Source organism: Oncorhynchus mykiss, chromosome 9, assembly GCF_013265735.2.
Source record: "Oncorhynchus mykiss isolate Arlee chromosome 9, USDA_OmykA_1.1, whole genome shotgun sequence".
NCBI lineage: Eukaryota > Metazoa > Chordata > Actinopteri > Salmoniformes > Salmonidae > Oncorhynchus > Oncorhynchus mykiss.
Genome location: NC_048573.1, coordinates 2,481,360 through 2,605,063, shown reverse-complemented (window position 1 = coordinate 2,605,063; position 123,704 = coordinate 2,481,360). Strand labels below are relative to the sequence as shown.

Here is a 123,704-nt window from a genome sequence, read left to right as displayed (position 1 = left end):
GCTAACTGCTTGCTAACCCGGGCCTGCTAACTGCTAGCTTGCCCCGGTCTACTAACTGCTAGCTGCCGGCCTGGCCTGCTAACTGCTAGCTTACCTGCCCGGTCTGTAACTGCTAGCCCATGCTAACTGCTTGCTTGATAACCTGGCCTGCTAACTGATAGCTTGCCCCGGTCTACTAGCTGCTAGCTTGTTTAGCCCCGGCCTACTAACTGTTAGCTTGTTAGCATCGGCCTGCTAACTGTCTGAATCGATGTGTCCCCAGCCAGCCCAACCACTCACTGGACCCATATGTTCACTTGACTACGCATGCCTCTCTCTAATATCAATATGCCTTGTCCATTACTGTCCTGGTTAGTGATTACTGTCTTATTTAACCGTAGAGCCTCTAGCCCTGCTCAATATGCCTTAACCAACCATGTTGTTCCACCTCCTACATATGCGATGACATCACCTGGTTTAAACATCTCCAGAGACTAAATCTCTCTCTTCATTACTCAATACCTGGGTATACCTCCAATGTACTCACATCCTACCTTACCTTTGTCTGTACACTATGCCTTGAATCTATGCTATCGTGCCCAGAAACCTGCTCCTTTTACTCTCTGTTCCGAACGTGCTAGACGGCCAGTTCGTATAGTCTTTAGCCGTACCCTTATCCTACTTCTCCTCTGTTCCTCTGGTGATGTAGAGGTTAATCCAGGCCCTGCAGTGCCTAGCTCCACTCCCATCCCCCAGGCTCTCTCATTTGTTGACTTCTACAACCGTAAAAGCCTTGGTTTCATGCATGTTAACATTAGAAGCCTACTCCCTAAGTTTGTTTTACTCACTGCTTTAGCACACTCGGCCAACCCAGATGTCTTAGCCGTGTCTGAAATCTGGCTTAGGAAAACCACCAAAAACCCTAAATATCCATTGCTAACTATTCGCCAAGATAGAACTGCCAAAGGGTGCGGTGTTGCAATCCACTGCAAAGATAGTAATATAGAACTCTGCAGGCTATCTAAGTCTGTACCCAAACAATTTGAGCTTCTACTTCTAAAAATTCACCTTTCCATACCTTAAGGGAACATTTTGGCATTTTGTGTATGATTGGTGAAAAAGTCCATATTGCAAATGTACGGTCCCTTACTAGACGTCCGAAATCGTTTGTAAAATTTGCGGTCGGCGTCGGGCCGTGCGGTAGGGCCAGACCTACCGGGAAGTCATCAAATGAACTTTGTCGGACATTCGGTTTCCGTTTTATAAAATAAACAAGTTTTTGACCGTTTTTCCGCTATCCCGGAATTTCCCACAAGAGGGCATACGGAATCATATGGCAATTTGGCAAAACATCACGAATCACGACGGGGCCTTATCTCGAAAACGGAAAATATTTCAAAGCCGAAACTCGGTGAATGTAGGTTTGGCATAATGGGCAGTTGGCCCCGAACAAGATGGCGTCTAGGCCTCGACGGTTTTTGAGTTATGGCCGTTTTTCTGGGATTAAAGGTCCTAAATGGAAATAGAGAAATTATTTTTCCACTTCAGGTCAAAGTCAAGGAGCCTCCGGTGTCAATAAAAAAAGAACCAGCCATTTATCTATCGTCATTTAAGAGAAACGGAACAATGACATCTTGGTGATGGTCACAAATAGGCGTTTTTTTTTTCAACGGTTACAGATCCAGTTGCAGGGTGTTCATACGAATCTTTTTAAAGTGTGCTGCGGAGCTCTGCGAGATTTCTGTGATTTTCTATGATTTTCTGAAATAACACACACATACTAAACCCTCCGTAAATAACTCAGTTCTTAACGTAAAGACTTAAAACTCAGGATTCTGTAAAAGCATACCCCAATGAGGATGTGGTGAATTATAGCTTCCTGTGCCAACCGGAAGTGCCTTAAATGGTGTCTCAGGGGCTGTTTCGAAGGGTTAAAAAAGTCAGATCTGTCCAAAACTTCATATATGTGATTAGGCAACCCCCATGAACTGTAAATCAGTCATTTTTCCCCAAAAAATTCAAAGGAAAAAAAAATCACACTAAAACACAACTTGAATGGAGGGACGTATTGGGGTGCGTAGAGAGACAGTGGCTGCAATAGTTAGCTTTGTTCGAGCTAAAAAAGAACCGTCAGACCTAGAGTTCCGAAACTTTAGAAACCTGTTCTAGACCTCCGGTCGATGGTGCGTGGTGAGTTACGTGGCTTTAGATGGTTCTCGGACCGAGAAACAGCCTCGTACATTTGCAATACCTTCAATTAATTTTGACCATCACGAAAATGACGACGTTTAGAAAAGTCTCAGAGACGCAAGGCTAGGTGCATTGAAACTGGCTCGGCCCATAGAGACGGACCCCAAAGTTTCTGTCCGATAGCTCGTTCAAGGACCCCGTAGCAAGTCATGGAAAATAGTGGATTTTCGGCACCAATTAGGGTTTTTCTCGGACACCAAATGACCTATCGAGCCGAAACTTGGGATTCGGGGTCGCCTCAGCTAGGCCAACACATAACATAAGAAATGGACCCGCAGCTAGAACGTAACTACGTGTTTTATGTTTTTTTTATGGTTTGAACCCAAGGCGTTGTGAATTTTGGGCCAGCTCTGAAGTATGTAATAGTTGGCTACTAAACGAGTTGGAAAAAGTGGGTTTGGTGTCAGTTTGTATCAGTTTGGTGTCAGAATGATATCTAATTGACTGATGGACTCTTGTCCACTTGACTCTTGTACATTTGCAATATGTTTAAACAGTGAGGTACCATCACCAAAAGCGACATTCTGAAATCAACCCTAACGAGCGATTGAGATGAACCAGAATCACTGCAAAGCCATCCCGAGTTCATCGGGCCAGTCAATTTCACATTCCTGCAGGATTTTTATAGCATGACAAATTCGTGATGGTACCTGCCCATTGAAACATATTGCAAATGCACAGTGACTTTGAAAAAGTAAGGAAACAAACAATTTATTTTTATTTTTGGGTGACCAGTTGCACGTGCATTTGCAATATGATTCTATAGTGAAAAAACATCACCAAAAGCGACATTCTGAAATCTACCCAAACGAGCCATTGAGATGACCCAGAATCACTGCAAAGCCATCCCGAGTTCATCGGGCTAGTCAATTTCACATTCCTGCAGGATTTTTATAGCATGACCAATTCGTGATGGTACCTGCCCATTAAAACATATTGCAAATGCAGAGTGACTTTGAAAAAGTAAGGAAACAAACTATTTTTTTTAAATTTTAGGTGACCAGTTGCACGTGCATTTGCAATATGATTCTATAGTGAAAAAACATCACCAAAAGCGACATTCTGAAATCTACCCAAACGAGCCATTGAGCAACCCAGAATCACTGCAAAGCCATCTCGAGTTCATCGGGCTAGTCAATTTCACATTCCTGCAGGATTTTTATAGCATGACCAATTCGTGATGGTACCTGCCCATTAAAACATATTGCAAATGCACAGTGACTTTGAAAAAGTATGGAAACATAAACAATTTATTTTTATTTTTAGGTGACCAGTTGCACGTGCATTTGCAATATGATTCTATAGTGAAAAAACATATTGCAAATGCACAGTGACTTTGAAAAAGTAAGGAAACATAAACAAAAAAAATCTTTTTTTTTTTTTTTTAGGGTGACCAGTTGCACGTGCATTTGCAATATGATTCTATTGTGAAAAAACATCACCAAAAGCGACATTCTGAAATCAACCCAAACGAGCGATTGAGATGACCCAGAATCACTGCAAAGCCATCCCGAGTTCATCGGGCCAGTCAATTTCACATTCCTGCAGGATTTTTACAGCATGACAAATTCGTGATGGTACCTGCCCATTGAAACATATTGCAAATGCACAGTGACTTTGAAAAAGTAAGGAAACATAAACAAATGGACATAATGAAATCATCATTTTTTTTTCGGTTACCAGTTGCACGCGCATTTGCAATATGATTCTATAGTGAAAAAACATCACCAAATGGACATGATGAAATCAACACAACGAGTGATGGAAATGAACAACTATCACTGCCCGGCCGTCCCGAGTTCATCAGTTCAGTCAATTTTGGCCCCCAAAAAAATTTACTTTGGACTTTGACTTTTGACTTCCTATGAAATCATATTGCAAATGGACAAATCATATTCCTTATGCAAGAGTTAAAAAAAAAAAATTATGATAATAACATTTTACAAAAGTATATTCATACACTTCTTACACATGATTAATTGTCGTAAAATCGAAACAATTTCGAAAAACGGTCCAGAAAGCACATTTTTTAGTTTTTAAAGTTTAAAAAAAAAATCTAATTTTCGACTTTTGACATCCTATTAAATCATATTGCAAATGGACAAAACATATGCCTTATGCACAAGTAAAAAAAAAAAAAAAAATGATAATAAAGTATGACTAAAGTATGTTGATAAAGTTCTTATACATGTGTAATTGACACAAAAATTGAAAGAATTTTGAAAAACGGTCCAGAAAGCACTTTAAGGATGTGTGAAGTTTTTTACCAAATTTTGACATTTTTGACTTTTGACTTTTGACTTCCTATGAAATCATATTGCAAATGTACAAAACATATGCCTTATGCGCATGTAATTAAAAAAAAAAATATGATAAAAAAATTGGACAAAAGTATATTCATACAGCTCTTACACATGTGTAATTGACAAAAAAATCGAAAGAATTTCGAAAAAAGGCCCAGAAAGCACTTTTTTAAGGGGTGAAAAGTTTTTGAAAAAAATATCCTTTTTTAAAAAATGTTCTTTTGGATGTTGACTTGGGTTACATTTCCAATATGAAAAACCCCGGTGGAGCGCACTCGCCCCCTGTTGGATTTTTGAGGTGTTACAATTGGCAATTGCCATATGGCATTTGCCATATACTTTGCACGAATCAATGCCGCTTTGGGTGGTATTGGACATCGTGTATATGGTTTGTCCAATGCCAATATCTTGCCATTCATTTTTGTACAATTCAGGGGGGTATTCCCTTAGAGAAACAAGTCTCTCACTGTTGCCACTTGCTATAGACCTCCCTCTGCCCCCAGCTGTGCCCTCGATACCATATGTGAATTGTTGCCCCCCATCTATCTTCTGAGCTCGTGCTACTAGGTGACCTAAACTGGGACATGCTTAACACCCCGGCCATCCTACAAACTAAGCTTGATGCCCTCAATCTCACACAAATTGTCAATGAACCTACCAGGTACAACCCCAAATCAGTAAACAAGGCACCCTCATAGATGTCATCCTAACTAATTCTCCCTCCAAATACACCTCTGCTGTTTTCAATCGAGATCTCAGCGATCACTGCCTCATTGCCTGCAGTGGGTCTGCGATCAAACGACCACCCCTCATCACTGTCAAACGCTCCCTGAAACACTTCTGCGAGCAAGCCTTTCTAATCGACCTGGCCGGGATATCCTGGAATGACATTGACCTCATCCCGTTAGTAGATGACGCCTGGCTATTCTTTAAAAGTGCCTTCTTCACCATCTTAAATCAGCATGCCCCTCTCAAAATGTTTTGAACTAGGAATAGATATATTCCTTGGTTCACTCCAGACCTGTCTGCCCTTGACCAGCACAAAAACATCCTGTGGCGTTCTGCATTAGCATTGAATAGACCCCATGATATGCAACTTTTCAGGGAAGTTAGGAACAAATATACACAGGCAGTTAGGAAAGCTAAGGCAAGCTTTTTCAAACAGAAATTTGCATCCTGTAGTGCTAACGCAAAAAAGTTCTGGGACACTGTAAAGTCCATGGAGAATAAGAGCACCTCCTCCCAGCTGCCCACTGCTCTGAGGCTAGGAAACACTGTCACCACCGATAAATAAGCATTTCTCTACGGCTGACAATGCTTTCCACTTGGCTACCCCTACCCCGGTCAACTGCCCGGCACCCTCCACAGCAACCCGCCAAAGCCCCCACCATTTCTCCTTTACCCAAATCCAGATAGCTGATGTTGTGAAAGAGCTGCAAAATCTGGACCCCTACAAATCAGCCGGGATAGACAATCTGGACCCTCTCTTTCTGAAAATGATCTGCCGAAATTGTTGCAACCCCTATTACTAGCCTGTTCAACCTCGCTTTCGTATCATCTGAGATTCCCAAAGATTGGAAAGCTGCCGCGGTCATCCCCCTCTTCAGAGGGGGTGACACTCTAGACCCAAACTGCTACAGACCTATATCTATCCTACCCTGTCTTTCTAAGGTCTTCGAAAGCCAAGTTAACCAACAGATTACTGACCATTTCAAATCCCACCATACCTTCTCCACTATCCGCTATGCAATCTGGTTACAGAGCTGGTCATGGGTGCACCTCAGCCACGCTCAAGGTTCTAAACGACATCATAACCACCATCGATGAGACATTACTGAGCAGCCGTATTCATCGACCTGGCCAAGGCTTTCGACTCTGTAAATCACATCATTCTTATTGGCAGACTCGACAGCCTTGGTTTCTCAAATGATTGCCTCGCCTGGTTTACCAACTACTTCTCTGATAGAGTTCATTGTGTCAAATCGGAGGGTCTGTTGTCCGGACCTCTGACAGTCTCTATGGGGGTGCCCCATGGTTCAATCCTTGGGCCGACTCTTTTCTCTGTATACATCAATGACGTTGCTCTTGCTGCTGGTGATTCTATGATCCACCTCTACGCAGATGACACCATTCTGTATACTTCTGGCCCCTCCTTGGACACTGTGTTAACTAACCTCCAGACGAGCTTCAATGCCATACAACTCTCCTTCCGTTGCTTCCAACTGCTCTTAAACGCAAGTAAAACTAAATACATGCTATTCAATCGATCATTGCCCGCACCTGCTCGCCCGTCCAGCATCACTACTCTGGACGGCTCTGACTTAGAATACGTGGACAACCACAAATACCTGGGTGTCTGGTTAGACTGTAAACTCTCCTTCCAGACTCACATTAAGCATCTCCAATCCAAAATTAAATCTAGAATCGGCTTCCTATATCGCAACAAAGCATCCTTCACTTATGCTGCCAAACAAACCCTCGTAAAACTGATCATCCTACTGATCTTCGACTTCGGTGATGTCATCTATAAAATAGCCTCCAACACTCTACTCAACAAACTGGATGCAGTCTATCACAGTGCCATCCGTTTTGTCACCAAAGCCCCATACACTATCCACCATTGCAACCTGTACGCTCTCATTGGTTGGCCCTCGCTTCATACTCGTCGCCAAATCCACTGGCTACAGGTTATCTACAAGTCTCTGCTAGGTAAAGCCCCGCCTTATCTCAGCTCGCTGGTCACCAAAGCCAATTTCCTTCCAGTTCTCTGCTGCCCATGACTGGAACGAATTGCAAAAATCTCTGAAGCTGGAGACTCAAATCTCCCTCACTAGCTTTAAGCACCAGCTGTCAGAGCAGCTTACAGATCACTGCACCTGTACATAGCCCATCTGTAAACAGCCCATCTATCTACTTACCTCATCCCCATACTGGTATTTATTTATATATTTATTTTGCTCCTTTGCAACCCAGTATCCCTACCTGCACATTCATCTTCTGCCGATCTACCATTCCAGTGTTTAATTCCTATATTGTAATTACTTCGCCACCATGGCCTCTTGATTTCCTTAACTTACCTCATTTGCACTCACTGTATATAGAATTTTTGTTTTCTTTTGTTCTACTGTATTTTTGACTGTATGTTTTGTTTATTCTATGTGGAACTCTGTGTTGTTGTATGTGTCGAATTGCTAAGCTTTATCTTGGCCAGGTCACAGTTGCAAATGAGAATTTGTTCTCAACTAGCCTACCTGGTAAAATAAAGGTGAAATAAATAAATACATAAAATAGTGGACACACGGAGCACTGCCATCTAGTGGACAGATCAGAATACAACATATGGAACACTGCCATCTAGTGGACAGATCAGGATAAGACACATCTTGGACACATCTTGGTCTTGGAAGCTATATTTGGCAAGTTGGCACCTATAAACTGGTGCTGCTCAAGATAATTGGTTCCATAGAAAAATGGTTCCAGTCAGTGGTGTCTGTATGTTCTCATGATAAACTGACTATTGTTGTTGATAGTTCCAGTCAGTGGTGTCTGTATGTTCTCATGATAAACTAACTCTGTTGTTGATAGTTCCAGTCAGTGGTGTCTGTATGTTCTCATGATAAACTGACTATTGTTGTTGATAGTTCCAGTCAGTGGTGTCTGTATGTTCTCATGATAAACTAACTCTGTTGTTGATAGTTCCAGTCAGTGGTGTCTGTATGTTCTCATGATAAACTAACTCTTGTTGTTGATAGTTCCAGTCAGTGGTGTCTGTATGTTCTCATGATAAACTAACTATTGTTGTTGATAGTTCCAGTCAGTGGTGTCTGTATGTTCTCATGATAAACTAACTCTTGTTGTTGATAGTTCCAGTCAGTGGTGTCTGTATGTTCTCATGATAAACTAACTATTGTTGTTGATAGTTCCAGTTAGTGGTGTCTGTATGTTCTCATGATAAACTAACTCTTGTTGTTGATAGTTCCAGTCAGTGGTGTCTGTATGTTCTCATGATAAACTAACTCTGTTGTTGATAGTTCCAGTTAGTGGTGTCTGTATGTTCTCATGATAAACTAACTCATGTTGTTGATAGTTCCAGTTAGTGGTGTCTGTATGTTCTCATGATAAACTAACTCTTGTTGTTGATAGTTCCAGTTAGTGATGTCTGTATGTTCTCATGATAAACTAACTCTTGTTGTTGATAGTTCCAGTTAGTGGTGTCTGTATGTTCTCATGATAAACTAACTATTGTTGTTGATAGTTCCAGTCAGTGGTGTCTGTATGTTCTCATGATAAACTAACTCTTGTTGTTGATAGTTCCAGTTAGTGGTGTCTGTATGTTCTCATGATAAACTAACTATTGTTGTTGATAGTTCCAGTCAGTGGTGTCTGTATGTTCTCATGATAAACTAACTCTTGTTGTTGATAGTTCCAGTCAGTGGTGTCTGTATTTATCATGATAAACTAACTCTTGTTGTTGATAGTTCCAGTCAGTGGTGTCTGTATTTGTCATGATAAACTAACTCTAACTCTGTTGTTGATAGTTCCAGTTAGTGGTGTCTATGTTCTCATGATAAACTAACTCTAACTCTGTTGTTGATAGTTCCAGTCAGTGGTGTCTATGTTCTCATGATAAACTAACTCTAACTCTGTTGTTGATAGTTCCAGTTAGTGGTGTCTATGTTCTCATGATAAACTAACTCTAACTCTGTTGTTGATAGTTCCAGTCAGTGGTGTCTATGTTCTCATGATAAACTAACTCTAACTCTGTTGTTGATAGTTCCAGTCAGTGGTGTCTATGTTCTCATGATAAACTAACTCTAACTCTGTTGTTGATAGTTCCAGTTAGTGGTGTCTATGTTCTCATGATAAACTAACTCTAACTCTGTTGTTGATAGTTCCAGTCAGTGGTGTCTATGTTCTCATGATAAACTAACTCTAACTCTTGTTGTTGATAGTTCCAGTCAGTGGTGTCTATGTTCTCATGATAAACTAACTCTAACTCTGTTGTTGATAGTTCCAGTCAGTGGTGTCTATGTTCTCATGATAAACTAACTCTAACTCTGTTGTTGATAGTTCCAGTCAGTGGTGTCTGTATGTTCTCATGATAAACTAACTTGAGGACAAGGCTGCAGCATCTAAAGAGAAGTGCATGAAAAATTAGCTCTGTAAATTTCACACCTCTCAGTTGCTGATGCTGTTGATGGCGGCCGCAGAGTCTAAAGATAAGTCCGTTGGTGTGAAAAGGGAAGGAGGGAGAGAAAGGAGAAGTACAGAGATGGACTGACAGGGTTGTGGTTATTCACCGTAGCTGAAGAGAGCATATTTTTCCTTCCACCATGACGTTCTGATGAACAGGGTCACTAGGTAAAGAGAGAGGAGAGAGAGATGAGTGAGGGACATAGCAGCTGATCCAGGCTACTACAGTGAAGACCTCCAACACCACAGGAACAGTTATAGACCCCAACAGGTCTCAGTGTTTAATGTGTACTTAGATGCATTTATACACCCCAACAGGTCTCAGTGTTTAATGTGTAGTTAGATGCATTTATACAACCTAATCTGTCTGTGTGTGTTTGTGTGTTTGTCTGTTTCCAGTGTGGCTCAGTTGGTAGAGAATGGCCCTTGCAATGTAGGGTTGTGGGTTTGATTCCCACGGGGGACCAGTACAGGACAAAGTTCAATAATGTATCAACTCACTACTGTAAGTTGCTCTGGACAAGAGTTAAATGACCAAAAATATATGTGAAATGTGTGACAGAGGAACAGAGGTGTTTAACAATGGGTGATGTTGTTCACATACAGCTACAACCTCAAACAGACACAGATCTACTGCTCTGATACGTCTATGTGTGGGGTGGAGACAGCCTCTATTTCAGTAAGTAAGTAATATCAGTAAGGACATTTGGCATGATGGCTTTGGGTATTTTGAGCATCATGCTATACTGTTTAAATGTAAGCCACCAGACCAGAGCATCATGTTATACTGTCTAAATGTCAGCCACCAGAGCATCATGTTATACTGTTTAAATGTCAGCCTGGTGACCAGAGCATCATGTTATACTGTTTAAATGTCAGTCACCAGACCAGAGCATCATGTTATACTGTCTAAATGTCAGCCACCAGAGCATCATGTTATACTGTTTAAATGTCAGTCACCAGAGCATCATGTTATACTGTTTAAATGTCAGCCACCAGACCAGAGCATCATTGTCACGTTCTGACCTCTATTTCTGTTGTTTTGTATTTATTTAGTATGGTCAGGGCGTGAGTTGGGTGGGCAGTCTATGTTTGTTTTTCTATGTTTTGGGGCATTTCTATGTTTTCGGCCTAGTATGGTTCTCAATCAGAGGCAGGTGTCAATAGTTGTCTCTGATTGAGAATCATACTTAGGTAGCCTGGGTTTCACTGTGTGTTTGTGGGTGATTGTTCCTGTCACTGTGTTTGTTGTCACAGGATAGGACTGTTTTGCGTTTTCACATTTCTTGTTTTTGTTAGTTTGTTCATGTGTAGTGATTTATTAAAACATGAATAACCACCACGCTGCGCTTTGGTCCGCTTCTCTTCCTCCTACAGACGAACGCCCTTACACAATCACCCACCTACCAAGGACCAAGCGGCGTGGTAAACAGAGGCAGCAGCAACAGCAGCAGCAGCAGGAGGAGCAACAGCAGCAGCAGCAAAATCAGCAGTGGGAGAGGCTGCACTACTTGGAGAGATGGACTTGGGAGGAGATTCTAGACGGGAAAGGACCCTGGGCAGAGCCAGGAGAATATTGCCGCCCCAAGGCCGAGCTGGAGGCAGCAAAAGCAGAGAGGCGGCATTATGAGGAACTAGCACGGCAGAGCGGATGGAAGCCCGAGAGTCACCCCCAAAAATTTCTTGGGGGGGGGCACAGGGGGAGTGTGGCAGAGTCAGGAGTCAGACCTGAGCCAACTCCCCCCGTTTATCGTGAGGAGCCAAGGAGGAGCTCAGAACCAGAGCTGGTGTTGGAGGTGAGCGAAGCAGAGACTGTGAAGGAGTTAATGGGGAAATTGGAGGAGAGTGATATGAGGGACTTGCTGGTTTGGTGCATGAGGCACGACATTCGCCCGACGGAGCGTGTCAGGGATTTAATGGCACCGGGGTCAGCTCTCCATACTCATCCTGAGGTGCGTGCGAGGGGTCTGGTGAAGACTGTGCCAGCCTCACGCACCAGGCCTCCTGTGCATCTCCCTAGTCTTGCACGTCCTGTGCCATCTCAGTACTACAGTGCTCCTAGCAGTGCTAACTGTGGCGGGCGTGGTGCTGGTCAGGCACCGTGTTATGCAGTTGTGCGCACGGTGTCCCCAGTACGCGTGCTTAGCCCAGTGCGCTACATCCCAGCTCCCCACATCTGCCGGGCTAGGGTGAAGATCCAGCCAGGGCGGTTGGTGCCAGCCCTGCCCTCAAGATCTCCAGTACGCCGTCACGGTCCGGTCTATCCGTCACCACCTCCACGCACCAACCCTCCGGTGGCAGCCCCCCGTACCAGGCTGTCTCTCCGGCCCATCCTTACAGGGCCTTCCTCCTCTCCAGCGCTGCCGGAGCCTCCCGCCTGTCCGGCGCCTCTGCCGGAGCCTCCCGCCTGTCCGGCGCCTCTGCCGGAGCCTCCCGCCTGTCCGGCGCCTCTGCCGGAGCCTCCCGCCTGTCCGGCGCCTCTGCCGGAGCCTCCCGCCTGTCCGGCGCCTCTGCCGGAGCCTCCCGCCTGTCCGGCGCCTCTGCCGGAGCCTCCCGCCTCTCCGGCGCTACAAGGGCCTTCCTCTTCTCCAGCGTTGCCGGAGCTTCCCGTCTGCCCAGCGCCAGCTGAGCTTCCCGTCTGCCCAGCGCCAGCTGAGCTTCCCGTCTGCCCAGCGCCAGCTGAGCTTCCCGTCTGCCCAGCGCCAGCTGAGCTTCCCGTCTGCCCAGCGCCAGCTGAGCTTCCCGTCTGCCCAGCGCCGCCCGTCTGCCCGGCGCCGCCAGCGCCGCCCGTCTGCCAGGGGCCGCCAGCGCCGCCCTCAGCCAGGGGCCGCCAGCGCCGCCAGTCAGCCAGGGGCCGCCAGCGCCGCCAGTCAGCCAGGGGCCGCCAGCGCCGCCAGTCAGCCAGGGGCCGCCAGCGCCGCCAGTCAGCCAGGGGCCGCCAGCGCCGCCAGTCAGCCAGGGGCCGCCAGCGCCGCCAGTCAGCCAGGGGCCGCCAGCGCCGCCAGTCAGCCAGGGGCCGCCAGCGCCGCCAGTAAGCCAGGGGCCGCCAGCGCCGCCAGTCAGCCAGGGGCCGCCAGTAAGCCAGGGGCCGCCAGTGCCGTCAGTCAGCCAGGGGCCGCCCGAGCAGCTGCCCCTCTGTCCAGAGCAGCTGTCGCCCCTCTGTCCCAAGCTGCTGCCGCCCCTCTGTCCCGAGCAGCTGTTCCTCTGTCCCGAGCAGCTGCCGCCCCTCTGTCCCGAGCAGCTGCCGCCCCTCTGTCCCGAGCAGCTATCGCCCCTCTGTCCCGAGCTGCTATCGCCCCTCTGTCCCGAGCAGTTGTCCCTCTGTCCCGAGCAGTTGTCCCTCTGTCCCGAGCAGCTGCTTCACCTCTGTCCCGAGCTGCCCCTCTGTCCCGAGCAGCCCCTCTGTCCAGTGGGGTCATTGAGAGGGGTGGCCATGGTGAGTAAGCCAGGGAGGCGGACAATAAGGCGGACTAAGACAATGGTGAAGTGGTGTCCGCGTCCCGCGCCAGAGCCGCCCCCGCGGACAGACGCCCACCCAGACCCTCCCCTATAGGTCAAGGTTTTGCGGCCGGAGTCCGCACCTTTGGGGGGGGGGTACTGTCACGTTCTGACCTCTATTTCTGTTGTTTTGTATTTATTTAGTATGGTCAGGGCGTGAGTTGGGTGGGCAGTCTGTTTGTTTTTCTATGTTTTGGGGCATTTCTATGTTTTCGGCCTAGTATGGTTCTCAATCAGAGGCAGGTGTCAATAGTTGTCTCTGATTGAGAATCATACTTAGGTAGCCTGGGTTTCACTGTGTGTTTGTGGGTGATTGTTCCTGTCACTGTGTTTGTTGTCACAGGATAGGACTGTTTTGCGTTTTCACATTTCTTGTTTTTGTTAGTTTGTTCATGTGTAGTGATTTATTAAAACATGAATAACCACCACGCTGCGCTTTGGTCCGCTTCTCTTCCTCCTACAGACGAACGCCCTTACAATCATGTTATACTGTTTAAATGTCAGCCACCAGACCATCATGTTATACTGTTTAAATGTCAGCCACCAGACCAGAGCATCATGTTATACTGTTTAAATGTCATCCACCAGACCAGAGCATCATGTTATACTGTTTAAATGTCAGCCACCAGACCAGAGCATCATGTTATACTGTTTAAATATCAGCCACCAGACCAGAGCATCATGTTATACTGTTTAAATGTCAGCCACCAGACCAGAGCATCATGTTATACTGTTTAAATGTCAGCCTACCAGACCAGAACATCATGTTATACTGTTTAAATGTCAGCCTACCAGACCAGAGCATCATGTTATACTGTTTAAATGTCAGCCTACCAGACCAGAACATCATGTTATACTGTTTAAATGTCAGCCACCATAACCACAGCCATACCAAGTGGCTTTCTACTGGGCCCACCCATAACCACAGCCACACTCTGGACCTGGGTATTACCAGGGGCTTTCTACTGGGCCCACCCATAACCACAGACATACTCTGACCTGGTTATTACCAAGGGGCTTTCTACTGGGCCCACCCATAACCACAGCCATACTCTGGACCTGGTTATTACCAAGGGGCTTTCTATTGACATATCCTCTATTGTTGATGTTGCTTAATCTGATCACCACTTTTTAAACTTTTTGCCAGTACAAATGTTAATTAAATAAAAACATTGTAAATCAATGGCAAACATTGGTGCCATAGCTCCAGAAAAGTTGAACAAGGTCACATCCAAATGGAGAGCCCCTTAGATGAGTGAGGAAACTAATCAATTAAAGAGAAATTGCAGAAAGGCAGAGGGAAAGTGGAAGTCAAAGTTGCAGGTTCATTTTGATATTCTGAGAGAGCAACTTTGCATATATAACATTGCCATTAGAAATGCCAGATGGGCTCATTTTACTAACATGATCACTAATAATCTGTCACTCCCTGACTGTAGAGAGCTTTTTATGTCTCTATTTTGGTTTGGTCAGGGTGTGATTTGGGTGGGCATTCTATGTTCATTTTCTATGTTTGTATTTCTTTGTGTTTGGCCGGATATGGTTCTCAATCAGAGGCAGCTGTCTATCGTTGTCTCTGATTGAGAACCATACTTAGGTAGCTTTTTCCCACCTGTTTTTTGTGGGTAGTTGTTTTCTGTTTTGTGTTTGCACCAGACAAAACTGTTTCATTTTGATCTACTTTGTTATTTTGTTTCAGTGTTTCAGGTTTAATAAATTATTATGAACACGTACCACGCTGCACCTTGGTTCACTCCTTCTTCATCAGACGAGCGTTACAGAACTACCCACCACAAATGGACCAAGCAGCGTGATAACGAGGAGCAGAGGGTTCAGGACTCCTGGACTTGCGAGGAGATATTGGATGGACAGGGACCCTGGAGACAGGCTTGGGAATATCGCTGCTCGAAGAAAGAACTAGAGGCAGCAAAAGCTGAGGCGACGATAAGAGGTAAGGCAGCGCAGCAGGCACGAGAGGCAGTGGGGAGATTGGCGGAGTCCGGCGATAGACCTGAGCCAACACCCCGTGCTTACCGTAAGCAGCGTGGTACTGGTTAGGCACCGTGTTATGCGGTGAAGCGCACGGTGTCTCCAGTGTGCGCTCATAGCCCGGAGCACTATATGCCAGACCCCCGCAAGTGCCATGCGAGAGTGGGCATACAGCCAAGGCGTGTTGTGCCAGCTCAGCGTGTTTGGTCTCCGGTGCGCCGTTTCGGCCCAGGGTATCCTGCGCCGGCTCTGCGTACTGTGTCTCCGGGGCGTTGGGAGGGTTCAGTTCGTCCTATGCCTGCGCTCCGCCGGTGCCAGGCGAAAGTGGGCATTGAGCCTAATGGAGAGGTGCAAGTGTTAAGCACCAGACCTCCAGTGCTCTCCCACAGCATTCTGGAGGGGCCGGGCTAAAGTGGTCATTCAGCCTGGAGGAGTGGTGCCAAGGCTGCGCACCAGAGCTCCAGTGCTCCCCCACAGCCCTGTTCATCCGGTGCCTCCTCTACGCACCAGGCCTCCTGTAGGTCTCCCCAGCCTGGTGGGCCCTGTGGCAGCCCCACGCTCCAGGCTGTCTCGGCGTCTCCTCCCTTCAGAGTCTTCCTCCAGTCCGGACCCTCCAGACTCGCCCTCCAGTCCGGAGCCTCCAGGGACGCCCTCCAGTCCGGTACCTCCAGCAACGCCCTCCAGTCCGGAACCTCCAGCGACGCCCTCCAGTCCGGAGCCTCCTGAGGGCCCTTCAGTCCGGAGCTTCCAGAGGCGCCCTTCAGTCCGGAGCTTCCAGAGGCGCCCTCCAGTCCGGAGCTACCAGAGGCGCCCTCCAGTCCGGAGCTACCAGAGGCGCCCTCCAGTCCGGAGCTTCCAGAGGCGCCCTCCAGTCCGGAGCTTCCAGAGGCGCCCTCCAGTCCGGAGCTTCCAGAGGCGCCCTCCAGTCCGGAGCTTCCAGAGGCGCCCTCCAGTCCGGAGCTTCCAGAGGCGCCCTCCAGTCCGGAGCTTCCAGAGGCGCCCTCCAGTCCGGAGCTTCCAGAGGCGCCCTCCAGTCCGGAGCTTCCAGAGGCGCCCTCCAGTCCGGAGCTTCCAGAGGCGCACTTCAGTCCAGAGCTTCCAGAGACGCCCTCCAGTCCGGGGCCAACTACAAGGGTCCCCAGTCCGGCCCCCGCAATGAGGGTCCCCAGTCCGTGGCCCGCTACGAGAGTCCCCAGTCCGGGGTCGGCGGCGAGGGTCCCCGCCACCTAAGTGGGCCGAGCCTGAGGTGGAGCGGGGTCTACGTACCTCACCAGAGCTGCCACCGCTGAGAAATGCCCTATGGGTTCTGGTTGTGCGGCCAGAGTCCGCACCTTTAGGGGGGGATGCGGGGGATACTGTCACGCAGGGTGTGATTTGGGGTAGGCCTCTGGGTGTGAAAGTGAGTTCAAGAAAAAAGTTCAGAAGAGATGGTGCAACATGCTATAAGCTACATTCTTCATAAATCAACATGATACATCATTCATAGTACAACATGCTACGTCATTCATAACACAACATTCTACATCATTCATAACAAACACAACATGCTACATCATTCACAACAAACACAACATGCATGTTGGGTTGGCGCACCCCCTTGGGTTGTGCCGTGGCGGAGATCTTTGTGGGCTATACTCGGCCTTGTCTCAGGATGGTAAGTTGGTGGTTGAAGATATCCCTCTAGTGGTGTGGGGGCTGTGCTTTGGCAAAGTGGGTGGGGTTATATCCTTCCTGTTTGGCCCTGTCCGGGGGTGTCATCGGATGGGGCCACAGTGTCTCCTGACCCCTCCTGTCTCAGCCCCCAGTATTCATGCTGCAGTAGTTTATGTGTCGGGGGGATAGGGTCAGTTTGTTATATCTGGAGTACTTCTCCTGTCCTATTCGGTGTCCTGTATGAATTTATGTATGCGCTCTCTAACTCTCTCTTTCCCTCTTTCTTTCCCTCTCTCGGAGGACCTGAGCCCTAGGACCATGCCTCAGTACTACCTGACATGATGACTCCTTGCTGTCCCCAGTCCACCTGGCCGTGTTGCTGCTCCAGTTTCAACTGTTCTGCCTGTGATTATTATTATTTGACCATGCTGGTCATTTATGAACATTTGAACATCTTGGCCATGTTCTGTTATAATCTCCACCCGGTACAGCCAGAAGAGGACTGGTCACCCTACATAGCCTGGTTCCTCTCTAGGTTCCTTCCTAGGTTTTGGCCTTTCTAGGGAGTTTTTCCTAGCCAGCGTGCTTCTACACCTGCATTGATTGCTGTTTGGGGTTTTATGCTGGATTTCTGTACTGATGTACGAAGGGCTATATAAATATATTTGATTTGATTTGGACATGCTACATCATTCACGACAAACACAACATGCTAAATCATTCATAACAACCACAACATGCTATATCATTCATAACACAACATGACAACATGCTACATCATTCAAAGCATAACATCCTACGTCATTCACAACAAACACAACATGCTTCGTCATTCACAACAAACACAACATGCTTCGTCATTCACAACAAACACAACATGCTACGTCATTCACAACAAACTTAACATGCTTCGTCATTCAAAACAAACACAACATTCTATATTATTCATAGCATAACGTGCTACATCATTCATAACACAACATGCTACATAACTTACAACAAACACAACATGCTACATCATTCATAACACAACATGCTACATCATTAATAACAAAAACTATGTGCTACATCATTCAAAACAAACAAAAACATGCTACATCATTCATAACAAACACAATATTCTTTATCATTCATAGCATAACGTCCTACATTTCATAACAAACACAACTTGCTACATCATTCCTAACAAACACTACGTGCTACATCATTCATAGAGTAACATGCTACTTCATTCATTACACAACATGTTACATTGTTCATAACAAACACAACATGCTCCATCATTCATAACAAACACAACATGTTACATAATTCATAACAAACAAAACACACTACATTTTTTTTTATTTTTTTATTTTTTTATTTCACCTTTATTTAACCAGGTAGGCTAGTTAAGAACAAGTTCTCATTTGCAACTGCGACCTGGCCAAGATAAAGCATAGCAATTCGACTAAAACAACAACACAGAGTTACACATGGAATAAACAAAACATACAGTCAATAATACAGTAGAACAAAAGAAAACAAAAAGTCTTCAGAAGATGAATGTGCAGGTAGAGATACTGGGGTGCAAAGGTGCAAAATAACTAAATACCAGTATGGGGATGAGGTAGGTAGATAGATGGGCTGTTTACAGATGGGCTAAGTACAAGTGCAGTGATCTGTAAACTGCTCTGACAGCTGGTGCTTAAAGCTAGTGAGGGAGATGTGAGTCTCCAGCTTCAGAGATTTTTGCAATTCGTTCCAGTCATGGGCATTAGAGAACTGGAAGGAAAGACAACCAAAGGAGGAATTGGCTTTGGGGGTGACCAGTGAGATATACCTGCTGGAGCGCGTGCTATGAGTGGGTGCTGCTATGGTGACCAGTGAGCTGAGATAAGGCGGGGCTTTACCTAGCAGAGACTTGTAGATAACCTGTAGCCAGTGGGTTTGGCGACGAGAATGAAGCGAGGGCCAACCAACGAGTGCTTACAGGTCGCAATGGTGGGTAGTGTATGGGGCTTTGGTGACAAAATGAATGGCACTGTGATAGACTGCATCCAGTTTGTTGAGTAGAGTGTTGGAGGCTATTTTATAGATGACATCACCGAAGTCGAGGATCGGTAGGACGGTCCGTTTCACGAGGGTATGTTTGGCAGCATGAGTGAAGGATGCTTTGTTGCGATATAGGAAGCCGATTCTAGATTTAATTTTGGATTGGAGATGCTTAATGTGAGTCTGGAAGGAGAGTTTACAGTCTAACCAGACACCCAGGTATTTGTAGTTGTCCACGTATTCTAAGTCAGAGCCGTCCAGAGTAGTGATGCTGGACGGGCGAGCAGGTGCGGGCAATGATCGATTGAATAGCATGTATTTAGTTTTACTTGCGTTTAAGAGCAGTTGGAAGCAACGGAAGGAGAGTTGTATGGCATTGAAGTTCATCTGGAGGTTAGTTAACACAGTGTCCAAGGAGGGGCCAGAAGTATACAGAATTGTGTCATCTGCGTAGAGGTGGATCAGAGAATCACCAGCAGCAAGAGCAACGTCATTGATGTATACAGAGAAAAGAGTCGGCCCAAGGATTGAACCATGGGGCACCCCCATAGAGACTGTCAGAGGTCCAGACAACAGGCCCTCCGATTTGACACAATGAACTCTATCAGAGAAGTAGTTGCTGTCGAGTCTGCCAATAAGAATGTTGTGATTTACAGAGTCGAAAGGCTTGGCCAGGTCGATGAATACGGCTGCTCAGTAATGTCTCATCGATGGTGGTTATGATGTCGTTTAGAACCTTGAGCGTGGCTGAGGTGCACCCATGACCAGCTCTGTAACCAGATTGCATAGCGGATAGTGGAGAAGGTATGGTGGGATTCGAAATGGTCAGTAATCTGTTGGTTAACTTGGCTTTCGAAGACCTTAGAAAGACAGGGTAGGATAGATATAGGTCTGTAGCGGTTTGGGTCTAGAGTGTCACCCCCTCTGAAGAGGGGGATGACCGCGGCAGCTTTCCAATCTTTGGGAATCTCAGATGATACGAAAGAGAGGTTGAACAGGCTAGTAATAGGGGTTGCAACAATTTCGGCAGATAATTTTCAGAAAGAGAGGGTCCAGATTGTCTAGCCCGGCTGATTTGTAGGGGTCCAGATTTTGCAGCTCTTTCACAACATCAGCTATCTGGATTTGGGTAAAGGAGAAATGGTGGGGGCTTTGGCGGGTTGCTGTGGAGGGTGCCGGGCAGTTGACCGGGGTAGGGGTAGCCAAGTGGAAAGCATGGCCAGCCGTAGAGAAATGCTTATTTATCGGTGGTGACAGTGTTTCCTAGCCTCAGAGCAGTGGGCAGCTGGGAGGAGGTGCTCTTATTCTCCATGGACTTTACAGTGTCCCAGAACTTTTTTGCGTTAGCACTACAGGATGCAAATTTCTGTTTGAAAAAGCTTGCCTTAGCTTTCCTAACTGCCTGTGTATATTTGTTCCTAACTTCCCTGAAAAGTTGCATATCATGGGGTCTATTCAATGCTAATGCAGAACGCCACAGGATGTTTTTGTGCTGGTCAAGGGCAGACAGGTCTGGAGTGAACCAAGGAATATATCTATTCCTAGTTCAAAACATTTTGAGAGGGGCATGCTTATTTAAGATGGTGAAGAAGGCACTTTTAAAGAATAGCCAGGCGTCATCTACTAACGGGATGAGGTCAATGTCATTCCAGGATACCCCGGCCAGGTCGATTAGAAAGGCTTGCTCGCAGAAGTGTTTCAGGGAGCGTTTGACAGTGACGAGGGGTGGTCGTTTGATCGCAGACCCACTGCAGGCAATGAGGCAGTGATCGCTGAGATCTTGATTGAAAACAGCAGAGGTGTATTTGGAGGGCGAATTAGTTAGGATGACATCTATGAGGGTGCCGTGTTTACTGATTTGGGGTTGTACCTGGTAGGTTCATTGACAATTTGTGTGAGATTGAGGGCATCAAGCTTAGTCTGTAGGATGGCCGGGGTGTTAAGCATGTCCCAGTTTAGGTCACCTAGTAGCACAAGCTCAGAAGATAGATGGGGGGGAACATTTCACATATGGTATCGAGGGCACAGCTGGGGGCAGAGGGAGGTCTATAGCAAGTGGCAACAGTGAGAGACTTGTTTCTGGAAAGGTGAATTTTTAGAAGTAGAAGCTCAAATTGTTTGGGTACAGACTTAGATAGTAATATAGAACTCTGCAGGCTATCTTTGCAGTGGATTGCAACACCGCCCCCTTTGGCAGTTCTATCTTGGCGGATAGTTAGGAATGGATATTTCAACGTTTTTGGTGGTTTTCCTAAGCCAGATTTCAGACACGGCTAAGACATCTGGGTTGGCCGAGTGTGCTAAAGCAGTGAGTAAAACAAACTTAGGGAGTAGGCTTCTAATGTTAACATGCATGAAACCAAGGCTTTTACGGTTGTAGAAGTCAACAAATGAGAGAGCCTGGGGGATGGGAGTGGAGCTAGGCACTGCAGGACCTGGATTAACCTCCACATCACAGAGGAGAAGTAGGATAAGGGTACGGCTAAAGACTATACGAACTGGCCGTCTAGCACGTTTGGAACAGAGAGTAAAAGGAGCAGATTTCTGGGCACGATAGCATAGATTCAAGGCATAGTGTACAGACAAAGGTAAGGTAGGATGTGAGTACATTGGAGGTAAACCTAGGTATTGAGTAATGAAGAGAGAGATTTAGTCTCTGGAGATGTTTAAACCAGGTGATGTCATCGCATATGTAGGAGGTGGAACAACATGGTTGGTTAAGGCATATTGAGCAGGGCTAGAGGCTCTACGGTTAAATAAGACAGTAATCACTAACCAGGACAGTAATGGACAAGGCATATTGATATTAGAGAGAGGCATGCGTAGTCAAGTGAACATATGGGTCCAGTGAGTGGTTGGGCTGGCTGGGGACACATCGATTCAGACAGTTAGCAGGCCGATGCTAACAAGCTAACAGTTAGTAGGCCGGGGCTAAACAAGCTAGCAGCTAGTAGACCGGGGCAAGCTATCAGTTAGCAGGCCAGGTTAGCAAGCAAGCAGTTAGCATGGGCTAGCAGTTACAGACCGGGCAGGTAAGCTAGCAGTTAGCAGGCCAGGCCGGCAGCTAGCAGTTAGTAGACCGGGGCAAGCTAGCAGTTAGCAGGCCCGGTTTAGCAAGCAAGCAGTTAGCAAGGGCTGGCAGTTAGCAGACCGGGGAGGCAAGTTAGCAGTTAGCAGACCGGGCCCGGCAAGCTAGCAGTTAGCCAACCGGGTTAGCAAGCAAGCAGATAGCAGGCGCTAGAAAGTTAGCCTTTGGGGGACATCGCGATGGGGATAAATCTGTTCTTGCCTCTTCGTGCGGTGACGTCGATAGACCAGTCGTGGCATTAGTAGGGTTCCAAGTAGCTCTAGGTAGCTAGCAGGCCTAGCAGGTTAGCATAACGGGCCTTCAGCGGGCGTCGCGCCTGAGGGGCCTGTTGGGAGTCCTCGGGCAGATTATGTCGGTATTCCAGTCGTAGTGGACCTGCGGGGTTCCATGCCCCGTACCGGCTGTAGAAGGGGCCCGGATATTGTAGCCCAGGAGTATACTTCGGTGGTAGCACAGGAGCCCTGGAAACGCTAGCCAGGAGTCATCATCCGGTATTGCGGTTAGCTAGTTGTGAAGACCCAGATGAAAATGGTCAGTTTGCGGTAGGAATCCGGGGATAAAAATAACAGGTCCGTTATGCTCTGGTTAGAGTCACGTTGTTCGAACTGACGAGAGCTTTCCGAGCTGAAGGTTAGCTGAAGACCGCTGGCAATGTTTTGCTGACTGATAGCTGGTAGTTAGCTGGCTAGCTTCAGTTGAGGGATTCCAGATCCGAAGTAAATATAAATACTTTAGGAAAAAAAAGCAGATCCACACCACATTGGGTGAGGCGGGTTGCAGTTGAGTATTTAGATTGAGGTTTATGGAAATATTTTAAAGGACATGCGACGAAATTGATGCAAAACGATATATACAAGGGACACGACAGGACAAAGACGTCTGACTGCTACGCCATCTTGGATTCGAAAACGAGATGGCAGTGTTCCATGTGTTGTATCCTGACTTGTCCACTAGATGGCAGTGCTCCATTTGTTGTATCCTGATGTGTCCACTAGATGGCAGTGCTCCATGTGTTGTATCCTGATATGTCCACTATATGGCAGTGCTCCATGTGTTGTATCCTGATATGTCCACTATATGGCAGTGCTCCATGTGTTGTATCCTGATATGTCCACTATATGGCAGTGCTCCATGTGTTCTGACTTGTCCACTAGATGGCAGTGCTCCATGTGTTGTATCCTGATCTGTCCACTAGATGGCAATGTTCCATGTGTCCACTAGATGGCAGTGCTCCATGTGTTGTATCCTGATATGTCCACTAGATGGCAGTGCTCCATGTGTCCACTAGATGGCAGTGTTCCACGTGTTGTATCCTGATATGTCCACTAGTTGGCAGTGCTCCATGTGTCCACTAGATAGCAGTGTTCCACGTGTTGTAATGGTGTGATGCTGAACACTGTGATGCATCTATTACATTCCCTGGCTGCAGACATGAATGAAACTTTAAATAGAAGTTGTCCCTAACCACAGATCTAGGATCAGATTACTCTACCTACAATCCCGATGCCATGCTATCAAATCAAATAACAGTGTATTTGTCACATGCTCCGAATACAACAGGTGTTGGAAGGAAGCCGATTCTACATAATTCCTAACAAGCACATGCTTCGTAATTCATAACAAACACAACATGCTACATAATTCATAACACAACATGCTACATCATTCATAACAAACATAACATGCAACGTCATTAATAACAAACACAACATGCTACATCGTTCATAACACAACATGCTACATCATTCATAACACAACATGCTACATTATCCATAACAAACACAACATGCTACATCATTCTTAAAATAACTTGATATATCATTAATATTACAACATGCTACATCGTTGATAACAAACATATCATCATATATCATTCATAACATACACTAAATTATACATCAATTGTAACAAACACAACATGCTACATCATTCAGAGCATAATATGCTACATCAATCATAACAAACACAACACCATTCATAGCACAACATGTGACATAATTCATAACACAACATGCTACATCATTCATAACAAACAGAACATGCCATGTTATTCATAACTACCACAACGTGCTACATCATTCATAACACAACATGCTACATCATTCATAACAAACACAACATGCTAAATCAACATAACACAACATGTGACATAATTCATAACACAACATGCTACATCATTCATAGCACAACATGCTACATCATTACTAACAAACAAAACATGTTAAATCATTCATAACACAAAATGCTACACCATTCATGACAAACACAACATGCTACATCATTCATAGCACAACATGCTACATCATTCATAGCACAACATGCTACATCATTCATAGCACAACATGCTACATCATTACTAACAAACAAAACATGTTAAATCATTCATTACACAAAATGCTACATCATTCATAACACAACATGCTACATCATTCATACCAAACACAACATGCTACATCATTCATAACAAACACAACATGCTACATCATTCATAACAAACACAACATGCAACATCATTCATAACACAACATGCTACATCATTCATAACACAACATGCTACATCATTCATACCAAACACAACATGCTACATCATTCATAACAAACACAACATGCTACATCAACATAACACAACATGTGACATCATTCATAACACAACATGCTACATCAAAATAACACAACATGGTACATCATTAATAACAAACACAACATGCTACATTTCATAACAAACACAACGTTCTATATCATTATCGGTAGGACGGTCCGTTTCACGAGGGTATGTTTGGCAGCATGAGTGAAGGATGCTTTGTTGATATACAGGAAGCCGATTCTACATAATTCCTAACAAGCACATGCTTCGTAATTCATAACAAACACAACATGCTACATAATTCATAACAAACACAACATGCTACATAATTCATAACACAACATGCTACATCATTCATAACAAACACAACATGCTACATAATTCATAACACAACATGCTACATCATTCATAACAAACACAACATGCTACATCATTCATAACAAAGAACACATGTTACATTTCATAACAAACACAACATGTTACATCATTCATAACAAACAAAACACACTACAGAATTCATAACAAGCACAACATGCTACATAATTCTTAACGTAACTTGCAACATCATTAATATTACAACATCCTACATCATCATAACAATCAAAATATGCTACATCATTCATAACATACACAAAATGCTACATCAATTGTAACAAACACACATGTTACATCCTTCATAACTAGCAACATGCTACATAATTCATAACAGAACATGCTACATCATTCTTAACATAACATGTTATTTCATTCATAACACAACATGCTACATTTCATAGCAAACACAATGTTCTATATCATTCATAGCATAACATGCTACATCATTCATAACACAACATGCAACATCGTTCATAACAAACACAACTTGCTACATCATTCACAGAAAACACAACATGCTATATCATTCATAACAAACATAACATGCTACATCATTCATAACACAACATGCTACATCATTCATAACAACCAAAACATGCTATATCATTCATAACAAACACAACATGCTACAATATTCTTAACCCAACATGCTACATCATTCATAACACAACATGCTACGTCATTCACAACAAACACAACATGCTACATCATTCATAACAAACACAACATGCTACATCATTCACAACAAACACAACATGCTACGTCATTCATAACAAACACAGCATGCTACATCATTCATAACAAACACAACTTGCTACATCGTTCATAACAAACACAACATGCTTCATCATCATAGGGTTAGTGATACAGTAATCTGGACCTACCTCAGTCTGTACATTAGGGTTAGTGATACAGTGATCTGTACCTACCTCAGTCTGTACATTAGGGTTAGTGATACAGTGATCTGGACCTACCTCAGTCTGTAAATTTTTTTTATTTTTTATTTTTATTTCACCTTTATTTAACCAGGTAGGCTAGTTGAGAACAAGTTCTCATTTACAACTGCGACCTGGCCAAGATAAGGCATAGCAGTGTGAACAGACAACACAGAGTTACACATGGAGTAAACAATTAACAAGTCAATAACACAGTAGAAAAAAAAAGAGTCTATATATACATTGTGTGCAAAAGGCATGAGAAGGTAGGCAAATAATTACAATTATGCAGATTAACACTGGAGTGATAAATGATCAGATGGTCATGTACAGGTAGAGATATTGGTGTGCAAAAGAGCAGAAAAATAAATAAATAAAAACAGTATGGGGATGAGGTAGGTGAAAATGGGTGGGCTATTTACCAATAGACTATGTACAGCTGCAGCGATCGGTTAGCTGCTCAGATAGCAGATGTTTGAAGTTGGTGAGGGAGATAAAATTCTCCAACTTCAGCGATTTTTGCAATTCGTTCCAGTCACAGGCAGCAGAGAACTGGAACGAAAGGCGGCCAAATGAGGTGTTGGCTTTAGGGATGATCAGTGAGATACACCTGCTGGAGCGCGTGCTACGGATGGGTGTTGCCATCGTAACCAGTGAACTGAGATAAGGCGGAGCTTTACCTAGCATGGACTTGTAGATGACCTGGAGCCAGTGGGTCTGGCGACGAATATGTAGCGAGGGCCAGCCGACTAGAGCATACAAGTCGCAGTGGTGGGTGGTATAAGGTGCTTTAGTGACAAAACGGATGGCACTGTGATAAACTGCATCCAGTTTGCTGAGTAGAGTGTTGGAAGCAATTTTGTAGATGACATCGCCGAAGTCGAGGATCGGTAGGACAGTCAGTTTTACTAGGGTAAGTTTGGCGGCGTGAGTGAAGGAGGCTTTGTTGCGGAATAGAAAGCCGACTCTTGATTTGATTTTCGATTGGAGATGTTTGATATGGGTCTGGAAGGAGAGTTTAGAGTCTAGCCAGACACCTAGGTACTTATAGATGTCCACATATTCAAGGTCGGAACCATCCAGGGTGGTGATGCTGGTCAGGCATGCGGGTGCAGGCAGCGAACGGTTGAACAGCATGCATTTGGTTTTACTAGCGTTTAAGAGCAGTTGGAGGCCACGGAAGGAGTGCTGTATGGCATTGAAGCTCGTTTGGAGGTTAGATAGCACAGTGTCCAAGGACGGGCCGGAAGTATATAGAATGGTGTCGTCTGCGTAGAGGTGGATCAGGGAATCGCCCGCAGCATGAGAAACATCATTGATATATACAGAGAAAAGAGTCGGCCCGAGAATTGAACCCTGTGGCACCCCCATAGAGACTGCCAGAGGACCGGACAGCATGCCCTCCGATTTGACACACTGAACTCTGTCTGCAAAGTAATTGGTGAACCAGGCAAGGCAGTCATCCGAAAAACCGAGGCTACTGAGTCTGCCGATAAGAATACGGTGATTGACAGTGTCGAAAGCCTTGGCAAGGTCTATGAAGACGGCTGCACAGTACTGTCTTTTATCGATGGCGGTTATGATATCGTTTAGTACCTTGAGCGTGGCTGAGGTACACCCGTGACCGGCTCGGAAACCAGATTGCACAGCGGAGAAGGTACGGTGGGATTCAAGATGGTCAGTGACCTGTTTGTTGACTTGGCTTTCGAAGACCTTAGATAGGCAGGGCAGGATGGATATAGGTCTGTAACAGTTTGGGTCCAGGGTGTCGCCCCCTTTGAAGAGGGGGATGACTGCGGCAGCTTTCCAATCCTTGGGGATCTCAGACGATATGAAAGAGAGGTTGAACAGGCTGGTAATAGGGGTTGCGACAATGGCGGCGGATAGTTTCAGGAATAGAGGGTCCAGATTGTCAAGCCCAGCTGATTTGTACGGGTCCAGGTTTTGCAGCTCTTTCAGAACATCTGCTATCTGGATTTGGGTAAAGGAGAACCTGGAGAGGCTTGGGCGAGTAGCTGCGGGGGGGGGGGAGCTGTTGGCCGAGGTTGGAGTAGCCAGGCGGAAGGCATGGCCAGCCGTTGAGAAATGCTTGTTGAAGTTTTCGATAATCATGGATTTATCGGTGGTGACCGTGTTACCTAGCCTCAGTGCAGTGGGCAGCTGGGAGGAGGTGCTCTTGTTCTCCATGGACTTCACAGTGTCCCAGAACTTTTTGGAGTTGGAGCTACAGGATGCAAACTTCTGCCTGAAGAAGTTGGCTTTAGCTTTCCTGACTGACTGTGTGTATTGGTTCCTGACTTCCCTGAACAGTTGCATATCGCGGGGACTATTCGATGTTAGTGCAGTCCGCCACAGGATGTTTTTGTGCTGGTCGAGGGCAGTCAGGTCTGGAGTGAACCAGGGGCTATATCTGTTCTTAGTTCTGCATTTTTTGAACGGAGCATGCTTATCTAAAATGGTGAGGAAGTTACTTTTAAAGAAAGACCAGGCATCCTCAACTGACGGGATGAGGTCAATGTCCTTCCAGGATACCCGGGCCAGGTCGATTAGAAAGGGCTGCTCACAGAAGTGTTTTAGGGAGCGTTTGACAGTGATGAGGGGTGGTCGTTTGACTGCGGCTCCGTAGCGGATACAGGCAATGAGGCAGTGATCGCTGAGATCCTGGTTGAAGACAGCGGAGGTGTATTTGGAGGGCCAGTTGGTCAGGATGACGTCAATGAGGGTGCCCTTGTTTACAGAGTTAGGGTTGTACCTGGTGGGTTCCTTGATGATTTGAGTGAGATTGAGGGCATCTAGCTTAGATTGTAGGACTGCCGGGGTGTTAAGCATATCCCAGTTTAGGTCACCTAACAGAACAAACTCTGAAGCTAGATGGGGGGCGATCAATTCACAAATGGTGTCCAGGGCACAGCTGGGAGCTGAGGGGGGTCGGTAGCAGGCGGCAACAGTGAGAGACTTATTTCTGGAGAGAGTAATTTTCAAAATTAGTAGTTCGAACTGTTTGGGTATGGACCTGGAAAGTATGACATTACTTTGCAGGCTATCTCTGCAGTAGACTGCAACTCCTCCCCCTTTGGCAGTTCTATCTTGACGGAAGATGTTATAGTTGGGTATGGAAATCTCAGAATTTTTGGTGGCCTTCCTGAGCCAGGATTCAGACACGGCAAGGACATCAGGGTTAGCAGAGTGTGCTAGAGCAGTGAGTAAGACAAACTTAGGGAGTAGGCTTCTGATGTTGACATGCATGAAACCAAGGCTTTTTCGATCACAGAAGTCAACAAATGAGGGTGCCTGGGGACATGCAGGGCCTGGGTTTACCTCCACATCACCCGCGGAACAGAGAAGGAGTAGTATGAGGGTGCGGCTGAAGGCTATCAAAACTGGTCGCCTAGGGCGTTGGGGACAGAGAATAAGAGGAGCAGGTTTCTGGGCATGGTAGAATATATTCAGGGCATAATGCGCAAACAGGGGTATGGTGGGGTGCGGGTACAGCGGAGGTAAGCCCAGGCACTGGGTGATGATGAGAGAGGTTGTATCTCTGGACTTGCTGGTTGTAGTGGGTGAGGTCACCGCATGTGTGGGGGGTGGGACAAAGGAGGTATCAGGGGTATAAAGAGTGGAACTAGGGGCTCCATTGTAAACTAAAACAATGATAACTAACCTGCACAACAGTATACAAGGCATATTGACATTTGAGAGAGACATACAGCGAGGCATACAGTAATCACAGGTGTTGAATTGGGAGAGCTAGCTAAAACAGTAGGTGAGACAACAACAGCTAATCAGCTAGCACAACAACAGCAGGTAGAATGGCGATTGATTAGGCAGAGAGGGTCGGATTAACTACACACAGAGCCTAAGTGCGGCTGGGGCCGACAGATAAAACATAAACAAGCAGAATGGATTACCGTGATTAATGGACAGTCCAGCATGCATCAGCTATGTAGCCAAGTGATCAGTGTCCAAGGGGCAGCGGTGGATGGGGCAGGGAAGCTGGACTGGCGAGTGTTATCCAGGTTAGAAAACTAACAATGACTAAATAGCTTGTAGCCAGTTAGCTGGTTAGCTTCTGGAGGTTCTTGAGTGTGTTCTAAAAATGTAAAGATAATAGCGGTTCCGTATCACATTGAGTGAGGCAGGTTACCGGAAGGTATAAACAAATTAAAAATCGAAAAGGGATAGAAAGTAAATATGGGTTCAGTGAGTGTTTGGGACGCGGCGATTCAGACATTAGGGTTAATGATACAGTGATCTGGACCTACCTCAGTCTGTACATTAGGGTTAGTGATACAGTGATCTGGACCTACCTCAGTCTGTACATTAGGGTTAGTGATACAGTGATCTGGACCTACCTCAGTCTGTACATTAGGGTTAGTGATACAGTGATCTGGACCTATCTCAGTCTGTACATTAGGGTTAATGATACAGTGATCTGGACCTACCTCAGTCTGTACATTAGGGTTAGTGATACAGTGATCTGGACCTACCTTAGTCTGTACATTAGGGTTAGTGATACAGTGATCAGGACCTACCTCAGTCTGTACATTCAAACCTTCTCTGATGGTGCTAAAACCCACCAGATATGTCTTAATTCAGAGAAACAATATCGCAAGACTTCGGGGAATGCTTGTGAAACAGACCCATCAGACCAGGCTGGGGGTTGGGGTTAGAGAATTCACAAAGACAAGTGAAACATACTTCCTTAGTTGTTAATTTTCTAGAAATCTAAAGGCACAACCCAGATCTCCAGTAGTGGAACATGTTATTACTACACTAGATTAGAGACAATGTCTTCAGTAGTGGAACATGTTATTACTCCACTAGATTAGAGACAATGTCTTCAGTAGTGGAACATGTTATTACTCCACTAGATTAGAGACAATGTCTTCAGTAGTGGAACATGTTATTAGTCTACTAGATTAGAGATAATGTCTTCAGTAGTGGAACATGTTATTACTCCACTAGATTAGAGACAATGTCTTCAGTAGTGGAACATGGTATTACTCCACTAGATTAGAGACAATGTCTTCAGTAGTGGAACATGTTATTACTCCACTAGATTAGAGACAATGTTATTTCTCCAAACTCATGAAGTGACAAACTGACACATTTTCTAACACATTTTAGGAAGCTTTATTTGACAAGTTGGCAGCCATACAACGGTGTTGCTCAAGCTAAACACACACAACAACTTCCCTTCTGTTAGTAGTAATTAAGTCTTTACATCATTCATCATGGACAAAACACTACAACTTTCCTTCTGATAGTAGTAATGAAGTTGGTACGTCGGTCAAGGAAGCCCGAGAGGCAGCCCCAAAAATGTATTGGGAGAAGGCACAAGGGGAGTGTGGCGAAGTCAGGTAGGAGACCTGCGCCAACTTCCCGTGCTTACCCTGAGAGAGAGGGACCGGGCAGGCACTGTGTTATGCCGTGAGGTGCACGGTGTCCCCGGTGCGCATGCATAGCCCGGTGCGGAACATAGCAGCGCCTCGTATCGGCCGGGCAGGAGTGGGCATCGAGCCAGGTGTCATGAAGCCGGCTCAGCGCATCTGGTCTCCTGTGCGTCTCCTCGGGCCGGGGTACATGGCACCAGTCTTACGCATGGTGTCCCCGGTTCGCCAGCACAGCCCAGTGCGGGCGATTACACCTCGCCACACTGGCCTGGCTACGGGGAGCATTCAACCAGGTTGGGCAGGCTCAGTGCTCGAGAGCTCCAGTGTGCTTCACGGTCCGGTTTATCCGGTGCCACTTCCATGCACCAGCCCTACGGTGGCAGCCCCACGCACCAGGCTGTCTCTCCATCTCCTCCCTACAGGTGCTCCCGCCTGTCCGGCGCTGCCAGTCTTCCTCCTGTCCTGAGCTGCCAGAGTCTTCCTCCTGTCCTGAGCTGCCAGAGTCTTCCTCCTGTCCTGAGCTGCCAGAGTCTCCCGTCTGTCCTGAGCTGCCAGAGTCTCCCGTCTGTCCTGAGCTGCCAGAGTCTCCCGTCTGTCCTGAGCTGCCAGAGTCTCCCGTCTGTCCTGAGCTGCCAGAGCCGCCTGCCAGTCAGGAGCTGCCAGAGCCGCCAGTCAGCCAGGAGCTGCCAGAGCCGCCAGTCAGCCAGTCAGCCAGGAGCTGCCAGAGCCGGCAGTCAGCCAGTAGCTGCCAGAGCCGGCAGTCAGCCAGGAGCTGCCAGAATCGCACTTCACTCCGGAGCTGCAGGAGTCTCCCGCCTGTCCGGTGCTGCCGGAATCTCCTGTCCATTCGGGACCTGTGGCTAGGGTCCCCAGTCCGAGGTCGGCGGCGAGGGTCGCCGCTCTTAAGAGGCCACGGAGGCGGATAAAGAGGCGGAGAAAAACTATGGTGATGTAAAACGTTCCTTCTGTTAGTAGTAATGAGGTCTTTACAACATTCATCATGGACATAACACTACAACTTTCCTTCTGTTAGTAGTAATGAAGTCTTTACATCATTCATCATGGACATAACACTACAACTTTCCTTCTGTTAGTAGTAATGAAGTCTTTACATCATTCATCATGGACAAAACACTACAACTTTCCTTCTGTTAGTAGTAATGAAGCCTTTACATCATTCATCATGGACAAAACACTACAACTTTCCTTCTGTTAGTAGTAATGAAGTCTTTACATCATTCATCATGGACATAACACTAGAACTGTCCTTCTCTTAGTAGTAATGAAGTCTTTACAACTGATACTGTCAGCTGGTTCCAGTCAGTGGTGTCTGTATGTTCTCATGATAAACTAACTCTTGTTGTTGATAGTTCCAGTTAGTGGTGTCTGCATGTTCTCATGATAAACTAACTCTTGTTGTTGATAGTTCCAGTTAGTGGTGTCTGTATGTTCTCATGATAAACTAACTCTTGTTGTTGATAGTTCCAGTTAGTGGTGTCTGTATGTTCTCATGATAAACTAACTCTTGTTGTTGATAGTTCCAGTCAGTGGTGTCTGTATGTTCTCATGATAAACTAACTCTGTTGTTGATAGTTCCAGTCAGTGGTGTCTGTATGTTCTCATGATAAACTAACTCTTGTTGTTGATAGTTCCAGTTAGTGGTGTCTGTATGTTCTCATGATAAACTAACTCTTGTTGTTGATAGTTCCAGTCAGTGGTGTCTGTATGTTCTCATGATAAACTAACTCTTGTTGTTGATAGTTCCAGTCAGTGGTGTCTGTATGTTCTCATGATAAACTAACTCTTGTTGTTGATAGTTCCAGTCAGTGGTGTCTGTATGTTCTCATGATAAACTAACTCTTGTTGTTGATAGTTCCAGTCAGTGGTGTCTGTATGTTCTCATGATAAACTAACTCTTGTTGTTGATAGTTCCAGTTAGTGGTGTCTGTATGTTCTCATGATAAACTAACTCTTGTTGTTGATAGTTCCAGTTAGTGGTGTCTGTATGTTCTCATGATAAACTAACTCTTGTTGTTGATAGTTCCAGTTAGTGGTGTCTGTATGTTCTCATGATAAACTAACTCTTGTTGTTGATAGTTCCAGTCAGTGGTGTCTGTATGTTCTCATGATAAACTAACTCTAACTCTGTTGATGGAGGTCAAGGCTGCAGTGTCTAAAGAGAAGTACATGATAAACTAACTAAATCTGTTGTGGAAACTTCACACCTCTGTTGCTGATACTGTTGATTTTATTTTTTTACATTTTATTTCACCTTTATTTAACCAGGTAGGCTAGTTGAGAACACCTTTATTTAACCAGGTAGGCTAGTTGAGAACACCTTTATTTAACCAGGTAGGCTAGTTGAGAACACCTTTATTTAACCAGGTAGGAGGGTTGAGAACACCTTTATTTAACCAGGTAGGCTAGTTGAGAACACCTTTATTTAACCAGGTAGGCTAGTTGAGAACACCTTTATTTAACCAGGTAGGCTAGTTGAGAACACCTTTATTTAACCAGGTAGGCTAGTTGAGAACACCTTTATTTAACCAGGTAGGCTAGTTGAGAACACCTTTATTTAACCAGGTAGGCTAGTTGAGAACAAGTTCTCATTTGCAACTGCGACCTTGCCAAGATAAAGCATAGCAGTGTGAACAGACAACACAGAGTTACACATGGAGTAAACAATTAACAAGTCAATAACAGAGTAGAAAAAAAAAAGAGTCTATATACATTGTGTGCAAAAGGCATGAGGAGGTAGGCGAATAATTACAACTTTGCAGATTAACACTGGAGTGAAAAATGATCAGATGGTCATGTACAGGTAGAGATATTAATGTGCAAAAGAGCAGAAAAGTAAATAAATATAAACAGTATGGGGATGAGGTAGGTAAAATTGGGTGGGCTATTTACCGATAGACTATGTACAGCTGCAGCGATTGGTTAGCTGCTCAGATAGCAGATGTTTGAAGTTGGTGAGGGAGATAAAAGTCTCCAACTTCAGTGATTTTTGCAATTCGTTCCAGTCACAGGCAGCAGAGAACTGGAACGAAAGAGGCCAAATGAGGTGTTGGCTTTAGGGATGATCAGTGAGATACACCTGCTGGAGCGCGTTCTATGGGTGGGTGTTGCCATCGTGACCAGTGAACTGAGATAAGGCGGAGCTTTACCTAGCATGGACTTGTAGATGACCTGGAGCCAGTGGGTCTGGCGATGAATATGTAGCGAGGGCCATCCGACTAGAGCATAGAGGTCGCAGTGGTGGATGGTATAAGGTGCTTTAAGCTTTTTTCCATCTACGTAACATTGCAAAAATCAGAAACTTTCTGTCCAAAAATGATTCAGAAAAATGTATCCATGCTTTTGTTCTAGGTTAGACTACTGCAATGCTCTACTCTCCGGCTACCCGGATAAAGCACTAAATAAACTTCAGTTAGTGCTAAATACGGCTGCTAGAATCCTGACTAGAACCAAAATAATTTATCATATTACTCCAGTGCTAGCCTCTCTACACTGGCTTCCTGTCAAAGCAAGGGCTGATTTCAAGGTTTTACTGCTAACCTACAAAGCATTACATGGGCTTGATCCTACCTATCTCTCTGATTTGGTCCTGCCGTACATACCTACACGTACGCTACGGTCACAAGACGCATGCCTCCTAATTGTCCCTAGAATTTCTAAGCAAACAGCTGGAGGCAGGGCTTTCTCCTATAGAGCTCCATTTTTATGGAACGGTCTGCCTACCCATGTCAGAGACGCAAACTCGGTCTCAACCTTTAAGTCTTTACTGAAGACTCATCTCTTCAGTGGGTCATATGATTGAGTGTAGTCTGGCCCAGGAGTGGGAAGGTGAACGGAAAGGCTCTGGAGCAACGAACCGCCCTTGCTGTCTCTGCCTGGCCGGTTCCCCTCTTTCCACTGGGTTTCTCTGCCTCTAACCCTATTACAGGGGCTGAGTCACTGGCTTGCTGGGGCTCTCTCATGCCGTCCCTGGAAGGGGTGCGTCACCTGAGTGGGTTGATTCACTGATGTGGTCATCCTGTCTGGGTTGGTGCCCCCCCTTGGGTTGTGCCATGGCGGAGATCTTTGTGGGCTACACTCAGGATGGTAAGTTGGTGGCTGAAGATATCCCTCTAGTGGTGTGGGGGCTGTGCTTTGGCAAAGTGGGTGGGGTTATATCCTTCCTGTTTGGCCCTGTCCGGGGGTGTCCTTTTTCTCTCTCTCGGAGGACCTGAGCCCTAGGACCATGCCCCAGGACTACCTGACATGATGACTCCTTGCTGTCCCAAGTCCACCTGGCCGTGCTGCTGCTCCAGTTTCAACTGTTCTGCCTTATTAACATTCGACCATGCTGATCATTTATGAACATTTGAACATCTTGGCCATGTTCTGTCATAATCTCCACCCGGCACAGCCAGAAGAGGACTGGCCACCCCACATAGCCTGGTTCCTCTCTAGGGTTCTTCCTAGGTTTTGGCCTTTCTAGGGAGTTTTTCCTAGCCACCGTGCTTCTACATCTGCATTGCTTGCTGTTTGGGGTTTTAGGCTAGGTTTCTGTACAGCACTTTGAGATATCAGCTGATGTACGAAGGGCTATATAAATACATTTGATTTGATTTGATTTGACTTTAGTAACAAAACGGATGGCACTGTGATAAACTGCATCCAGTTTGCTGAGTAGAGTATTGGAAGCTATTTTGTAGATGACATCGCCGAAGTCGAGGATCGGTAGGATAGTCAGTTTTACTAGGGTGAGTTTGGCGGCGTGAGTGAAGGAGGCTTTGTTGAAATTGAAATAGAAAGCCGACTGTTGATTTGATTTTAGATTGGAGATGTTTGATATGAGTCTGGAAGGAGAGTTTGCAGTCTAGCCAGACACCTAGGTACTTATAGATGTCCACATATTCTAGGTCGGAACCATCCAGGGTGGTGATGCTAGTCGGGCGTGCAGGTGCAGGCAGCGAACGGTTGAAAAGCATGCATTTGGTTTTACTGGCGGTCAAGGCTGCAGAGTCTAAAGATAAGTGTGTTGGTCACGAAAAGGGAAGGAGCGAGAGAGAATTGAAGAGAAAGGAGAAGTAAAGAGATGGACTGACAGGGTTGTGGTTATTCACCGCAGCTGAAGAGAGCATCTTTTTCCATCCACCATGAAGTTCTGATGAACAGGGTCACTAGGTAAAGAGAGAGGAGAGAGAGACGAGTGAGGGACAGAAGAGCTGATCCAGTCTACTACAGTGAAGACCTCCAACACCACAGGAACAGTTATAGACCCCAACAGGTATCAGTGTTTAATGTGTACTTAGATGCATTTATACAACCTAATCTGTCTGTGTGTGTTTGTGTGTTCGCCTGTTTCCAGTGTGGCTCAGTTGGTAGAGAATGGCCCTTGCAATGCAGGGTTGTGGGTTTGGTTCCCACGGGGGACCAGTACAGGAAAAAGTTCAATAATGTATCAACTCACTACTGTAAGTTGCTCTGGACAAGAGTTAAATGACCAAAATTATACGTGAAATGTGTGACAGAGGAACAGAGGTGTTTAAGATGATGTTGTTCACAAACAGCTATAACCTCAAACAGACACAGATCTGCTGCTCTGATAAGTCTATGTGGGGTGGGGACAGCCTCTATTTTTAGTAATTATTTCCATTGTAAGGACATTTGGCATGATGGCTTTGGGTATTTTGTTATAGCATCATGTTATACTGTTTAAATGTCAGTCACCAGACCAGAGCATCATGCTATACTGTTTAAATGTCAGCCACCAGACCAGAGCATCATGTTATACTGTTTAAATGTCAGCCACCAGACCAGAGCATCATGTTATACTGTTTAAATGTCAGTCACCAGACCAGAGCATCATGCTATACTGTTTAAAATCAGCCACCAGTTTTGGCCATAACCCTGTATAGGCCACGTTCTTTATTGATTTCTCTAAACTATTGTCTATTGCCCTTGAAACCTATGATAAAATCATTGTGTTGGGTGATTTTAATATTCATGTTGACAAAGAGACTGACTCCATGTCAAGTTGTTTCGTATGTTTCTTACTTCATACATCGTTATATCTATTATTAAGTTTCACTGTAATTATAATGTGGACCTCTAATTATTGATATGACGGTCGTGACACTAGGTGATATTTTAGATACTGAACTCTTTAATCACACATTAGGAATGTGACCAAAATAGCTTCTAACCACCTGAGGAACATTGCCAAGGTGCAGCCGTTTCTCTCTCAGGCTGATACAGAGAGACTCATCCCATGCTTTTATTACAAGCAGGCTTGACTACTGTAATGCTGTCCTGTCTGGTCTAACCAATAAAGCCTTTGGTAAACTGCAAAACATACAGAATGCTGCAGGGTACTGACCAAGACCAGACAGAGAACACACATTACACCGGTTTAATGGTCTCTGTACTACAAAACATACAGAATGCTGCAGGGTACTGACCAACACCAGACAGAGAACACACATTACACTGGTTTTAAGGTCTCTGTACTGGCTGTGTGTCAGTTTTAGAATTCAATATAATATTATTCTATTGGATTTTAAATCAATCCACGACTGTGCACCTGAATACATGTCCGACATGCTTTTAAGTTATGTACCCAGTAGGTCCCTCAGTTCCTCTGGCCTTTCAACTATCCCAAAGCCTGGGACCAAGAGGCATGGAGAGACAGCCTTTTAACTATCCCAAAGCCTAGGACCAAGAGGCATGGAGAGACAGCCTTTTAACTACCCCAAAGCCTCGGACCAAGAGGCATGGAGAGAGACAGCCTTTTAACTATCCCAAACCCTGGGACCAAGAGGCATGGAGAGACAGCCTTCTAACTATCCCAAAGCCTCGGACCAAGAGGCATGGAGAGACAGCCTTCTAACTATCCCAAAGCCTCGGACCAAGAGGCATGGAGAGACAGCCTTTTAACTATCCCAAAGCCTCGGACCAAGAGACATGGAGAGACAGCCTTTTAACTACCCCAAAGCCCAGGACCAAGAAGCATGGAGAGACAGCCTTTTAACTACCCCAAAGCCTAGGACCAGGAGGTATGGAGAGACAGCCTTTAACTATCCCAATGCCTAGGACCAAGAGACATGGAGAGACAGCCTTTTAACTACCCCAAAGCCTAGGACCAAGAGACATGGAGAGACAGCCTTTTAACTATCCCAAAGCCAAGGACCAAGAGGTATAGAGAGAGACAGCCTTTTAACTGTCCCAAAGCCTGGGACCAAGAGGCATGGAGAGACAGCCTTTTAACTATCCCAAAGCCCAGGACCAAGAGGCATGGAGAGACAGCCTTTTAACTATCCCAAAGCCAAGGACCAAGAGGTATAGAGAGAGACAGCCTTTTAACTGTCCCAAAGCCTGGGACCAAGAGGCATGGAGAGACAGCCTTTTAACTATCCCAAAGCCTGGGACCAAGAGGCATGGAGAGGCAGCCTTTTAACTATCCCAATGCCCAGGACCAAGAGGCATGGAGAGGCAGCCTTTTAACTATCCCAAAGCCTAGGACGAAGAGGCATGGAGAGACAGCCTTTTAACTACCCCAAAGCCTAGGACCAAGAGGCATGGAGAGACATCCTTTTAACTACCCCAAAGCCTAGGTCCAATAGACATGGAGAGACAGCCTTTTAACTACCCCAAAGCCTGGGACCAAGAGGCATGGAGAGACAGCCTTTTAACTATCCCAAAGCCTCGGACCAAGAGGCATGGAGAGACAGCCTTTTAACTACCCCAAAGCCTCGGACCAAGAGGCATGGAGAGACAGCCTTTTAACTACCCCAAAGCCTGGGACCAAGAGGCATAGAGAGAGACAGCCTTTTAACTACCCCAAAGCCTGGGACCAAGAGGCATGGAGAGACAGCCTTTTAACTATCCCAAAGCCTCGGACCAAGAGGCATGGAGAGACAGCCTTTTAACTACCCCAAAGCCCAGGACCAAGAGGCATGGAGAGACAGCCTTTTAACTACCCCAAAGCCTGGGACCAAGAGGCATAGAGAGAGACAGCCTTTTAACTATCCCAAAGCCTAGGACCAAGAGGCATGGAGAGACAGCCTTTTAACTACCCCAAAGCCTAGGACCAAGAGGCATGGAGAGACAGCCTTTTAACTACCCCAAAGCCTGGGACCAAGAGGCATAGAGAGAGACAGCCTTTTAACTATCCCAAAGCCTCGGACCAAGAGGCATGGAGAGACAGCCTTTTAACTACCCCAAAGCCTGGGACCAAGAGGCATAGAGAGAGACAGCCTTTTAACTATCCCAAAGCCTGGGACCAAGAGGCATGGAGAGACAGCCTTCTAACCATCCCAAAGCCTCGGACCAAGAGGCATGGAGAGACAGCCTTTTAACTATCCCAAAGCCTCGGACCAAGAGACATGGAGAGACAGCCTTTTAACTACCCCAAAGCCCAGGACCAAGAGGCATGGAGAGACAGCCTTTTAACTACCCCAAAGCCTAGGACCAGGAGGTATGGAGAGACAGCCTTTAACTATCCCAATGCCTAGGACCAAGAGACATGGAGAGACAGCCTTTTAACTACCCCAAAGCCTAGGACCAAGAGACATGGAGAGACAGCCTTTTAACTACCCCAAAGCCTGGGACCAAGAGGCATGGAGAGACAGCCTTTTAACTACCCCAAATGCTCGGACCAAGAGGCATGGAGAGAGACAGCCTTTTAACTATCCCAAAGCCTGGGACCAAGAGGCATGGAGAGACAGCCTTCTAACTATCCCAAAGCCTCGGACCAAGAGGCATGGAGAGACAGCCTTTTAACTATCCCAAAGCCTCGGACCAAGAGACATGGAGAGACAGCCTTTTAACTACCCCAAAGCCCAGGACCAAGAGGCATGGAGAGACAGCCTTTTAACTACCCCAAAGCCTAGGACCAGGAGGTATGGAGAGACAGCCTTTAACTATCCCAATGCCTAGGACCAAGAGACATGGAGAGACAGCCTTTTAACTACCCCAAAGCCTAGGACCAAGAGACATGGAGAGACAGCCTTTTAACTATCCCAAAGCCAAGGACCAAGAGGTATAGAGAGAGACAGCCTTTTAACTGTCCCAAAGCCTGGGACCAAGAGGCATGGAGAGACAGCCTTTTAACTATCCCAAAGCCCAGGACCAAGAGGCATGGAGAGACAGCCTTTTAACTATCCCAAAGCCAAGGACCAAGAGGTATAGAGAGAGACAGCCTTTTAACTGTCCCAAAGCCTGGGACCAAGAGGCATGGAGAGACAGCCTTTTAACTATCCCAAAGCCTGGGACCAAGAGGCATGGAGAGGCAGCCTTTTAACTATCCCAATGCCCAGGACCAAGAGGCATGGAGAGGCAGCCTTTTAACTATCCCAAAGCCTAGGACCAAGAGGCATGGAGAGACAGCCTTTTAACTACCCCAAAGCCTAGGACCAAGAGGCATGGAGAGACATCCTTTTAACTACCCCAAAGCCTAGGTCCAATAGACATGGAGAGACAGCCTTTTAACTACCCCAAAGCCTGGGACCAAGAGGCATGGAGAGACAGCCTTTTAACTATCCCAAAGCCTTGGACCAAGAGGCATGGAGAGACAGCCTTTTAACTACCCCAAAGCCTCGGACCGAGAGGCATGGAGAGACAGCCTTTTAACTACCCCAAAGCCTGGGACCAAGAGGCATAGAGAGAGACAGCCTTTTAACTATCCCAAAGCCTAGGACCAATAGGCATGGAGAGACAGCCTTTTAACTACCCCAAAGCCTGGGACCAAGAGGCATGGAGAGACAGCCTTTTAACTACCCCAAAGCCTAGGTCCAATAGACATGGAGAGACAGCCTTTTAACTACCCCAAAGCCTGGGACCAAGAGGCATGGAGAGACAGCCTTTTAACTATCCCAAAGCCTCGGACCAAGAGGCATGGAGAGACAGCCTTTTAACTACCCCAAAGCCCAGGACCAAGAGGCATGGAGAGACAGCCTTTTAACTACCCCAAAGCCTGGGACCAAGAGGCATAGAGAGAGACAGCCTTTTAACTATCCCAAAGCCTAGGACCAAGAGGCATGGAGAGACAGCCTTTTAACTACCCCAAAGCCTAGGACCAAGAGGCATGGAGAGACAGCCTTTTAACTACCCCAAAGCCTGGGACCAAGAGGCATAGAGAGAGACAGCCTTTTAACTATCCCAAAGCCTCGGACCAAGAGGCATGGAGAGACAGCCTTTTAACTACCCCAAAGCCTGGGACCAAGAGGCATAGAGAGAGACAGCCTTTTAACTATCCCAAAGCCTGGGACCAAGAGGCATGGAGAGACAGCCTTCTAACTATCCCAAAGCCTTGGACCAAGAGGCATGGAGAGACAGCCTTTTAACTATCCCAAAGCCTCGGACCAAGAGACATGGAGAGACAGCCTTTTAACTACCCCAAAGCCCAGGACCAAGAGGCATGGAGAGACAGCCTTTTAACTACCCCAAAGCCTAGGACCAGGAGGTATGGAGAGACAGCCTTTAACTATCCCAATGCCTAGGACCAAGAGACATGGAGAGACAGCCTTTTAACTACCCCAAAGCCTAGGACCAAGAGACATGGAGAGACAGCCTTTTAACTACCCCAAAGCCTGGGACCAAGAGGCATGGAGAGACAGCCTTTTAACTACCCCAAAGCCTCGGACCAAGAGGCATGGAGAGACAGCCTTTTAACTACCCCAAAGCCCAGGACCAAGAGGCATAGAGAGAGACAGCCTTTTAACTATCCCAAAGCCTAGGACCAAGAGGCATGGAGAGACAGCCTTTTAACTACCCCAAAGCCTAGGACCAAGAGGCATGGAGAGACAGCCTTTTAACTACCCCAAAGCCTAGGTCCAATAGACATGGAGAGACAGCCTTTTAACTACCCCAAAGCCTGGGACCAAGAGGCATGGAGAGACAGCCTTTTAACTATCCCAAAGCCCAGGACCAAGAGGCATGGAGAGACAGCCTTTTAACTACCCCAAAGCCTAGGACCAGGAGGTATGGAGAGACAGCCTTTAACTATCCCAATGCCTCGGACCAAGAGACATGGAGAGACAGCCTTTTAACTACCCCAAAGCCCAGGACCAAGAGGCATGGAGAGACAGCCTTTTAACTACCCCAAAGCCTAGGACCAGGAGGTATGGAGAGACAGCCTTTAACTATCCCAATGCCTAGGACCAAGAGACATGGAGAGACAGCCTTTTAACTACCCCAAAGCCTAGGACCAAGAGACATGGAGAGACAGCCTTTTAACTACCCCAAAGCCTGGGACCAAGAGGCATGGAGAGACAGCCTTTTAACTATCCCAAAGCCTCGGACCAAGATTCATGGAGAGACAGCCTTTTAACTACCCCAAAGCCTCGGACCAAGAGGCATGGAGAGACAGCCTTTTAACTACCCCAAAGCCCAGGACCAAGAGGCATAGAGAGAGACAGCCTTTTAACTATCCCAAAGCCTAGGACCAAGAGGCATGGAGAGACAGCCTTTTAACTACCCAAAGCCTAGGACCAAGAGGCATGGAGAGACAGCCTTTTAACTACCCCAAAGCCTAGGTCCAATAGACATGGAGAGACAGCCTTTTAACTACCCCAAAGCCTGGGACCAAGAGGCATGGAGAGACAGCCTTTTAACTATCCCAAAGCCTCGGACCAAGAGGCATGGAGAGACAGCCTTTTAACTACCCCAAAGCCTCGGACCAAGAGGCATGGAGAGACAGCCTTTTAACTACCCCAAAGCCTGGGACCAAGAGGCATAGAGAGAGACAGCCTTTTAACTATCCCAAAGCCTAGGACCAAGAGGCATGGAGAGACAGCCTTTTAACTACCCCAAAGCCTAGGACCAAGAGGCATGGAGAGACAGCCTTTTAACTACCCCAAAGCCTGGGACCAAGAGGCATAGAGAGAGACAGCCTTTTAACTATCCCAAAGCCTCGGACCAAGAGGCATGGAGAGACAGCCTTTTAACTACCCCAAAGCCTGGGACCAAGAGGCATAGAGAGAGACAGCCTTTTAACTATCCCAAAGCCTGGGACCAAGAGGCATGGAGAGACAGCCTTCTAACTATCCCAAAGCCTCGGACCAAGAGGCATGGGGAGACAGCCTTTTAACTATCCCAAAGCCTAGGACCAAGAGGCATGGAGAGACAGCCTTTTAACTACCCCAAAGCCTAGGACCAAGAGGCATGGAGAGACAGCCTTTTAACTACCCCAAAGCCTAGGTCCAATAGACATGGAGAGACAGCCTTTTAACTACCCCAAAGCCTGGGACCAAGAGGCATGGAGAGACAGCCTTTTAACTATCCCAAAGCCTCGGACCAAGAGGCATGGAGAGACAGCCTTTTAACTACCCCAAAGCCTCGGACCAAGAGGCATGGAGAGACAGCCTTTTAACTACCCCAAAGCCTGGGACCAAGAGGCATAGAGAGAGACAGCCTTTTAACTATCCCAAAGCCTAGGACCAAGAGGCATGGAGAGACAGCCTTTTAACTACCCCAAAGCCTAGGACCAAGAGGCATGGAGAGACAGCCTTTTAACTACCCCAAAGCCTGGGACCAAGAGGCATAGAGAGAGACAGCCTTTTAACTATCCCAAAGCCTCGGACCAAGAGGCATGGAGAGACAGCCTTTTAACTACCCCAAAGCCTGGGACCAAGAGGCATAGAGAGAGACAGCCTTTTAACTATCCCAAAGCCTGGGACCAAGAGGCATGGAGAGACAGCCTTCTAACTATCCCAAAGCCTCGGACCAAGAGGCATGGGGAGACAGCCTTTTAACTATCCCAAAGCCTCGGACCAAGAGACATGGAGAGACAGCCTTTTAACTACCCCAAAGCCCAGGACCAAGAGGCATGGAGAGACAGCCTTTTAACTACCCCAAAGCCTAGGACCAGGAGGTATGGAGAGACAGCCTTTAACTATCCCAATGCCTAGGACCAAGAGACATGGAGAGACAGCCTTTTAACTACCCCAAAGCCTAGGACCAAGAGACATGGAGAGACAGCCTTTTAACTACCCCAAAGCCTGGGACCAAGAGGTATGGAGAGACAGCCTTTTAACTATCCCAAAGCCAAGGACCAAGAGGCATGGAGAGACAGCCTTTTAACTACCCCAAAGCCAAGGACCAAGAGGCATGGAGAGACAGCCTTTTAACTACCCCAAAGCCAAGGACCAAGAGGCATGGAGAGGAAGCCTTTTAACTAGACAGCCTTTAGTTACTATGTCCCCAGCCTTTAGTTACTATGTCCCCAGCCTTTAGTTACTATGCCCCCAGCCTTTAGTTATTATGCCCCCAGCCTTTAGTTACTATGTCCCCAGCCTTTAGTTACTATGTCCCCAGCCTTTTGTTACTTTGCCCCCAGCCTCTAGTTACTATGCCCCCAGACTTTAGTTATTATGCCCCCAGCCTTTAGTTACTATGTCCCCAGCCTTTAGTTACTATGTCCCCAGCCTTTAGTTACTATGCCCCCAGCCTTTAGTTACTATGCCCCCAGCCTTTAGTTATTATGCCCCCAGCCTTTAGTTATTATGCCCCCAGCCTTTAGTTACTATGTCCCCAGCCTTTAGTTACTATGCCCCCAGCCTTTAGTTATTATGCCCCCAGCCTTTAGTTACTATGTCCCAAGCCTTTAGTTACTATGCCCACAGCCTTTAGTTACTATGCCCCCAGCCTTTAGTTATTATGCCCCCAGCCTTTAGTTACTATGCCCCCAGCCTTTAGTTACTATGCCCCCAGCCTTTAGTTACTATGCCCCCAGCCTTTAGTTGTTATACCCCCAGCCTTTAGTTACTATGTCCCCAGCCTCTAGTTACTATTCCCCCAGCCTTTAGTTGTTATACCCCCAGCCTTTAGTTACTATGTCCCCAAGCTCGTTACTATGCCCCCAGCCTCTTGTTACTATGCCCCCAGCCTTTAGTTATTATGCCCCCAGCCTTTAGTTACTATGTCCCCAGCCTTTAGTTACTATGTCCCCAGCCTTTAGTTACTATGCCCCCAGCCTCTAGTTACTATGCCCCCAGCCTTTAGTTACTATGTCCCCAGCCTTTAGTTACTATGTCCCCAGCCTTTAGTTAATATGCCCCCAGCCTTTAGTTATTATGCCCCCAGCCTTTAGTTACAATGTCCCCAGCCTTTAGTTACTATGTCCCCAGCCTTTAGTTACTATACCCCCAGCCTCTAGTTACTATGCCCCCAGCCTTTAGTTATTATGCCCCCAGCCTTTAGTTACTATGTCCCCAGCCTTTAGTTACTATGTCCCCAGCCCTTAGTTACTATGTCCCCAGCCTTTAGTTGTTATACCCCCAGCCTTTAGTTACTATGCCCCCATCCTTTAGTTACTATGGCCCTAGCCTTTAGTTACTATGTCCCCAGCCTTTAGTTACTATGTCCCCAGCCTGTAGTTATTATGCCCCCAGCCTGTAGTTACAATGTCCCCAGCCTTTAGTTACTATGTCCCCAGCCTTTAGTTACTATGTCCCCAGCCTTTAGTTACTATGCCCCCATCCTTTAGTTACTATGGCCCTAGCCTTTAGTTACTATGTCCCCAGCCTTTAGTTACTATGTCCCCAGCCTGTAGTTATTATGCCCCCAGCCTTTAGTTATTATGCCCCCAGCCTTTAGTTACTATGTCCCCAGGCTTTAGTTACTATGCCCCCAGCCTTTAGTTACTATGCCCCCAGCCTTTAGTTGTTATACCCCCAGCCTCTAGAATAGCCTGCCAGAGAACCTGAGGGGAAGTGAAACTTTGGACATATTAAAAGAGATCTTAAAACACATATTTTTAGCTTAGCTTTTCCTCAGGGAGCTTTTTGGTTGTTCAGTTATTATTGTTAGCGCATTATAGCACATTGTGTTGCATTCCATGGTGAAGTTGGAAGTTTACATACACTTAGGTTGGAGTCATTAAAACTCTTTTCAACCACTCCACACATTTCTTGTTAACAAACTATAGTTTGGGCAATTCGGTTAGGACTTCTACAATTGTTTACAGACAGATTATTTCACTGTATCAAAATTCCATTTCACATTCGTAAAATAAAGTGGTGAACCTAACTGACCTAAAACAGGGAATTTTTTACTAGGATTAAATGTCAGGAATTGTGAAAAACTGAGTTTAAATGTATTTGGCTAAGATGTATGTAAACTTCTGACTTCAACTGTATCTCTCTCTATCTCTTTCTCTCTCACACAGACATGTAACACACAACACAACCTCACAATGCTAAATGCTACAAGCTAGGCCTCCAGGTGTAGTGGCTTGTGTGTTTGACTCTCAGATACAAAGTCTCTGGGTTTGAAAGTGAGACAAACAGACAAGTTCAGAAGATATGGTACAACATGCTACATCATAATTAACAAACACAACATGCTACATTCTTCATAACACAACGTGCCACATCATTCATAACAAACACAACATGCTACATCATGCATAACACAACATGCTACATCATTCATAACAAACACAACATGCTACATCATTCATAACAAACACAACATGCTACATCATTCATAACACAACATGCTACATCATTCATAACTGGTATGAAATGGCGCCGATAGAGATGGTTGCCTCGCTTCGCGTTATTAGGAAACTCTGCAGTATTTAGTTTTTTTAGTGGATTATTTCTCATATTGTTACCCCAGGAAATGGCAAGTCTCATTACATACAGCCGGGAAGAACTAGTGGACATGAGAGCAACGTCAACTTACCAACATTTCGACCAGGAATACGACTTTCCCGAAGCGGATCCTCTGTTTGGACCACCACCCAGGACAATGGATCGGATGGATCCCTGTAGGCGACCCAAAACAACGGCACCGCAGAAGGGAAGACGGATCGGTCTTCTGGTCAGGCTCCATAGATGGGCACATCACTCACTGCTCCTGAGTGTACTACTTGCCAATGTCCAGTGTCTTGACAACAAGGTTGGTGAATTTCGAGCAAGGTTTGCCTTCCAGAGGGACACCCGAGATTGTAACATTCTCTGTTTCACGGAAACATGGCTCACTCAGGATATGTTATCAGCGTCGGTACAGCCACCCGGGATCTTCACGCATCGCGAAACAAACAGAAACAACCATCTCTCTGCTAAGAAGAAGGGCATTATCTACCAAGAAATATAATTATAATCTTTGATTATAATCACAGTCATGTACACACACCCCCCCCCCCCCCCCCCCAGACACCTCGACAGAAAGAACTTAACTGGACTCTATGTCAACTGGATATACCTTTAGGCTGCTTTATTGTAGCTGCCGATTTTTACAAAGCTAATCTGAAAACAAGGCTCCCCAAATTTTATCAGCATATCGAATGCGCGACCCGGGCTGGCAGCATTCTGGATCATTGCTACTCTAACTTCCATGATGCATACAAAGCCCTCCCTCGCCCTCCTTTTGGAAAATCTGACCACGACTCCATTTTGTTGCTCCCAGCATATAGACAGAAACTAAAACAAGAAACGCCCATGCTCGCTGGTCCGACCAATCGGATTCCACGCGTCAAGATTGGTTCGATCACATGGACTGGGATATGTTCAGGATAGCCAGAGACAACAACATTGATGTATACGCTGACTCGGTGAGCGAGTTTATTAGCAAGTGCATCAGTGATGTTGTACCCATGGCAACTATTAAAACCTTCCCCAACCAGAAACTGTTGACTGATGGCAGCATTCGCGCAAACCTTGAAAGTGCGAACCACTGCTTTTTATCATGACAAGGTGACCGGAAACATGACCGAATACAAACAGTGTAGCTATTCCCTCCGCTAGGCAATCAAACAACCTAAGCATCCGTATAGAGACAAAGTAGAGTCGCAATTCAACGGCTCAGACACGAGACGTATGTGGCAGGGTCTACAGTCAATCACGGACCCAGACAAATTAAACAACTTCTTTGCTCGCTTTGAGGATAATACAGTGCCCCTGACACGGCCCGATACCAAAACCTGCGGGCTCTCCTTCACCGCTGCCAACATGAGTAAAACATTTTAAACGTGTTAACCCTCGCAAGGCTGCCGGCCCAGACGGCATCCCTAGCAACGCCCTCAGAGCACGCGCAGACCAGCTGGCTGGTGTGTTTACGGACATATTCAATCAATCCCTATCCCAGTCTGCTGTTCCCACATGCTTCAAGAGGGCCACCATTGTTCCTGTTCCCAAGAAAGATAAGGTAACTGAGCTAAATGACTATCGCCCCGTAGCACTCACTTCTGTCATCATGAGAATAGTCAAGGATCATATCACCTCCACCCTATCTGACACCCTAGACCCACTCCAATTTGATTACCGCCCCAATAGGTCCACAGACGACGCAATTGCAATCACACTGCACACTGCCCTAACCCATCTGGAAAAGAGGAATACCTATGTAAGAATGCTGTTTACAAATTACAGCTCAGCATTTAACACCATAGTACCCTCCAAACTCACCAATAAGCTTGAGCCCCTGGTTCTCGACCCCGCCCTGTGCAACTGGACATTCTGACGGACCGCCTGGTACGGCAACTGCTCCGCCCACATCTGTAAGGCTCTTCCGAGGGTAGTGAGGTCTGCACAACGCATCACCGGGGGCAAACTACCTGCCCTCCAGGACACCTACACCACCCGATGTCACAGGAAGGCCATAAAGATCATCAAGGACAACAACCACCTGAGCCACTGCCTGTTCACCCCGCCATCATCCAGAAGGCGAGGTCAGTACAGGTGTATCAAAGCTGGGACCGAGAGACTGAAAAACAGCTTCTATCTCAAGGCCATCAGACTGTTGAACTGCCAACATACTGACTCAAATTGCTAGCCACTTTAATAATAAAAAATTGGATGTAATAAATGTATCACTAGCCACTTTAAACAATGCCACTTTGTATAATGTTTACATACCCTACATTATTCATATCACAACATGCTACATCATTCATAACACAACATGCTACATCACTCATAACACAACATGCTACATCATTCATATCACAACATGCTACATCATTCATAACACAACATAATACATCATTCATAACACAACATGATACATCATTCATAACACAACATGATATATCATTCATAACACAACATGATACATCATTCATAACACAACATGATACATCATTCATAACAAACACAACATGCTACATCATTCATAACACAACATGCTACATCATTCATAACACAACATGCTACATCATTCATAACAAACACAACATGCTACATCATTCATAACACAACATGCTACATCATTCATAACAAACACAACATGCTACATCATTCATAACAAACACAACATGCTACATCATTCATAACACAACATGCTATATCATGCTACATTGAATGTCCCTGAGTGGCCTAGTTACAGTCAAAGACAACATTGAATGTCCCTGAGTGGCCTAGTTACAGTCAACGACAACATTTAATGTCCCTGAGTGGCCTTGTTACAGTCAAAGACAACATGTAATGTCCCTGAGTGGCCTTGTTACAGTCAAAGACAACATGTAATGTCCCTGAGTGGCCTTGTTACAGTCAACGACAACATTTAATGTCCCTGAGTGGCCTAGTTACAGTCAAAGACAACATGTAATGTCCCTGAGTGGCCTTGTTACAGTCAAAGACAACATGTAATGTCCCTGAGTGGCCTAGTTACAGTCAAAGACAACATTGAATGTCCCTGAGTGGCCTAGTTACAGTCAAAGACAACATGTAATGTCCCTGAGTGGCCTTGTTACAGTCAAAGACAACATGTAATGTCCCTGAGTGGCCTAGTTACAGTCAAAGACAACATGTAATGTCCCTGAGTGGCCTAGTTACAGTCAAAGACAACATGTAATGTCCCTGAGTGGCCTTGTTACAGTTTTGACTGAAATCTATGACAAGACTTCCAGGTTTGCAAAGCTCTTAGAGACAGAAATACTTACAGCTCTTAGAGACTTATACAGATATACTTACAGCTCTTAGAGACTTACCCAGAAATACTTACAGCTCTTAGAGACTTACCCAGAAAGACTCACAGCTCTTAGAGACAGAAATACTTACAGCTCTTAGAGATTGCAAAACTTACAGCTCTTAGAGACTTACCCAGAAAAACGTACAACTCTTAGAGACTTACCCAGAATTACGCACAGCTCTTAGACTGACCCAGAAAGACTCACAGCTCTTAGAGACTGACCCAGAAAGACTCACAGCTCTTAGAGACTGACCCAGAAAGACTCACAGCTCTTAGAGACAGAAAGACTCACAGCTCTTAGAGAGAGAAACACTTACAGCTCTTAGAGACAGAAATACTTACAGTTGTAATCACTATTCGCTGCCAAATGTGATTCTAACATCAAATCAAATGTTATTGGTTACATGCGCCGAATTCAACCTTACCATGAAATGCTTACTGACAAGCCCTTAACCATCAATGCAGTTTTAAAAAGACGAATAAGAAATACAAATCACATTAAAGAGCAGCAGTAAAATAACAACAGCGAGACAATATACAGGGGGTACAGAGTTAATGTAATGAACCAGGGGTGTGAATTCCATATATATATGTACTTCATTTTCAAGAACTTTACATTTCTAAAAACATGTTTTCACCTTGTCATTGTGGGGTATTGTGATGTCATTATGGGGTATTGTGATGTCATTGTGGGGTATTGTGATGTCATTGTGGGGTATTGTGATGTCATTGTGAGATATTGTGATATCATTATGGGGTATTGTGATGTCATTGTGGGGTTTTGTGATGTCATTGTGAGATATTGTGATATCATTATGGGGCATTGTGATGTCATTGTGGGGTTTTGTGATATCATTATGGGGTATTGTGATGGCATTGTGAGATATTGTGATATCGTTATGGGGTATTGTGATGACATTGTGGGGTTTTGTGATGTCATTGTGAGATATTGTGATATCATTATGGGGCATTGTGATGTCATTGTGGGGTTTTGTGATGTCATTGTGAGATATTATGATATCATTATGGGGTATTGTGATGTCATTGTGAGATATTGTGATATCATTATGGGGTATTGTGATGTCATTGTGAGATATTGTGATATCGTTATGGGGTATTGTGATGTCATTGTGGGGTTTTGTGATGTCATTGTGGGGTATTGTGATGTCATTGTGAGATATTGTGATGTCATTATGGGGTATTGTGATGTCATTGTGAGATATTGTGATATCATTATGGGGTATTGTGATGTCATTGTGGGGTGGGTGAGAAATAATACATTTTGAATTCAGTCTGGAACACAAGAAAATGTGGAATAAGTCAAGGGGTATGAATACTTTCTGAAGGCACTGTATTTAATTACAAAAAATAAAATGTGTTTAAAGTGAGAAGTAGGCATTGGTCTTTAGCCCGAAAAGAAAATAAATTCACACGAGCACCACAATTCCTTCTACACCCATGCTCTACCAAGGTTTTCCAGCACATAGCTTTGACCTACTACGGTAGCTATGTTGGTCTATTGTACTTCAAACAATGTGTAAGCAGGTTGCCTAAGATTCAAACCTGCTCTGTTGCTGCTAATACCCACCAGACATTTCTAAACCCAGAGGCACAATATCGCAAGACTTCGGGGAATGCTTGTAAAACAGACCAATCAGACCAGGCCGGGGTTTGGGGTTAGAGAAGTCAAAAAGACAAGTGAAACATACTTCCTTAGTCGTTCATTTTCTAGAAATTTAAAGGCACAACCCAGATCTCCAGTAGTGGAACATGTTATTACTCCACTAGATTAGAGACAATGTCTTCAGTAGTGGAACATGTTATTACTCCACTAGATTAGAGACAATGTCTTCAGTAGTGGAACATGTTATTACTCCACTAGATTAGAGACAATGTCTTCAGTAGTGGAACATGTTATTACTCCACTAGATTAGAGACAATGTCTTCAGTAGTGGAACATGTTATTACTCCAACCTGGATTAGAGACAATGTCTTCAGTAGTGGAACATGTTATTACTCCACTCGATTAGAGACAATGTCTTCAGTAGTAGAACATGTTATTACTCCAAACTCATGAAAGTGACAAACTGACACATTTTCTAACACATTTTAGGAAGCTTTATTTGACAAGTTGGCAGCCATACAATGGTGTTGCTCAAGATAAACACCCACAACGACATTATAGAAAAATACACTTTCCAATTTCACATGAACAAACAGAATTTAACAGACCAGCTCAATATAAAACACAATTAAGCCTTTGCAACAATCATCATGGACATAACACTACAACTTTCCTTCTGTTAGTAGTAATGAAGCCTTTCCAACAATCATCATGGACAAAACACTACAACTGTCCTTCTGTTAGTAGTAATGAAGTCTTTACATCATTCATCATGGACATAACACTACAACTGTCCTTCTGTTAGTAGGAATGAAGTCGTTACATCATTAATCATGGACATAACACTAGAACTGTCCTTCTGTTAGTAGTAATGAAGCCTTTACAACTGATACTGTCAGCTGGTTCCAGTCAGTGGTGTCTGTATGTTCTCATGATAAACTAACTCTTGTTGTTGATAGTTCCAGTCAGTGGTGTCTGTATGTTCTCATGATAAACTAACTCTGTTGTTGATAGTTCCAGTCAGTGGTGTCTGTATGTTCTCATGATAAACTAACTCTTGTTGTTGATAGTTCCAGTTAGTGGTGTCTGTATGTTCTCATGATAAACTAACTCATGTTGTTGATAGTTCCAGTTAGTGGTGTCTGTATGTTCTCATGATAAACTAACTCATGTTGTTGATAGTTCCAGTCAGTGGTGTCTGTATGTTCTCATGATAAACTAACTCTTGTTGTTGATAGGTCCAGTTAGTGGTGTCTGTATGTTCTCATGATAAACTAACTCTAACTCTGTTGATGGAGGTCAAGGCTGCAGTGTCTAAAGAGAAGTACATGATAAACTGACTCTCTCTGTTGTGGAAACTTCACACCTCTCTGTTGCTGATGCTGTTGGCGGTCAAGGCTGCAGTTGGTTAAAGATAAGGGAAGGAGGGAGAGAGAATTTAAGAGAAAGGAGAAGTAAAGAGATGGACTGACAGGGTTGTGGTTATTCACCGCACCTGAAGAGAGCATCTTTTTCCATCCACCATGAAGTTCTGATGAACAGGGTCACTAGGTAAAGAGAGAGGAGAGAGAGATGAGTGAGGAACAGAGGAGCTGGTCCAGTCTACTACAGTGAAGACCTCCAACACCATGACGTTCTGATGAACAGGGTCTCTAGGTAAAGAGAGAGGAGAGAGAGATGAGTGAGGGACAGAGGAGCTGATCCAGTCTACTACAGTGAAGACCTCCAACACCATGACGTTCTGATGAACAGGGTCTCTAGGTAAAGAGAGAGGAGAGAGAGATGAGTGAGGGACAGAGGAGCTGGTCCAGTCTACTACAGTGAAGACCTCCAACACCACAGCAACAGTTATAGACCCCAACAGGTCTCAGTGTTTAATGTGTAGTTAGATACATTTATACACCCCAACAGGTCTCAGTATTTAATGTGTAGTTAGATACATTTATACACCCCAACAGGTCTCAGTGGTTAATGTGTAGTTAGATACATTTATACACCCCAACAGGTATCAGTGTTTAATGTGTAGTTAGTTACATTTATACACCCCAACATACAGCCCAATTATTTTGACTGATTCAACCAGGTGTTTGACTGTTGTTTTAAGTGTTTAGAACTCTGAATGTACAGAATACTTGCAGCTGAAGTCGGAAGTTCACATACACTTGAGGCAAAAATATTTAAACTCAGTTTTTCACAATTCCTGACATTTAATCCTTGCTTGCACACACTTTTTCAGTTCTGCCCACACATTTTTTATAAGATTAAGGTCAGGGCTTTGTGATGACCACCCCAATTTCTTGACTTGGTTGTCCTTAAGCCATTTTGCCACAACTTTGGAAGTATGCTTAGGGTCATTGTCCATTTGGAAGACCCCTTTGCGACCAAGCTTTAACTTCCTGACTGATGTCTTGAGATTGTACTTCAATATATCCACGTAATTTTTCCTTCCACATGAAGCCATCTATTTTGTGAAGTGCACCAGCCCCTCCTGCAGCAAAGCACCCCCACAACATGATGCTGCCACCCCCGTGCTTCACGGTTGGGATGGTGTTCTTTGGCTTGCAAGCCTCCCCTTTTTCCTCTAGATATAACGATGGTCATTATGGCCAAACAGTTCTATTTTTATTTCATCAGACCAGAGGACATCTCTCCAAAAAGAACGATCTTTGTCCCCATGTGCAATTGCAAACCGTAGTCTGGCTTTTTTATGGCGGTTTTGGAGCAGTGGAATCTTCCTTGCTGAGCGGCCTTTCAGGTTATGTTGATATAGGACTCGTTTTACTGTGGATACAGATACTTTTGTACCTGTTTCCTCCAGCATCTTGACAAGGTCCTTTGCTGTTGTTCTGGGATTGATTTGCACTTTTCGCACCAAAGTACAATCATCTCTAAGAGACAGAACGCGTCTCCATCCTGAGCGGTATGATGGCTGCGTGGTCCCATGGTGTTTATACTTGCGTACTATTGTTTGTACAGATGAATGTGGAACCTTCAGGCATTTGGTAATTGCTCCCAAGGATGAACCAGACTTACGGAGGTCTATAATTTCTTTCTGAGGTCTTGGCTGATTTCTTTTGATTTTCCCATGATGTCAAGCGAAGAGGCACTGAGTTTGAAATACATCCATAGGTACACCTCCAATTGACTCAGATGATGTCAATTAGCCTATCAGAAGCTTCTAAAGCCATGACATAATTTTCTGTAACAGCAACAAGCTGTTGAATGGCACAGTCAACTTAGTGTATGTAAACTTCTAACCCACTGGAATTGTGATACAGTGAATTATAAGTGAAATAATCTGTCTGTAAACAATTGTTGGAAAAATGACCTGTGTAATGCACGAAGTAGATGTCCTAACCGACTGCACAAAGTGGATGAAATTTGTTTTAAAAAATGAGTTCCAACTATGTGAAGAAGAGGCAGAAGAGGGAGGTATGTGTTTGTGTGTCTGTGTCTGTGTGTGAGTGTGAGTGTGAGTGTGAGTGTGAGTGTGAGTGTGTGTGTGTGTGTTTTTTTGTTTCTCTGCATGTGTGTCTGTGTGTTTGGCTCAGTTTGTGTGTCTGTGTTCTGTGTGGCTCAGTTAGTAGAGAATGGCGCTTGGAAAAGTTTAACCATGTATCCGCTCACGGTTGTAAGTCGCTCTGGATAAGTGTTTCTGCTAAATGACTCACTACTTACTGCTAACCAAAATCTTTAAAACATATATACATGTAAAATGTGTGACAGAGGGACAGAGGTGATGTAGTTCACAGAGAGACGTACCAGAGCAGGAGATCTGTGGCTGATTGAGCTTGTAGCGATATGTTTATATGTGTGTGTGGTGGGGGGTAGGGGGCAGCCTCTATTTTTAATGCTGTCAGTAGTAAGGATGTTTCATTTGGTGACTTTGGATCTTTTGAGCATCATGTTATACTGTTTAAATGTCAGCCACCAGACCAGAGCATCATGTTATACTGTTTAAATGTCAACCACCAGGCCAGAGCATCATGTTATACTGTTTAAATGTCAGCCACCAGACCAGACCATCATGTTATACTGTTTAAATGTCAGCCACCAGACCAGAGCATCATGTTATACTGTTTAAATGTCAGCCACCAGACCAGAGCATCATGTTATACTGTTTATATATCAACCACCAGACCAGAGCATCATGTTATACTGTTTAAATGTCAGCCACCAGACCAGAGCATCATGTTATACTGTTTAAATGTCAGCAACCAGACCAGAGCATCATGTTATACTGTTTAAATGTCAGCCACCAGAGCATCATGTTATACTGTTTAAATGTCAGCTACCAGACCAGAGCATCATGTTATACTGTTTAAATGTCAGCCACCAGACCAAAGCATCATGTTATACTGTTGAAATGGCAGCCACCATAACCACAGCCATTCTCTGGATCTAGTTATTACCAAGGGACTTTCTACTGGGCCCACCCATAACCACAGCCATACTCTGTACTTGGTTATTACCAAGGGGTTTTCTATTGACATGTCCTCTATTGATGTTGCTTTATCTAATCACCACTGGGGATTTTTTACTACCTTGTTGCCAGTACAAACATTAATTAAATAAAAACATTGTAAATCAATTGCAAACATCGGTGCCTTAGCTGTTGAAAAGTTGAAAAAGGTCACATCCAAATGGAGAGCCCCTTGGATGAGAAAGGAAACTAATAAATTAAAGAGAAATTGCAGAATGGCAGAGGGAAAGTGGAAGTCAAAGTTGCAGGTTCATTTTGATATTCTGAGATATATAACAAGGCCATTAGAAATGAGAGAGCATCATATATAACAAGGCCATTAGAAATGAGAGAGCATCATATATAACAAGGCCATTAGAAATGAGAGAGCATCATATATAACAAGGCCATTTGACATGAGAGAGCATCATATATAACAAGGCCATTAGAAATGAGAGAGCATCATATATAACAAGGCCATTAGAAGTGAGAGTGCATCACATATAACAAGGCCATTAGAAATGAGAGAGCATCATATATAACAAGGCCATTAGAAATGCCAGATGGGCTCATTTTACTAACTTAATCATTAATAATCAGAATAACTAGAGATTGCTCTTCTCCACCATTGATGGCCTGATAAATCCTACCTCCAGCAAACCTATGTGAACTTTCCTCCACATGTAAATGTGATGAGTTTACAGCATTTTACAGAGATAAGATAACCAACATTAGACTGTGTATCAGTCAAGACCTGCTGAGAAGTTTGATGATGTGTGTACTAGCCTATCACACAAAGGTACCATGGATTTATGATCCCTGGTGTACACAGACATGTTCAGGAAAATGACATCACAACTTTCTTTTTCTTTGCCTACCATGCAAAGTCGCTGTGGAATTATTTTCCCTGGAAAATAATATCACAATTTAAGCATTCTGGTTTTCTTGCCCACCAAAACACAGAGACAACCATAGTTAAAGTGATAATTTATCTTAGAACCAACACAGATACCAAACAGTTCTCTGTTCTTGTATTATTGGATTTAAGTGCAGTACTCAACACTGTTGACTATGATGTCACATGTGGTGTTCCACAAGGCTCCATTGTGGGTCCGGTACTGTCCAGTTAATATATGTTACCCAGCAGGGTTATCAGTCCTGTACTGTCTAGTTAATATATGTTACCCAGCAAGGTTATCAGTCCTGTACTGTCCAGTTAATATATGTTACCCAGCAGGGTTATCAGTCCTGTACTGTCTAGTTAATATATGTTACCCAGCAGGGTTATCAGTCCTGTACTGTCTAGTTAATATATGTTACCCAGCAGGGTTATCAGTCCTGTACTGTCCAGTTAATATATGTTACCCAGCAGGGTTATCAGTCCTGTACTGTCTAGTTAATATATGTTACCCAGCAGGGTTATCTGTCCTGTACTGTCCAGTTAATATATGTTACCCCTTGGCAGGGTTATCAGTCCTGTACTGTCTAGTTAATATATGTTACCCAGCAGGGTTATCAGTCCTGTACTGTCTAGTTAATATATGTTACCCAGCAGGGTTATCAGTCCTGTACTGTCTAGTTAATATATGTTACCCAGCAGGGTTATCAGTCCTGTACTGTCTAGTTAATATATGTTACCCAGCAGGGTTATCAGTCCTGTACTGTCTAGTTAATATATGTTACCCAGCAGGGTTATCAGTCCTGTACTGTCTAGTTAATATATGTTACCCAGCAGGGTTTTCAGTCCTGTACTGCCTAGTTAATATATGTTACCCAGCAGGGTTATCAGTCCTGTACTGTCCAGTTGATATATGTTACCCCTTGGCAGGGTTATCAGTCCTGTACTGCCTAGTTAATATATGTTACCCAGCAGGGTTATCAGTCCTGTACTGTCCAGTTGATATATGTTACCCCTTGGCAGGGTTATCAGAAAGCACAGCATTGATTTTAATTTTAGCTTCACGGATAAATTGTTAGACTGTATTAGTGATTTAAATACTTGGATGGCTCACAACTTCCTCCAGCTAAAGCAAGACAAGACCGATGTAATTATTGTTGGAGCCAAAGCACAGAGAGAGAATCTGGCCGCACATTTGAAATCACAGGCAACAAAGATTAATCACCAGGTAAAAAACCTAGGTGTTATTTTAGATTCTGAACTCTTTAATCACACATTAGGAATGTGACCAAAATAGCTTTTTCCCACCTGAGGAACATTACCAAGGTGCAGCTGCTTCTCTCTCAGGCTGATACAGAGAGACTCTGTGAACTACAAAACATACAGAATGCTGCAGGGTACTGACCAAGACCAGACAGAGAACACATTACACCGGTTTTAAGGTCACTGTACTGTAAAACATACAGAATGCTGCAGGGTACTGACCAAGACCAGACAGAGAGAACATATTACACTGGTTTTAAGAAGCATGGAGAGACAGCCTTTTAACTATCCCAAAGCCTAGGACCAAGAGGCATGGAGAGGATACCTTTAGTTACTATGCCCCCAGCCTTTAGTTACTATGTCCCCAGCCTTTAGTTACTATGTCCCCAGCCTTTAGTTACTATGCCCCCAGCCTCTGGAATAGCCTTCCAGAGAACCTAAATGGGACCAAGAGGCATGGAGAGCCAGCCATTTAACTATCCCAAAGCCTAGGACCAAGAGGCATGGAGAGGCAGCCTTTTAACTATCACAAAGCATAGGACAAAGAGGCATGGCCTTTAGTTACTATGCCCCCAGACTTTAGTTACTATACTATAATAACCTGCCAGAGAACCTGAGGGGGGCCAAGAGGCATGGAGAGAGCCTTTAGTTACTATGCCCCCAGCCTTTAGTTACTATGCCCCCAGCCTTTAGTTACTATGCCCCCAGCCTTTAGTTACTATGCCCCCAGCCTTTAGTTACTATGTCCCCAGCCTTTAGTTACTATGTCCCTAGCCTTTAGTTACTATGCCCCCAGTCTTTAGTTACTATGCCCCCAGCCTTTAGTTACTATGTCCCCAGCCTTTAGTTACTATGCCCCCAGCCTTTAGTTACTATGCCCCCAGCCTTTAGTTACTATGCCCACAGCCTTTAGTTACTATGTCCCCAGCCTGTAGTTACTATGCCCCCAGTCTGTAGTTACTATACCCCCAGCCTTTAGTTACTATGACCCCAGCCTTTAGTTACTATGCCCCCAGCGTTTAGTTACTATGCCCCCAGCCTGTAGTTACTATGCCCCCAGCCTTTAGTTACTATGACCCCAGCCTTTAGTTACTATACCCCCAGCCTTTAGTTACAATGCCCCCAGCCTTTAGTTACTATGCCCCCAGCCTTTAGTTACTATGCCCCCAGCCTTTAGTTACTATGCCCCCAGCCTGTAGTTACTATGCCCCCAGCCTGTAGTTACTATGCCCCCAGCCTTTAGTTACTATGTCCCCAGCCTGTAGTTACTATGCCCCCAGCCTTTAGTTACTATGCCCCCAGACTTTAGTTACTATGCCCCCAGCCCTTAGTTACTATGCCCCCAGCCTTTAGTTACTATGCTCCCAGCCTTTAGTTACTATGCCCCCAGCCTGTAGTTACTATGTCCCCAGCCTTTAGTTACTATGTATTTAGTTACTATGTCTTTAGTTACTATGTCTTTAGTTACTATGTCTTTAGTTACTATGCCCCCAGACTTTAGTTACTATGCCCCCAGCCTTTAGTTACTATGCCCCCAGCCTGTAGTTACTATGTCCCCAGCCTTTAGTTACTATGTATTTAGTTACTATGTCTTTAGTTACTATGTCTTTAGTTACTATGTCTTTAGTTACTATGCCCCCAGCCTGTAGTTACTATGCCCCCAGACTTTAGTCACTATGCCCCCAGCCTTTAGTTACTATACCCCCAGCCTTTAGTTACTTTGTCCCCAGCCTTTCAGTTGTTATACCCCCAGCCTTTAGTTACTATGTCCCCAGCCTTTAGTTACTATGTCCCCAGCCTTTAGTTACTATGCCCCCAGCCTTTAGTTACTATGCCCCCAGCCTTTAGTTGTTATACCCCCAGCCTTTAGTTGTTATACCCCCAGCCTTTAGTTACTATGCCCCCAGCCTTTAGTTACTATGTCCCCAGCCTTTAGTTACTATGCCCCCAGTCTTTAGTTACTATGTCCCCAGCCTTTAGTTGTTATACCCCCAGCCTTTAGTTACTATGCCCCCAGCCTTTAGTTACTATGCCCCCAGCCTTTAGTTACTATGCCCCCAGCCTTTAGTTATTATGCTCCCAGCCTTTAGTTACTATGTCCCCAGCCTTTAGTTACTATAACCCCAGCCTTTAGTTGTTATACCCCAGTCTCTAGAATAGCCTGCCAGAGAACCTGAGGGTAAGTGAAACTGTGGACATATTTAAAAGAGATCTTAAAACACATATTTTTAGCTTAGCTTTTCCTCAGGGAGCTTTTTGGTTGTTCAGTTGCTATTGTTATGATTTTGAAGCACATTGTGTTGCATTCCATGGTGAGTTGGAAGTTTACATACACTTAGGTTGGAGTCATTAAAACTCTTTTCAACCACTCCACACATTTCTTGTTAACAAACTACAGTTTTGGCAATTCGGTTAGGACTTCTACAATTGTTTACAGCAAGATTATTTCACTGTATCAAAATTCCATTTCACATTCTTAAAATAAAGTGGTGATCCTAACTGACCTAAAACAGGGAATTTTTTACTAAGATTAAATGTCAGGAATTGTGAAAAGTTTAAATGTATTTGGCTAAGGTGTATGTAAACTTCTGACTTCAACTGTATCTCTCTCTCTATCTCTTTCTCTCTCACACAGACATGTAACACACAACACAACCTCACAATGCTAAATGCTACAAGCTAGGCCTCCAGGTGTAGTGGCGTGTGTGTTTGACTCTCAGATACAAAGTCTCTGGGTTTGAAAGTGAGACAAACAGACAAGTTCAGAAGAGATGGTACAACATGCTACATCATAATTAACAAACACAACATGCCACATCATTCATAACACAACATGCTACATTCTTCATAACACAACATGCCACATCATTCATAGCAAACACAACACGCTACATCATTCATAGCAAACACAACGTGCTACATCATTCATAACACAACATGCTACAGCATTCATAAAACAACACAACATGCTACATCATTCATAACAAACACAACATGTTCCATCATTCATAACAAACACAACATACTACGTCATTCATAACTGGTATGAATTGGCGCCGATAGAGATGGTTGCCTCGCTTCGCGTTCTTAGGAAACTATGCAGTATTTTGTTTTTTCTAGTGGATTATTTCTCATATTGTTACCCCAGGAAATGTCAAGTCTCATTACATACAGCCGGGAAGAACTAGTGGACATGAGAGCAACATCAACTTACCAACATTTCGACCAGGAATACGACTTTCCCGAAGCGGATCCTCTGTTTGGACCACCACCCAGGACAATGGATCGGATGGATCCCTGTAGGCGACCCAAAACAACGGCACTGCAGAAGGGAAGACGGATCGGTCTTCTGGTCAGGCTCTATAGATGAGCACATCACTCACTGCTCCTGAGTGTACTACTCGCCAATGTCTAGTGTCTTGACAACAAGGTTGGTGAATTTCGAGCAAGGTTTGCCTTCCAGAGGGATATCCGAGATTGTAACATTTTCTGTTTCACGGAAACATGGCTCACTCAGGATATGTTATCAGAGTCGGTACAGCCACCCGGTATCTTCACGCATCGCGAAACAAACAGAAACAACCATCTCTCTGCTAAGAAGAAGGGCAGGGTTGTATGCCTTATGATTAACGAATCGTGTTGTGGTTATAGCAACATACAGGAACTAAAGTCCTTTTGCTCTACCTGACCTAGAATTCCTTACAATCAAATGATGACCGCATTATCTACCAAGAAAATGATCTTTGATTATAATAACAGTCGTGTACACCCCCCCCCCCCCCCCCAGACACCTCGACAGAAAGAACTTAACTGGACTCTATGTCAACTGGATATACCTTTAGGCTGCTTTATTGTAGCTGCCGATTTTAACAAAGCTAATCTGAAAACAAGGCTCCCCAAATTTTATCAGCATATCGAATGCGCGACCCGGGCTGGCAGCATTCTGGATCATTGCTACTCTAACTTCCATGATGCATACAAAGCCCTCCCTCGCCCTCCTTTTGGAAAATCTGACAACGACTCCATTTTGTTGCTCCCAGCCAATAGACAGAAACTAAAACAGGAAACGCCCATGCTCAGATCTGTTCAACGCTGGTCCGACCAATCGGAATCCACGCGTCAAGATTGGTTCGATCACATGGACTGGGATATGTTCAGGATAGCCAGAGACAACAACATTGATGTATACGCTGACTCGGTGATCGAGTTTATTAGCAAGTGCATCGGTGATGTTGTACCCATGACATATATTAAAACCTTCCCCAACAAGAAACTGTTGACTGATGGCAGCATTCGCGCAAACCTTGAAAGTGCGAACCACTGCTTTTTATCATGGCAAGGTGACCGGAAACATGACAGAATACAAACAGTGTAGCTATTCCCTCCGCTAGGCAATCAAACAACCTAAGCATCCGTATAAAGACAAAGTAGTCGCAATTCAACGGCTCAGACACGAGACGTATGTGGCAGGGTCTACAGTCAATCACGGATTACAAAAAGAAAACCAACCCCGATGTCTTGCTCCCAGACAAATTAAACAACTTCTTTGCTCGCTTTAAGGATAATACAGTGCCACTCACACGGCCCGCTACCAAAACCTGCGGGCTCTCCTTCACCGCTGCCAACATGAGTAAAACATTTTAAACGTATTAACCCTCGCAAGGCTGCAGGCCCAGACGGCATCCCCAGCAGCGCCCTCAGAGCACGTGCAGACCAGCTGATGGTGTGTTTACGGACATATTCAATCAATCCCTATCCCAGTCTGCTGTTCCCACATGCTTCAAGAGGGCCACCATTGTTCCTGTTCCTAAGAAAGCTAAGGTAACTGAGCTAAATGACTATCGCCCCGTAGCACTCACTTCTGTCATCATGAAGAGCTTTGAGAGAATAGTCAAGGATCATATCACCTCCACCCTATCTGACACCCTAGACGCACTTGATTACCGCCCCAATAGGTCCACAGACGACGCAATTGCAATCACACTGCACACTGCCCTAACCCATCTGGAAAAAAGGAATACCTATGTAAGAATGCTGTTTACAAATTACAGCTCAGCATTTAACACCATAGTACCCTCCAAACTCACCAATAAGCTTGAGCCCCTGGTTCTCGACCCCGCCCTGTGCAACTGGACATTCTGACGGACCACCTGGTACGGCAACTGCTCCGCCCACATCTGTAAGGCTCTTCCGAGGGTAGTGAGGTCTGCACAACGCATCACCGGAGGCAAACCTGCCCTCCAGGACACCTACAACACCAGATGTCACAGGAGGGCCATAAAGATAATCAAGGACAACAACCACCCATGCCACTGCCTGTTCACTCCGCTATCATCCAGAAGGCGAGGTCAGTAGAGGGGCATCAAAGCAGGGACAGAGAGACTGAAAAACAGCTTCTATCTCAAGGCCATCAGACTGTTGAACTGCCAACATACTGACTCAAATTGCTAGCCACTTTAATAATAAAAAATTGAATGTAATAAATGTATCACTAGCCACTTTAAACAATGCCACTTTGTATAATGTTTACATACCCTACATTACTCATCTCATATGTATATCTGCTAACCCCATGTGAATGTGACCAGTAAAATGTGATTTGATTTGAACAAATACAACATGCTACATCATTCATAACACAACATGTTACATAATTCATAACACAACATGCTACATCACTCGTAACACAACATGCTACATCATTCATAACACAACACAATATGCTACATCATTCATAACACAACACAACATGCTACATCATTCATAAAACAACACAACATGCTACATCATTCATAACAAACAACACGCTACATCATTCATAACACAACACGTTACATCATTCATAACAAACACAACATGCTACATCATTCATAACGCAACATGCTACATCATTCATAACACAACATGCTACATCATTCATAACACAACATGCTACATCATTCATAACACAACATGCTACATCATTCATAACAAACACAACATGCTACATCATTCATAACACAACATGCTACATCATTCATAACACAACATGCTACATCATTCATAACACAACATGCTACATCATTCATAACAAACACAACATGCTACATCATTCATAGCACAACATGCTACATCATTCATAACACAACATGCTACATCATTCATAACACAACATGCTACATCATTCATAACACAACATGCTACATCATTCATAACAAACACAACATGCTACATCATTCATAACACAACATGCTACATCATTCATAACACAACATGCTACATCATTTATAACACAACATGCTACACCATTCATAACACAACATGCTACATCATTCATAACACAACATTTCATTTTGAAGTTAGAGTTGAAGGGTTAGGGTTAGAGTTGAAGTTGAAGTTAGAGTTGAAGTTAGGGTTAGAGTTGAAGTTAGGGTTAGAGTTGAAATTAGGTTTGGAGTTGAAGTTAGGATTAGGTGGACCTACCTCAGTCTGTACATTAGGGTTAGTGATACAGTGATCTGGACCTACCTCAGTCTGTACATTAGGGTTAGTGATACCGTGATCTGGACCTACCTCAGTCTTTACATTAGGGTTAGGGTTAGTGATACAGCGATCTGGACCTACCTCAGTCTGTACATTAGGGTTAGTGATACAGTGATCTGGACCTACCTCAGTCTGTACATTAGTGTTAGTGATACAGTGATCTGGACCTACCTCAGTTTGTACATTAGGGTTAGTGATACAGTGATCTAGACCTACCTCAGTCTGTACATTAGGGTTAGTGATACAGTGATCTGGACCTACCTCAGTTTCTCTATTAGGGTTAGTGATACAGTGATCTGGACCTACCTCAGTCTGTCCATTAGGGTTAGTAATACAGTGATCTGGACCTTCCTCAGTCTGTACATTAGGGTTAGTGATACAGAGATCTGGACCTACCTCAGTCTGTACATTAGGGTTAGTGATACAGTGATCTGGACCTACCTCAGTCTGTACATTAGGGTTAGTGATACAGTGATATGGACCTACCTCAGTCTGTACGTTTCGTCCCTGGATCCAGATACAGCTCTACCTAAAGTTCACACAGATTTAATTTGTTAAAATGGCAATATCTACCTTTTTGAGTAACCCAACTAATCCACATAGAATTGTGTTATTGATCTGTCAAATTGCTGTAAAGCCAATCTAAGTAGCGGTAGATCTGTTCTTTGTGAGATATTTCTATGCTTCCCGTTCCTAAGTTTGGTTTTTGAAGATCTATTATCTATTATTATAATAATGATTATCTACACTATACACGGTGCTTCATTTGTAAATCTGAACAAAAAGTGAGCTAGTTCTTTTTTATGCTGGAACGACCTTCTGACCTGTATCTATGTCTATCTGTCTTCACCGCTGAGTAGACAGGGTCTGGAACGACCTTTTGACCTGTATCTCTGTCTGTCTTCACTGCTGAGTAGACAGGGTCTGGAATGACCTTTTGACCTTTATCTCTCTCTGTCTTCACTGCTGAGTAGACAGGGTCTGGAACGACCTTCTGACCTGTATCTCTGTCTGTCTTCACCGCTGAGTAGACAGGGTCTGGAACGACCTTCTGACCTGTATCTCTGTCTATCTGTCTTCACTGCTGAGTAGACAGGGTCTGGAACGACCTTCTGACCTGTATCTCTGTCTATCTGTCTTCACCGCTGAGTAGACAGGGTCTGGAACGACCTTTTGACCTGTATCTCTGTCTGTCTTCACTGCTGAGTAGACAGGGTCTGGAATGACCTTTTGACCTGTATCTCTCTCTTTCTTCACTGCTGAGTAGACAGGGTCTGGAACGACCTTCTGACCTGTATCTCTGTCTATCTGTCTTCACCGCTGAGTAGACAGGGTCTGGAACAACCTTTTGACCTGTATCTCTGTCTGTCTTCACTGCTTAGTAGACAGGGTCTGGAACGACCTTCTGACCTGTATCTCTGTCTATCTGTCTTCACCGCTGAGTAGACAGGGTCTGGAACGACCTTTTGACCTGTATCTCTGTCTGTCTTCACCGCTGAGTAGACAGGGTCTGGAACGACCTTCTCTAAAAGAAACACATAAACAGGTCACAACTAGTGAGATACATTTTAACTATTGTTAAAAACACAGTAAATACATATGATTTACTTCAGAAAGATGAGGGGAGTGTTGTTGGTCTCTCCCTTCTTCCTACCTCTACTCCTGTTGTGTTGTCTCTTCTCTGTGTGGTTGATGTCAGCATAGGTCACATCACCTGGAACGGATCCACCTGGAACTAAACACAGGAGAGAGAGAGAGGATGTTAACACAGAAAGGACCAGATCAACCTGGAACTAAAAACAGGAGAGAGAGAGGATATTAACACAGACTGGACCAGATCCACCTGGAACTAAACACAGGAGAGAGAGAGAGGATATTAACACAGAAAGGACCAGATCAACCTGGAACTAAACACAGGAGAGAGAGAGGATATTAACACGGACTGAACCAGATCTTCCTGGAACTAAACACCACATACAGTACTACAGTACCTGTGGTGTTATAGTGTTATACAGTATTACAGTACCTGTGTTGTTATACAGTATTACAGTACCTGTGGTGTTATACAGTATTACAGTACCTGGTGTGTTATAGTGTTATACAGTATTACAGTACCTGTGGTGTTATAGTGTTAAACAGTATTACAGTACCTGGTTTGTTATAGTGTAATACAGTATTACAGTACCTGTGGTGTTATACAGTACTACAGTATTACAGTACCTTTGGTGTTATAGTGTTATACAGTATTACAGTACCTGTGGTGTTATAAAGTATTACAGTACCTGTGGTGTTATAAAGTATTACAGTACCTGTGGTGTTAGTGTTATACAGTACTACAGTACCTGTGGTGTTATAGTGTTACACAGTAGTACACTACCTGTGGTGTTATAGTGTTATACAGTATTACAGTGCATGTGGTGTTATAGTGTTATTCAGTATTACAGTACCTGTGGTGTTATACAGTACTACAGTATTACAGTACCTGTGGTTTTATAGTGTTATACAGTATTACAGTACCTGTGGTGTTATAGTGTTATACCGTATTATAGTACCTGTGGTGTTATAGTGTTATACAGTATTACAGTACCTGTGGTGTTATAGTGTTATTCAGTATTACAGTACCTGTGGTGTTATACAGTACTACAGTATTACAGTACATTTGGTGTTATAGTGTTATACAGTATTACAGTACCTGTGGTGCTATACAGTACTACAGTATAACAGTACTTGTGGTGTTATAGTGTTATACAGTATTAGAGTACATATGGTGTTAGTGTTAAACAGTATTACAGTACCTGTGGTGTTATACGGTATTACAGTACTACAGTACCTGTGGTGTTATACGGTATTACAGTACCTATGGTGTTATAGTGTTATACAGTATTACAGTACCTGTGGTGTTATTGTAATACAGAATTACACTACCTGTGGTGTTATAGTGTTATACAGTATTACAGTACCTGTGGTGTTATAGTGTTATACCTGTATTACAGTACCTGTGGTGTTATAGTGTTATACAGTATTACAGTACCTGTGGTGTTATAGTGTTATACAGTATTACAGTACCTGTGGTGTTATTCAGTACTACAGTACCTGTGGTGTTATTGTGTTACACAGTACTACAGTACCTGTGGTGTTAGTGTTATAGAGTATTACAATACCTGTGGTGTTATAGTGTAATACTACATTATTACAGTACCTGTGGTGTTATAGTGTAATACAGTATTACAGTACCTGTGGTGTTAGTGTTATAAAGTACTACAGTACCTATGGTGTTTGTGTTACACAGTAGTACAGTACCTGTGGTGTTAGTGTTATACAGTATTATAGTATCTGTGGTGTTATACGGTATTACAGTACTACAGTACCTGTGGTGTTATACAGTATTACAGTACCTGTGGTGTTAGTTTAATACAGAATTACAGTACCTGTGGTGTTATAGTGTTATACAGTATTACAGTACCTGTGGTGTTATAGTGTTATACCTGTATTACAGTACCTGTGGTGTTATAGTGCTATGCAGTATTACAGTACCTGTGGTGTTATAGTGTTATACAGTATTTTGGTACCTTTGGTGTTATAGTGTTATAGAGTATTACAGTACCTGTGGTGCTAGTGTTACACAGTACTACAGTACCTGTGGTGTTATAGTGTTATACAGTATTACAGTACCTGTGGTGTTATAGTGTTATACAGTATTACAGTACCTGTGGTGTTATCGTGTTATACAGTATTACAGTACCTGTGGTGTTATAGTGTTATACAGTATTACAGTACCTGTGGTGTTATACGGTATTGCAGTACCTGTGGTGTTATAGTGTTATAGAGTATTACAATACCTGTGTTGTTATAGTGTAATACATTATTACAGTACCTGTGGTGTTAGTGTTATACAGTACTACAGTACCTGTGGTGTTATAGTGTTATACAGTATTACAGTACCTGTGGTGTTACAGTGTTATACAGTATTACAGTACCTGTGGTGTTACAGTGTTATACAGTATTACAGTACCTTTGGTGTTATAGTGTTATAGAGTATTACACTACCTGTGGTGTTATAGTGTTATAGAGTATTACACTACCTGTGGTGCTATAGTGTAATACATTATTACAGTACCTGTGGTGTTAGTGTTATACAGTACTACAGTACCTGTGGTGTTAGTGTTACACAGTACTACAGTACCTGTGGTGTTATAGTGTTATATAGTATTACAGTACCTGTGGTGTTACAGTGTTATATAGTATTACAGTACCTGTGGTGTTACAGTGTTATACAGTATTACAGTACCTGTGGTGTTACAGTGTTATACAGTATTACAGTACCTGTGGTGTTATACGATATTACAGTACTACAGTACCTGTGGTGTTATACAATATTACAGTATCTCTGGTGTTATAGTGTTATACAGTATTACAGTACCTGTGGTGTTATAGTGTTATACAGTATTACCGTACCTGTGGTGTTATTCAGTACTACAGTACCTGTGGTGTTATTGTGTTATACAGTATTACAGTACCTGTGGTGTTATAGTGTTACACAGTACTACAGTACCTGTGGTGTTAGTGTTATAGAGAATTACAATACCTGTGGTGTTATAGTGTAATACTACAGCATTACAGTACCTGTGGTGTTATAGTGTAATACAGTATTACAGTACCTGTGGTGTTAGTGTTATACAGTACTACAGTACCTGTGGTGTTTGTGTTACACAGTACTACAGTACCTGTGGTGTTAGTGTTATACAGTATTATAGTATCTGTGGTGTTATCGTGTTATACAGTATTACAGTACCTGTGGTGTTAGTGTTATCCAGTATTACAGTACCTGTGGTGTTAGTGTTATACAGTATTATAGTATCTGTGGTGTTATCGTGTTATACAGTATTACAGTACCTGTGGTGTTAGTGTTATACAGTATTACAGTACCTGTGGTGTTATACGGTATTACAGTACTACAGTACCTGTGGTGTTATACGGTATTACAGTACCTGTGGTGTTATAGTGTTATACAGTATTACAGTACCTGTGGTGTTATAGTGTTATAGACTATTACAGTACCTGTGGTGTTATAGTGTAATACAGTATTACAGTACCTGTGGTGTTAGTTTTACACGGTACTACAGTACCTGTGGTGTTATAGTGTTATACAGTATTACAGTACCTGTGGTGTTATACGGTATTGCAGGACCTGTGGTGTTATAGTGTTATAGAGTATTACAGTACCTGTGGTGTTATAGTGTAATACAGTATTACAGTACCTGTGGTGTTAGTGTTATACACTATTACAGTACCTGTGGTGTTATACGGTATACAGTATTACAGAACCTGTGGTGTTATAGTGTAATACAGTATTACAGTAACTGTGGTGTTATAGTGTTATACAGTACTACAGTACCTGTGGTGTTATAGTGTTATACAGTATTACAGAACCTGTGGTGTTAGTGTTATACAGTACTACAGTACCTTTGGTGTTATAGTGTTATACAGTATTACAGTACCTGTGGTGTTATACGGTATTACAGTACTACAGTACCTGTGGTGTTATACGGTATTACAGTACCTGTGGTGTTATAGTGTAATACAGTATTACAGTAACTGTGGTGTTATAGTGTTATACAGTACTACAGTACCTGTGGTGTTATAGTGTTATACAGTATTACAGAACCTGTGGTGTTAGTGTTATACAGTACTACAGTACCTTTGGTGTTATAGTGTTATACAGTATTACAGTACCTGTGGTGTTATACGGTACTACAGTACTAGAGTACCTGTGGTGTTATACGGTATTACAGTACCTGTGGTGTTATTGTGTTATACAGTACTACAGTACCTGTGGTGTTATAGTGTTATACAGTATTACAGTACCTGTGGTGTTAGTGTTATACAGTATTACAGTACCTGTGGTGTTATAATGTTATGCAGTATTACAGTACCTGTGGTGTTATAGTGTTATACAGTATTACAGTACCTGAGGTGTAACACTAACAGTATTACAGTACCTGTGGTGCTATAGTGTAATACGGTATTACAGTACTTGTGGTGTTATACGGTATTACATTACCTGTGGTTTTATAGTGTTATAAAGGATTACAGTACCTGTGGTGTTATAGTGTTATACAGTATTACAGTACCTGTGGTGTTAGTGTTATACAGTATTACAGTACATGTTATGTTATAGTGCTATGCAGTATTACAGTACCTGTGGTGTAATCGTGTTATAAAGTATTACAGTACCTGTGGTGTTATAGTGTTATACAGTATTACAGTACCTGTGGTGTTAGTGTTATACACTATTACAGTACCTGTGGTGTTATACGGTATACAGTACCTGTGGTGTTATAGTGTTATACAGTATTACAGTACCTGTGGTGTTAGTGTTATACAGTACTACAGTACCTTTGGTGTTATAGTGTTATACAGTATTACAGTACCTGTGGTGTTATACGGTATTACAGTACTACAGTACCTGTGGTGTTATACAGTATTACAGTACCTGTGGTGTTATAGTGTTATACAGTATTACAGTACCTGTGGTGTTATAGTGCTATACAGTATTACAGTACCTGTGGTGTTAGTGTTATACAGTATTACAGTACCTGTGGTGTTATACGGTATTGCAGTACATGTGGTGTTATAGTGTTATACAGTATTACAGTACCTGTGGTGTTATAGTGCTATGCAGTATTACAGTACCTGTGGTGTTATAGTGTTATAGAGTATTACAGTACCTTTGGTGTTATAGTGTTATAGAGTATTACAGTAGCTGTGGTGTTATAGTGTAATACAGTATTACAGTACCTGTGGTTTTTAATGTTACACAGTACTACAGTACCTGTGGTGTTATAGTGTTATACAGTATTACAGTACCGGTGGTGTTATACAGTATTACAGTACCTATGGTGTTAGTGTTATACAGTATTACAGTACCTGTGGAGTTAGTGTTATACAGTATTACAGTACCTGTGGTGTTATACGGTATTACAGTACTAGAGTACCTGTGGTGTTATACGGTATTACAGTACCTGTGGTGTTATAGTGTTATACAGTACTACAGTACCTGTGGTGTTATAGTGTTATACAGTATTACAGTACCTGTGGTGTTAGTGTTATACAGTATTACAGTACCTGTGGTGTTATAATGTTATGCAGTATTACAGTACCTGTGGTGTTATAGTGTTATACAGTATTACAGTACCTGAGGTGTAACACTAACAGTATTACAGTACCTGTGGTGCTATAGTGTAATACGGTATTACAGTACTTGTGGTGTTATACGGTATTACATTACCTGTGGTTTTATAGTGTTATAAAGGATTACAGTACCTGTGGTGTTATAGTGTTATACAGTATTACATTACCTGTGGTGTTAGTGTTATACAGTATTACAGTACATGTTATGTTATAGTGCTATGCAGTATTACAGTACCTGTGGTGTAATCGTGTTATAAAGTATTACAGTACCTGTGGTGTTATAGTGTTATACAGTGCTACAGTACCTGTGGTGTTATACGGTATTACATTACCTGTGGTTTTATAGTGTTATAAAGGATTACAGTACCTGTGGTGTTATAGTGTTATACAGTATTACAATACCTGTGGTGTTAGTGTTATACAGTATTACAGTACATGTTATGTTATAGTGCTATGCAGTATTACAGTACCTGTGATGTAATCGTGCTATACAGTATTACAGTACCTGTGGTGTTATAGTGTTATACAGTATTACAGTACCTGTGGTGTTATACGGTATTGCAGTACCTGTGGTGTTATAGTGTTATACAGTATTACAGTATCTGTGGTGTTAGTGTTGTACAGTATTACAGTACCTGTGGTGTTAGTGTTATACAGTATTATAGTACCCTTGGTGTTATAGTGAAAGAGTATTACAGTACCTGTGGTGTTCTAGTGTTATACAGTATTACAGTATTTGTGGTGGTATAGTGTTATACAGTATTACAGTACCTTTGGTGTTATAGTGATAGAGTATTACAGTACCTGTGGTGTTATAGTGTAATACAGTATTACAGTACCTGTGGTGTTATACGGTATTGCAGTACCTGTGTTGTTATAGTGTTATACAGTATTACAGTACCTGTGGTGTTAGTGTTATACAGTATTACAGTACCTGTGGTGTTAGTGTTATACAGTATTACAGTACCTGTGGTGTTAGTGTTATACAGTATTACAGTACCTTTGGTGTTATAGTGTTATACAGTATTACAGTACCTGTGGTGTTATACGGTATTACAGTACTACAGTACCTGTGGTGTTATACGGTATTACAGTACCTGTGGTGTTATAGTGTTATACAGTATTACAGTACCTGTGGTGTTATAGTGCTATACAGTATTAAAGTACCTGTGGTGTTAGTGTTATACAGTATTACAGTACCTGTGGTGTTATACGGTATTGCAGTACATGTGGTGTTATAGTGTTATACAGTATTACAGTACCTGTGGTGTTATAGTGCTATGCAGTATTACAGTACCTGTGGTGTTATAGTGTTATAGAGTATTACAGTACCTTTGGTGTTATAGTGTTATAGAGTATTACAGTAGCTGTGGTGTTATAGTGTAATACAGTATTACAGTACCTGTGGTTTTTAATGTTACACAGTACTACAGTACCTGTGGTGTTATAGTGTTATACAGTATTACAGTACCTGTGGTGTTATACAGTATTACAGTACCTGTGGTGTTAGTGTTATACAGTATTACAGTACCTGTGGAGTTAGTGTTATACAGTATTACAGTACCTGTGGTGTTATCGTGTTATACAGTATTACAGTACCTGTGGTGTTATAGTGTTATACAGTATTACAGTACCTGTGGTGTTATACGGTATTGCAGTACCTGTGGTGTTATAGTGTTATAGAGTATTACAATACCTGTGTTGTTATAGTGTAATACATTATTACAGTACCTGTGGTGTTAGTGTTATACAGTACTACAGTACCTGTGGTGTTAGTGTTACACAGTACTACAGTACCTGTGGTGTTATAGTGTTATACAGTACTACAGTACCTGTGGTGTTACAGTGTTATACAGTAGTACAGTACCTGTGGTGTTACAGTGTTATACAGTATTACAGTACCTTTGGTGTTATAGTGTTATAGAGTATTACACTACCTGTGGTGTTATAGTGTTATAGAGTATTACACTACCTGTGGTGTTATAGTGTAATACATTATTACAGTACCTGTGGTGTTAGTGTTATACAGTACTACAATACCTGTGGTGTTAGTGTTACACAGTACTACAGTACCTGTGGTGTTATAGTGTTATACAGTATTACAGTACCTGTGGTGTTACAGTGTTATACAGTATTACAGTACCTGTGGTGTTAGTGTTATACAGTATTACAGTACCTGTGGTGTTAGTGTTATACAGTATTACAGTACCTGTGGTGTTAGTGTTATACAGTATTACAGTACCTGTGGTGTTAGTGTTATACAGTACTACAGTACCTGTGGTGTTATACAATATTACAGTATCTCTGGTGTTATAGTGTTATACAGTGTTACAGTACCTGTGGTGTTATAGTGTTATACAGTATTACCGTACCTGTGGTGTTATTCAGTACTACAGTACCTGTGGTGTTATTGTGTTATACAGTATTACAGTACCTGTGGTGTTATAGTGTTACACAGTACTACAGTACCTGTGGTGTTAGTGTTATAGAGTATTACAATACCTGTGGTGTTATAGTGTAATACTACAGCATTACAGTACCTGTGGTGTTATAGTGTAATACAGTATTACAGTACCTGTGGTGTTAGTGTTATACAGTACTACAGTACCTGTGGTGTTTGTGTTACACAGTACTACAGTACCTGTGGTGTTAGTGTTACACAGTACTACAGTACCTGTGGTGTTAGTGTTACACAGTACTACAGTACCTGTGGTGTTAGTGTTATACAGTATTATAGTATCTGTGGTGTTATCGTGTTATACAGTATTACAGTACCTGTGGTGTTATACGGTATTACAGTACTACAGTACCTGTGGTGTTATACGGTATTACAGTACCTGTGGTGTTATAGTGTTATACAGTATTACAGTACCTGTGGTGTTAGTGTTATACAGTATTACAGTACCTGTGGTGTTATACGGCATTACAGTACTACAGTACCTGTGGTGTTATACGGTATTACAGTACCTGTGGTGTTATAGTGTTATACAGTATTACAGTACCTGTGGTGTTATAGTGCTATACAGTATTACAGTACCTGTGGTGTTATACGGTATTACAGTACTACAGTACCTGTGGTGTTATACGGTATTACAGTACCTGTGGTGTTATAGTGTTATACAGTATTACAGTACCTGTGGTGTTATAGTGCTATACAGTATTACAGTACCTGTGGTGTTAGTGTTATACAGTATTACAGTACCTGTGGTGTTATACGGTATTGCAGTACATGTGGTGTTATAGTGTTATACAGTATTACAGTACCTGTGGTGTTATAGTGCTATGCAGTATAACAGTACCTGTGGTGTTATAGTGTTATAGAGTATTACAGTACCTTTGGTGTTATAGTGTTATAGAGTATTACAGTAGCTGTGGTGTTATAGTGTAATACAGTATTACAGTACCTGTGGTTTTTAATATTACACAGTACTACAGTACCTGTGGTGTTATAGTGTTATACAGTATTACAGTACCTGTGGTGTTATACAGTATTACAGTACCTATGGTGTTAGTGTTATACAGTATTACAGTACCTGTGGAGTTAGTGTTATACAGTATTACAGTACCTGTGGTGTTATACGGTATTACAGTACTAGAGTACCTGTGGTGTTATACGGTATTACAGTACCTGTGGTGTTATAGTGTTATACAGTACTACAGTACCTGTGGTGTTATAGTGTTATACAGTATTACAGTACCTGTGGTGTTAGTGTTATACAGTATTACAGTACCTGTGGTGTTATAATGTTATGCAGTATTACAGTACCTGTGGTGTTATAGTGTTATACAGTATTACAGTACCTGAGGTGTAACACTAACAGTATTACAGTACCTGTGGTGCTATAGTGTAATACGGTATTACAGTACTTGTGGTGTTATACGGTATTACATTACCTGTGGTTTTATAGTGTTATAAAGGATTACAGTACCTGTGGTGTTATAGTGTTATACAGTATTACAGTACCTGTGGTGTTAGTGTTATACAGTATTACAGTACATGTTATGTTATAGTGCTATGCAGTATTACAGTACCTGTGGTGTAATCGTGTTATAAAGTATTACAGTACCTGTGGTGTTATAGTGTTATACAGTGCTACAGTACCTGTGGTGTTATACGGTATTACATTACCTGTGGTTTTATAGTGTTATAAAGGATTACAGTACCTGTGGTGTTATAGTGTTATACAGTATTACAGTACCTGTGGTGTTAGTGTTATACAGTATTACAGTACATGTTATGTTATAGTGCTATGCAGTATTACAGTACCTGTGGTGTAATCGTGCTATACAGTATTACAGTACCTGTGGTGTTATAGTGTTATACAGTATTACAGTACCTGTGGTGTTATACGGTATTGCAGTACCTGTGGTGTTATAGTGTTATACAGTATTACAGTATCTGTGGTGTTAGTGTTGTACAGTATTACAGTACCTGTGGTGTTAGTGTTATACAGTATTATAGTACATTTGGTGTTATAGTGAACGAGTATTACAGTACCTGTGGTGTTCTAGTGTTATACAGTATTACAGTACTTGTGGTGGTATAGTGTTATACAGTATTACAGTACCTTTGGTGTTATAGTGATAGAGTATTACAGTACCTGTGGTGTTATATTTTAATACAGTATTACAGTACCTGTGGTGTTATACGGTATTGCAGTACCTGTGTTGTTATAGTGTTATACAGTATTACAGTACCTGTGGTGTTAGTGTTATACAGTATTACAGTACCTGTGGTGTTAGTGTTATACAGTATTACAGTACCTGTGGTGTTAGTGTTATACAGTATTACAGTACCTTTGGTGTTATAGTGTTATACAGTATTACAGTACCTGTGGTGTTATACGGTATTACAGTACTACAGTACCTGTGGTGTTATACGGTATTACAGTACCTGTGGTGTTATAGTGTTATACAGTATTACAGTACCTGTGGTGTTATAGTGCTATACAGTATTAAAGTACCTGTGGTGTTAGTGTTATACAGTATTACAGTACCTGTGGTGTTATACGGTATTGCAGTACATGTGGTGTTATAGTGTTATACAGTATTACAGTACCTGTGGTGTTATAGTGCTATGCAGTATTACAGTACCTGTGGTGTTATAGTGTTATAGAGTATTACAGTACCTTTGGTGTTATAGTGTTATAGAGTATTACAGTAGCTGTGGTGTTATAGTGTAATACAGTATTACAGTACCTGTGGTTTTTAATGTTACACAGTACTACAGTACCTGTGGTGTTATAGTGTTATACAGTATTACAGTACCTGTGGTGTTATACAGTATTACAGTACCTGTGGTGTTAGTGTTATACAGTATTACAGTACCTGTGGAGTTAGTGTTATACAGTATTACAGTACCTGTGGTGTTATCGTGTTATACAGTATTACAGTACCTGTGGTGTTATAGTGTTATACAGTATTACAGTACCTGTGGTGTTATACGGTATTGCAGTACCTGTGGTGTTATAGTGTTATAGAGTATTACAATACCTGTGTTGTTATAGTGTAATACATTATTACAGTACCTGTGGTGTTAGTGTTATACAGTACTACAGTACCTGTGGTGTTAGTGTTACACAGTACTACAGTACCTGTGGTGTTATAGTGTTATACAGTATTACAGTACCTGTGGTGTTATAGTGTTATAGAGTATTACACTACCTGTGGTGTTATAGTGTAATACATTATTACAGTACCTGTGGTGTTAGTGTTATACAGCACTACAGTACCTGTGGTGTTATAGTGTTATACAGTATTACAGTACCTGTGGTGTTACAGTGTTATACAGTAGTACAGTACCTGTGGTGTTACAGTGTTATACAGTATTACAGTACCTTTGGTGTTATAGTGTTATAGAGTATTACACTATCTGTGGTGTTATAGTGTTATAGAGTATTACACTACCTGTGGTGTTATAGTGTAATACATTATTACAGTACCTGTGGTGTTATACGGTATTGCAGTACATGTGGTGTTATAGTGTTATACAGTACTACAATACCTGTGGTGTTAGTGTTACACAGTACTACAGTACCTGTGGTGTTATAGTGTTATACAGTATTACAGTACCTGTGGTGTTACAGTGTTATACAGTATTACAGTACCTGTGGTGTTAGTGTTATACAGTATTACAGTACCTGTGGTGTTAGTGTTATACAGTATTACAGTACCTGTGGTGTTATACGATATTACAGTACTACAGTACCTGTGGTGTTATACAATATTACAGTATCTCTGGTGTTATAGTGTTATACAGTATTACAGTACCTGTGGTGTTATAGTGTTATACAGTATTACCGTACCTGTGGTGTTATTCAGTACTACAGTACCTGTGGTGTTATTTTGTTATACAGTATTACAGTACCTGTGGTGTTATAGTGTTACACAGTACTACAGTACCTGTGGTGTTAGTGTTATAGAGTATTACAATACCTGTGGTGTTATAGTGTAATACTACAGCATTACAGTACCTGTGGTGTTATAGTGTAATACAGTATTACAGTACCTGTGGTGTTACAGTGTTATACAGTACTACAGTACCTGTGGTGTTTGTGTTACACAGTACTACAGTACCTGTGGTGTTAGTGTTATACAGCATTATAGTATCTGTGGTGTTATCGTGTTATACAGTATTACAGTACCTGTGGTGTTAGTGTTATACAGTATTACAGTACCTGTGGTGTTATACGGTATTACAGTACTACAGTACCTGTGGTGTTATACGGTATTACAGTACCTGTGGTGTTATAGTGTTATACAGTATTACAGTACCTGTGGTGTTATAGTGTTATAGAGTATTACAGTACCTGTGGTGTTATAGTGTAATACAGTATTACAGTACCTGTGGTGTTAGTTTTACACGGTACTACAGTACCTGTGGTGTTATAGTGTTATACAGTATTACAGTACCTGTGGTGTTATACGGTATTGCAGTACCTGTGGTGTTATAGTGTTATAGAGTATTACAGTACCTGTGGTGTTATAGTGTAATACAGTATTACAGTACCTGTGGTGTTAGTGTTATACACTATTACAGTACCTGTGGTGTTAGTGTTATACACTATTACAGTACCTGTGGTGTTATACGGTATACAGTACCTGTGGTGTTATAGTGTTATACAGTATTACAGTACCTGTGGTGTTAGTGTTATACAGTACTACAGTACCTGTGGTGTTATACGGTATTGCAGTACCTGTGGTGTTATAGTGTTATAGAGTATTACAGTACCTGTGGTGTTATAGTGTAATACAGTATTACAGTACCTGTGGTGTTAGTGTTATACACTATTACAGTACCTGTGGTGTTAGTGTTATACACTATTACAGTACCTGTGGTGTTATACGGTATACAGTACCTGTGGTGTTATAGTGTTATACAGTATTACAGTACCTGTGGTGTTAGTGTTATACAGTACTACAGTACCTTTGGTGTTATAGTGTTATACAGTATTACAGTACCTGTGGTGTTATACGGCATTACAGTACTACAGTACCTGTGGTGTTATACGGTATTACAGTACCTGTGGTGTTATTGTGTTATACAGTATTACAGTACCTGTGGTGTTATAGTGCTATACAGTATTACAGTACCTGTGGTGTTAGTGTTATACAGTACTACAGTACCTTTGGTGTTATAGTGTTATACAGTATTACAGTACCTGTGGTGTTATACGGTATTACAGTACTACAGTACCTGTGGTGTTATACGGTATTACAGTACCTGTGGTGTTATAGTGTTATACAGTATTACAGTACCTGTGGTGTTATAGTGCTATACAGTATTACAGTACCTGTGGTGTTAGTGTTATACAGTATTACAGTACCTGTGGTGTTATACGGTATTGCAGTACATGTGGTGTTATAGTGTTATACAGTATTACAGTACCTGTGGTGTTATAGTGCTATGCAGTATTACAGTACCTGTGGTGTTATAGTGTTATAGAGTATTACAGTACCTTTGGTGTTATAGTGTTATAGAGTATTACAGTAGCTGTGGTGTTATAGTGTAATACAGTATTACAGTACCTGTGGTTTTTAATGTTACACAGTACTACAGTACCTGTGGTGTTATAGTGTTATACAGTATTACAGTACCTGTGGTGTTATACAGTATTACAGTACCTATGGTGTTAGTGTTATACAGTATTACAGTACCTGTGGAGTTAGTGTTATACAGTATTACAGTACCTGTGGTGTTATACGGTATTACAGTACTAGAGTACCTGTGGTGTTATACGGTATTACAGTACCTGTGGTGTTATAGTGTTATACAGTACTACAGTACCTGTGGTGTTATAGTGTTATACAGTATTACAGTACCTGTGGTGTTAGTGTTATACAGTATTACAGTACCTGTGGTGTTATAATGTTATGCAGTATTACAGTACCTGTGGTGTTATAGTGTTATACAGTATTACAGTACCTGAGGTGTAACACTAACAGTATTACAGTACCTGTGGTGCTATAGTGTAATACGGTATTACAGTACTTGTGGTGTTATACGATATTACATTACCTGTGGTTTTATAGTGTTATAAAGGATTACAGTACCTGTGGTGTTATAGTGTTATACAGTATTACAGTACCTGTGGTGTTATACAGTATTACAGTACCTATGGTGTTAGTGTTATACAGTATTACAATACCTGTGGAGTTAGTGTTATACAGTATTACAGTACCTGTGGTGTTATACGGTATTACAGTACTAGAGTACCTGTGGTGTTATACGGTATTACAGTACCTGTGGTGTTATAGTGTTATACAGTACTACAGTACCTGTGGTGTTATAGTGTTATACAGTATTACAGTACCTGTGGTGTTAGTGTTATACAGTATTACAGTACCTGTGGTGTTATAATGTTATGCAGTATTACAGTACCTGTGGTGTTATAGTGTTATACAGTATTACAGTACCTGAGGTGTAACACTAACAGTATTACAGTACCTGTGGTGCTATAGTGTAATACGGTATTACAGTACTTGTGGTGTTATACGATATTACATTACCTGTGGTTTTATAGTGTTATAAAGGATTACAGTACCTGTGGTGTTATAGTGTTATACAGTATTACAGTACCTGTGGTGTTAGTGTTATACAGTATTACAGTACATGTTATGTTATAGTGCTATGCAGTATTACAGTACCTGTGGTGTAATCGTGTTATAAAGTATTACATTACCTGTGGTGTTATAGTGTTATACAGTGCTACAGTACCTGTGGTGTTATACGGTATTACATTACCTGTGGTTTTATAGTGTTATAAAGGATTACAGTACCTGTGGTGTTATAGTGTTATACAGTATTACAGTACCTGTGGTGTTAGTGTTATACAGTATTACAGTACATGTTATGTTATAGTGCTATGCAGTATTACAGTACCTGTGGTGTAATCGTGCTATACAGTATTACAGTACCTGTGGTGTTATAGTGTTATACAGTATTACAGTACCTGTGGTGTTATACGGTATTGCAGTACCTGTGGTGTTATAGTGTTATACAGTATTACAGTATCTGTGGTGTTAGTGTTGTACAGTATTACAGTACCTGTGGTGTTAGTGTTATACAGTATTATAGTACCTTTGGTGTTATAGTGAACGAGTATTACAGTACCTGTGGTGTTCTAGTGTTATACAGTATTACAGTACTTGTGGTGGTATAGTGTTATACAGTATTACAGTACCTTTGGTGTTATAGTGATAGAGTATTACAGTACCTGTGGTGTTATAGTGTAATACAGTATTACAGTACCTGTGGTGTTATACGGTATTGCAGTACCTGTGTTGTTATAGTGTTATACAGTATTACAGTACCTGTGGTGTTAGTGTTATACAGTATTACAGTACCTGTGGTGTTAGTGTTATACAGTATTACAGTACCTGTGGTGTTAGTGTTATACAGTATTACAGTACCTTTGGTGTTATAGTGTTATACAGTATTACAGTACCTGTGGTGTTATACGGTATTACAGTACTACAGTACCTGTGGTGTTATACGGTATTACAGTACCTGTGGTGTTATAGTGTTATACAGTATTACAGTACCTGTGGTGTTATAGTGCTATACAGTATTAAAGTACCTGTGGTGTTAGTGTTATACAGTATTACAGTACCTGTGGTGTTATACGGTATTGCAGTACATGTGGTGTTATAGTGTTATACAGTATTACAGTACCTGTGGTGTTATAGTGCTATGCAGTATTACAGTACCTGTGGTGTTATAGTGTTATAGAGTATTACAGTACCTTTGGTGTTATAGTGTTATAGAGTATTACAGTAGCTGTGGTGTTATAGTGTAATACAGTATTACAGTACCTGTGGTTTTTAATGTTACACAGTACTACAGTACCTGTGGTGTTATAGTGTTATACAGTATTACAGTACCTGTGGTGTTATACAGTATTACAGTACCTATGGTGTTAGTGTTATACAGTATTACAGTACCTGTGGAGTTAGTGTTATACAGTATTACAGTACCTGTGGTGTTATCGTGTTATACAGTATTACAGTACCTGTGGTGTTATAGTGTTATACAGTATTACAGTACCTGTGGTGTTATACGGTATTGCAGTACCTGTGGTGTTATAGTGTTATAGAGTATTACAATACCTGTGTTGTTATAGTGTAATACATTATTACAGTACCTGTGGTGTTAGTGTTATACAGTACTACAGTACCTGTGGTGTTAGTGTTACACAGTACTACAGTACCTGTGGTGTTATAGTGTTATACAGTATTACAGTACCTGTGGTGTTATAGTGTTATAGAGTATTACACTACCTGTGGTGTTATAGTGTAATACATTATTACAGTACCTGTGGTGTTAGTGTTATACAGTACTACAGTACCTGTGGTGTTATAGTGTTATACAGTTTTACAGTACCTGTGGTGTTACAGTGTTATACAGTATTACAGTACCTGTGGTGTTACAGTGTTATACAGTATTACAGTACCTTTGGTGTTATAGTGTTATAGAGTATAACACTACCTGTGGTGTTATAGTGTTATAGAGTATTACACTACCTGTGGTGTTATAGTGTAATACATTATTACAGTACCTGTGGTGTTAGTGTTATACAGTACTACAATACCTGTGGTGTTAGTGTTACACAGTACTACAGTACCTGTGGTGTTATAGTGTTATACAGTATTACAGTACCTGTGGTGTTACAGTGTTATACAGTATTACAGTACCTGTGGTGTTAGTGTTATACAGTATTACAGTACCTGTGGTGTTAGTGTTATACAGTATTACAGTACCTGTGGTGTTATACGATATTACAGTACTACAGTACCTGTGGTGTTATACAATATTACAGTATCTCTGGTGTTATAGTGTTATACAGTATTACAGTACCTGTGGTGTTATAGTGTTATACAGTATTACAGTACCTGTGGTGTTAGTGTTATACAGTATTACAGTACCTGTGGTGTTATAGTGTTATACAGTATTACCGTACCTGTGGTGTTATTCAGTACTACAGTACCTGTGGTGTTATTGTGTTATACAGTATTACAGTACCTGTGGTGTTATAGTGTTACACAGTACTACAGTACCTGTGGTGTTAGTGTTATAGAGTATTACAATACCTGTGGTGTTATAGTGTAATACTACAGCATTACAGTACCTGTGGTGTTATAGTGTAATACAGTATTACAGTACCTGTGGTGTTAGTGTTATACAGTACTACAGTACCTGTGGTGTTTGTGTTACACAGTACTACAGTACCTGTGGTGTTAGTGTTATACAGTATTATAGTATCTGTGGTGTTATCGTGTTATACAGTATTACAGTACCTGTGGTGTTAGTGTTATACAGTATTACAGTACCTGTGGTGTTATACGGTATTACAGTACTACAGTACCTGTGGTGTTATACGGTATTACAGTACCTGTGGTGTTATAGTGTTATACAGTATTACAGTACCTGTGGTGTTATAGTGTTATAGAGTATTACAGTACCTGTGGTGTTATAGTGTAATACAGTATTACAGTACCTGTGGTGTTAGTTTTACACGGTACTACAGTACCTGTGGTGTTATAGTGTTATACAGTATTACAGTACCTGTGGTGTTATACGGTATTGCAGTACCTGTGGTGTTATAGTGTTATAGAGTATTACAGTACCTGTGGTGTTATAGTGTAATACAGTATTACAGTACCTGTGGTGTTAGTGTTATACACTATTACAGTACCTGTGGTGTTAGTGTTATACACTATTACAGTACCTGTGGTGTTATACGGTATACAGTACCTGTGGTGTTATAGTGTTATACAGTATTACAGTACCTGTGGTGTTAGTGTTATACAGTATTACAGTACCTTTGGTGTTATAGTGTTATACAGTATTACAGTACCTGTGGTGTTATACGGTATTACAGTACCTGTGGTGTTATAGTGTTATACAGTATTACAGTACCTGTGGTGTTATAGTGCTATACAGTATTACAGTACCTGTGGTGTTAGTGTTATACAGTACTACAGTACCTTTGGTGTTATAGTGTTATACAGTATTACAGTACCTGTGGTGTTATACGGTATTACAGTACTACAGTACCTGTGGTGTTATATGGTATTACAGTACCTGTGGTGTTATAGTGTTATACAGTATTACAGTACCTGTGGTGTTATAGTGCTATACAGTATTACAGTACCTGTGGTGTTAGTGTTATACAGTATTACAGTACCTGTGGTGTTATACGGTATTGCAGTACATGTGGTGTTATAGTGTTATACAGTATTACAGTACCTGTGGTGTTATAGTGCTATGCAGTATTACAGTACCTGTGGTGTTATAGTGTTATAGAGTATTACAGTACCTTTGGTGTTATAGTGTTATAGAGTATTACAGTAGCTGTGGTGTTATAGTGTAATACAGTATTACAGTACCTGTGGTTTTTAATGTTACACAGTACTACAGTACCTGTGGTGTTATAGTGTTATACAGTATTACAGTACCGGTGGTGTTATACAGTATTACAGTACCTATGGTGTTAGTGTTATACAGTATTACAGTACCTGTGGAGTTAGTGTTATACAGTATTACAGTACCTGTGGTGTTATACGGTATTACAGTACTAGAGTACCTGTGGTCTTATACGGTATTACAGTACCTGTGGTGTTATAGTGTTATACAGTACTACAGTACCTGTGGTGTTATAGTGTTATACAGTATTACAGTACCTGTGGTGTTAGTGTTATACAGTATTACAGTACCTGTGGTGTTATAATGTTATGCAGTATTACAGTACCTGTGGTGTTATAGTGTTATACAGTATTACAGTACCTGAGGTGTAACACTAACAGTATTACAGTACCTGTGGTGCTATAGTGTAATACGGTATTACAGTACTTGTGGTGTTATACGGTATTACATTACCTGTGGTTTTATAGTGTTATAAAGGATTACAGTACCTGTGGTGTTATAGTGTTATACAGTATTACAGTACCTGTGGTGTTAGTGTTATACAGTATTACAGTACATGTTATGTTATAGTGCTATGCAGTATTACAGTACCTGTGGTGTAATTGTGTTATAAAGTATTACAGTACCTGTGGTGTTATAGTGTTATACAGTGCTACAGTACCTGTGGTGTTATACGGTATTACATTACCTGTGGTTTTATAGTGTTATAAAGGATTACAGTACCTGTGGTTTTATAGTGTTATACAGTATTACAGTACCTGTGGTGTTAGTGTTATACAGTATTACAGTACATGTTATGTTATAGTGCTATGCAGTATTACAGTACCTGTGGTGTAATCGTGCTATACAGTATTACAGTACCTGTGGTGTTATAGTGTTATACAGTATTACAGTACCTGTGGTGTTATACGGTATTGCAGTACCTGTGGTGTTATAGTGTTATACAGTATTACAGTATCTGTGGTGTTAGTGTTATACAGTATTACAGTACCTGTGGTGTTAGTGTTATACAGTATTATAGTACCTTTGGTGTTATAGTGAAAGAGTATTACAGTACCTGTGGTGTTCTAGTGTTATACAGTATTACAGTACCTGTGGTGGTATAGTGTTATACAGTATTACAGTACCTTTGGTGTTATAGTGATAGAGTATTACAGTACCTGTGGTGTTATAGTGTAATACAGTATTACAGTACCTGTGGTGTTATACGGTATTGCAGTACCTGTGTTGTTATAGTGTTATACAGTAATACAGTACCTGTGGTGTTAGTGTTATACAGTATTACAGTACCTGTGGTGTTAGTGTTATACAGTATTACAGTACCTGTGGTGTTAGTGTTATACAGTATTACAGTACCTTTGGTGTTATAGTGTTATACAGTATTACAGTACCTGTGGTGTTATGCGGTATTACAGTACTACAGTACCTGTGGTGTTATACGGTATTACAGTACCTGTGGTGTTATAGTGTTATACAGTATTACAGTACCTGTGGTGTTATAGTGCTATACAGTATTACAGTACCTGTGGTGTTAGTGTTATACAGTATTACAGTACCTGTGGTGTTATACGGTATTGCAGTACATGTGGTGTTATAGTGTTATACAGTATTACAGTACCTGTGGTGTTATAGTGCTATGCAGTATTACAGTACCTGTGGTGTTATAGTGTTATAGAGTATTACAGTACCTTTGGTGTTATAGTGTTATAGAGTATTACAGTAGCTGTGGTGTTATAGTGTAATACAGTATTACAGTACCTGTGGTTTTTAATGTTACACAGTACTACAGTACCTGTGGTGTTATAGTGTTATACAGTATTACAGTACCTGTGGTGTTATACAGTATTACAGTACCTATGGTGTTAGTGTTATACAGTATTACAGTACCTGTGGAGTTAGTGTTATACAGTATTACAGTACCTGTGGTGTTATACGGTATTACAGTACTAGAGTACCTGTGGTGTTATACGGTATTACAGTACCTGTGGTGTTATAGTGTTATACAGTATTACAGTACCTGTGGTGTTAGTGTTATACAGTACTACAGTACCTGTGGTGTTATAGTGTTATACAGTATTACAGTACCTGTGGTGTTAGTGTTATACAGTATTACAGTACCTGTGGTGTTATAATGTTATGCAGTATTACAGTACCTGTGGTGTTATAGTGTTATACAGTATTACAGTACCTGAGGTGTAACACTAACAGTATTACAGTACCTGTGGTGCTATAGTGTAATACGGTATTACAGTACTTGTTGTGTTATACGGTATTACATTACCTGTGGTTTTATAGTGTTATAAAGGATTACAGTACCTGTGGTGTTATAGTGTTATACAGTATTACAGTACCTGTGGTGTTAGTGTTATACAGTATTACAGTACATGTTATGTTATAGTGCTATGCATTATTACAGTACCTGTGGTGTAATCATGTTATACAGTATTACAGTACCTGTGGTGTTATAGTGTTATACAGTGCTACAGTACCTGTGGTGTTATACGGTATTACATTACCTGTGGTTTTATAGTGTTATAAAGGATTACAGTACCTGTGGTGTTATAGTGTTATACAGTATTACAGTACCTGTGGTGTTAGTGTTATACAGTATTACAGTACATGTTATGTTATAGTGCTATGCAGTATTACAGTACCTGTGGTGTAATCGTGTTATACAGTATTACAGTACCGGTGGTGTTATAGTGTTATACAGTATTACAGTACCTGTGGTGTTATACGGTATTGCAGTACCTGTGGTGTTATAGTGTTATACAGTATTACAGTATCTGTGGTGTTAGTGTTATACAGTATTACAGTACCTGTGGTGTTAGTGTTATACAGTATTACAGTACCTTTGGTGTTATAGTGTTATACAGTATTACAGTACCTGTGGTGTTATAGTGCTATACAGTATTACAGTACCTGTGGTGTTAGTGTTATACAGTATTACAGTACCTGTGGTGTTATACGGTATTGCAGTACATGTGGTGTTATAGTGTTATACAGTATTACAGTACCTGTGGTGTTATAGTGCTATGCAGTATTACAGTACCTGTGGTGTTATAGTGTTATAGAGTATTACAGTACCTTTGGTGTTATAGTGTTATAGAGTATTACAGTAGCTGTGGTGTTATAGTGTAATACAGTATTACAGTACCTGTGGTTTTTAATGTTACACAGTACTACAGTACCTGTGGTGTTATAGTGTTATACAGTATTACAGTACCTGTGGTGTTATACAGTATTACAGTACCTATGGTGTTAATGTTATACAGTATTACAGTACCTGTGGAGTTAGTGTTATACAGTATTACAGTACCTGTGGTGTTATACGGTATTACAGTACTAGAGTACCTGTGGTGTTATACGGTATTACAGTACCTGTGGTGTTATAGTGTTATACAGTATTACAGTACCTGTGGTGTTAGTGTTATACAGTACCACAGTACCTGTGGTGTTATAGTGTTATACAGTATTACAGTACCTGTGGTGTTAGTGTTATACAGTATTACAGTACCTGTGGTGTTATAATGTTATGCAGTATTACAGTACCTGTGGTGTTATAGTGTTATACAGTTTTACAGTACCTGAGGTGTAACACTAACAGTATTACAGTACCTGTGGTGCTATAGTGTAATACGGTATTACAGTACTTGTGGTGTTATACGGTATTACATTACCTGTGGTTTTATAGTGTTATAAAGGATTACAGTACCTGTGGTGTTATAGTGTTATACAGTATTACAGTACCTGTGGTGTTAGTGTTATACAGTATTACAGTACATGTTATGTTATAGTGCTATGCAGTATTACAGTACTTGTGGTGTAATCGTGTTATACAGTATTACAGTACCGGTGGTGTTATAGTGTTATACAGTATTACAGTACCTGTGGTGTTATACGGTATTGCAGTACCTGTGGTGTTATAGTGTTATACAGTATTACAGTATCTGTGGTGTTAGTGTTATACTGTATTACAGTACCTGTGGTGTTAGTGTTATACAGTATTACAGTACCTTTGGTGTTATAGTGAAAGAGTATTACAGTACCTGTGGTGTTCTAGTGTTATACAGTATTACAGTACCTGTGGTGGTATAGTGTTATACAGTATTACAGTACCTTTGGTGTTATAGTGATAGAGTATTACAGTACCTGAAGTGTTATAGTGTAATACAGTATTACAGTACCTGTAGTGTTATACGGTATTACAGTACCTGTGGTGTTATAGTGTTATACAGTATTACAGTACCTGTGGTGTTAGTGTTATACAGTATTACAGTACCTGTGGTGTTATACGGTATTACAGTACTACAGTACATGTGGTGTTACACGGTATTACAGTACCTGTGGTGTTATAGTGTTATACAGTATTACAGTACCTGTGGTGTTAGTGTTATACAGTACTACAGTATCTGTGGTGTTAGTGTTACACAGTACTAAAGTACCTGTGGTGTTATAGTGTTATACAGTATTACAGTACCTGTGGTGTTCGTGTTATACAGTATTACAGTACCTGTGGTGTTAGTGTTATACAGTATTACAGTACCTGTGGTGTTAGTGTTATACAGTATTACAGTACCTGTGGTGTTATACGGTATTACAGTACTACAGTACCTGTGGTGTTATACGGTATTACAGTACCTGTGGTGTTATAGTGTTATACAGTATTACAGTACCTGTGGTGTTAGTGTTATACAGTACTACAGTACCTGTGGTGTTATAGTGTTATACAGTATTACAGTACCTGTGGTGTTATAGTGTTACACAGTACTAGAGTACATGTGGTGTTAGTGTTATACAGTATTACAGTAACTGTGGTGTTATCGTGTTATACAGTATTACAGTACCTGTGGTGTTAGTGTTATACAGTATTACAGTACCTGTGGTGTTATAGTTGTATACAGTAGTACAGTACCTGTGGTGTTATGGTATTATACAGTATTAGAGTACCTGTGGTGTTATAGTGTTATACAGTATTACAGTACCTGTGGTGTTAGTGTTATACAGTATTACAATACCTGTGGTGTTATAGTGTTATACAGTATTACAGTACCTGTGGTGTTAGTGTTATACAGTATTACACTACCTGTGATGTTATACAGTATTACAGTACTACAGTACCTGTGGTGTTATACGGAATTACAGTACTACAGTACCTGTGGTGTTATACGGTATTACAGTACCTGTGGTGTTATAGTGTTATACAGTATTACAGTACCTGTGGTGTTATAGTGTTATACAGTATTACAGTACCTGTGGTGTTAGTGTTACACAGTATTACAGTACCTGTGGTGTTATACGGCATTACAGTACCTGTGGTGTTATAGTGTTATACAGTATTACAGTACCTGTGGTGTTAGTGTTATACAGTATTACAGTACCTGTGGTGTTATAGTGTTATACAGTATTACAGTACCTGTGGTGTTATAGTGCTATGCAGTATTACAGTACCTGTGGAGTTATAGTGTTATACAGTATTACAGTACCTGTGGTGTTATACGGTATTGCAGTACCTGTGGTGTTATAGTGTTATACAGTATTACAGTACCTGTGGTGTTAGTGTTATACAGTATTACAGTACCTGTGGTGTTAGTGTTATACAGTATTACAGTACCTGTGGAGTTAGTGTTATACAGTATTACAGTACCTGTGGTGTTATACGGTATTACAGTACTACAGTACCTGTGGTGTTATACGGTATTACAGTACCTGTGGTGTTATAGTGTTATACAGTATTACAGTACCTGTGGTGTTAGTGTTATACAGTACTACAGTACCTGTGGTGTTATAGTGTTATACAGTATTACAGTACCTGTGGTGTTAGTGTTATACAGTATTACAGTACCTGTGGTGTTATAGTGGTATACAGTATTACAGTACCTGTGGTGTTATTATGTTATGCAGTATTACAGTACCTGTGGTGTTATAGTGTTATACAGTATTACAGTATCTGAGGTGTAACACTAACAGTATTACAGTACCTGTGGTGCTATAGTGTAATACGGTATTACAGTACTTATGGTGTTATAGTGTTATACAGTGCTACAGTACCTGTGGTGTTATACGGTATTACAGTACCTGTGGTGTTATAGTGTTATAGAGTATTACAGTACCTGTGGTGTTATAGTGTAATACAGTATTACAGTACCTGTGGTGTTAGTGTTATACAGTATTACAGTACCTGTGGTGTTATACGGTATTACATTACCTGTGGTTTTATAGTGTTATAAAGGATTACAGTACCTGTGGTGTTATAGTGTTATACAGTATTACAGTACCTGTGGTGTTAGTGTTATACAGTATTACAGTACCTGTGGTGTTATAGTGGTATACAGTATTACAGTACCTGTGGTGTTATACGGTATTGCAGTACCTGTGGTGTTATAGTGTTATACAGTATTACAGTACCTGTGGTGTTAGTGTTATACAGTATTACAGTACCTGTGGTGTTAGTGTTATACAGTATTACAGTACCTGTGGTGTTATAGTGTTATACAGTATTACAGTACCTTTGGTGTTATAGTGAAAGAGTATTACAGTACCTGTGGTGTTCTAGTGTTATACAGTATTACAGTACCTGTGGTGTTAGTGTTATACAGTATTACAGTACCTGTGGTGTTATAGTGTTATACAGTATTACAGTACCTTTGGTGTTATAGTGAAAGAGTATTACAGTACCTGTGGTGTTCTAGTGTTATACAGTATTACAGTACCTGTGGTGTTCTAGTGTTATACAGTATTACAGTACCTTTGGTGTTATAGTGATAGAGTATTACAGTACCTGTGGTGTTATAGTGTAATACAGTATTACAGTACCTGTGGTGTTATACGGTATTGCAGTACCTGTGTTGTTATAGTGTTATACAGTATTACAGTACCTGTGGTGTTAGTGTTATACAGTATTACAGTACCTGTGGTGTTAGTGTTATACAGTATTACAGTACCTGTGGTGTTAGAGTTATACAGTATTACAGTACCTGTGGTGTTATACGTTATTACAGTACTACAGTACCTGTGGTGTTATACGGTATTACAGTACCTGTGGTGTTATAGTGTTATACAGTATTACAGTACCTGTGGTGTTAGCGTTACACAGTACTACAGTACCTGTGGTGTTATACGTTATTACAGTACCTGTGGTGTTATAGTGTTATACAGTATTACAGTACCTGTGGTGTTAGTGTTATACAGTTCTACAGTACCTGTGGTGTTATAATGTTATACAGTATTACAGTACCTGTGGTGTTATAGTGTTATACAGTATTACAGTACCTGTGGTGTTAGTGTTATACAGTACTACAGTACCTGTGGTGTTATAGTGTTATACAGTATTACAGTACCGGTGGTGTTAGTGTTATACAGTACTACAGTACCTGTGGTGTTATACGGTATTACAGTACCTGTGGTGTTATAGTGTTATACAGTATTACAGTACCTGTGGTGTTAGTGTTATACAGTTCTACAGTACCTGTGGTGTTATAGTGTTATACAGTATTACAGTACCTGTGGTGTTATAGTGTTACACAGTACTACAGTACCTGTGGTGTTAGTGTTATAAAGTATTACAGTAACTGTGGTGTTATCGTGTTATACAGTATTACAGTACCTGTGGTGTTAGTGTTATACAGTATTACAGTACCTGAGGTGTAACACTAACAGTATTACAGTACCTGTGGTGCTATAGTGTAATACGGTATTACAGTACCTGTGGTGTTATAGTGTTATACAGTACTACAGTACCTGTGGTGTTATACGGTATTACAGTACCTGTGGTGTTAGTGTTATACAGTATTACAGTACCTGTGGTGTTATAGTGTTATAGAGTATTACAGTACCTGTGGTGTTATAGTGTAATACAGTATTACAGTATCTGTGGTGTTAGTGTTATACAGTATTACAGTACCTGTGGTGTTATACGGTATTACATTACCTGTGGTGTTATAGTGTTATACAGTATTACAGTACCTGTGGTGTTATAGTGTTATACAGTATTACAGTACCTGTGGTGTTAGTGTTATACAGTAGTACAGTACCTGTGGTGTTAGTGTTATACAGTATTACAGTACCTGTGGTTTTAGTGTTATACAGTACTACAGTACCTGTGGTGTTATAGTGTTATACAGTATTACAGTACCGGTGGTGTTAGTGTTATACAGTACTACAGTACCTGTGGTGTTAGCGTTACACAGTACTACAGTACCTGTGGTGTTATACGGTATTACAGTACCTGTGGTGTTATAGTGTTATACAGTATTACAGTACCTGTGGTGTTAGTGTTATACAGTTCTACAGTACCTGTGGTGTTATAGTGTTATACAGTATTACAGTACCTGTGGTGTTATAGTGTTACACAGTACTACAGTACCTGTGGTGTTAGTGTTATACAGTATTACAGTACCTGTGGTGTTAGTGTTATACAGTATTACAGTACCTGTGGAGTTAGTGTTATACAGTATTACAGTACCTGTGGTGTTATACGGTATTACAGTACTACAGTACCTGTGGTGTTATACGGTATTACAGTACCTGTGGTGTTATAGTGTTATACAGTATTACAGTACCTGTGGTGTTAGTGTTATACAGTACTACAGTACCTGTGGTGTTATAGTGTTATACAGTATTACAGTACCTGTGGTGTTAGTGTTATACAGTATTACAGTACCTGTGGTGTTATAGTGGTATACAGTATTACAGTACCTGTGGTGTTATTATGTTATGCAGTATTACAGTACCTGTGGTGTTATAGTGTTATACAGTATTACAGTATCTGAGGTGTAACACTAACAGTATTACAGTACCTGTGGTGCTATAGTGTAATACGGTATTACAGTACTTATGGTGTTATAGTGTTATACAGTGCTACAGTACCTGTGGTGTTATACGGTATTACAGTACCTGTGGTGTTATAGTGTTATAGAGTATTACAGTACCTGTGGTGTTATAGTGTAATACAGTATTACAGTACCTGTGGTGTTAGTGTTATACAGTATTACAGTACCTGTGGTGTTATACGGTATTACATTACCTGTGGTTTTATAGTGTTATAAAGGATTACAGTACCTGTGGTGTTATAGTGTTATACAGTATTACAGTACCTGTGGTGTTAGTGTTATACAGTATTACAGTACCTGTGGTGTTATAGTGGTATACAGTATTACAGTACCTGTGGTGTTATACGGTATTGCAGTACCTGTGGTGTTATAGTGTTATACAGTATTACAGTACCTGTGGTGTTAGTGTTATACAGTATTACAGTACCTGTGGTGTTAGTGTTATACAGTATTACAGTACCTGTGGTGTTATAGTGTTATACAGTATTACAGTACCTTTGGTGTTATAGTGAAAGAGTATTACAGTACCTGTGGTGTTCTAGTGTTATACAGTATTACAGTACCTGTGGTGTTAGTGTTATACAGTATTACAGTACCTGTGGTGTTATAGTGTTATACAGTATTACAGTACCTTTGGTGTTATAGTGAAAGAGTATTACAGTACCTGTGGTGTTCTAGTGTTATACAGTATTACAGTACCTGTGGTGTTCTAGTGTTATACAGTATTACAGTACCTTTGGTGTTATAGTGATAGAGTATTACAGTACCTGTGGTGTTATAGTGTAATACAGTATTACAGTACCTGTGGTGTTATACGGTATTGCAGTACCTGTGTTGTTATAGTGTTATACAGTATTACAGTACCTGTGGTGTTAGTGTTATACAGTATTACAGTACCTGTGGTGTTAGTGTTATACAGTATTACAGTACCTGTGGTGTTAGAGTTATACAGTATTACAGTACCTGTGGTGTTATACGTTATTACAGTACTACAGTACCTGTGGTGTTATACGGTATTACAGTACCTGTGGTGTTATAGTGTTATACAGTATTACAGTACCTGTGGTGTTAGCGTTACACAGTACTACAGTACCTGTGGTGTTATACGTTATTACAGTACCTGTGGTGTTATAGTGTTATACAGTATTACAGTACCTGTGGTGTTAGTGTTATACAGTTCTACAGTACCTGTGGTGTTATAATGTTATACAGTATTACAGTACCTGTGGTGTTATAGTGTTATACAGTATTACAGTACCTGTGGTGTTAGTGTTATACAGTACTACAGTACCTGTGGTGTTATAGTGTTATACAGTATTACAGTACCGGTGGTGTTAGTGTTATACAGTACTACAGTACCTGTGGTGTTATACGGTATTACAGTACCTGTGGTGTTATAGTGTTATACAGTATTACAGTACCTGTGGTGTTAGTGTTATACAGTTCTACAGTACCTGTGGTGTTATAGTGTTATACAGTATTACAGTACCTGTGGTGTTATAGTGTTACACAGTACTACAGTACCTGTGGTGTTAGTGTTATAAAGTATTACAGTAACTGTGGTGTTATCGTGTTATACAGTATTACAGTACCTGTGGTGTTAGTGTTATACAGTATTACAGTACCTGAGGTGTAACACTAACAGTATTACAGTACCTGTGGTGCTATAGTGTAATACGGTATTACAGTACCTGTGGTGTTATAGTGTTATACAGTACTACAGTACCTGTGGTGTTATACGGTATTACAGTACCTGTGGTGTTAGTGTTATACAGTATTACAGTACCTGTGGTGTTATAGTGTTATAGAGTATTACAGTACCTGTGGTGTTATAGTGTAATACAGTATTACAGTATCTGTGGTGTTAGTGTTATACAGTATTACAGTACCTGTGGTGTTATACGGTATTACATTACCTGTGGTGTTATAGTGTTATACAGTATTACAGTACCTGTGGTGTTATAGTGTTATACAGTATTACAGTACCTGTGGTGTTAGTGTTATACAGTAGTACAGTACCTGTGGTGTTAGTGTTATACAGTATTACAGTACCTGTGGTTTTAGTGTTATACAGTACTACAGTACCTGTGGTGTTATAGTGTTATACAGTATTACAGTACCGGTGGTGTTAGTGTTATACAGTACTACAGTACCTGTGGTGTTAGCGTTACACAGTACTACAGTACCTGTGGTGTTATACGGTATTACAGTACCTGTGGTGTTATAGTGTTATACAGTATTACAGTACCTGTGGTGTTAGTGTTATACAGTTCTACAGTACCTGTGGTGTTATAGTGTTATACAGTATTACAGTACCTGTGGTGTTATAGTGTTACACAGTACTACAGTACCTGTGGTGTTAGTGTTATAAAGTATTACAGTAACTGTGGTGTTATCGTGTTATACAGTATTACAGTACCTGTGGTGTTAGTGTTATACAGTATTACAGTACCTGAGGTGTAACACTAACAGTATTACAGTACCTGTGGTGCTATAGTGTAATACGGTATTACAGTACCTGTGGTGTTATAGTGTTATACAGTACTACAGTACCTGTGGTGTTATACGGTATTACAGTACCTGTGGTGTTAGTGTTATACAGTATTACAGTACCTGTGGTGTTATAGTGTTATAGAGTATTACAGTACCTGTGGTGTTATAGTGTAATACAGTATTACAGTATCTGTGGTGTTAGTGTTATACAGTATTACAGTACCTGTGGTGTTATACGGTATTACATTACCTGTGGTGTTATAGTGTTATACAGTATTACAGTACCTGTGGTGTTATAGTGTTATACAGTATTACAGTACCTGTGGTGTTAGTGTTATACAGTATTACAGTACCTGTGGTGTTAGTGTTACACAGTATTACAGTACCTGTGGTGTTATACGGTATTACAGTACTAAAGTACCTGTGGTGTTATACGGTATTACAGTACCTGTGGTGTTATAGTGTTATACAGTATTACAGTACCTGTGGTGTTAGTGTTATACAGTACTACAGTACCTGTGGTGTTATAGTGTTATACAGTATTACAGTACCTGTGGTGTTAGTGGTATTCAGTATTACAGTACCTGTGGTGTTATATTATTATACAGTATTACTGTACCTGTGGTGTTATAGTGTTATACAGTATTACAGTACCTGTGGTGTTAGTGTTATACAGTATTACAGTACCTGTGGTGTTAGTGTTATACAGTATTACAGTACCTGTGGTGTTATAGTGTTATACAGTATTACAGTACCTGTGGTGTTAGTGTTATACAGTATTACAGTACCTGTGGTGTTATAGTGTTATACAGTATTACAGTACCTTTGGTGTTATAGTGATAGAGTATTACAGTACCTGTGGTGTTATAGTGTAATACAGTATTACAGTACCTGTGGTGTTATACGGTATTGCAGTACCTGTGGTGTTATAGTGTTATACAGTATTACAGTACCTGTGGTGTTAGTGTTATACAGTATTACAGTACCTGTGGTGTTATACGGTATTACAGTACTACAGTACCTGTGGGTTTATACGGTATTACAGTACCTGTGGTGTTATAGTGTTATACAGTATTACAGTACCTGTGGTGTTAGTGTTATACAGTACTACAGTATCTGTGGTGTTAGTGTTACACAGTACTACAGTACCTGTGGTGTTATAGTGTTATACAGTATTACAGTACCTGTGGTGTTCGTGTTATACGGCATTACAGTACCTGTGGTGTTATAGTGTTATACAGTATTACAGTTCCTTTGGTGTTAGTGTTATACAGTATTACAGTACCTGTGGTGTTATAGTGTTATACAGTATTACAGTACCTGTGGTGTTATAGTGCTATGCAGTATTACAGTACCTGTGGTGTTATAGTGTTATACAGTATTACAGTACCTGTGGTGTTATACGGTATTGCAGTACCTGTGGTGTTATAGTGTTATACAGTATTACAGTACCTGTGGTGTTAGTGTTATACAGTATTACAGTACCTGTGGTGTTAGTGTTATACAGTATTACAGTACCTGTGGAGTTAGTGTTATACAGTATTACAGTACCTGTGGTGTTATACGGTATTACAGTACTACAGTACCTGTGGTGTTATACGGTATTACAGTACCTGTGGTGTTATAGTGTTATACAGTATTACAGTACCTGTGGTGTTAGTGTTATACAGTACTACAGTACCTGTGGTGTTATAGTGTTATACAGTATTACAGTACCTGTGGTGTTAGTGTTATACAGTATTACAGTACCTGTGGTGTTATAGTGGTATACAGTATTACAGTACCTGTGGTGTTATTATGTTATGCAGTATTACAGTACCTGTGGTGTTATAGTGTTATACAGTATTACAGTATCTGAGGTGTAACACTAACAGTATTACAGTACCTGTGGTGCTATAGTGTAATACGGTATTACAGTACTTATGGTGTTATAGTGTTATACAGTGCTACAGTACCTGTGGTGTTATACGGTATTACAGTACCTGTGGTGTTAGTTTTATACAGTATTACAGTACCTGTGGTGTTATAGTGTTATAGAGTATTACAGTACCTGTGGTGTTATAGTGTAATACAGTATTACAGTACCTGTGGTGTTAGTGTTATACAGTATTACAGTACCTGTGGTGTTATACGGTATTACATTACCTGTGGTTTTATAGTGTTATAAAGGATTACAGTACCTGTGGTGTTATAGTGTTATACAGTATTACAGTACCTGTGGTGTTAGTGTTATACAGTATTACAGTACCTGTGGTGTTATAGTGGTATACAGTATTACAGTACCTGTGGTGTTATACGGTATTGCAGTACCTGTGGTGTTATAGTGTTATACAGTATTACAGTACCTGTGGTGTTAGTGTTATACAGTATTACAGTACCTGTGGTGTTAGTGTTATACAGTATTACAGTACCTGTGGTGTTATAGTGTTATACAGTATTACAGTACCTTTGGTGTTATAGTGAAAGAGTATTACAGTACCTGTGGTGTTCTAGTGTTATACAGTATTACAGTACCTGTGGTGTTAGTGTTATACAGTATTACAGTACCTGTGGTGTTATAGTGTTATACAGTATTACAGTACCTTTGGTGTTATAGTGAAAGAGTATTACAGTACCTGTGGTGTTCTAGTGTTATACAGTATTACAGTACCTGTGGTGTTAGTGTTATACAGTATTACAGTACCTGTGGTGTTATAGTGTTATACAGTATTACAGTACCTGTGGTGTTATACGGTATTGCAGTACCTGTGTTGTTATAGTGTTATACAGTATTACAGTACCTGTGGTGTTAGTGTTATACAGTATTACAGTACCTGTGGTGTTAGTGTTATACAGTATTACAGTACCTGTGGTGTTAGAGTTATACAGTATTACAGTACCTGTGGTGTTATACGTTATTACAGTACTACAGTACCTGTGGTGTTATACGGTATTACAGTACCTGTGGTGTTATAGTGTTATACAGTATTACAGTACCTGTGGTGTTAGCGTTACACAGTACTACAGTACCTGTGGTGTTATACGTTATTACAGTACCTGTGGTGTTATAGTGTTATACAGTATTACAGTACCTGTGGTGTTAGTGTTATACAGTTCTACAGTACCTGTGGTGTTATAATGTTATACAGTATTACAGTACCTGTGGTGTTATAGTGTTATACAGTATTACAGTACCTGTGGTGTTAGTGTTATACAGTACTACAGTACCTGTGGTGTTATAGTGTTATACAGTACTACAGTACCTGTGGTGTTATAGTGTTATACAGTATTACAGTACCGGTGGTGTTAGTGTTATACAGTATTATAGTACCTGTGGTGTTATAGTGTTATACAGTACTACAGTACCTGTGGTGTTAGCGTTACACAGTACTACAGTACCTGTGGTGTTCGTGTTATACAGTATTACAGTACCTGTGGTGTTATACGGTATTACAGTACCTGTGGTGTTATAGTGTTATACAGTATTACAGTACCTGTGGTGTTAGTGTTATACAGTTCTACAGTACCTGTGGTGTTATAGTGTTATACAGTATTACAGTACCTGTGGTGTTATAGTGTTACACAGTACTACAGTACCTGTGGTGTTAGTGTTATAAAGTATTACAGTAACTGTGGTGTTATCGTGTTATACAGTATTACAGTACCTGTGGTGTTAGTGTTATACAGTATTACAGTACCTGAGGTGTAACACTAACAGTATTACAGTACCTGTGGTGCTATAGTGTAATACGGTATTACAGTACCTGTGGTGTTATAGTGTTATACAGTACTACAGTACCTGTGGTGTTATACGGTATTACAGTACCTGTGGTGTTAGTGTTATACAGTATTACAGTACCTGTGGTGTTATAGTGTAATACAGTATTACAGTATCTGTGGTGTTAGTGTTATACAGTATTACAGTACCTGTGGTGTTATACGGTATTACATTACCTGTGGTGTTATAGTGTTATACAGTATTACAGTACCTGTGGTGTTATAGTGTTATACAGTATTACAGTACCTGTGGTGTTAGTGTTATACAGTAGTACAGTACCTGTGGTGTTAGTGTTATACAGTATTACAGTACCTGTGGTGTTAGTGTTATACAGTATTACAGTACCTGTGGTGTTATAGTGTTATACAGTATTACAGTACCTGTGGTGTTAGTGTTATACAGTACTACAGTACCTGTGGTTGTTATAGTGTTATACAGTATTACAGTACCTGTGGTGTTAGTGGTATTCAGTATTACAGTACCTGTGGTGTTAGTGTTATACAGTATTACAGTACCTGTGGTGTTATAGTGTTATACAGTATTACAATACCTGTGGTGTTAGTGTTATACAGTATTACAGTACCTGTGGTGTTAGTGTTATACAGTATTACAGTACCTGTGGTGTTATAGTGTTATACAGTATTACAGTACCTGTGGTGTTAGTGTTATACAGTATTACAGTACCTGTGGTGTTATATTATTATACAGTATTACTGTACCTGTGGTGTTATAGTGTTATACAGTATTACAGTACCTGTGGTGTTAGTGTTATACAGTATTACAGTACCTGTGGTGTTAGTGTTATACAGTATTACAGTACCTGTGGTGTTATAGTGTTATACAGTATTACAGTACCTGTGGTGTTAGTGTTATACAGTATTACAGTACCTGTGGTGTTATAGTGTTATACAGTATTACAGTACCTTTGGTGTTATAGTGATAGAGTATTACAGTACCTGTGGTGTTATAGTGTAATACAGTATTACAGTACCTGTGGTGTTATACGGTATTGCAGTACCTGTGGTGTTATAGTGTTATACAGTATTACAGTACCTGTGGTGTTAGTGTTATACAGTATTACAGTACCTGTGGTGTTATACGGTATTACAGTACTACAGTACCTGTGGGTTTATACGGTATTACAGTACCTGTGGTGTTATAGTGTTATACAGTATTACAGTACCTGTGGTGTTAGTGTTACACAGTACTACAGTACCTGTGGTGTTATAGTGTTATACAGTATTACAGTACCTGTGGTGTTCGTGTTATACAGTATTACAGTACCTGTGGTGTTAGTGTTATACAGTATTACAGTACCTGTGGTATTATACAGTATTACAGTACTACAGTACCTGTGGTGTTATACGGTATTACAGTACTACAGTACCTGTGGTGTTATACGGTATTACAGTACCTGTGGTGTTATAGTGTTATACAGTATTACAGTACCTGTGGTGTTATAGTGTTATACAGTATTACAGTACCTGTGGTGTTAGTGTTATACAGTATTACAGTACCTGTGGTGTTATACGGCATTACAGTACCTGTGGTGTTATAGTGTTATACAGTATTACAGTACCTGTGGTGTTATAGTGTTATACAGAATTACAGTACCTGTGGTGTTATAGTGCTATGCAGTATTACAGTACCTGTGGTGTTATAGTGTTATACAGTATTACAGTACATGTGGTGTTATAGTGTTATACAGTATTACAGTACCTGTGGTGTTATAGTGTTATACAGTATTACAGTACCTGTGGTGTTAGTGTTATACAGTATTACAGTACCTGTGGTGTTATACGGTATTACAGTACTACAGTACCTTTGGTGTTATACGGTATTACAGTACCTGTGGTGTTATAGTGTTATACAGTATTACAGTACCTGTGGTGTTATAGTGTTATACAGTATTACAGTACCTGTGGTGTTATAGTGTTATACAGTATTACAGTACCTGTGGTGTTATAGTGTTATACAGTATTACAGTACCTGTGGTGTTAGTGTATTACAGTACCTGTGGTGTTATAGTGTTATACAGTATTACAGTACCTGTGGTGTTATAGTGTTATACAGTATTACAGTACCTGTGGTGTTAGTGTTATACAGTATTACAGTACCTGTGGTGTTATACGGTATTACAGTACTACAGTACCTTTGGTGTTATACGGTATTACAGTACCTGTGGTGTTATAGTGTTATACAGTATTACAGTACCTGTGGTGTTATAGTGTTATACAGTATTACAGTACCTGTGGTGTTATAGTGTTATATAGTATTACAGTACCTGTGGTGTTATATTATTATACAGTATTACTGTACCTGTGGTGTTATAGTGTTATACAGTATTACAGTACCTGTGGTGTTAGTGTTATACAGTATTACAGTACCTGTGGTGTTAGTGTTATACAGTATTACAGTACCTGTGGTGTTATAGTGTTATACAGTATTACAGTACCTGTGGTGTTAGTGTTATACAGTATTACAGTACCTGTGGTGTTATAGTGTTATACAGTATTACAGTACCTTTGGTGTTATAGTGATAGAGTATTACAGTACCTGTGGTGTTATAGTGTAATACAGTATTACAGTACCTGTGGTGTTATACGGTATTGCAGTACCTGTGGTGTTATAGTGTTATACAGTATTACAGTACCTGTGGTGTTAGTGTTATACAGTATTACAGTACCTGTGGTGTTATACGGTATTACAGTACTACAGTACCTGTGGGTTTATACGGTATTACAGTACCTGTGGTGTTATAGTGTTATACAGTATTAAAGTACCTGTGGTGTTAGTGTTATACAGTACTACAGTATCTGTGGTGTTAGTGTTACACAGTACTACAGTACCTGTGGTGTTATAGTGTTATACAGTATTACAGTACCTGTGGTGTTCGTGTTATACAGTATTACAGTACCTGTGGTGTTAGTGTTATACAGTATTACAGTACCTGTGGTATTATACAGTATTACAGTACTACAGTACCTGTGGTGTTATACGGTATTACAGTACTACAGTACCTGTGGTGTTATACGGTATTACAGTACCTGTGGTGTTATAGTGTTATACAGTATTACAGTACCTGTGGTGTTATAGTGTTATACAGTATTACAGTACCTGTGGTGTTAGTGTTATACAGTATTACAGTACCTGTGGTGTTATACGGCATTACAGTACCTGTGGTGTTATAGTGTTATACAGTATTACAGTACCTGTGGTGTTATAGTGTTATACAGAATTACAGTACCTGTGGTGTTATAGTGCTATGCAGTATTACAGTACCTGTGGTGTTATAGTGTTATACAGTATTACAGTACATGTGGTGTTATAGTGTTATACAGTATTACAGTACCTGTGGTGTTATAGTGTTATACAGTATTACAGTACCTGTGGTGTTAGTGTTATACAGTATTACAGTACCTGTGGTGTTATACGGTATTACAGTACTACAGTACCTTTGGTGTTATACGGTATTACAGTACCTGTGGTGTTATAGTGTTATACAGTATTACAGTACCTGTGGTGTTATAGTGTTATACAGTATTACAGTACCTGTGGTGTTATAGTGTTATACAGTATTACAGTACCTGTGGTGTTATAGTGTTATACAGTATTACAGTACCTGTGGTGTTAGTGTATTACAGTACCTGTGGTGTTATAGTGTTATACAGTATTACAGTACCTGTGGTATTATAGTGTTACACAGTACTACAGTACCTGTGGTGTTATAGTGTTATACAGTATTACAGTACCTGAGGTGTTATCGTGTTATACAGTATTACAGTACCTGTGGTGTTAAAGTGTTATACAGTTTTACAGTACCTGTGGTGTTATAGTGGTATACAGTATTACAGTACCTGTGGTGTTATACAGTATTAAAGTACATGTGGTGTTATAGTGTTATACAGTATTACAGTACCTGTGGTGCTATAGTGTTATACAATATTACAGTACCTGTGGTGTTATAGTGTTATACAGTACTACAGTACCTGTGGTGTTATACGGTATTACAGTACCTGTGGTGTTAGTGTTATACAGTTTTACAGTACCTGTGGTGTTATAGTGTAATACAGTATTACAGTACCTGTGGTGTTAGTGTTATACAGTATTACAGTACCTGTGGTGTTAGTGTTATACAGTATTACAGTACGTGTGGTGTTATACGGTATTACAGTATTACAGTACCTTTGGTGTTAGTGTTATACAGTACTACAGTACCTGTGGTGTTATATAAATATACAGTATTACAGTACCTGTGGTGTTATAGTGGTATACAGTATTACAGTACCTGTGGTGTTATATTGTTATACAGTATTACAGTACCTGTGGTGTTATAGTGTTATACAGTATTACAGTACCTGTGGTGTTATACGGTATTGCAGGAACCTGTGGTGTTATAGTGTTATACAGTATTACAATACCTGTGGTGTTATAGTGTTATACGGTATTGCAGTACCTGTGGTGTTATAGTGTTATACAGTATTACAGTACCTGTGGTGTTAGTGTTATACAGTATTACAGTACCTGTGGTGTTATACGGTATTACAGTACTACAGTACCTGTGGTGTTATACGGTATTACAGTACCTGTGGTGTTATAGTGTTATACAGTATTACAGTACCTGTGGTGTTAGTGTTATACAGTACTACAGTACCTGTGGTGTTATAGTGTTATACAGTATTACAGTACCTGTGGTGTTATAGTGTTATACAGTATTACAGTACCTGTGGTGTTAGTGTTATACAGTATTACAGTACCTGTGGTGTTATAGTGTTATAGAGTATTACAGTACCTGTGGTGTTATAGTGTAATACAGTATTACAGTACCTGTGGTGTTAGTGTTATACAGTATTACAGTACCTGTGGTGTTATACGGTATTACATTACCTGTGGTGTTATAGTGTTATACAGTATTACAGTACCTGTGGTGTTATAGTGTTATACAGTATTACAGTACCTGTGGTGTTAGTGTTATACAGTAGTACAGTACCTGTGGTGTTAGTGTTATACAGTATTACAGTACCTGTGGTGTTAGTGTTATACAGTATTACAGTACCTGTGGTGTTAGTGTTATACAGTATTACAGTACCTGTGGTGTTATAGTGTAATACAGTATTACAGTACCTGTGGTGTTAGTGTTATACAGTATTACAGTACCTGTGGTGTTATACGGTATTACATTACCTGTGGTTTTATAGTGTTATAAAGGATTACAGTACCTGTGGTGTTATAGTGTTATACAGTATTACAGTACCTGTGGTGTTAGTGTTATACAGTATTACAGTACATGTTATGTTATAGTGCTATGCAGTATTACAGTACCTGTGGTGTAATCGTGTTATACAGTATTACAGTACCTGTGGTGTTATAGTGGAATACAGTATTACAGTACCTGTGGTGTTATACGGTATTGCAGTACCTGTGGTGTTATAGTGTTATACAGTATTACAGTACCTGTGGTGTTAGTGTTATACAGTATTACAGTACCTGTGGTGTTAGTGTTATACAGTATTACAGTACCTGTGGTGTTATAGTGTTATACAGTATTACAGTACCTTTGGTGTTATAGTGAAAGAGTATTACAGTACCTGTGGTGTTCTAGTGTTATACAGTATTACAGTACCTGTGGTGTTCTAGTGTTATACAGTATTACAGTACCTTTGGTGTTATAGTGATAGAGTATTACAGTACCTGTGGTGTTATAGTGTAATACAGTATTACAGTACCTGTGGTGTTATACGGTATTGCAGTACCTGTGTTGTTATAGTGTTATACAGTATTACAGTACCTGTGGTGTTAGTGTTATACAGTATTACAGTACCTGTGGTGTTAGTGTTATACAGTATTACAGTACCTGTGGTGTTAGTGTTATACAGTATTACAGTACCTGTGGTGTTATACGGTATTACAGTACTACAGTACCTGTGGTGTTATACGGTATTACAGTACCTGTGGTGTTATAGTGTTATACAGTATTACAGTACCTGTGGTGTTAGCGTTACACAGTACTACAGTACCTGTGGTGTTATACGGTATTACAGTACCTGTGGTGTTATAGTGTTATACAGTATTACAGTACCTGTGGTGTTAGTGTTATACAGTTCTACAGTACCTGTGGTGTTATAGTGTTATACAGTATTACAGTACCTGTGGTGTTATAGCGTTATACAGTATTACAGTACCTGTGGTGTTAGTGTTATACAGTACTACAGTACCTGTGGTGTTATAGTGTTATACAGTATTACAGTACCGGTGGTGTTAGTGTTATACAGTACTACAGTACCTGTGGTGTTAGCGTTACACAGTATTACAGTACCTGTGGTGTTATACAGTATTACAGTACCTGTGGTGTTATACGGTATTACAGTACCTGTGGTGTTATAGTGTTATACAGTATTACATTACCTGTGGTGTTCGTGTTATACAGTACTACAGTACCTGTGGTGTTATACAGTACTACAGTACCTGTGGTGTTATAGTGTTATACAGTATTACAGTACCTGTGGTGTTTTAGTGTTATACAGTATTACAGCACCTGTGGTGTTATATTGTTACAGTATTACAGTACCTGTGGTGTTATAGGGTAATACAGTATTACAGTACCTGTCGTGTTAATGTTATACAGTATTACAGTACCTGTGGTGTTAGTGTTACACAGTACTACAGTACCTGTGGTGTTATAGTATTATACAGTGTTACAGTACCTGTGGTGTTATAGTGTTATATAGTATTACAGTACCTGTGGTGTTATCGTGTTATACAGTTTTACAGTACCTGTGGTGTTATAGTGGTATACAGTATTACAGTACCTGTGGTGTTATACAGTATTACAGTACCTGTGGTGTTATTGTGTTATACATTTTTTCAGTACCTGTGGTGTTATAGTGGTATACAGTATTACAGTACCTGTGGTGTTAGTGGTATACAGTATTACAGTACCTGTGGTGTTATCGTGTTATACCTTATTACAGTACCTGTGGTGTTATAGTGTTATACAGTATTACAGTACCTGTGGTGTTATAGTGTTATACAGTATTACAGCAACTGTGGTGTTATATTGTTACGGTATTACAGTATCTGTGGTGTTATAGTGTTATACAGTATTACAGTACCTATGGTGTTATAGTGTTATACAGTATTACAGTACCTGTGGTGTTATAGTGTTATACTGTATTACAGTACCTGTGGTGTTGTAGTGCTATACAGTATTACAGTACCTGTGGTGTTAGTGTTATACAGTACTACAGTACCTGTGGTGTTATACAGTATTACAGTACCTGTGGTGTTATACGGTATTACAGTACTACAGTACCTGTGGTGTTATACGGTATTACAGTACCTGTGGTGTTATAGTGTTATACAGTATTACAATACCTGTGGTGTTATAGTGTTATACAGTATTACAGTACCTGTGGTGTTATAGTGTTATACAGTACGACAGTACCTGTGGTGTTGGAGGTCTTCACTGCAGAGTAGAGTGGATCAGCTCCTGGAGACTTCTCTGGAGGAGACGAGACAACGGGTTGAAGACATAAAGACATTGTACTGTGTGTGTTTTTGTGTGTGTGCGTGTGTGTGTGTGTGTGTACCTCTCCTTCTCCTGGGTTGTGGTTCCTGTATGATTCTAACGTCAGCATACGTAACATCTCTGGGTTCAGCTGCTACATCTTTGTTCCTCTTGCAGATCAGGACCAGTAGAATGATCAGAGAGATGGAGAGGGCAGCCACCAACCCAGAGACAGACAGAGGGAGGAGGAGAGAGGGGGTGAGGGGGGAGGTAGAGAGGGGGGAGGGGGGAGAGGAGGGGTGGGGGGAGGGAGGAGAGGAGGATGGGTGGGGTGTGAGGGGGGTGGTAGATCCCCTAGCTTGAAAAACACAGGAAACAGTTAGAATACATAGTTAGAAACTGATCTGATCTTAGACACACAGTATGAATAACTTCTATTGATCAATCAGAGATTATAAGAACTATTAAGTAATGTCTCACTCATGATGAACCTGGAACCCCCCAGTTTACAATGCAGGTTTCAGCACCTCTTAACAGTGTAAAGAAGAACCACCCAGTTTATAATGCAGGTTTCAGCACCTCTTAACAGTGTAAAGAAGAACCACCCAGTTTATAATGCAGGTTTCAGCACCTCCTAACAGTGTAAAGAAGAAGCAGATAATCGGAATGTCAAGGTTTCTCATATTCTCACCTGTCACAGTCATCCAGCTCTCTGGTGATTCTCCAGAGTTGGTACACTTGTAGAGTCCTTCATCTGACTTGGATACTGCAGGGATGGTCATCTCTCCTGTAGTCTCAGTCCTGATCAGGGATCCATCTTTGTAGAAATGAGCTGTGTGGTCAGAGGGAGTTCCCTGATATCTGCAGCGCAGAGTCACATAATCTCCCTCAGTCACAGGAAGGGCAGGGCTCTCCAGGATCACAGCTCCATCTGTATATAATATATAAACATATATAAACAGGGCTCTCCAGGATCACAGCTCCATCTGTATATAATATATAAACATATATAAACATGTCTCTCCAGGATCACAGCTCCAGCTGTATATAATATATAAACAGGTCTCTCCAGGATCACAGCTCCAGCTGTATATAATATATAAACATCATATGTAAACAGGTCTCTCCAGGATCACAGCTCCAGCTGATTATAATATATAAACAGGTCTCTCCAGGATCACAGCTCCAGCTGTATATAATATATAAACATCATATATAAACAGGTCTCTCCAGGATCACAGCTCTAGCTGTATATCATATATAAACATCATACAGTGCCTTGCGAAAGTATTCGGCCCCCTTGAACTTTGCGACCTTTTGCCACATTTCAGGCTTCAAACATAAAGATATAAAACTGTATTTTTTGTGAAGAATCAACAACAAGTGGGACACAATCATGAAGTGGAACGACATTTATTGGATATTTCAAACTTTTTTAACAAATCAAAAACTGAAAAATTGGGCGTGCAAAATTATTCAGCCCCTTAAGTTAATACTTTGTAGCGCCACCTTTTGCTGCGATTACAGCTGTAAGTCGCTTGGGGTATGTCTCGATCAGTTTTGCACATCGAGAGACTGAAATTTTTTCCCATTCCTCCTTGCAAAACAGCTCGAGCTCAGTGAGGTTGGATGGAGAGCATTTGTGAACAGCAGTTTTCAGTTCTTTCCACAGATTCTCGATTGGATTCAGGTCTGAACTTTGACTTGGCCATTCTAACACCTGGATATGTTTATTTTTGAACCATTCCATTGTAGATTTTGCTTTATGTTTTGGATCATTGTCTTGTTGGAAGACAAATCTCAGTCCCAGTCTCAGGTCTTTTGCAAACTCCATCAGGTTTTCTTCCAGAATGGTCCTGTATTTGGCTCCATCCATCTTCCCATCAATTTTAACCATCTTCCCTGTCCCTGCTGAAGAAAAGCAGGCCCAAACCATGATGCTGCCACCACCATGTTTGACAGTGGGCATGGTGTGTTCAGCTGTGTTGCTTTTACGCCAAACATAACGTTTTACATTGTTGCCAAAAAGTTCAATTTTGGTTTCATCTGACCAGAGCACCTTCTTCCACATGTTTGGTGTGTCTCCCAGGTGGCTTGTGGCAAACTTTAAATGACACTTTTTATGGATATCTTTAAGAAATGGCTTTCTTCTTGCCACTCTTCCATAAAGGCCAGATTTGTGCAATATAAGACTGATTGTTGTCCTATGGACAGAGTCACCCACCTCAGCTGTAGATCTCTGCAGTTCATCCAGAGTGATCATGGGCCTCTTGGCTGCATCTCTGATCAGTCTTCTCCTTGTATGAGCTGAAAGTTTAGAGGGACGGCCAGGTCTTGGTAGATTTGCAGTGGTCTGATACTCCTTCCATTTCAATATTATCGCTTGCACAGTGCTCCTTGGGATGTTTAAAGCTTGGGAAATCTTTTTGTATCCAAATCCGGCTTTAAACTTCTTCACAACAGTATCTCGGTCCTGCCTGGTGTGTCCCTTGTTCCTTATGATGCTCTCTGCGCTTTTAACGGACCTCTGAGACTATCACAGTGCAGGTGCATTTATACGGAGACTTGATTACACACAAGTGGATTGTATTTATCATCATTAGTCATTTAGATCAACATTGGATCATTCAGAGATCCTCACTGAACTTCTGGAGAGAGTTTGCTGCACTGAAAGTAAAGGGGCTGAATAATTTTGCACGCCCAATTTTTCAGTTTTTGATTTGTTAAAAAAGTTTGAAATATCCAATAAATGTCGTTCCACTTCATGATTGTGTCCCACTTGTTGTTGATTCTTCACAAAAAAATACACTTTTATATCTTTATGTTTGAAGCCTGAAATGTGGCAAAAGGTCGCAAAGTTCAAGGGGGCCGAATACTTTCGCAAGGCACTGTATATAAACAGGTCTCTCCAGGATCACAGCTCCAGCTGTATATAATATATAAACATCATATATAAACAGGTCTCTCCAGGATCACAGCTCCAGCTTGTATATAATATATAAACATCATATATAAACAGGTCTCTCCAGGATCACAGCTCCAGCTGTATATAATATATAAACATCACATATAAACAGGTCTCTCCAGGATCACAGCTCCAGCTGTATATAATATATAAACATCATATATAAACATAACATCAGCTATCTGAAACCAGATGAACCACTAAACACTATAATGTCAGTAGATGGTGTTTGTGGACATACCATGTACTGTGATGTTTACAGCATTGCTGTGTTCTCCAGACCCAGACTCACACCAGTACACTCCACTGTCTGATGGTATTAGTGACACGGTGCATGAAGACCCTTGTGGTTTTCCCCAGTTTCCTCCACAATCTGAACTCCCCCCAGAGAATGTGTTTCTCTTCAGTCTCCATCCAGCAGAGTTCCCCTGAACCTCACAGCTCAGAGAGACAGACTCATATTTAAAAAACTGAGATCTGTCCGGACTGATACTCAGAGAGTCTGGAAGAGAGAGAAAGACCGAGAGAGAGATGCATTGATGAAAGTATATTTGTAAATATTGGACCTCAAGAGCAGTAAAGCCTATATTGGAAGAGAGATGCTGAAACACAGCAAAGATGCTATTCTCTAGCTGTTTAATTAACCTAGTGATTTCTGTTAGTAGTAACTTAGGAAAGGTAGGTAGTGTTACTGTAGGGTCGGTAGGGTTAGTGTAGGGTAGGTAGGGTTAGTGTAGGGTAGGTAGGGTTAGTGTAGGGTAGGTAGGGTTAGTGTAGGGTAGGTAGGGTTAGTGTAGGGTAGGTAGGGTTAGTGTAGGGTAGGTAGGGTTAGTGTAGGGGTAGGTAGGGTTAGTGTATGGGTAGGTAGGGTTAGTGTAGGGTAGGTAGGGTAGGTCGGGTTAGTGTAGGGGTAGGTAGGGTTAGTGTAGGGTTAGGAAGGGTTAGTGTAGGGTAGGTAGGGTTAGTGTAGGGTAGGGAGGGTTAGTGTAGAGTAGGTAGGGTTAGTGTAGGGTAGGTAGGGTTAGTGTAGGGTAGGTAGGGTTAGTGTAGGGTAGGTAGGGTTAGTGTAGGGTAGGTAGGGTTAGTGTAGGGTTAGGAAGGGTTAGTGTAGGGTAGGTAGGGTTAGTGTAGGGGTAGGTAGGGTTAGTGTAGGGTAGGTAGGGTTAGTGTAGGGGTAGGTAGGGTTAGTGTAGGGTAGGTAGGGTTAGTGTAGGGGTAGGTAGGGTTAGTGTAGGGTAGGTAGGGTTAGTGTAGGGTAGGTAGGGTTAGTGTAGGGGTAGGTAGGGTTAGTGTAGGGGTAGGTAGGGTTAGTGTAGGGTAGGTAGGGTAGGTCGGGTTAGTGTAGGGGTAGGTAGGGTTAGTGTAGGGTTAGGAAGGGTTAGTGTAGGGTAGGTAGGGTTAGTGTAGGGTAGGGAGGGTTAGTGTAGAGTAGGTAGGGTTAGTGTAGGGTAGGTAGGGTTAGTGTAGGGTAGGTAGGGTTAGTGTAGGGTAGGTAGGGTTAGTGTAGGGTTAGGAAGGGTTAGTGTAGGGTAGGTAGGGTTAGTGTAGGGTAGGTAGGGTTAGTTTAGGGTAGCTAGGTAGGGTTAGGGTTGGGGTAGTTAGTGTTAGTGTAGGGTAGGTAGGGTAGTGTAGGGTAGGTAGGGGTAGTTAGTGTTAGTGTAGGCGTAGGTAGGGTTAGTGTAGGGTAGGTAGGGTTAGTGTAGGGTAGGTAGGATTAGTGTAGGGTAGGTAGGGTAGGTAGGGTTAGTGTAGGGGTAGGTAGTGTTAATGTAGGGTAGGTAGTGTTAGTGTAGGCCTAGGTAGGATTAGTGTAGGGTAGGTAGGGTTAGTATAGGTGTAGGTAGGGTTAGTGTAGGGTAGGTAGGGTTAGTGTAGGGTAGGTAGGTTTAGTGTAGGCGTAGGTAGGGTTAGTGTAGGGTAGTGTAGGGGTAGGTAGGGTTAGTGTAGGGTTAGTGTAGGGTAGGTAGGGTTAGGGTAGGGAGGGTTAGTGTAGGGTAGGTAGGATTAGTGTAGGGTAGGGAGGGTTAGTGTAGGGTAGGTAGGGTAGACCATTTAAAAAAATATATACTTAAATGTGTTTTTAGAAAACAGTAGTATGAGGTTGTGATGATGAGGACCCTTATGATCCCCACCACACTACAGCACCGAGGACAGTTACCATGGACACATTGATCATGAGGCTGTGATGATGAGGACCCTTATGATCCCCACCACACTACAGCACCGAGGACAGTTACCATGGACACATTGATCATGAGGCTGTGATGATGAAGACCCTTATGATCCCCACCACACTACAGCACCGAGGACAGTTACCATGGACACATTGATCATGAGGCTGTGATGATGAAGACCCTTATGATCCCCACCACACTACAGCACCGAGGACAGTTACCATGGACACATTGATCATGAGGTTGTGATGATGAGGACCCTTATGATCCCCACCACACTACAGCACCGAGGACAGTTACCATGGACACATTGATCATGAGGCTGTGATGATGAAGACCCTTATGATCCCCACCACACTACAGCACCGAGGACACATTGATCATGAGGCTGTGATGATGAAGACCCTTCTGATCCCCATTCTGGTGAACACCACTGACACCCATCTCCAAAAGCTCACGGTTGATGAATCTTATGATGTCCCCTATCACGTCACCATCGGATTTTAGTAGACAAACATCGGCCAATAGCACACTAGAAATAACCACAACTCCCACTATTGGAACTCCCACTTTTGGAACTCCCACTATTGGAACGCCCACTATTGGAACGCCCACTATTGGAACGCCCACTATTGGAACGCACACTATTGGAACGCACACTATTGGAACGCACACTATTGGAATGCACACTATTGGAACGCACACTATTGGAACGCACACTATTGGAACGCACACTATTGGAACGCACACTATTGGAACTCCCACTATTGGAATGCACACTATTGGAACGCACACTATTGGAACTCACACTGTGGGAACTCACACTGTTGGAACTCACACTATTGGAACTCACACTATTGGAACTCACACTGTTGGAACTCACACTGTTGGAACTCACACTGTTGGAACTCACACTGTTGGAACTCACACTGTTGGAACTCACACTACTGGAACGCACACTATTGGAACGCACACTTTTGGAACGCACACTGTTGGAACTCACACTGTTGGAACTCACACTGTTGGAACTCACACTATTGGAACGCACACTATTGGAACGCACACTGTTGGAACTCACACTGTTGGAACTCACACTATTGGAACTCACACTATTGGAACTCTCACTATTGGAACTCTCACTATTGGAACTCACACTATTTGAACTCACACTATTGGAACTCACACTATTGGAACTCTCACTATTGGAACTCTCACTATTGGAACTCTCACTATTGGAACTCACACTATTGGAACTCACACTATTGGAACTCTCACTATTGGAACTCTCACTATTGGAACTCTCACTATTGGAACTCTCACTATTGGAACTCACACTATTGGAACTCACACTATTGGAACTCACACTATTGGAACTCACACTACTGGAACTCACACTACTGGAACTCACACTATTGGAACTCACACTATTGGAACTCACACTATTGGAACTCACACTGTTGGAACTCACACTGTTGGAACTCACACTGTTGGAACTCACACTGTTGGAACTCACACTGTTGGAACTCACACTATTGGAACGCACACTATTGGAACGCACACTTTTGGAACGCACACTGTTGGAACTCACACTGTTGGAACTCACACTGTTGGAACTCACACTATTGGAACGCACACTGTTGGAACTCACACTGTTGGAACTCACACTATTGGAACTCACACTATTGGAACTCTCACTATTGGAACTCTCACTATTGGAACTCTCACTATTGGAACTCTCACTATTGGAACTCTCACTATTGGAACTCACACTATTGGAACTCACACTATTGGAACTCACACTATTGGAACTCACACTACTGGAACTCACACTACTGGAACTCACACTATTGGAACTCTCACTATTGGAACTCTCACTATTGGAACTCACACTATTGGAACTCACACTATTGGAACTCACACTATTGGAACTCACACTACTGGAACTCACACTACTGGAACTCTCACTATTGGAACTCTCACTATTGGAACTCACACTATTGGAACTCACACTATTGGAACTCACACTATTGGAACTCACACTATTTGAACTCTCACTATTGGAACTCTCACTATTGGAACTCACACTATTTGAACTCCCACTATTGGAACTCACACTATTGGAACTCTCACTATTGGAACTCTCACTATTGGAACTCTCACTATTGGAACTCACACTATTGGAACTCTCACTATTGGAACTCTCACTATTGGAACTCTCACTATTGGAACTCACACTGTTGGAACTCACACTGTTGGAACTCACACTATTGGAACTCACACTATTGGAACTCACACTATTAGAACTCACACTATTGGAACTCACACTATTGGAACTCTCACTATTGGAACTCTCACTATTGGAACTTTCACTATTTGAACTCCCACTATTGGAACTCACACTATTGGAACTCTCACTATTGGAACTCTCACTATTGGAACTCTCACTATTGGAACTCACACTATTGGAACTCACACTATTGGAACTCTCACTATTGGAACTCACACTACTGGAACTCACACTACTGGAACTCACACTATTGGAACTCTCACTATTGGAACTCTCACTATTGGAACTCACACTATTGGAACTCTCACTATTGGAACTCTCACTATTGGAACTCACACTATTGGAACTCACACTATTGGAACTCACACTATTGGAAGTATCATGCTCCCCATGTACCGACTGTGGAAGACAACCACATGACTAAGCCTAAATCTGGATTGTATTCATGATATTTAGCGCCCTCAGTCCTGATCTTTTGGATTAGGTCAGTTATTTCCTCAGAATGATCAGGAATGTAAGTACAGCATTCAGCACCAATAACAGCACATCTACCCTCTTGTGCGGACAGAAGATAATCAAGGGCCAAACGATTTTGCCACAGTACGAACGGCAACCATCTCAGCTGTTATTACCTCAAGACTCTCACCTGTACTATTAGCTAGTATTTCCAAAGAGCTAACCATATTAATAACTTTCCGTGCAATTTTAGAAATACCATAAGATTAAATGCAATCACAAAGAATCTCTCCATTTCTGTAATCACACATTCATGACGGTGTGAAAAAGGAGAATTCACAGAATGTCTTACATGGGGTACCACATATCCCAAATAACACCCTTAAATAACACAACACTAAAAACACGACCCTAACCACACGACCCTAACCACACGACCCTAACCACACGACCCTAACAACACGACCCTAACCACACGACTCTAACAACACGACCCTAACACACGACCCTAATAAAACGACCCTAACAACATGGCCCTAATAACACTACCCTAATAACACTACCCTAATAACACTACCCTAATAAAACTACCCTAATAACACGACCCTAACAACACGACCCTAACAACATGACCCTAACAACATGCCCCTAACAACACGCCCCTAATAACACTACCCTAATAACACTACCCTAATAACACGACCCTAATAACGCAACCCTAATAACACTACCCTAATAGCATGACCCTAATAACAAGACCACAATAACACGACCCTAGTAATACGACCCTAATTACACTACCCTAACAACATGCCCCTAATAACACGACCCGAACAACACACCCCTAATAACACGACCCTAATAACACGACCCTAACAACATGCCCTTAATAACACGACCCTAACAACACACCCCAAATAACACGACCCTAATAACACGACCCTAACAACATGCCCCTAATAACACGACCCTAATAACACGACCCTAACAACATGCCCCTAATAACAAGACCCTAATAACACGACCCTAATAACACGACCCTAATAGCACGACCCTAATAACACGACCCTAATAACACTACCCTAATAACACGACCCCAATAACACTACCCTAATAACATGCCCCTAATAACACAACCCTAATAACACGACCCCAATAACACGACCCTAACAACATGCCCCTAATAACACAACCCTAATAACACGACCCTAACACCATTCCCCTAATAACACGACCCTAATAACACAACCCTAATAACACGACCCTAATAACACGACCCTAACAACACACCCCAAATAACACGACCCTAATAACACGACCCTAACAACACACCCCTAATAACACGACCCTAATAACACGACCCTAACAACATGCCCCTAATAACAATACCCTAATAACACGACCCTAATAACACGACCCTAATAGCACGACCCTAACAACACTACCCTAATAGCATGACCCTAATAACACGACCCTAATAACACTACCCTAATAACACGACCCTAATAACACTACCCTAATAACACAACCCTAATAACACTACCCTAATAGCACGACCCTAACAACACTACCCTAATAACACGACCCTAATAACACTACCCTAATAGCATGACCCTAATAACACGACCCTAACAACATGCCCCTAATAACAAGACCCTAATAACACTACCCTAATAGCATGACCCTAATAACACGACCCTAATAACACGACCCTAATAACTCAACCCAAATAGCATGACCCTTGCCACAACTTTTGTAACCAGGAATAGACATAGGATCCACAGATAAAGTAAGTCCCATTAGGAGCTATCATACCATAATTGATGATATTACCGAAGGTATTGGCACTAAAAGTAGTCCTAGTGTTACCATTAGTGTTATCACTGAGAGTCAATTCAACAGACATTAGACATTCCTCAACCTTAGAACTGTCACAGGCAGATACTAGGTCTGTTGTCTGATCAGACTCACTCTGTACTACCATGACAAACATGTCCTGGTGCAGCTGAGACAGATCCCGAGAGAGTGACCTATTAAAACATACCCACCCAACAGGGGCAGGTGTAATAACTAGGTAAGGTGGTCTCTGAGTAGTGTCATTGGTTAAACACACCCACCCAACAGGGGCAGGTGTAATAACTAGGTAAGGTGGTCTCTGAGTTGTGTCATTGGTTAAACACACCCACCCAACAGGGGCAGGTGTAATAACTAGGTAAGGTGGTCGCTGATCAGTGGTAATCTCAAATGAAGGAAGGTACATATCACTCCAAGATGTCAGCTCCACCCCCAACTCATCCACATGCTGTTGGATGGACACACTTCCAGGAGCATCAGGCCTCCTCCAGCACCTATCTGTAGAACTAGGTACTCTCGCATGTTCATAATCAACATTCTTACCCCAATTAGTGACCCAGTCTGTAATACCTACCTGTTGCAAGCAAACCACCATAGTCCCTGTACCCAGGAACACCAAGGTAGTTGTTCTGTAGCACTCGCATCTGTAGCCATGAAATGATTTGAAATGCTGGTCATGGCTCACATCAACACCATCATCCCAGACACCCTAGACCCACTCCAATTCAAATACCGCCCCAACAGATCCAAAGATAACGCAATCTCTATTGCACTCCCTTTCCCATCTGGACAAAAGGAACAGAATGCTATTCATTGACCACAGTTTAATGTTCAACACCATAGTGCCCTCCAACCTTATCACTAAGATAAGGACCCTGGGACTGAACACCTCCCTCTGCAACTGGATCCTGGACTTCCTGATGGCCTGCCCCCAGGTGGTAAGGGTAGGTAACAACATATCCGCCACGCTGATCCTCAACACAGGGGCCCCTCAGGGGTGCGTGCTCAGTCCCCTCCTGTACTCCCTGTTCACCCATGACTGCATGGCCAAGCCCGACTCCAACACCATCATTACGTTTGCTGATGACACAAGGGTGATAGGCCTGATTACGAATGACATTGAGACAGCCTATAGCGAGGAAGTCAGAGACCTGACAGTGTGGTGCCAGGACAACAATCTCTCCTTCAAGATGGGCAAGACAAAGGAGATTATTGTGGACTACAGGAAACTGTAGTCTGAGAATGCCTCATTCATATCGACGGGGCTGAAGTAGATCGGGTCGAGAGCTTCAAGTTCCTTGATGTCCACATCACTAAGAAACTTTCATGGTCCAAACACACCAACACAGTCGTGAAGAGGTTATGACAGCGCCTCTTCCCCCTCAGGAGACTGAAAAGATTTGGCATGGGTCCTCAGATCCTCAAAGCTCTGCAGCTGCACCATTGAGAGCATATTGACTGGCTGCATCGCTGCCTGGTATGGCAACTGCTTTGCCACCTGCCGCAACGTTCAACAGAGGGATTACCCACGTACGGCCCAGGACATCACTGGGGCCGAGCTCCCTGCCATCCAGGACCTCTATACCAGGCAGTGTCAGAGGAAGGCCCAAAAATGGTAGGCCTCCAGCCACCCATGTCATAGACTGTTCTCTCTGCAACTGCATGGCAAGCTGTACCAGAGTGCCAGGCGGAACCAAAAGGCTCCATAACAGCTTCCACCCCCAAACCATTAGACTGCTGAACAGCTAATCAAATGGCAACCTGGACTATTTACACTGACCTCCTTTTACCAACTAACTATATGGTAATGGCTCTACCCACACAACACTGGACTCTACCCAGACTACACTGGACTCTAAAAACACACTACACTGGACTCTACCCACACAACACTGGACTCTACCCACACTACACTGGACTCTACCCACACTACACTGGACTCTACCCACACTACACTGGACTCTACCCACACTACACTGGACTCTACCCACACTACACTGGACTCTACCCATACTACACTGGACTCTACCCACACTACTATGGACTCTACCCACACAACACTGGACTCTACCCACACAACACTGGACTCTACCCACACACTACACTGGACTCTACCCACACTACACTGGACTCTACCCATACTACACTGGACTCTACCCACACTACACTGGACTCTACCCACACTACACTGGACTCTACCCATACTACACTGGACTCTACCCACACTACTATGGACTCTACCCACACAACACTGGACTCTACCCACACTACACTGGACTCTACCCCCACTACACTGGACTCTACCCACATTACACTGGACTCTACCCACATTATACTGGACTCTACCCACACACTACACTGGACTCTACCCACACACTACACTGGACTCTACCCACCCTACACTGGACTCTACCTTTACAATACATTGGACTCTACCCACACACTACACTGTTTTCCGTTTTAGGGCCACTATTGTGTTCACTATATATTTTACCTCTTGGGGATGTCATTCGAAAACATAATGTTAACTTACATTGCCATGCGGATGACACACAGCTGTACATTTCAATGAAACATTGAAAAGTTGCCCTCGCTAGAAGCCTGTGTTTCAGACATAAGGAAGTGGATGGATGCAAACATTCTACTTTTAAACTCGGACAAAACAGAGATGCTTGTTCAAGGTCCCGAGAAACAAAAAATATCGTCTGTTGAATCTGACAATTAATCTTAATGGTTGTACAGTCATCTCAAATAAAACTGTGAAGGACCTCGGCATTACTCTGGACCCTGATCTCTCTTTTGACTAACATATCAAGGCTGTTTCAAGGACAGCTTTTTTCCATCAACGTAATATTGCAAAAATCTCCCTACACTGGCTTCCTGTCAAGGCAAGGGCTGATTTAAAGGTTTTCCTGCTAACCTACAAAGCATTACATGGGCTTTTTAATTTAATTAGATTTTTTATTTCACCTTTATTTAACCAGGTAGGCTAGTTGAGAACAAGTTCTCATTTACAACTGCGACCTGGCCAAGATAAAGCATAGCAGTGTAAACAGACAACAACACAGAGTTACACATGGAGTAAACAATAAACAAGTCAATAACACAGTAGAACATTTTAAAAAAAGAGTCTATATACATTGTGTGCAAAAGGCATGAGGAGGTAGGCGAATAATTACAACTTTGCAGATTAACACTGGAGTGAAACATGATCAGATGGTCATGTACAGGTATAGATATTGGTGTGCAAAAGAGCAGAAAAGTAAATAAATATAAACAGTATGGGGATGAGGTAGGTAAATTGGGTGGGCTATTTACCGATGGACTATGTACAGCTGCAGCGATCGGTTAGCTGCTCAGATAGCAGATGTTTGAAGTTGGTTAGGGAGATACAAGTCTCCAACTTCAGCGATTTTTGTAATTCGTTCCAGTCACAGGCAGCAGAGAACTGGAAGGAAAGGCGGCCAAATGAGGTAATGGCTTTAGGGATAATCAGTGAGATACACCTGCTGGAGCGTGTGCTACGTGTGGGTGTTGCCATCGTGACCAGTGAACTGAGATAAGGCAGAGCTTAACCTAGCATGGACTTGTAGATGACCTGGATGACCTGGAGCCAGTGGGTCTGGCGACGAATATGTAGCGAGAGCCAGCCGACTAGAGCATACAGGTCGCAGTGGTGGGTGGTATAAGGTGCTTTAGTAACAAAACGGATGGCACTGTGATAAACTGCATCCAGTTTGCTGAGTAGAGTATTCAAAGCTATTTTGTAGATGACATCGCCGAAGTCAAGGATCGGTAGGATAGTCAGTTTTACTAGGGTAAGTTTGGCGGTGTGAGTGAAGGAGGCTTTGTTGCGGAATAGAAAGCCGACTAGATTTGATTTTAGATTGGAGATGTTTGATATGAGTCTGGAAGGAGAGTTTACAGTGTAACCAGACACCTAGGTATTTATAGTTGTCCACATATTCTAGGTCCGAACCATCCAGGGTGGTGATGCTAGTCGGGCGTGCGGGTGCAGGCAGCGAACAGTTGAAAAGCATGCATTTGGGTTTACTAGCGTTTAAGAGCTGTTGGAGGCCAGGGAAGGAGTGGTGTATGGCATTGAAGCTCGTTTGGAGGTTAGATAGCACAGTGTCCAAGGAAGGGCCAGAAGTATACAGAATGGTGTCGTCTGTGTAGAGGTGGATCAGGGAATCGCCCGCAGCAAGAGCAACATCATTGCTATATACAGAGAAAAGAGTCGGCCCGAGAATTGAACCCTGTGGCAACCCCATAGAGACTCCCAGAGGACCGGCCAACATGCCCTCCGATTTGACACACTGAACTCTGTCTGCAAAATAGTTGGTGAACCAGGCAAGGCAGTCATTAGAAAAACCGAGGCTACTAAGTCTGCCGATAAGAATATGGTCATTGACAGAGTCGAAAGCCTTGGCCAGGTCGATGAAGACGGCTGGTCTTTTATCGATGGCGGTTATGATATCGTTTAGTACCTTGAGCGTGGCTGAGGTGCACCCGTGACCGGCTCGGAAACCAGATTGCACAGCAGAGAAGGTACGGTGGGATTCGAGATGGTCAGTAACCTTTTTGTTGACTTGGCTTTCGAAGACCTTAGATAGGCAGGGCAGGATGGATATAGGTCTGTAACAGTTTTGGTCCAGGGTGTCTCCCCCTTTGAAGAGGGGGGTGACTGCGGCAGCTTTCCAAACCTTGAGGATCTCAGACGATATGAAAGAGAGGTTGAACAGGCTGGTAATAGGGGTTGCGACAATGGCGGCGGATAGTTTCAGAAATAGAGGGTCCAGATTGTTAAGCCCAGCTTATTTGTACGGGTCCAGGTTTTGCAGCTCTTTCAGAACATCTGCTATCTGGATTTGGGTAAAGGAGAAGCTGGGGATGCTTGGGCGAGTAGCTGCGGAGCTGTAGGCCGAGGTTGGAGTAGCCAGGAGGAAGGCATGGCCAGCCGTTGAGAAATGCTTGTTGAAGTTTCCGATTATCATGGATTTATCGGTGGTGACCGTGTTACCTAGCCTCAGTGCAGTGGGCAGCTGAGAGGAGGTGCTCTTGTTCTCCATGGACTTTACAGTGGCCCAGAACTTTTTGAGCTACATGATGCAAATTTCTGCTTGAAGAAGCTTGTCTTTGCTTTATACTGACTGCGTGTATTGGTTCCTGACTTCCCTGAACAGTTGCATATCGCGGGGACTATTCAATGCTATTGCAGTCCGCCACAGGATGTTTTTGTGCTGGTCGAGGGCAGTCAGGTCTGGAGTGAACCAAGGGCTATATCTGTTCTTAGTTCTGTATTTTTTGAACGGAGCATGCTTATCTAAGATGGTGAGGAAGTTACTTTTAAAGAATGACCAGGCATCCTCAACTGACGGGATGAGGTCAATATCCTTCCAGGATTCCCGGGCCAGGTCGATTAGAAAGGCCTGCTCTCAGAAGTGTTTTAGGGAGCGTTTGACAGTGATGAGGGGTGGTCGTTTGACTGCGGACCAGTAGCGGATACAGTCAATGATGCAGTGATCGCTGAGATCCTGTTGAAGACAGCGGAGGTGTATTTGGAGGGCTGGTTGGTCAGGATAACGTCTATGAGGGTGCCCTTGTTTACAGATTTAGGGTGTTACCTGGTGGTTTCCTTGATGATTTGTGTGAGATTGATGGCATCTAGCTTAGATTGTAGGACTGTCGGGGTGTTAAGCATATCCCAGTTTAGGTCACCTAACAGAACAAACTCTGAAGCTAGATGGGGGGCAATCAATTCACAAATGGTGTCCTGGGCACAGCTGGGAGCTGAGGGGGGTCGGTAGCAGGCGGCAACAGTGAGAGATTTATTTCTGGAGAGTAATTTTTTAAATTAGTAGTTTGAACTGTTTGGGTATGGACCTGGAAAGTATGACATTACTTTGCAGGCTATCTCTGCAGTAGACTGCAACTCCTCCCCTTTTGGCAGTTCTATCTTGACGGAAAATGTTATAGTTGGGTATGGAAATCTCCGAATTTTTGGTGGCCTTCCTAAGCCAGGATGCAGACACGGCAATGACATCAACAGAGTTGGCAGAGTGTGCTAAAGCAGTGAGTAAAACAAACTCAGGGAGGAGGCTTCTGATGTTGACATGCATGAAACCAAGGCTTTTTTGATCACAGAAGTCAACAAATGAGGGTGCCTGGGGACATGCAGGGCCTGGGTTTACCTCCACATCACCCGCGGAACAGAGGAGGAGTAGTATGAGGGTGCGGCTAAAGGCTATCAAAACTGGTCGCCTAGAGCGTTGGAGACAAAAAATAAAAGGAGCAGATTTCTGGGCGTGGTAGAAT

The 123,704-nt window shown here is 42.1% G+C and overlaps 1 protein-coding gene across 1 annotated transcript; it reads right to left on the bottom strand.

Annotated features, from left to right (window-relative positions):
* Positions 1-9,871: 9,871 nt before the first annotated feature.
* On the bottom strand, positions 9,872-108,354 carry LOC110515346. The gene is made up of 7 exons (XM_036989227.1): positions 108,342-108,354; positions 107,733-108,008; positions 107,588-107,644; positions 66,601-66,681; positions 66,357-66,471; positions 65,433-65,475; positions 9,872-9,889 (listed from the first exon to the last, which is right to left on the bottom strand). Exons 1-6 carry the CDS (start codon positions 108,352-108,354, stop codon positions 65,472-65,474), a joined length of 546 nt encoding a protein of 181 aa, XP_036845122.1. The 3' UTR covers positions 9,872-9,889; positions 65,433-65,471.
* Between the last annotated feature and the right edge of the window lie 15,350 nt (positions 108,355-123,704).

Coding starts and splice junctions, on each gene's coding strand:
- LOC110515346 (XM_036989227.1), bottom strand. Junction 107,645..107,732: donor ACAACCCAGGAGAAGGAGAG/GTACACACACAC, acceptor CGTCTCCTCCAG/AGAAGTCTCCAGGAGCTGAT. Junction 66,682..107,587: donor GAAGACCTCCAACACCACAG/GTACTGTCGTAC, acceptor TCCTGTGTTTAG/TTCCAGGTGGATCCGTTCCA.